This window comes from Pan paniscus, chromosome 2 (genome assembly GCF_029289425.2).
Source record: "Pan paniscus chromosome 2, NHGRI_mPanPan1-v2.0_pri, whole genome shotgun sequence".
NCBI lineage: Eukaryota > Metazoa > Chordata > Mammalia > Primates > Hominidae > Pan > Pan paniscus.
In genome coordinates, this window is record NC_085926.1 from 99558371 (window position 1) to 99660343 (window position 101973).

General features: G+C 42.6%; 3 protein-coding genes and 1 pseudogene across 4 annotated transcripts; 2 read left to right on the top strand and 2 right to left on the bottom strand.

Annotated features, from left to right (window-relative positions):
* Positions 1 to 27784: 27784 nt before the first annotated feature.
* On the bottom strand, positions 27785 to 59262 carry ZBTB11 (zinc finger and BTB domain containing 11). Its single transcript, XM_003821928.7, has 11 exons — positions 54927 to 59262; positions 50310 to 50545; positions 49459 to 49690; positions 43285 to 44129; positions 42859 to 43035; positions 38123 to 38368; positions 34442 to 34586; positions 33044 to 33161; positions 31122 to 31280; positions 30837 to 31012; positions 27785 to 30029 (listed from the first exon to the last, which is right to left on the bottom strand). Exons 1-11 carry the CDS (start codon positions 55234 to 55236, stop codon positions 29512 to 29514), a joined length of 3162 nt encoding a protein of 1053 aa, XP_003821976.1. The 5' UTR covers positions 55237 to 59262; the 3' UTR covers positions 27785 to 29511.
* A 149-nt stretch (positions 59263 to 59411) lies between these two features.
* RPL24 (ribosomal protein L24) lies at positions 59412 to 65106 on the bottom strand. The gene is made up of 6 exons (XM_003821929.5): positions 64969 to 65106; positions 64779 to 64854; positions 64115 to 64225; positions 61088 to 61224; positions 60746 to 60809; positions 59412 to 59536 (listed from the first exon to the last, which is right to left on the bottom strand). The coding sequence occupies exons 1-6, from the start codon at positions 64971 to 64973 to the stop codon at positions 59456 to 59458; spliced, it is 474 nt and encodes a 157-aa protein (XP_003821977.1). The 5' UTR covers positions 64974 to 65106; the 3' UTR covers positions 59412 to 59455.
* A 263-nt stretch (positions 65107 to 65369) lies between these two features.
* Positions 65370 to 79212, top strand: LOC129397420 (endogenous retrovirus group K member 7 Env polyprotein). Of its 2 annotated transcripts, none has more exons than XM_055110221.2 (3): positions 65370 to 65683; positions 71091 to 71257; positions 78240 to 79212. In XM_055110221.2, the coding sequence occupies exons 1-3, from the start codon at positions 65673 to 65675 to the stop codon at positions 78377 to 78379; spliced, it is 318 nt and encodes a 105-aa protein (XP_054966196.2). In that variant the 5' UTR covers positions 65370 to 65672; the 3' UTR covers positions 78380 to 79212. The 2 variants fall into 2 exon arrangements, with proteins under 2 accessions (XP_054966196.2, XP_063458563.1); XM_063602493.1 differs by having other exon boundaries at positions 71181 to 71257.
* A 3449-nt stretch (positions 79213 to 82661) lies between these two features.
* On the top strand, positions 82662 to 95033 carry LOC129397421 (phosducin-like protein 3; annotated as a pseudogene).
* Positions 95034 to 101973: the final 6940 nt, after the last annotated feature.

Sequence of the window (101973 nt, forward strand, 5' to 3'; positions counted from 1 at the left end):
TTTCTGTGAGTTTTTTGTTTGTTTGTTTTTGTTTTTTTTTGAGATGGAGTCGTTTTCTGTCACCCAGGCTGAAGTGCAATGGCACAATCTTGGCTCACTGCAACCACTCCCTCCCGAGTTCAAGCGATTCTCCTGCCTCAGTTTCCCAAGTAGCTGGGATTACAGGCACCCACTACCACGCCCTGCTAATTTTTGTATTTTTAGTAGAGGTGAAGTTTCACCATGTTGGCCAGGCTGGTCTCGAACTCCTGACCTCACGTGATCCACCCACCCCAGCCTCCCAAAGTGCTGGGATTATAGGCATGAGCCACTACGCCAGGCCTGATAGGTAGTTTTTTAATCCTCACCCTCTTACCAACCTCCACCCTCAAGTAGGCCTCGGTGTTACTGTCCCCTCCTTGGTGTCCATGTGTACTCAATATTTAGGTCCCACTTATAAGTGAGAACATGCGATATTTGGTTTTCTGTTCCTGTGTTAATTTGCTGGCGATAATGGCCTCCAGTTCCATCTGTATTGCTGCAAAGGCCATGATTTTGTTCTTTTTTACAGCTGCATAGTGTTCCATGGTGTATATGTATGACATTTTATTTTTACTCAGGGTCTCACTCTGTCACCCAGACTGGAGTGCATTGGTGAGATCACGGCTCACTGCAGCCTCAACCTCCCAGTTTCAAGTGATCCTCCCACCTCAGCCTCCCTAGTAACTAGGACCACAGGTGTGCACCATCATGCCTACTTAATTTTAATTTTTTTGTAAAGACAGGGTCCCACTATATTGCCCAGGCTGGTCTCAAACTCCTGGCCTCAAACGATCCTCCTGCTTTAGCCTCTCAAAGTGTTGGGATTATAGGCATAAGCCACCATGCCCAGATGACATTTTCTTTATCCAGTCCATCACTGATGGGCATCTAGGTTGATTTCACGTCTTTGCTATTGTGAATAGTGCTGCAATGAACATACATGTACATGCATCTCTATGGTGGAATGATTTATGTTTTTTGGGTGTATACTCAGTAATAGGATTGCTGAATCAAATGGTAGTTTTGATCCAGAACTGTTTTAAGTTCTTTGAGAAATCTCTAAACTGCTTTCCACAGTGGCTGAACTAATTTACATTTCCACCAGCATTGTATAAGCATTCCCTTTTCTCTGCAGCCTCTTGCCAGTGTGTCATTTTTTGACATTTTTTTTTTTACTTTTATTTTAGGTTCAGGGCTACATGTCATGTGCAGATTTGTCATCCTTTTTTTTTTTTTTGAGACAAGGTCTCATCACTCTGTCGCCCAGGCTGGAATGCAGTGGTGCAATCACAGCTCGCTTCCGCCTTGACTTCCTGGACTCAGGTGATCCTTCCACCTCAGCCTCCTGAGTTGCAGGGCCTACAGGTGCATGCCACCATGCTCAGCTAATTTTTGTATTTTTTGTAGGGACAAGGTTTCACCATGTTGCCCAGGCTGGTCTTGAAGTCCTAGGCTCAAGCAATTCACCTGCCTTGGCCTCCTAAAGTTCTGGGATTTCCTACCCGAAGGCAGGAAATTCCTTGTTTGGCTAGGTCTGGGCCTTTTATGGACTCAGAATGTGGAGTGCAAGCTGATTGGCATGAGCCACTGTGCCTGGCCTAGACTTTTTAATAATAGTCATTGTGATGGGTGTTGATGCAGTGCAGATGAGCCCCAAAATTGGGGCTTAGCCCAGGAGGGTGTGTGGCTTTGCCCAGGAAAGAATTCAAGGGTGAGCTGGTGGTGGTGGTAACTTTTATTGAAGTGGCAGTGGACAGCAGCAGCAGAGGTTCTGCTCCTTGTGGAGCAGGGCTACCCCACAGATGGTGTGCCCAGAGGAACAGCTCCGAGGCAGTTCTGCAGTCATATTTATAACCACATTTTAAATCTAATTTTATTTTATTTAATTTTTAATTTTTTAAATTTTATAAAATAGAGACAGGGTCTAGCTGTGTTGACCAGGCTGGTCTTGAATTCCTGGCCTCAAGTGATCCTCCTGCCTGGGCCTCCAGAAGTGCAGAGATTACAGGTGTAAGCCACCATGCCCAGCCTTTACCCACTTTTAATTATATGGAAATTAAGGGGCAGATTATGCAGACATTTTTAGAAAAGGGGTGGCAACTTCCAGGTCACAGGGTCATTGCCATGCAAATGAGTGGTAACTTCTGGGTGTTGCCATGGCAATGGTAAACTGACATGGCACACTTGTGGGCATGTCTTATGGAAAGCTGCTTCCTCCCAGCCCCTGTTTTAGTTAGTCCTCAATTTGTTCTGGTGTCTGAGCCTCACCTCTGGAGTCAAGTCCCGCCTCCTACCTCAGTGTGATATAGAATCTCATTGTGGTTTTCAGATATCCTTAATATGTTTATGTATTTTATCTTCTGTTTAGGCAGCCAATCCTTATTGCCTCCAATCCTTATACTTCCCACATGGATACCCCCAACTTGATCTCTGCCACTCCAATCCAGACCAGCCCTCTACATGAATGCTATGTTTTGACACCAATTGTCTGACACGAACTGGGTGTCCTATGATTTAGTTCTGCCACTACCTGGAGTTAATGCAGACTCCACAAATTGAGGGCTCTGTTCCACAAAACTGCTCCTGACTTCTGATGCCAGTGCAAGTCTTAGATATCCCAAAGCTACCTGTGCTTCTGACCACAGGTTTGGTAATTCACTAGCATGACTTACAGAATTCATTAAAAACACTACTTTTTTTTTTTTTAATTACGTGGGGTCATTATTTTGCCCAGTCTTCTCTCAAACTCTTGGGCTCAAACAATCCTCCCACCTCAGCCTAGTAGCTGGGATTACAGATGTGCACCACTGCACCAGGCTACAAAAGTATTGTACTGGCCAGGCGCAGTGGCTCATGTCTGTAATCCCAGCACTTTGGGAGGCCGTGGTGGGCGGATCACGAGGTCAGGAGATTGAAACCATCCTGCCTAACACGATGAAATTCCGTCTCTACTAAAAGTACAAAAAATGTGCCCGTAGTCCCAGCTGCTCAGGAGGGTGAGGCAGGAGAATCACTTGAATTCAGGAGGTGGAGGTTGCAGTGAGCTGAGATCAGGCCCCTGCACTCCAGCCTGGGTGACAGAGCGAGACTCCGTCTCAAAAAAAAAAAAAAAAGTATTGTACTTAAAGTTTTATTATAAAGGATTCAGCTGAAGAACAGCCAAGTGAAAGAGATGCAATAAGGCAAGGTGTGACAGGGAGGAGCACAGAAGCTTCTGTCCTTGTGGAGTCACAGTGTGTCAGTACTGGCATGGGATTGGGGACCTCCGGCCAGTGACACCCACTCAGGTCTCACTCGGCCACCCTACCTGCTGCAGGAGATGGCCCACCCACTCAGCCCACCCAGGCTGACTCTGACTTGCACTCCAGTTCCTGAGTTCTTGTCCTGTGCCCAAGAAGAATGAGGATGCTCTGACAATCAAAGAGTGAGCAAGGCAGGGAGTTTTACTGAGTGATGAAACAGGTTTCAGCAGAGAGGGAATGTGGGGGTGGTCCCCCTACCTGAAGGCAGGAAAGTCCCCCATGTGGCTGGGTCCAGGCCCTTTTATGGACTCAGAATGATGAGTGTGTGCTGATTAGTTTGTGAGTGTGCAAAAAAGTTTAAAGCAAAGACATTACTTAAAGGTGGCCATGACAGTGTAGAAAACCAATTAGGAAAAGGTAGGTATATGTAAAATAGGTGAAGGGTGGGGATCAATCAGAAGAAAGCATGCCAAATGGGAAGACAAGTTCTTAATCTGGTCCGAGGATTTAACTTGTAGCTTGGGGCTTTCAGGCTTTAAACTATCTTTGGCTTGGAGATGGAGTTTCACTGGGGACCCGCCCCTATCTGACTAGCCATTTGACTGCCTTTTGTCACTATCAGTACCTCATATGTTCACCAACCAGGAAGTTCTCCTCTGACCCTCTTTTTCCTTTTTTCTTTTTTTTTTTTGAGACAGAGTTTCACTCTTGTTGCCCAAGCTGGAGTGCAGTGGCATGATCTTGGCTCACCTCAACCTCTGCCTCCCAGGTTCAAGCAATTCTTCTGCCTCAGCCTCCCGAGTAGCTGGGATAACAGGTATGCACCACCATGCCTCGCTAATTTTGTATTTTTAGCAGAGACAGGGTTTCTCCATGTTGGTCAGGCTGGTCTCAAACTCCCAACCTCAGGTGATCCGCCCGCCTCAGCCTCCCAAAGTGCTGGGATTACAGGCATGAGCCACTGCACCCGGCCTTGATACTCTTTAAGAGTTTTTCTAGAGGTTTCCTTATGTGGCCACCTTTGATTTAATCTATGGTCATGATTGACCTCAATGTCCAGCCCCTACCTCCCCAGGAGGTCAGGGGGTGGGACTGAAATTTTCAATGTTTAGAAGGTTGGCTTTTCCTAAGATAAGCCCCCACTGTGAAACAATTAGGGGCCCTACCATGAGTCACCTGTTTGGTATAAACTCAGGTATGGCCAATGAGAGAAAGGGGCTCATTGTGAATAACAAAAGACAGTTGGATCACTCAGGAAATTCCAAGGCTTTTAAAGCAGGGACAAAGATCAGATTTTTTAAAAAATTATACTACAGATGTCCTCTTCTCCTGACTCAGGCTTTGATAACCCATGCTGTCCAGCCCTCCTACATAAGATAGACATCATCCTTACCTTACCTCAGTTTCAGAAACTCACTGTAGTCCACAGAATGCCTACTTCATTGTTTCATGCCTAATGGATTTAGGACTGTTCTGGAAAAGAAGATAACTTGTTTGACATTCAAAATATCTATTAAATTCATCACATTAATACAATGAGATGATAACATTTATTTTATTATTTAAATCTGGGAGCCACCATGCCCAGCTAGTTTTTTTGTATTTTTGTAGAGATGAGGTTCGGCCATGTTTGCCAGGCTGGTCTTGAACTCCTGAGCTCAAGCAATCTGCCCGCCTTGGCCTCCCAAATTGATGGGATTACAGGCATGAGCCACCATACCCGGCCTAATTTTTAAATTTTTTGTAGAGACAGGGTCTCACTATATTGGCCAAGCTGGTCTTGAACTCCTGGGCTGAAATAATCCTCCCATCTAGGCCTTCCAAATTGCTAGGATCGCAGGCATGAGCCACTGCACCCAGCCTTGATAAATTTTTGATAAACTTCAGCATGTACTTTTTTTTTAATTTTTTTTTTTTTTTTTTTTTTTGTAGAGACAGGGTCTTACTATGTTGCCCAGACTGGTCTTGAACTCCTGGGCTCAAGCAATCTGCCCACTTTGGCCTCCCAAACTGTTGGTATTATAGGCATGAGCCACTGCACCTGCCTACACTTATAATTTTAAAATATCCTCTCAGAAAGCTTAGAGACTTTTTTCATGTGACAAGAGATGTCTACAAAAACCTACAGCAAAACATTCTAAGTGGTAAAATGTTGAAAATTTTCACCCTGAAATTGGAAAAAAGACAAAATGACAATTATCACATCTATTTAATATTGTACTGGAAAATCCTATACAGAGAAAGATGGCAAGCTAGAACAGGAATAGGAAGGCGATATAAAATTTCATTATTTGCAGATGACACAATTGTATATGTAAAAAATTCAAGCAATTTGAATTAATAAGATAACTAAACAAGGTTGTTGTATAAAAGGTATTATTTCTCATCTCAGAGAAAACGTTAAACATTTCACCACTTAAAAAGGTTTACAGAAAAAAAAAAATCTTGGCAGCTTAGCTGACAATAAAAAAAAAAAAGAATGTTCTCAATCTGTTACCCAGGCTAGAGTGGAGTGGGCACAATCATGGCTCACTACAGCCTCAACCTCATGGCTTCAAGCAATTTTCCCATCTCAGCCTCCTAAGTAGCTGGAACTACAGCTGTGCCCCACAATGCCCGGCTATTTTTTTTTTTTTTAATATAGGGATGGGGTCTCCCTTTGCTGTCCAGGCTGGTCTTGAACTCCTGGGCTCAAGCAATCTTCTCGCCTCAGCCTCCCAAAGTGCCGAGAGTACAGGCATGAGCTACCACAGCCAGCCCAGACTTCTTTTAATAGATGAAGAAAGTTCTCTTCATATACTAAATTGTTTTGTCTAGATATATATGTGTGTGTATATATATATATATGATAATTGAAAAATAAAATTTAAAAGACAAACCTTAGGGAAGTTTTCAACCTTCCCTCTACTATAAAGTTTCAATAATTTAATATTTGTAAAGTTTTTGTAAAGTTTTAATACTGTAAAGTTTCAATACTGTAAAGTTTCAATAATTTGAGTCTGGCCAGGCGCAATGGCTCACACCTGTAATCCCAACACTGTGGGAGGCCTAGGTAGGCAGATTACCTGAGGTCAGGAGTTCGAGAACAGCCTGGCCAACATGCTGAAACCCCGTCTCTACTAAAAATACAAAAATTAGCTGGGTGTGGTGGCACACACCTGTAATTCCAGCTACTTGGGAGGCTGAGGCACAAGAATCGCTTGAATCTGGGAGATGAAGGTTGCAGTGAGCAAGATTGCTCCACTGCAATCCAGCCTGGGGGACAGAATGAGACTCTGTCTCAAAATAATAATAACAATAATAATAGTAATTTGAGTTTGTGAAATACACTGACAGTAGATAAATTAGCAGGAGAAAAGGTATACAAGTTTTTAAAAGCCAGTCAAATTTAACAGTGACAAGTTTGTATACCAGTTTTAGTGGCACTAATGTTAATAAGTTCTGATAATCCACTGCCATTGGACAAGTGGCATGCAAATGTATTTATTTATTTATTTATTTTATTGAGATGGAGTTTCGCTCTATCGCCCAGGCTGGAGTGGAGTGGCGCAATCTCAGCTCACTGCAAGCTCTGCCTCCTGGATTCAAGTGATTCTCCTGCCTCAGCCTCCCAAGTAGCTGGGACTGCAGGCCTGTGCCACCACGCCCACCTAATTTTTTGTACTTTTAGTAGAGACAGGGTTTCACCGTGTTAGCCAGGACGGTCTCGATCTCCTGACCTCGTGATCTTCCCACCTCAGCCTCCCAAAATGTTGGGATTACAGGCATGAGCTACCTTGCCAGGCCGTGGCATGCAAATTTATTACATGCATGTGTACAGGAGTCCCACAAATCATGAGACATAAAGAAGGACCAGATGACTTAAGTTGTTCTAGTGTCATAACCTACAGGAAGAAATAGGGGCTTGGGGGCCAGGCATGGTGGCTCATGCCTGTAATCCCAACACTTTGGAACGCCGAGGTAGGTGGATTACTTGAGGTCAGGAGTTCAAGACCAGCCTGGCCAACATGGTGAAACCCCGTCTCTACTAAAATACAAAAAAAATTAACTGGGCATGTTGGCAGGCACCTGTAATCCCAGCTACTAGGGAGGCTGAGGCAGGAGAATCGCTTGAACCCAGGAGGCGGAGGTTGCAGTGAGCTGAGATTGTGCCACTGCACTCCAGCCTGGACGACAGTGACACTCTGTCTCAAAAGAAAAAAAAAAAGAAAACAAAAAATAGAAATAGGGGCTTGGGATTTCTGGGGAGAAGTAATGACAGGTTATGGGATGTTGAGGGGAAGAAATGCACGGTGAACAAAGGCTGTTTTATTATACAGGTAATGTCTCTTAGGTAGCAGTCCTCAGAATAGGTGGTGTTGACCTTTAGTCTTGCCATGAGTTAATTTTCCCTATGCATGAGATTATTTGGGGATTGGGGGTGGTGCTCATGACAGTTGCATTTCTTCTGGAGGAACTTCCCTTAGTCAGATAAGGAAACTTCAGAGAAAGCCCCTTCCTGTGCTTAGGGAGGTAAAGAGGAGGAAGGACAGGGGAGCTGGAGAAGGTCAAAGAGACCTTGATTCTCCTTTAGTTCAAAGCACTCAGCATGCCCAAAGCACTGTATTTTGGGGCATATTATTATTTTTTGAGACAGAGTTTCACTTTGTCATCCAGGCTGGAGTGCAGTGGCATGATCTGGGCTCACTGCAACCTCTGCCTCCCAGGTTCAAACGATTATCCTGCCTCAGCCTCCTGAGTAGTTGGAACTACAAGTGCGTGCCACCACACCCAGCTAATTTTTTTTAATTTTTAGTAGAGACAGGGTTTCACCATGTTGGCCAGGCTGGTCTCAAACTCCTGACTTCAGGTGATCCATCTGCCTCAGCCTCCCAAAGTGCTGCGATTACAGGCGTGAGCCACCATGCCCAGCCTTGTTTTCTGAGCCACAACAAATACAACTCACAATTGTATAAAAATGTAACTAAAAATAAATCTACCAAAAAATGTACACATGCAGAGTATAAAACACTATAAGACAAATTAAAAATAACCTAAATAAGTGGAGAAATATGCAATATTCACATAAAACATTATACACAAAAATTCAGTATTATAAAGATATTGAGGACTAAACTCTAATTTTTTATATTGCCCAAGTTCCTGTCTAAGGGGTCTGGGGACTCATGCCCTACAAATCAAATTCTCATCAGATGGGTTTTATTTAACCCTATATATCATGATTTACTTTCCAACCTGACTCTGGCATAACATTACGAGACAAGGATGAAAATCAAAACATACTCCAAAACATATTTCTTTGCCATATTTTGAAATGGCCCTACAAAACTGTTCTTTGTGGGGGAACATTTGCATCTGTAAAGAATCTCTATTAATATAGCTAGATCTTTTTCTTCCAGACCCTCCCAATCCTAAAGAGATAACTAAGATCTGAATAGGAAACATTTGTCATCTATTGTCTCTAAGGGCAGCCACTATAAGACTTCAAAAGAACTTTGGTCTCCACAATTTTTATCTTAATTGAACATTCCCTTTCTATGAATCCCAGGTCTTTAGACAAATTCAACCAATTGTCAGCCAGAAAGCTTAAATTCATATATAGCCTGGAAGCCTCTGCTTTCAGTTGTCCTGTCTTTCTGGACCAAACCAATGTATTTCTTAAATGTATTTAATTGATGTCTCATGCCTCTCTAAAATGTAAAAAACCAAGCTGCACCCCGACCACCTTGGGCACATGTTCTCAGGACCTCCTGAGGGCTGTGTCATGGGCCGTGGTCATTCATATTTGGGTCAGAATAAATATTTTCAAATATTTTACAGAGTTCGACTCTTTTCATTGACAATATCAATTCTCCCCAAATTGATGTATAGTGTCAATGCGATTCCAGTCAAAACCAAGCAGGTTTTTGCTATGAAAATTGACAAAGTAGACCAGGTGTAGTGGCTCATGCCTGTAATCCCAGCACTTTGGAAGGCCGAGGTGAGCAGATCCCCTGAGGTCAGGAGTTTGAGACCAGACTAGACAATGTGTCGAAACCCCGTGGCTACTAAAAATACAAAAATTAGGTGGGTATGGTGGGTGGGTGCTTGTAAACTCAGCTACTCAGGAGGCTGAGGCAGGAGAATCGCTTGAACCCGGGAGGCAGAGATTGCAGTGAGCTGAGATCCCACCATTGCACTCCAGCCTGGGCGACAAGAGTGAAACTCTATATTAAAAAAAAAAAGAAAGAAAGAAAAATTGACAATGTGATTCTAAAATTCACATGGAAAGAATATCCAAGACAAACTGCAATAAGAACAATGTGGGAGGACTTACTCTACCAGATGTCAAAATTATCATAAACCTACATTAATTAAGACAATGTGTTACTGGTGCAAGGATACAAAAATAGAGCAAAGAAGCAGAATAAAGAGTCTGGAATGAAACCCACATGTGTATGTACCCTAGATTCATGACAAAGATGACATTGCTGAACAGTGGTGAAATGTCAGTACATTTAAAAAATTATGTATGCACAATTGGGAATCTATACTTAAAAAAAGAAGCTTGGCCTCTAGCTCTGTTCAAGATGGATTATAGATCTAAATATAAAAAGTAAGGCCAGGTGCAGTGGCTCACACCTGTAATACCAGGTAACACCTGTAATACCAAGTAATACCTGTAACACCTCAGGCAGCTGAGGTGGGAGGATAGCTTGAAATCAGGAGCTCAAGACCAGCCTAGACAACAAAAAGAGATTCCCATCTCTATGGAAAAAAGAAAAAAATAATAATAAGCCAGCATTGGTGGTGCCTGTAGTCCCCAGCTCCTCAGAAGGCTGAGGTGAGAGGACCCCTTGAGTCCAGAAGTTCAAGGCTGCAGTGAGCTATGACTGAGCCACTGCACTCCATCCGGGGTGACAGAGCAAGAGCCCGTCTCAAAAAAAAAGGTAAAATCTTAAAACGTATATTTATTTTTATTTTTAATTTTTTTGAGACAGTCTTGCTCTGTCACCCAGGCTGGAGTGCAGTGGTATGACTTCAGCTCACTGCAACCTCCATCACCCGGGTTCAAGCAATTCTCCTGCCTCAGCCTCCTGAGTAGCTGGGATTACAGGCATGCGCCACTGTGATACCGTACCTTGTTTTAACCTGAATTTACTCTCCGTTAGCTGAGAGAGCTGGACAGACTCCATCTTGGCTCCTTCACTTGCAGCCCCTTACCCACCCACTTCCTCAAGGACTTAACTTGTGCAAGCTGACTCCCAGCACATCCAAGAATGCAATGAACTGGTAAGATACTGTGGCGAGCTATATCCGCAGTTCCCAGGAATTCACCTGGTTAATAGCACCCAGAGCCCCCGCGTTTGTGTCCGGTTGATAACGCCCAAAGTCCCGTGTCTATCACCTTGTGATAGACTTAAAGCTCCTGTACCTGGAACTGTTTACTTTCCTGTAACCATTTATCCTTTTAACTTCTTGCCTACTTTACTTCTGTAAGATTGTTTTCACTAGACCCCCCCATCCCCTTTCTAAACCAAAGTATAAAACAAAATCTAGCCCCTTCTTCGGGACTGAGAGAATTTTGAGCACTAGCTGTCTCGGTCGCTGGCTAACAAAGGACTCCTGAATTCATCTCAGGGTGTGGCGTTTCTCTGTAACTCACTCAGTTACAACACTTGGAGGCCCCAGCGAGATTTATCCCCACCGGGTGAGTGCCGAACTCACTCCTGGCTCCCCTGGACAGATGGGAGGCTTATAGGGGAGGCGCCACCTGAGACGTTCCGGGGCCCCATAGGCCCCTGTCTTCCGGAAGGGAACGGATTGACTGCTAGTGTGTGCCCACCAAAATCAACTTCTGAGTCCTCCATTTCTGGTCCCGGGAAGGTAAGTCAGATCTGACTCTTTCTCTGGGAGAGAAGCGGCCCTGACGAGGGCATCCCTCCAACTCTGTCCATATTCCAGGATGCTGGAGGACAGAGTCCTGGTTTCTGGTTTCTGATTCTGTTTCTCTGGGAGGGGAGAGGCCCTGAACAAGGGTCTCCCTCTGACTCCTCCCATATTCCAGGACACTGAAGGACAGAGTTCTGGTTTCTGTCTGATTCTGTTTCTCTGAGAGGGAAGGGGCCCTGAACGAGGGCGTCCCTCTAATTCTGTTCATATTCCAGGATGCTGAAGGACAGAGTCCTGGTTTCTGTCAGGCTTCTCCGTAAGGCTAGTCACTGTCTCTCTCTCTTTCTTTCTTTCTCTCTCCCTCCCTGTCTTCTCCTTCTCTCGTTCAGGTCTCCAGGAGACCTCTGTTTTAGAACAGAAATAAGAATTGTAATAAACTCTGTGTGAGTGTGTTGTGAATGGGGAGTTCAAGGGCTTGTGCTTGAATTTCCAGTTTGTAGCCCTACGGCGAAAGCTACGGAGTTTGAGAGGGCCCTCACCTGTGGTTCCGTGGTGACCTCATAAGGCTTAAGGCAGCATCGGGCATAGTTCAATCCGAGCCGGGGGTTTATACTGGCCTGCCAATGCCAGCAGGAGCCTAAGTCCCCTCCGGGGGAGCGGCCAGGTGGGCATCTGACTGATCCCATCACAGGACCCCCTCCCCTTGTCTGTCTATAAAAATTGTCTTAATTGTTTATATACCCCAGTGTCTCTTGTCCTGTCTGGTGTCTATCTAAGTTTCGTATGTCAGGTCATCAATACTGCCCAAGATGACTGGGCAAGGACTTCTTCAAAGTCCTGAGTACAGGTTTTCTAACACAGGAGGTCAAATTTCTCATCAATCGTTTGGGCTGGCCTTCCCCGTCCTGCCTTTTCTGCCAGAAACAAATCAGGTGTTGTTACAGGGAGGGGTGTGGGAAACATTCGCCCGTGTGGGAAATATTCGCCCGTTTGGGATTTCTGGCACCATACAGATTGCTGGCATTTAGATTGCCATACCCCATGCCCCAATGACCGATCCATCTTCCTCTTAGACCTGTGGTGGATCCAAAATAGCCACCCTGCTGACATCCTGCTTACCTTTTCTGTCATCCCGTAACTTTTCCTGTGCCCTTAAATAAGGCTCTGTGCAGAGAAACCTACGCCCATACTGCTTTACTCCATCTGGACCCTTATTTTACCCCTTCATGACTACTCTCCAAACTTGGGAAGATCCGAGTGGCCCTTTTCCTCCTCATCCCCATCCTTTACCCCGCACATCTCGTTTTCCTGTGTCGCAGCAAGTCCAGCGTCTCGAAGACTTGGCCCTGTCCTCCCTCTTTAAACCCTTAAAAGAAAGGGCCAAGTTTGAACTTTTTGCCTTCGAGTCGTGGAGACACCAAAGATATTTAGGCTATAGGTCAAAGAGGAGAGGGGGGATCACATAGGTCCCACTGGCCTCGGACCCACCTCTTTTCCTCTCCCTAGATCTCGAAGTGTAAAAAACTGACCTTATGTGGCAAGAAGTGTTGGCTATAGTTGTTTTCCCACTTCTTCTGGTTATAATACTTCTGTTCTTCTGATACTACAGCCCTCCAGGTCGTGAATTTCTCTGTCCATGCTGGGTTTAATATTTCTGCCCAAACCTTGTTAAATTGCCTCCAGAATGGGAAACTCTTCTTCCCGACCTCGTAAAGATTGGAGCCCTCTCCAATGTATGTTACAAAATTTCTCTCTGGGCTTTTCAGATGATTACAGAGTCCGCCCTAAAAAAGGCAAACTCCAGACACTCTGTGAAGTAGAATGACCAAAGTTTGGATCCGGGTGGCCCCCAGAAGAGTCACTAAACCTCACAGCTGTTCAGGCTGTATGGAGGGTCATTGCTGGAACTCCTGGTCACCCCGATCAGTTTCCCTACATTGATCAATGGCTGAGTTTGGTCCAGAGCCCTCCCCCTTGGCTCTGCTCATGCGCCATTTGTAATCCAACCTCCAAGATCCTTTTAAGCCAGACCACACTTTTGTCCTGATCCTCAGCTCCCTCGGCTCCTCCTGTATTGCCTCCCTCTGAAGAAGAGGAGTTTTCCTCATACAGTTCCACCGCCCTATAATCCTCCTGCTCCCTCAGAATCTTCCCTAGTCTCCTCGACTACATCCCCTGTGGGTTCTCCGCCTATAGCCTCCCGAGACAGCCTTGGCAGGAGGAGGTAGCACCCCTCCTCCCACTGAAAGAGGCACAAATCCCTCTGGGTGATGAGCACTCAGCTCCATTCTTAGTTTATGTCCCTTTCTCTATTTCTGACCTGTACAACTGGAAGGCTCACAATCCCCCCTTCTCTGAAGAGCCCCACTGATGGGTTTTGACCTCACTGATAGAGTCCGTGCTCCAGACTCACCAGCCCACCTGGGATGATTGTCAGCAATTCCTTTTAATCCTTTTCACCTCTGAAGAGAGGGATCGTATCTGAAGAGAGGCCAGAAAGTATTTCCTTACATCAGCCGGTAGACCGGAGGGGGAAGCCCAAAACCTCCTTGAGCAGGTTTTTCCCTCTACCCGGCCTGATTGGGATCCAAACTCCTCAGGTGGGAGGAGAGCTTTGGATGATTTTTACCAGTATCTCCTTGCAGGCATCAAGGGAGCTGCTCGAAAACCCGTGAATCTGTCTAATAAAACTTAAGTTGTCCAGGGGCTTGATGAGTCACCTGGAGTCTTTTTAGAACTCCTCCAGGAGGCCTATCAAACTTACACCCCTTTTGACCCGGCGGCTCCTGAGAATAGCCGTGCTATTAATTTGGCATTTGTGGCTCAGGCAGCCCCTGATATTAAAAGAAAATTACAAAAACTGGAGGGATTTGCTGGAATGAACATTAGCCAGCTTTTAGAAGTAGCCCAGAAAGTTTGTGACAATCGAGAGTTTGAAAAACAAAAACAAGTAGCTCAGGCAGCTGAAAGGGCTCCCGGTAAAGCATCCAAAAGACAAGCGAAAATCTTAGTGGCAGCCATCCAGGAAGCCAGAAGGGAAGGGCCCCCATTACAAAGCACTAGCCAGGGGACCCCAGTCCATGCCAGAAAGGCCAGAAAAGTGAGCAGGTTTCCCTACAAAGAGACCAATGTGCTTATTGCAAGCAGGCTGGACACTGGAAGAAGGAATGCCCATTAAAGCCAGAGGAAAAACCAGAAAAAAAAAAGGTCCTCACCCTCCCCGCAGCGGAGGAGTCTGACGACTGACGGGACTGGGGCTCCCTCTCTCTTGGCCCCTGAGAGCCCATGGTGAGCGCTACAGTAGGGGGGACAGCCTGTATGCTTCCTAATGGATACCAGGGTGGAACACTTGGTACTGCAGACACCTTTAGGCAGTGTCTCTAATAAAAGAGTGGCTGTACAAGGGGCCACCAGAGCTATTCAGGAATATCCTGTCACCCACTCACGAGAAGTGAGTTTGGGACAGAAAAGAGTAACCCACTCATTTCTTGTAGTCCCAGAGTGCCCCTTTCCCCTTTGCAGACGAGACCTGCTCCATAAGTTATAGGCTTCTATCTCTTTCTCAGCCCAGCAGGCTCACCTCCCGTTAGGGGACACAACGCCCCCTACTGCCCAACTCCTGCTAACTACCCCTCTGTCAGAGGAATATCTTTTGGTTTCACCATCACAACCACTGGAGAATAAAACTAATTCTCTCCTATTGGATCTACAGACTCTCTTTCCTCGAGTCTGGGCCGAGTCAAACCCCCTGGGACTAGCAAAGCATCATCCGCCGGTAGTTGTAGAACTTCTGGCCACTGCCCTGCCAGTCCAGGTAAAACAGTATCCTATGAGTCAGCGGGCTACAGAGGGGATCAATCCCCATATTCAGTGACTGTTACAAGCTGGCATACTCACACCGTGTCAGTCCACCTGGAATACTCCATTTTTGCTGGTCCAGAAACCCGGAACAAATGAATACCGGCCGGTACAGGACTTGAGGGAAGTTAACAAGTGGACAGTTACTGTCCATCCAACTGTCCCTAACCCTTAAACTTTACTCAGCCTGCTCCCGCCAGAACATACAGTATACACTGTCCTTGACTTAAAGGATGCTTTCTTTGCTATTCCTCTGACCCCCAAAAGCCAACCTATCTTTGCTTTTGAATGGACAGATCCTGGCTCAGGAGACACCACCCAATTGACCTGGACCCAGTTACCTCAAGGTTTTAAAAATTCCGCCACCCTTTTTGGGGAAGCCCTCCAACAAGATCTTCTACCATTCTGAGCCAGTCCCCTTAACTGTACTCTTCTTCAGTATGTGGATGACCTTTTATTGGCTACTGAAACTACTGACAGCTGCCTGCAACATATTAAGGACCTACTTTACCTCCTTTAGGAGCTTGGGTATCGGGTCTCAGCCAAGAAGGCCCAGCTTTGTCTTCCCAGAGTGTCCTACCTGGGGTATGAGATAAAGGAAAAAGGGCACTCACCAGTGCTCGGAAGGAAGCCATCCTGCAAATCCCCACTCCCACCACCAAGAGACAGGTACATGAATTCCTGGGGGCTGTGGGATACTGTCACCTATGGATATCGGGGTTCGCGGAAATTGCCAAGCCCCTGTACACCGCTACCGGACAGAATGGCCCACTAGTTTGGACTAACACTGAAGAACAGTCTTTTCAAAACCTAAAGAAAGCATTAACTGAGGCCTCTGCCCTAGCCCTCCCAAATATCTCAAAACCATTCCACCTTTTTTTCATGAAAGCCAAGGAGTCGCTAAAGGGGTACTCACTCAAACTTTGCGGCCATGTCGACGCCCAGTGGCCTGTTTATCTAAAAGACTGGATCCTGTTGCCTCCGGGTGGCCAAGTTGTCTGGGAGCTGTAGCAGCCACAGCAAGCCTGGTTCAGGAGGCTGATAAACTGACTCTAGGTCAAAATTTAACCCTTATGGCGCCTCATGCCGTAGAGACTTTGCTGCGAAGTGCTTCTGGCAAATGGATGTCAAATGCTCACATTTTGCAGTATCAGAATTTACTGTTAGATCAGCCTCATTTAACTTTCTCTCCCACAATGTGTTTAAATCCAGTTACTTTGCTCCCAGATCCAGACTTCACCACACCTGTCCATGACTGCCAGGAACTGTTAGAGACTACAGAAACTGGCCGACCTGATCTCCAAGATGTGCCTTTAAAGGAGGTGGACACCACCATGTTTACAGACGGTGGCAGCTACCTTGAGCAGGGAGTTCGAAAGGCTGGTGTGGCCATCACTACGGAGACAGATATACTGTGGGCCCAGACACTACCAGCAGGTACCTTGGCACAGAGGGCTAAGTTGGTTGCCCTCACTCAGGCCCTCTGATGGGGTAAGGACAAACGTATTAACATTTACACTGACAGCAGGTATGTTTTTGCTACTGTGCATGTGGACGGAGCCATCTACCAAGAGCGTGGGCTACTCACCTCAGCAGGAAAGATTATCAAGAATAAAGAAGAAATTTTAGCCCTGCTTGAAGCCATTTGGCTCCCTCAGCAGGTGGCTGTAATTCACTGCAAAGGACATCAAAGAGAGGACACAGCCATAGCTCGTGGTAACCAAAGAGCAGACTCTGCAGCTCAGGAGGCAGCCCGGCTCCCAGTCGCACCTCTGACCCTACTGCCTGCAGTGTCCTTTCCGCAACCTGACTCACCAGCTCACCCAGAATACTCCACAGAGGAAGAAAGACAGGCTTTGGATTTTCAGGCCAGTAAAAATCAGGAAGGTTGGTGGATTATTCCTCATTCCAGAATTGTCATGCCCCAAGCCCTCGGGAAAACTTTAATCAGTCATCTGCATTCTACCATCCATTTGGGAGGAGTAAAATGGGCCCAGCTTCTGAGGAGCTGTTTCAAGATCCCCCACCTTCAGGACTTAGCTAACCAAGCAGCTCTTCGGTGTACAGCTTGTGCTCGGGTAAACGCCAAGCAGCGTCCTAAACCCAGACCAGGCCACTGCCTCTGGGGAGACTACCAGGAGAAAGGGGGAAATTGACTTTACAGAGATAAAACTGCACCAGGCAGGGTATAAATACCTCCTGATACTGGTAGACACCTTCTCCGGATGGACTGAGGCATTTGCCACCAGAAACGAGACTGCCACCACGGTAGTTAGGCTTTTACTCAATGAGATCATCTGTCGGCATGGGCTGCCTGCTGCCATAGGGTCTAATAACGGACTGGCCTTCACCTTGTCCATAGCTCGGTCAGTAAGGCACTAAACATTCAATGGAAGCTCCATTGTGCCTATCAACCCCAGAGCTCTGGGGAGGTAGAATGCATGAACCGCACCCTAAAAAGTACTCTTACAAAATTAATCCTAGAAACTGGTGAAAACTGGGTAAAGCTCCTTCCTCTAGCCCTTCTTAGAGTAAGATGCACTCCTTATGGGGCTGGGTTTTCACCTTTTGAAATCATGTATGGAAGGGCTCTGCCTATCTTGCCTAAGCTAAGGGATACCCATTTAGCAAAAATCTCACAAGCTAATTTATTACAGTACCTGCAGTCTCTCCAACAGGTACAAGACATCATCCAGCCGCTTGTCTGGGGAGCTCATCCCAATCCAGTTCCTGACCAGACGGGGCCCTGCCACTCTTTCCAGCCAGGTGACCTGGTGTATGTTAAAAAGTTCCAGAAAGAAGGACTCACTCTTGCCTGGAAAGGACCTCATACCATCATCCTCACCACGCCGACGGCTCTGAAAGTGGATGGCATTCCGGCTTGGATTCATCACTCTCGCATCAAAAAGTCTAACAGAGTCCAACAAGAAACATAGCTCCCCAAGCCTGGGCCAGGTCCCTTAAAACTGCGCCTAAGTCAAGTGAAGCCATCAGATTAATTCTTTTTATTTACCTCTATTGTTTGTTTCCGCCTATTATGTCCTCTGCTCCATCCTACTCTTTCCTCCTCACTTCTTTCACGACGGGACGTGTGTCTGCAAACACTACTTGGAAGGCAGGAACTTCCAAGGAAGTCTCTTTTGCAGTTGATTTATGTGCTTTGTTCCCAGAGCCTGCCCGTACCCATGAAGAACAACGCAATCTTGCCGGTCATGGGAGTGGGGAGCGTTGACCTTGCTGCAGGATTTGGAAACTCCGGAAGCCAGACTGGATGTGGAAGCTCCAAAGGTACAGAAAAAGGACTCCAGAATGTTGACTTTTACCTCTGTCCTGGAAATCACCCTGACTCTAGTTGTCAAGATTCTTACCAGTTTTTCTGCCCTGACTGGACATGTGTAACTTTGGCCACCTACTCTGGGGGATCAAGCCAATCTTCTACCCTTTCCATAGCTTGTGCTTCCTGAGCTAAACTGTGTACTAAGAGAAATTGTAATCCCCTTACTGTAACTGTCCATAACCCTAATTTAGCTCAATGGTATTACAGCATGTCATGGGGATTAAGGCTTTATATCCCAGGATTTGATGTCGGAACTATGTTCACCATCCAGAAGAAAATCCTGGTCTCATGGAGCCCTCCGAAGCCAATCGGGCCTGTAACTGATTTAGGTGACCCTATATTCCAAAAACATCCAGACAGGGTTGATTTAACTGTCCCGCCGCCATTCCTGGTTCCCAAACCTCAGCTGCAACGACAGTACCTCCAACCCAGCCTGATGTCCATTCTGGGCGGGTTATATCACCTTCTCAATCTCATCCAGCCTAGACTAGCCCAAGATTGTTGGTTGTGCCTAAAGGCCAAACCCCCATATTATGCTGGATTAGGAGTAGAAGCCGCACTTAAAATTGGCTCTCTTTCTTGTCGTACACGCCCCCTGCCCTCACATTAGGAGACATGTCCGGAAATGCTTCCTGTTTAATTAGCGCCGGATATAACTTGTCTCTTCTCCCTTTCAGGCTACCTGTAATCAGTCTCTACTTACTTCTTTAAGTGCCTCAGTCTCCTACTAGGCACCTAACAATACCTGGTTAGCCTGCACTTCAGGTCGCACACGCTGCATCAATGGGACTGAACCAGGACCTCTCCTGTGTGTTTTGGTTCATGTGCTCCCCCAGGTCTATGTGTATAGCGGGCCAGAAGCACAACTTCTCATTGCTCCCCCTGAATTACATTCCAGGTTTCGCCGAGCAGCGCCACTCCTCGTACCCCTTCTGGCCAGTCTTAGCATAGCCGGATCAGCAGCCATTGGCACGGCTGCCCTGGTTCAGGGAGAAACTGGGCTAATGTCCCTATCTCAACAAGTAGATGCTGATTTAAGCAATCTCCAATCAGTCATAAATATACTACATACCCAAGTAGAGTCTCTAGCTGAAGTAGCTCTTCAAAACCGCCGAGGCTTAGATCACTATTTCTCTCTCAAGGAGGGTTACGCACCACTCTGGGGGAGAGAGTTGTTGCTTCTGTGCCGATCAGTCTGGGGTCATAAAAGATACTCTCCAAAAAGTTTGAGAGAATCTAGATAGATGCCAACAGCAATCGGAAAATAACACCCCCGGTACCAAAGCATGTTTAACTGGAATCCATGGCTAACTACTCTAATCACTGGGTTAGCTGGACCCCTTCTCCTCCTATTGTTAGGCTTAGTCTTCGGGCCTTGTATATTAAATTGGTTTCTTAACTTTATAAAGCAACGCATAGCTTCTGTCAAGCTTATGTGTCTTAAAACCCAATATAACCCCCTTGTTATAACTGAGGAATCAATGATTTGATTCCCCAAAAACACAAGTGGGGAATATGACACCCTACTTTGTTTTAACCTGAATTGACTCTCCCTTAGCTGAGAGAGCCAGACAGACTCCATCTTGGCTCCTTCACTTGCAGCCCCTTACCCACCCACTTCCTCAAGGACTTAACTTGTGCAAGCGGATTCCCAGCACATCCAAGAATGCAATTAACTGATAAGATACTGTGGCGAGCTATATCCGCAGTTCCCAGGAATTTGCCTGGTTAACAGCACCCAGAGCCCCGGCATTTGTGTCCGGTTGATAACGCCCAAAGCCCCGCGTCTATCACCTTGTGATAGTCTAAAAGCCCCTGCACCTGGAACTGTTTACTTTCCTGTAACCATTTATCCTTTTAACTTCTTGCCTACTTTACTTCTGTAAGATTGTTCTCACTAGACCCCCCCTCCCCTTTCTAAACCAAAGTATAAAAGAAAATGTAGCCCCTTTGGGACTGAGAGAACTTTGAGCACTAGCCGTCTCTCAGTCGACGGCTAATAAAGGACTCCTGAATTCGTCTCAGAGTGTGGCATTTCTCTGTAACTCACTTGGTTACACCACCACCATGTATGGCTAATTTTTGTATTTTTGGTACAGATGGGATTTCACTATGTTGGCCAGGCTGGTCTCAAACTCCCAACCTTGTGATTCACCCACCTTGGCCTCCCAAAGTGCTGGGATTACAGGTGTGAGCCACTGCACCCGGCCCATAAAATTTTTTTAAAATGAGGAAATGTGATGATCTTCTGACAGGGAAAGTCTCTAAAAAGACAGATTTATAAATTGGGTGACATTAAAGTTAAGGACATTCACAAAAAGATACCATTAAGAGAATGAAAAGTCAAGCTCTGAAGTGGGAGGTGGAATTTGCAAAGCATAAATGACAAAGAGTTTGCATTCAGAAAGAGAAAAAGATACAAAATCCCATTGGAAATCGGATGTGATATTAAGAAATAATTACTACACAAAAAGGATATCTGAATGGCCGATATGGTTTGGGTCTGTGTCTCCACCCAAATCTCATGTCAAATTGTTTTCCCCAGTGTTGAAGGTGGGGCCTGGTGGGACTTGATTGGAGTATGGGGGTGGATTTCCTCCTTTGGTACTATTCTCCTGACAGAGTCTCACAAGATCCAGTTGTCTAAAAGTGTGTGGCACCTCCCCCCACTCTCTTCCTCCTGCTCCGGCCATGTAAGATGTGACTACTTCTTCTTTGACATCCACCATGATTGTAAGTTTGCTGAGGTCTCCCCAGCCATGCTTTCTGTACAGCCTTTGGAATTGTGAGCCAAATAAACCTCTTTTTACAATAAACTACCTAGTCTCAGATTTTTTTTTTTTTTGAGACAGGGTCTTGGTCTGTCACCCAGGCTGGAGTGCAGTGGCATGATCTCAGCTCATGGCAACCTCTGCCTTCCGGGTTCAAGCAATTCTCCCACCTCAGCCTCCCAAGTAGCTGAGATTACAGGCACGGCTAATTTTTGTATTTTTAGTAGAGACGAGGTTTCACTATGTTGGCCAGGCTAGTCTTGAACTCCTGACCTCCGGTGATCTGCCTGCCTCGGCCTCCCAAAGTACTGGGATAACAGGCGCCACCACACCCAGCCTGAACATATTATCTTACAAAAGTTGAACATTTGTAACCATCTGACTGGTTCTTTCTGTGCACTGCAAAAACAAAATAAATTCATTGCCTTGTAGTAAAGAGTTTAACTGATACAAGGCCAGTCATGCCACCACCTGGGAGACTGAGTTACTACTTCAATCAATCTCCTTGAAGTCTCATAGGTTAGAGATTTTTCAAAGGTAGTTCGGGGAAAGGGGTAGAGGTTTCTAAGCTATGGGTGCTTGCTACTGATTTGTTAGTTCAGAGATGAAATCACAGGGAGTTGAAGTTGTCCTCTTGCCCTGAGTCACTTCTGGCTGGGGCCACAGGATCGTTGGTGGGTCCAGGTGAAGCCACTTGGGTAAGACATGCAAAAGACCTGAAAAGATATCTCGAAAGGCCAATCTCAGGTTCTACGTAGTGATGTTATCTTCAGGAGTAACAGGAAGTCACGTATCTTGTGACCTCTGGAATAATGGCTGGCATTTGCTTTTGTCCACACCTTAGCAGAATTCAGGCTCATCCATCCTCCTAACCTGGTGGTCTCTCATTAGCCTTACAAAGGCAGTTGTTTAGGGAAAGGGTGATTATCATTTAAACTATCTTAAACCCAGGAATAATTAGGACAGCTTGAAGGCTAAAGACAAGAGGGAAGTTGGCTAAATCAGATCTCCCAGACTACCATAATTTTCTCACTGATATAATCTTTGCCAAAGCAATTTCACAGTCACAAATCCAAATGACTCAGAAATCCCACTCTTAGTTATGTACCCAATAGAAATGCATGCACATATATACCAAGAGACATGACAAGGGTAAAAATGTTGTTTGCAGCATTCTTCATGACAGCCCAAAGCTAGAAATAACCCAAATGCCCATCAATGATGTCAGAGCTGTTAGAACCAGAGTGACTCCATCTTGAATAGGGGCTGGGTAAAATAAGGCTGAGACCTACTGGGCTGCATGCCCAGGAGATTAAGCATTCTTAGTCACAGGATGAGATAGAAGGTTGGCACAAGATACAGGTCATAAAAACTTTGCTGATAAAACAGGATGTGGTGAAGAAGCCTGCTAAAACACACCAAAACCAAGATGGCGATGAAAGTGACCTCTGATCATCCTCACTGCTCATTATATGCTAATTATAATGTGTTATGCTAAAAGACACTCCCACTGGTGCCATGGCAATGTCAGGAAGTTACCCTATGTGGTCTAAAAAGTGGAGGAACTCTGTTCCAGGAATTGCCCACCTCTTTCCTGAAAAACCCATGAATAATCTACCCCTTGTTTAGCATATAATCAAAAAATAGCTAGAAGTATACTCAGTGGAGCAGCCCATACCACTGCTCTGCCTATGGCATAGCCATTCTTTTATTCCTTTTCTTGCTTCTTTTTTGAGACGGAGTCTTGCTCTGTTGCTCAGGCTGGAGTGCTGTGGCAAGGTCTCGACTCACTGCAACCTCCGCCTCCCAGGTTCAAGTGATTCTCCTGCCTCAGCCTCCCAAGTAGCTGGGATTACAGGCACGTGCCACCATGCCCAGCTAATTTTTGTATTTTTAGTAGAGATGGGGTTTCGCCATGTTGGCCAGGCTGGTCTGGAACCCCTGACCTCATGATTCGCCTGCCTCGGCCTCCCAAAGCACTGGGGGTTACAGGCATGAGCCACCGCGCCCAGCCTTATTCCTTTATTTTCTTAATAAACTTGCTTTCACTATACTCTATGGACTCACTCTGAATTCAAAATCTTGTGCGAGGTCAAAGGAACCTCTCTCTTGGGGTCTGGATTGGGACTACTTTCCAGTAAAATGCTAGTATAACTTGTGATATATTCAAAGTAATAATTTTATAGCACAGCACATAGAACAGACACAATTTTTTTTTTTTTTTGAAACGGACTCTCCCTCTGTTGCCCAGGCTACAGTGCAATGGCGTGATCTCGGCTCACTGCAACCTCCACCTCCCGGGTTCAAGTGATTCTCTTGCCTCAGCCGCCTGAGTAGCTGGGATTATAGGCACGTGCTACCATGCCCAGCCAATTTTTTTTTTTTTTTTTTTTTTTGACGCAGAGACTTGCTCTGTCGCCCAGCCTAGAGTGCAGTGGCACAATCTCAGCTCACTGCAACCTCTGCTTTCTAGGTTCAAGCAATTTTCCTGCCTCAGCCTCCCTAGTAGCTGGGATTATGGGCACCCACCACCACCCTTGGCTATTTTTTTGTATTTTTAGTAGAGACGGGGTTTTGCCATGTTGGCCAGACTGGTCTTGAACTCCTGACCTCAAGTGATCCGCCCATCTCAGGGTCCCAAAGTGCTGGGATTACGGGCATGAGCCACTGCACCCGGCTCAATAAGAATTTTAAATGAACATATGAATAAAATCAGCAAAGTAAGCTGAATGGAAATGGGAAGCAGAAATAAGCATCTATGAAGAAACGTGGAAATTCTAGCATAAAAATATAATTTTTGAAATAAAGAATTCAATAGATATTGAATAAAAACAGTTAAAAATCAGGTCAAGGGACTCTCATAGGTTATCAGGAAGGGAGAAGATGGAGAGAATTGACAGACAAAGGTACAGGGGGTAAAAAAAAAAAACTGCCAAAATATGTTCAATGCAAAGGAAGACTGCTAAAATATGACACACCAAGAAAAAAGAGAGTAACTAGACAGTAAAAATATTTTTAAAAACAACACGACATGGTTTTATTTGGCAGACTAAGACACCTGAAAATTTCTGCTTAATAACATCCTTTGAAAGTCAAAGTACTTACTTTGTAAGAAAGGGAATGTCCTAGGGCTCCAAATATGAAACTGAGTTGAAACTGCAGTAGCCTCTAGTAGATGAGATTGCCAGTCTCAAAGGGATTGGCTTTGGACAGCCAAACGGTGACAAGAGATCAGGATTTGGGTACACAAAAATAGAAACCGACAGCTCTACACAAAGCTGGGACCAATGAAGAGCTTTACTTTCAGCAAAAACACAAAACCAGAAAAAAAATCCATTCACCACCCCAGAGAGAAAAGGATATTGTCTCATGCCAAGATTCAGGTGGGCCAAAAGCGTCCCCTGAAGATTTTTTTTTTTTTTTTTTTTTTTTTTTTTTGAGATGGAGTTTCGCCCTTGTTGCCCAGGCTGGAGTGCAATGGCATAATCTTGTCTCACTGCAACCTCCGCCTCCCAAGTTCAAGCCATTTCCCTGCCTCAGCCTCCTGAGTAGCTGGGATTATAGGCATGCACCACCATGCCTGGCTAATTTTGTATTTTAGTAGAGACAGGGTTTCTTCATGTTGGTCAGGCTGGTCTCGAACTCCTGACTTCAGGTGATCCGGCCACCTCAGCCTCCCATCATGCCGGGATTACAGGCGTGAGCCATGGCACCCTGAAGATTTGCACAAAATAGGCTTGTTCTAATACTGGTTTAGAGTTCAAATTTACAATTATTCACCTGGGAAACAATAGGCTGAGAAGTTAATGGAAATATAGTACCTAGCCACTGATAACTCCTGCAGAAACCTAGCAGAAGAAAACAAATTGATCTGGAAGGAACTATCTTCAACCTAGATAGGTGGCATAAGATTCCCTAAAATAAGGTCAGTAGTCCATTTGGGCTGCTATAACAAAATACCATAACTGCATAATTTATAAATAACAAGTTTATTTTGTCACAGTTCTGGAGGCTGGGAAGTTCAAGATCAAGGCTCCGCTAGGCTCAGTGTTTGACAAGGGCTGCTCTCTGCTTCCAAAATGGAGCCTTGTTGCTGTGTTCTCACATGGCACAAGGCCATAAGGCAAAAGCTAGTAGCTTCCAGCCCTTTTACAAGGCACTAATATATTCATGAGGGCAAGGCCCTCATGACTCAATCACCTCCCAAAGCCACAGCTCAATACTGCTGCATTAGGGATTTAGTTTCAACATGAATTCTGTAAGATACAAACACTTCAAACATAGCAGGCCCTATAGGAGTTGAACTCATACTCTAAAATATAAAACTCCATGAAGGGCTGGGCAGAGCAGTTCACACCTGTAATCCCAACACTTTAGGAGGCTGAGGTGGGTGGATCACTTGAGCAAGGAGTTCCAGACCAGCCTCCGTAACATGGTGAAATCCCATCTCTACTAGAAATACAAAAAATTAGCTGGATGTGGTGGCATACACCTGTAGTCCCAGCTACTCTGGGGGCTGAGGTGGGAGGATCACCTGAGCCCAGGAAGTCAAGGCTGCAGTGAACAATGATAGTGCCACTGCACTCCAGCCTGGGCGACAGGAGAGCCTGTCCAACCCCCACCCACAAAAAATCTAATAACAGTAGTATTAAACTTCAAAACTTCAGATGGCTGGTAAGATTGCAGTGGTATTTATAACTCATTGGTCACAACTAGTTACAGATTTCTTTGTTCCTTCTCCATTCCCACTGCTTCACTTGACTAGCCAAAAAAAACCAAAACAAAATGAAATCTTCAAATAATAAACTACAAAATAAGTATGGTGTATTTTAAGTGATTAAAGAAATTATGTATCTTTGCTCCACACATTTCAACAACTAGTTCTGATAAATTTATAGGATTGGGGGAAGCAAAGGCTAACTTTTACTGCATATGTGCCAAGCATTGGATGTAAAACCCCTGTTAGGAACCTCCAAAAAGATTAGATTTGAAAGAATGAATCAGGAACAGAAAGCATCATCGGCCCAAAAAGCATCACTGGCCCAGTGCAGTGGCTCACACCTGTTAATCCCAGCACTCTGGAAGGCTTAGGTGGGAGGATCAGTTGAGCCTAGGAGTTTGAGACCAGCCTGGGCAACATGGCGAGACCCCATCTCTACAAAAAATAAAGAAATTATCTAGCTGGGCATGGTGGTGCACACCTGTGGTCCCCACTACCTGGGAGGCTGAGGCAGCACTGCTTGAGCCCAGGAGGTCAAGGCTGTAGAGAGCTGTGTTTGCACCACTGCACTCTGGCCTGGGCAACAGAGACCCTGTCTCAAACAACAAACAAAAAAAACATGCCCACACTAGTTTATACCAATGCTATAAAAACAACAACAGGGGGCAGAAAAAAAGCCTGAAGGTTTGGATTAGCTCTAAATCCAACAGTTTAAGTAACTTGGGCAATTATGCAAACCCCCATTGGCTTTTAGTAAAATGAACATATTAAAACCTGTTAGAGCATTACTTAATTCACTTCGATTGACAATACATGCATTTCAGGGAATAACAAGTGATTCAAATTGCTTAGTAGCCGCAGCAGTAACAAGTAGCCAAAAGTGCTTAAGGCGTCCATATTTGATCAGGAGACACCCATAGGTTTTGGAAGTCATCTCATGACAGCAATATGCTTTATGTTTCTAAAAAGGAATTGTTATAAATTAACAATGCCCTCTTGGTAACATTAAAACTGCACTGAATTTTTGGAACCTTCTTAACATTTGTTTCTACATGGAATTTATATAATTTACAAATTTACATTATTCAAAGCTGATGGTTGATGGCACAATATATAATCCTGTGACAAGATTATGAAAAGGAAGTTCCCAGATATCCTCACAGGACATGAGACAGGGGTGTGGCTCATCTGTTCACCCAAACCCCTTACAGGAGGGGAAGCATGCAGATGGGCAAGTGCAGGAGCTGGATTGAGTGCTTTTGGGCTCTGGCCCCACAGTAGCATCTGGTAGGGGGTGTCTGCAACTCCCAAAGCCCCAGTGGGCATGTTACAGTGCTCCTTTAGCTCTGCTGTCTACAGATAGCTTAAGTGTTAACTAGCTCAGTGCCCTCTTGGTACCTGCGTTCTTGTCCAGCGTCCAGGAAGAATCAGGTCACATGGACAAATTGAAGGATGGTAAATGCAGGGGATTTTATTGCTGGATAAAGGTGGCTCTCAGCAGGATGGATGGGGAGCTGGAAAGGGGATGGAGTGGGAAGATGATCTCCTCTCCAACCGTCCCCAGCTGAACTCCTCTGGACGTTTAGATGCTCCTCTCTTCTCTCCTCTGCCGCAACACTCTTCTGCTCATGGAGCCTGGGGTTTAGGGTTTATATGGATACAGGATAGGAGGGCATGGTGGGCCAAAAGGCAACATTTGGGCATGAAAACAGGAATGCCTGTTCCCATTTAGGGCCATGGGTTTCCAGGCTTTTGCTGGGGAACTGCCCTCTTCTACCCATTATTTCCTTGCCTCTTGTCCATATAAATTATATTTAAGAGTAAGAAGTTTTAATATTGTGTTCCTCCAATCGTTATTTTTTAGTGTTTTATTTCCTTTCCCTTTAAAAATAAATTAACTTAATAACACATCAAGTAACAACTGATTTATGAATTGAAAATAGTAACAAGCTCAACTCCAAAGTTCATGCTTTTCAACAAGATTCAACATCTTTTATTTACATGTTTATGACATACATTAATGGTCATACACAATTTTTAAACTAAATCTAGTAACAACAGAGGATGGAACATAAAAGACACAATTCCAAATTTTAGTCAGGTTGAAATGTTTTTCCACTAACTGAAAGATAAGATAAATGAGCAGCCATTATAAAGTTATGGGCTGTATGTCAATTCACGTCTTAAAATTGAAAGTCAGCCACACAGCTGTTAAAACAATGGGAAATTTGCAAATGCAAATATATAATGCATGCACAGCTATCACATTTATTCTTTATCCTTAAAGCCATTTTTAAAGTAAACTGGGAGAGGCAACTTAGTAATATATGTACATCAAGGCACATTCTTTTCTTGTGCTTTAGGAATGATTTACATGTGATCTGCTTATATCTTAATTTTATACTTTATAACAGCTTCTAATACCTAAAAGCTTAATTTTTAACAATTATACTTTGAGTGGTAGTTTCCCAGAGAGAAATGTGGCATCTCTCATGGTTATTTTCAAAGTCAGAAAATTGGATAGCTTGAGGAGGTGGGATTTAAAAATCAAACATATGAATTAATATAACTTAGTTTTCATAACCTTTAAAAATAATTTATCTTCAACAATTTGGTGGAACTGTAATCAATTTCTTCAAGTATGATACTATGAGGGCTGCACTGAATAATTTTCAACATTCTGAAATTACCTGACAATTACATGGTATCCACAGAGCTGCTGTGAATGTCTATATTGCTATCTGATTTCTCAACTGCAGTTTTTCAACCAAATTAAACAATTAAACATGATACAAAAGCTGAAAACATACCAAATCTAGTTTGTTTGTTCATTAACTTGTTCATTCTTTGCAAATAATGAGAATTTTTTTTCCCATTAATCGTCCTATGTTATCAAGGAGAATTTTCCCGTCAACAGTGTTTAATAACTGTGTTCTTTTCTCATGGTCAATTTACTTGCCTTGAAGAAATAGTATAGTAAGGTTTTAATAAGCATTTCATGCATTTTAATGGCATTTTTAAAATTAGCTATTCATTTATGGGTTCCTCATATAGATAAATATATTGTGCAAACTTGATTACAACATGTAACTCATAAGTGCTTTAAAATAGAATAAAGAATCCCTGACTTAAAAGGGGATAAAATAAATAGTAAGTCAAGAATCACAGATCTAAAGCATTTAAAAAACGTAATATACCTATGCATCCTATTGAAATGCTTTATATTAGAATTTTCTTTTTAAACCATAAACAGGGCAAATAAATCACAGAATCTCTATATTTTGAGAATGAAACAGAAGAAAAGCCAACTGGTGCAGCCTTTTAAATGCAAAATGTATAATAAAGTAATGTCAAAATGCAAATGAAACTGTACAGTTTTAAATTCAGTACAGTCATTTATAAACATTAATTCATAAAAGGTATATCATGATAAACCACTGCCATCAAATATTAGGTTGGTGCAAAAGCAATTGCACCAACCTAATAGATCTGTTTTCAATTTCTCTACACTAAACGGACTTTTCTATAGAACCCATTGGCCAGACAAAATGTTTGGAAACGTTACGTTACCAAACAGCCCAGAACTTTGATATGTAAACTCCAAGCAGACAGTCACACAGAATTGTAAACAAATGTTCTGTGAGTTCAGTGTACAAGAGATGTCACTTCTTTTTATCTTCATTAACATACTCATTCTCCTTCTGAAATATGTGCTACCTCTACTTTAACAGTTTGAATAGCTTCTGCAACTTCAGATAGCTTCTGTCCTTGCTGTTGTGCTAATACATAATTAACCACTTGCATAATACTTTGGTCAGAAAGTGTAGATACCGATGGATACTCTTCAGTAGCTGCAACAGCTTCCAGAGCTTCCATAGTTTCTCCTGTCACTACCACAGTCTCAAGTTCTTGAGGACCACTGCTTTCTTGTTCCTGCATGCCTGCTGTTAAGATGCTAACAGCATGTGCCACTTGAGTTCCTTGGTTATGAAACTGAAGGGTGTCTTTTTCCAGCATAATTTTGCAAGGCACATAGTCTCTGTGGAATTTAGTCATATGTTTACGGAGTGTTCGAGCATCTATGTAGGCTTCGCTACATACAGGACAGACATAGGGCCGTTCACCAGTATGTGTTCTGACATGGCGTTTTAGAGATCGGGCATCAGCCCAAGCTACTCCACATGTTAAGCACTCAAATGGCTTAACTCCTAAAAAAAAAAAAAAGCATGTGTAGTGAGGTGCAAGCACCAAAATATACTTAAACTGCCTACCAAACTTCCTTTTATTAAAAAGTACAGTAGCTCATAAGCCTTTCTATCTGGACTGTGGCAATCTTTTATTTAGGACTTTCCTTAGAATAAAGAAGATTCTTTGCCGGGCACGGTGGCTCACACCTGTAATCCCAGCACTTTGGGAGGCCAAGGCAGGTGGATCACCTGAGCAGTTTGAGACCAGCCTGACCAACATGGTGAAACCCCATCTCTACTAAAAATACAAAAATTAGCCCGGCGTGGTGGCGGGTGCCTGTAGTCCCAGCTACTTAGGAGGCTGAGGCATGACAATCACTTGAACCTGGGAGGCAGAGGTTGCAGTGAGCCAGGATCGCGTCACTGCACTCCAGCCTGGGTGACAGAGCAAGACTTTGTCTCAAAAAAAAAAAGAATAAACAAGATTCTGAACTATAAATCTCTCTAAAGATCTTCCTGCGGACAGATGTGATTGAGACAAATTTTAGTTTCTGTGCATAAACTCATTTATTCCTTCATTCCTTCAAAGCAGAGGCTTCAAAAGTTTAGTTCAGCATAACAATGTGGATACAGAATTAAGTTCACTAAAAAAGGAATCTATTTATATACACAATAATTAGGTACTCAGGTTCAGGATCACCTCTGTCATTTGAATAAAGATATGAAATTAACCTTTTACCAAGGAAGGTGAAAGAGCTGGTAAAGGGAGAATCACTACTGGACTGGCTTTTATTCTATAAGGATACATATAATATAAAGTATAGTTACCTTCATGGTTGTTCATGTGTCTCCTATACTCTCTTAGCTGAGTGAATTTTCTTCCACATTTTTCGCACACCCGTTCCAGGTTTTGCTTTGCTCTTCCTTTCTTCCCATGGGTAGCTTTCTTTACATGCCTTCTGAACAAAGCTTTTTCATAAAATTCTTTGCCACATATATTACACCTAAAATAGGGGAAAAGACCCAATTATTTTGTCCAAAGAAGTAGCAGCCATAACAATCAGAGTACACACATGTATCAATTAAGTTCAGCTCCTTCTCAAATTTACTCACCTATAAGGCTCAGTGACAGAATGAGACTTCACATGGGAATACCAATCTTTCTTCCAACTATAGCACTTATCACAAAATTGGCACTGGAATGGCTTCACACCAAGATGTTTGTTCATGTGCTGGCGAAGATCTCTAGCTTCAAAGAAACTTTTTTCACATCTGCAATAAAGTTCAGTTACCCAATTGGATAATCTTATTCCTTTAAAACAAGTTTCCAAGAACTCAGTAACTATTTTTAGTTTTTTAGAACTCCAAAAGATGATCTCAACTTAAAAGAATTCCCTAATTTTCTAATCTTGCATAAAGGCTACAGGGTTTTAGGTTCTTTTCATCTTAAGACTACTAGAAATGTTTTAGAAAGAATCGTGCATAGTTCCCAAAGGTTATTACAGAGGAAATTTACTATTCTCTCTCCTAAATTACCCCACTTTGAGATCCCTATTTCAACCCTCTCATTCTTAGTCCATGTGTTGAGGGTCGACTTTACCTTTGACCCTAGGGATAGAGCAAATGACTTGGGCCTAAATTAATCACAACAAAGCATTCCCTTGGCCATAGTGATTGACTCAGGGATGACTGACTTAACTTGATGTAAATGGAGTAACCCTCAGGGCTTTGATGGAACTACCAGAAAAGAAGTTTGACAATTTGGAATTTGAGAGGATGTGAGACTGAAACCACTGCCATTGTCTTGTCCATATGGTGCCTCAGAGAAAACAAGTGCTAATGAATTTGAATCCAGTTTACATTAAACCACCCAGACTCCTAGACTTTATATTTAATTCAAGCCTGTTTGGGTTGGGTGTACTTTCATTAATAACTAAAAATGTATTGATAACAAACTATCTTTGTTTCAAAATAAGACTAATTAGAGTAACATCAACAAATACGTCAATAGGAAGCTCCAAAAGCCCATCTCTCCACGAAAGCAGAGGACAAACTGGCAAACTGTTAGAATCAACCTTACCAGGAACTCTAAAAACTAATGAAAAGCTTATAGTGACTAGGCAAATGTTTAACAAAGAAAAAAAATTGTTGAATCCCTGTAAGAGAGCTTTCTGATGTACCCCTGAACCTAAAAGTTAAAAGAAAAGCAAAAGAGAGAGCTTCCTGGCTTTTTGTTTCCTAAGAGACAGGGTCTTGCTATGCTGCCTGCCCAGACTAGTTTTGAACTCCTGGCCTTAAGCGATCCTCCCACCTGTCTCCCAAAGTGCTGGAATTACAGGCATGAACCACTGCGCCCACCCTACCACCCTAAAATGACTTTTTTTTTTTTGAGGCGGAGACTCACTCTGTCACCCAGGATGGAGTGCAGTGGTGTGATCTTGGCTCACTGCAACCTCCCACCTCCAGGGTTCAAGTGATTCTCCTGCCTCAGCCTCCCAAGTAGCTGGGACTACAGGTGTGAACCACCACAACCGGCTGATTTTGGTATTCTTAGTAGAGATGGGGTTTTGCCACGTTGGCCAGGCTGGTCTCGAACTTCTGACTTCAGATGATCTGCCCGCCTTGGCCTCCCAAACTGCTGGGATTACAGGCTTGAGCTGTTGTGCCTGTCCCGATTAATTTTATGTTATATGAATTTTACCTCGATTGTAACCGAGATTTTATTTTAGGAGGATCTGGAAAATGAAGAAGAAGGGGGAAAAGAAACTGGCTGGCAGTGAGACTCTTCTTTCCCACAGTCCCCACTTCCAGGTAGTACATTTGAAAATCTTAAATCACTTTAAATGAGTGATTTGTACGGTAAATGATTTACATCTCGAAGATGTTAAAAATAGTAACCCTTAGGCAAGAAAAAAAGGACATTAAAATCAAGAGTAAACTGAAGTTACAGTTTAATATTATCTTCAAATATTTTTTTGAAAACTGAGTAAAAACATAATTAAATTAACTGAATGCCTCACATATTGAATACTTACTGAGTACAATGATAGCCTCGAACCTCAGGCTTTGGTTGGTGTTTCTTGAAGTGCTTGCTGAGTCCAGAGCCCCTATGAAAAGACTTTCCACAAACTGAGCAAAGGTACTTGGACTCTCCTATTAGAAAAAATTAAAACCCTGTCACATATCCAGCAATCAGTCCTCTTTTAACAGAATTTTTTTATTTTGAGTGGCATCTCACTCTGTTGCCCAGGTTGGATGGAGTGCAGTGGCGTGACCTCGGCTCATCGCAAACTCCACCTCCCAGGTTCAAGTGATTCTCCTGCCTCAGCTTCCCGAGTAGCTGGGACTATAGGCACGTGCCACCACACCCAGCTAATTTTTTGTATTTTTAGTAGAGACGGGTTTCACCATGTTAGCCAGGAGCGTCTCGATGTCATGACCTTGTGATCTGCCCGCCTTGGCCTCTCAAAGTGCTGGGATTACAGGCATGAGCCACCACGCCTGGCCTTTAATAAACAGAATTCTTCATGTCATATTTCAGAAGTTACTTTACCAAGGGGACATGGAAGCCATAACATTTGGCAGACATCTAAGATTAACAATAACCCATGTCAAAATCCCCATTTCCTGTCAACAACCATAGTACTATCAGAGGGTATGACCCTAGGAACGTGATACGGTTGTATGATCTATGGATTGTAATAGTACTAGAGTTGAATACAAGTTGCAGCAGGTATCTACCCTTCATTGGCTATTCCCACATTTTTGCTTTAAAACATCTAAAAATAAGTATGTATGGACAAAAAAATATAAGCCAACTACTATGTTGACATTATGTCTCCCTACCATTTAACTTTTTAAAAGCATGATCATTTCTTTATGCCTGGATTTAAATTATGCATGATTTTAACACTTAGTACACATTTTTCTACACTGAGGGAAACAATGAATATTCCATACACAAACATAGCTGTAAAACCAGATCTGAGAAAACGCTTTTTTTTTTTTGAGATGGATTCTTGCTCTGTCGCCCAGGCTGGAGTGCAGTGGCGCGATCTCGGCTCACAGCAACCTCCGCCTCCCGGGTTCACGCCATTCTCCTGCCTCAGCCTCCCGAGCAGCTAGGACTACAGGCGCCTGCCACCATGCCCGGCTAATGTTTTGTCTTTTTAGTAGAGAAAGGGTTTCACCGTGTTAGCCAGGATGGTCTCAATCTCCTGACCTCGTGATCTGCCTGCCTCGGCCTCCCAAAGTGCTGGGGATTACAGGCGTGAGCCACCGCGCCCAGCCTGCACTTTTAATTTAAAATACTGTCTCAATACAAAATTGAGCACACACGACTATCAGTTTATCAATATACTTTCTGGTATAATTAAAGCATAATCATTAATAGTTTATGAAATGTAACTATGTCAATATAAATTTCTCATTACCTGTGTGAATACTCATATGTTCTTGAAGACTCCGTTTGGTAACAAATGACTTAACACATAGTTCACACTGGAACTGCTTCTGTGATTGATGAAGACTCTGATGTAATTTTAGACCATGCTTATAGATAAAAGTCTTTCCACAGACCTAAGATAGAACAGGGGTGATTAAGTCAATAAAACAAAAAGGGAGATTGTTTCTGAACAATGAAGACAGAGAAAATGAATATATTATTTTAAATAAATATTTAAATTATTTAACTTACAATAAAACATAATGACAAAGTGAAAGTTGAAACCAACTTGAAAGTTGACCCCTCTTCTGATTCAGTATTCAACAAATATTGTTATCTTTCTTAAATCCATGTGATCACCAGAGATTCTCAAAATAGTAAAAATCAGACAAACCTCATGCTATCTTTGAGACTGGTAAATAGTATACCTTATATTAAGAGACATGGAAGCTTAATCAAGAACAATATACCATTTCCTGCTACACCAACTAGAACAGTGCTTTTCAAACTGTGATGAAGAACTAATTATTTTTTTTTCCTTTTCCACAATCCACTGGGAGAAATTTTTGTTAAACACAAAAATTTTTGTTAAAAATGACGTGACAATGCCAAATTGCTATGACAGTTTCTACATGCTTACTCTCTTATTTCTGTACTTATTGTCCACAGACCACACATACTGAGTAGTGCCACATGGGAAGACCAGAGGCCCAACTAATACTTGGTATTTAAATTTATGGCCGGGTGTGGTGGTTCATGCTGGTAATCCCAGCACTTTGGGAGGCTGAGACGGGCGGATCATTTGAGGTCAGGAGTTCGTGACGAGCCTGGTCAACATGGTGAAACCCTGTTTCTACTTAAAAAAAAAAAAATACAAAAATTAGCCAGGTGTGGTGACAGGCATCTGTAATCCCAACTACTCGGGAGGCTGAGGTAGGAGAATCACTTGAACCCAGGAGGCAGAGGTTGCAGTGAGCCAAGATCGTGCTACTGCACTCCAGCCTCAGTGACAGAGCAAGAATCAGTCTCAAAAAAAAAAAAACAAAACAAAAAACCATAAATTTACAAATAAAGTGATCCTTAGGACTTGGCTTCAAAATAACTGGCGGAGCTGGGCAAAGTGACTCATGCCTGTAACCCCAACACTTTGGGAGGCTGAGGGGGTTGGACTGTCTGAGCTCAGGAGTTCGAGACTAGCCTGGGCAACATGGTGAAACCCTGTCTCTACTAAAATACAAAAAATTAGCCAGGCGTGGTGGCGTGTGCCTGTAGTTCCAGCTACTCGGGAGGCTGAGGCAGGAGAATTGCTTGAACCTGGGAGGTGGAGGTTGCAGTGAACTGAGATGGCGCCACTGCACACCAGCCTGTGGCAACAGAGTGAGACCCTGCCTCCAAAAAACAAAAAACAAAAACCTGGCAGGGTGGGGGTGGAGGTGGGAGTAGGGTAGTGAATAACAGTATACATAAAACACATGTACCACGAGCTGGTAGCTACTGAAGTTGAGTGAAGGGTACATGAGAGTTCAACCCATTCTCTTCTAAAATAATAAAAAGGAACAAAAAAGAGAAATATAAAAAACCTCACTGGAGGCCAGGCACAGTGGCTTATGCCTATAATCCCAGCACTTTGGGAGGCCCAGGTGGGAGAACAGCTTGAGACCAGGAGTTCAAGACCAGCCTGGGCAATATAGCAAGATCTATAAAAAGGCAGGGTCTCTATAAAAACTTAAAAAAAAAAAAATTAGGTGGGTGTGGTGGCATACACCTGAAGTCCTAGCTACTCGGGTAGCTGATGCAGGAGGATTGCTTGAAACCAGGAGTTCGAGTTTACTGAGTTAAGATAATGCCACTGTACTCCGGCCTGGGTAATAAGAAAGACCCTGTCTTTAAAAAATCTGATATATGAAAAAGATACTTGCACATGCATGTTTACAACAGCACAATTCAGTTGCAAAAATATGAAACCAGCCCAAATGCCCATAAATCAATGAGCAGATAAAGAAAATGTGGTATAAATATACCATGGAATACCACTCAGTCATAAAAATGAACAAAATAATGGCATTTGCAGCAACCTGGATGGAACCGGAGACCACTACCTCTTTTAAAAATTAATTTTTTTTTTTTTTGAGACGGAGTCTCACTCTGTCGCCCAGGCTAGAGTGCAGTGGTGTGGTCTCGGCTCACTGCAACCTCTGCCTCCCGGGTTCAAGCAATTCTCCTGCCTCAGCCTCCCAAGTAGCTGGGATTACAGGTGTGTGCCACCATGACTGGCTAATTTTTTGTATTTTTAGTAGAGATGGCCAGGATTGTTAGCCAGGATGGTCTCGATCTCCTGACCTTGTGATCCGCCTGCCTCGGCCTCCCAAAGTGCTGGGATTACAGGCGTGAGCCACACTGTACCCGGCCAATTAATTAATTTTTTTGAGATGGAATTTTGCTCTTGTTGTCCAGGCTGGAATGCAGTGGTGCCACCTCGGCTCACGGCAACCACCACCTCCCAGGTTCAAATGACTGGAGAGCACTACTCTAAATGAAGTAACTTAGGAATGGAAAACCAAACATTGTATGTTCTCACTCATAATTGGGAGCTAAGCTATGAATGATACAACGGACTTTGGGGACTTGCGGGAAAGGGTGAGTTGGGGGTGAGGCATAAAAGACTACACCCTGGGTATAGTGTATACTGCTTAAGTAATGGGTACACCAAAATTTAGAAAACACTACTAAAAAACTTACCCATGTAAACAAACACCACCTGTTCCCCAAAAACTATTAAAATACAGAAAGAAAAAAAATCTCATTGGTTCCAAAACTGTTTTTTAATAAAAATACTAAGTCAGGCCTGGCATAGTGGCTCACGTCTATAATTCCAGTACTTTGGGAGCCTGACGTAGGAAGACTACTTGAGCCCAGGAGTTTGAGGCCAGCCTGGGCAACATAGTTAGGCTCCATCTCCACAAAATTTAAAAAAATTAGCCAGGCGTGGTGGTGCACATCTGTAGTCCCAGCTACTTGGGAGGCTAAGGTGGGAGGATGGTTTAATCCTCTGGGAGATGGAGGCTGCAGTGAGCCGTGATCATGCTACTACATTCCAGCCTGAGAGATAGAACAAGACCTCGTCTCAAAACAGACAAAAAAACCCAAACTGAGTCATACTCATATATAAGGCTACAGGTGCTACTAGAAATTTTTCACTGTTTCAAATAGGCCAAAGCTGGCTAATCACAGGATTCATTACCCTTGAGTCATATTTTGGCATTTAGGTACTCTCAATCCTTAGCTCTAGAGAAGAACACAGCTTAGGCAGGACTTTTACGGACCACAGAGATTTGTTTAAGCCATGGGTTCCTTTCTAGTCCTGGTTGGTCCAGTTGAAGGTTAAGGAATGACTGGGATGATAAACTGGTTATTTTTCACCCTATACATCCTCTGGACCCTAGTAAGTTTTCACAAACATCTTAAATAGATTCAAATTACAACTTCAGAGAGCAAATTAAAAAACACCATAGGGAATCACCTTTGATCTAGGCAATAAAGAAGTCATAAATTTACCTGACATTTTACAAATATGAGCGTGACTTGAGAATACATATCCCACCGGTCTCTTTGGCACACATAGTTAAGTTCTAATGTTCTTTAAATAGCAAAATAAACGTTATAGCTTTACCTGGCATGCATGTGGCTTTACACCTGTGTGCTTTAACATATGTATTCGGAGAGAATATAATTTAGGTAATGTTCTTCCACATATGGAACATATAAATTCCCGCTTGGTTCTGCCCTTCTCAGATGATGTTCCCGATGCTTCATTAGACGTGGAATTGGACGAGGATGAAGAGGGTGCATCTTTTCTGGTATGACGAATAAGATGTGCTCGCAAAGAGGCACTGTACTGAAACTGTTTTTTACACAACTAAAAGAAAAATAAAATTCTCTCTAAATGTATTTCCATTACAAAATGTTAACTGAAACTCAACTCATATTTGGACTTTGTTTTTGTTACAATTATATAAATCAATAAACACACTATGTAAAAAACAATAGGTACTAGATTGTAAAGATAAAAGGGATAAGACTCAATCCCTATTCTGCAGAGGCTAAAGTCTAACAACAGCACAAGATTTGTATCAACAAGGTTGGGCTTGAAATGGGTCTTTCAGGAATGGTAAAACAAAGACAGAATTCTATCATTAGTATGAGTACTAATAGTTATCAGGTGGAACAGGAGTAGGGGCTGGAAATAGAAAGGTAAGGCTGTGATTGATGGTCCTTGGATTTTCTCATAGTTGAAGATTCAAGAAATCTTCAATTTTTAAAAAATCTTTGATTTTTAAAATCAAAGTTATATATGCTTACCCTCTGCAAAACCTATTTTTTAAAACAATAAGTACAACTGGTCTCCTGGCCAACCATCTCCACCATATTTTGCTTCTAGAGTTATCTCTGACTTTGTTTTTAAGTGCAGCTGTGCTTGGATGACTCTCTCTTGATGCTTCCCTTTGTAACTCTATGTAACACACATAATGGAAGTTGATTTGCATTTTTACTCCTCTACTCCCTACTTAGATATGTAAATGATTTCCATTACCCCTCTTTATCAATATAGTTATATCATATTCTTGAGTAGACCAATTTCAAGGCTTCCATTTTTAGGATGTAAATATTATTACCACTGGGCCACATACAGTACACTGTAATTCTTTTTCCTTTCTTGCTTTTTGTTTTGTTTCTCTTTGCACTTACTAATTTGCAATACCCTGCCCCCAGCTGTACTGGGAGGAGATTTAAAACCCATCCCCTTTTTGGAAATCTCTGTCAAATCATTATGTCCTGGGCTGGGTGTGGTGGCTTACGTCTGGAACCCCAGCATTTGGGAGCCCGAAGAGGGTGGATCACTTGAGTCCAGGAGTTTGAGACCAGCCTGGGCAACATGGTAAAACCCTGTCTCTACAAAAAAAATAGAAAAATTAGCCGAGCATTATGGTGCATGCCTGTGGTCCCAGCTATTTGGGAGGCTAAGACAGGAGGATCGTTTGAGCCTGGGACGTGGAGGTTGCAGTGAGCTGTGATAGTGCCATTGCACTCCAGCATGGGATACAGAGCAAGACCATGTCTCAAAAAAAAAAAAAAAAAAAAAAATCATTATGTCCTGGGCTAACTGTTCCCTAACTGCCTGATACGTGGCTTCATCCTGGGATCCCCTTCACTATTGTCTTGATGAATCCCTTGGACTCTGTTGAACTGGATGCCATGTTTTCTATTTAACGTGTCTTGCTCATTTTAGTGAAACATGTCTGTCAACAGCTTCCTGAGAAAATTTGGGAAGTAATAATTTTGAGACCTAGCATGTCTGAAAATATTCTTATTCTACCATCATAAATAATTAAAAGTTTGACTGATTGGCTGTAAGAATTCAAGCCAGAAATCATTTCTCTTTAGATTTTAAACACATGGTGTGGCTTTGTCTTCTAGTTTCTGTTGCTGTTGTTGAAAAACCTAAAGCCATTCTGATCCTTATCCTTTTTATGAGACTGACAATGTTATTGTTTGTCCTCTGGCAACTTATTTTATTTTTGTCCACTGATTCTGAAATTTTATAATGTACTTTAATACAGTTTTATTTTCATCCACTGTTCTGGGCATTCAGCGTACTCCTTTAACACAGAAACTTCTATCCTTAAGTTCTGAAATTTTTCTTTGTATTGTTTTCCATGTTCTGTTTGAAAATAATATTTGTATACTGAGTATCTCAGACTAATTCTATTATTTTCTTTCACTCCCATTTCTAACTTGTCTTTTTGCTCTATTTTCTGGGAGATTTCATTAGTTATATTTTCCAACTTTTCTGAGATTTTTTATATGGTATTATATATTTTATTCCTAAAATACTCTAGTTATTTTAATGTGCCCTTTATATTAATAAAATTTTTTTAGACTTTCTTTTTTTTACACTAGTCAAGTGCAGTAGTGAGAAGGGGGTAAAGAGTAGAACAAGGAGTTCGATCTGTAACTGTGAACAGTCAATTGAGATAACTAACTTCGGGCCAGCCAATATGACATTAAAAAATTTTTTTTTTTGTAGAGACAGGGTCTCGCTATATTGCCTGGTCTTGAACTCCTGGGCTCAAGTGATCCTCCCATCTCTGCCTCTCAAAGTGTTGGAGTGTTGGGATTACAGGTATAGGCCACCACGCTCAGCCTCAGTGTGCCCTTTTAAAAACATAGTACCGCTGGGAGCAGTGGCTCATGCCTATAATCCCAGCTCTCTGGGAGGCTGAGGCAGGCAGATCACCTGAGGTCAGGAGTTCGAGACCAGCCTGACCAACATGGAGAAACCCCATCTCTACTAAGAATACAAAATTAGCCGGGTATGGTGGCACATGCCTGTAATCCCAGTTACTTGGGAGGCTGAGGCAGAACTGCTTCAACCCGGGAAGCAGAGATCATGCCACTGCACTCCAGCCTGCGCAACAAGAACAAAACTCCGTCTCCAGAAAAACAAAAACAAACAAACAAACAAAAAAACCCCACAGTACCTGGTTGTTTTGTAAACGTAATTTTTTCATTTATCTCTTATATAAATCGTAAGTTCTTAAGTTTTTTTCTTTTTAGTAGTTTTATTTTCTCGCTAGTCTTGGATTCCTCAAAATTGTCTTTTTTTTTTGGAGACAGGGTCTCACTTTGACATGCAGGCTGGGGTGCAGTAGGGCAATCTTGGCTCCCTGTAGCCTTGACCTCCTGGGTTCAAGCCATCCTTCTGCCTTAGCCCCCAACAAATAGCTGGGACTACAGGTGTGTGCCACCATGCCCAGATAATTTTTGTATTTCTTTCTTTTTTTTTTTTTTTGAGACGGAGTCTCGCTCTGTTGCCCAGGCTGGAGTGCAGTGGCACAATCTCGGCTCACTGCAAGCTCCGCCTCCCGGGTTCAAGCCATTGTCCTGCCTCAACCTCCCGAGTAGCTGGAACTACAGGTGCTCGCCACCATGCCTGGCTAATTTTTTGTACTTTTAGTAGAGGCGGGTTTCACCATGTTAGTCAGGATAGTCTCGATCTCCTGACCTCGTGATCTGCCCGCCTCAGCCTCCCAAAGTGCTGGGATTACAGGTGTGAGCCACCGCACCCAGGCAATTTTTGTATTTTTGTAGAGACAGGGTTTCACCACGTTGCCCAGGCTGGTCTTGAAATCTTGAGCTCAAGCAATCTGCCTGCCTTGGCCTCCCAAAATGTTATGATTATAGGTGTGAGCCACTGCGCCCAGCCAAAGTTGTTTTTCTTGAAATCTTTTGTCATGAGTCAATAATCCCTAATATCTGTTCATATTTCAGAATAAGACATTAAAAAATTCACTGGAATTTCCACGTAAATGGGGAGGGGATTGTTGTCAACCATGAGCTTTTGTCAGTAGCTGTCTTTTGTTATTGGGCTTCGGATTTTTCATCTCTGAGATGGTGGGGTCTAGATGGCTATATCCTGGGACTTGAGTAAAGAAAGACCTTGGGCCAGGTGTGGTAGCTCACGCCTGGTATCCCATACCTTGGGGAGGCAGAGACAGGTGGATCATTTGAGCTCAGGAGTTTGAGACCAGCCTGGCCAACATGGTGAAACCCTGCATATAAAAATACAAAAAAATTTGCCAGGCATGGTGGCTCGTGCCTGTAGTCCCAGCTACTCAGGAGGCTGAGGCAGGAGAATCACCTGAACCTGGGAGATGGAGGATGCAGTGAGCCAAGATTGCACCACTGCACTCTAGCCTGGGTGACAGAACAAGACTTCATCTCAAAAAAAACAAAAAACAAAAAACAAAAACTTAATATTCAGTAAGCTTTTACTCTTCCCTGTTTTGAGTACAGTACATTTAGCTTCACTGTACACAGTACTCCCCAGTGGAGTTATGGTTTTATCCTTTCCAGAGAGTAGAAGATGGATCTTTGGCTAAAGGGACAGGGGTAGTGATTTAATTGCTTCTGCTTTCAAGGTAGCTAGCACTACTAATTCCTGAGACATTTTGGTGGTTCTACAATTCAATTTGGGTTGATTCTTAGCTTTCCCCACTGAAAACCTGGAAGTGAACCCTTTCAACTCTGCTGAATAAGTTACTCCATCTATTTATTTGTATCCAGAATTTAGTTGTTTCAAGATTTCCTGTTCTGCCTTTTCATGAGTTACATTTTTAAAATGATCTTTTTACTATTGTCTTACTACGGCATCAAGAGGAAGCAGAGTTAAGGCTAAGTCACTGAATATTTTTGGGAGGCAAGTAAATGACATGCACATTTAAATAAGAAGATGACTCTTATAGCCATATAAGACATAGAATACAAGCGAAAAGATAACCAAGCAGTAAGTTGGATTCTATATATTATGAATTAGAGTTACCTTCAATTAGCTTTCCAAATACTTACTGGACATTTGTAATCTCTAGCTCTTTCATGTTTCAGTTTGTGCATTATAAGGGCGTATCGTCTCTGAAAAACCATTCCACATTCCCCACATTTATGAGATGCTTCTTCTGTGTTCTCTTTAGCATCTCTTTTTGGCTGTTTCATCTTTTTTCCTCTTTGAACTAACTTCTGAGCCACCTAATAAGGGATAGAAATCACAATCTAAGTAAATCTACTCAATTTTAATTTTTAAAGTCATGTTGTAAATTTCTAACAAAAAGATTTCAAATTCACATTATCTTATTAATACTGGCATTTAAAACATTAAGTTGCTACCTTGTACCCATCTCACCTCCCAAATAATTTTCACTATAGCCATAAGTTCATCAATACAATGCTTTCAACCTAAAGCTAAAACTACAAAGGTCAACCCTTCTTACATCATACCTGTTGAACTGCTGACTTGGGAACGGCTTTCCGTTTCTGCAGCTTTTTCTCCATTCCCTTGTGTAGTCGAATATATGCCCCTTCATTAACAGAACGTTGTCGAAGCCTGCTTCTATAAGTATCATCATCAGGGCCAAAGTCTGTCTTTGCTGTTGATGCAACTAGATTTTCCTGATCTTTTAAAGGTTGGTCAACTTTCTGCCTATGTTTTGGAATGTCTTCAGCACAAATATCCTCAGCTGATATATCATTTCCCATACCACTATCCTCTGGCGAGCTACTAATTACATTCTCTTTTGAAAGTTTAGGGTGTATATTAGAAACTGTGTTATTTTCTCTGTTGTTTGAAGTTTCTAGTTCTGTCTGGTTGTTTTTTGTTATTAAATCAACAGACTCCATTTCAGGATGGGAATCAGCTATACATCCTACTGATGACAGGGCAGATTCAGCCTCTGAAGAAACCTGGGGCTCAGGCTGTCGTCCTACCTCTCCATTCTGCTCAGCTTCTGGCAATTCTCCATTTACCAGTAGTACAATTTCACAATCCCCAAGTTCAGTAGATAAACTTGTTGTGGTTCCCTCACTGCTAGCAACAGGAGGTGCTGTACCTCCATTCTGTACTCGTAAGTCCTGGGTAGATGCAACTGTTTGTACTTCGCCCTTCTTATATACTGTTAGCTGCTTCTCTTCCATTAGCTTATGTACACTTTCACAAATCTCTAAGACTTCTGACATGAAAAGATGACGAGCTAAGATGGCTACATCAGCCATGCTACAGAAATCAAAACTTAGTACAGAAGTATAGGCAAATTCCAGTAAAGGAAGGAAGCTGGCCTTACAAAAACCTGTATGAATACAAAGAAGGTAAAGACAAAAAAGTCAATTATCAATGAAACAATACAGAATTATGACAATATAAAATATAATTCAAAGGCAAATATGACCATTTGTTCTGCAACTAATCATCCCTGGATTTGCATTTTGTTCTGGTTTCTTATTAAACCTTGACTAACTCATTTGTATGAGCTAAGTCTCAGTACCTAATATAGAAAATAGTATCAGACTTACTACCTCAAGAGTTGCTGTAAGGCAGTCATTTTCAAACTGTACTCCTTAGAACCCTGGGGATTCCTCAAATTCCCCTCAAGAAACAGCTGCTGGAGGATGGAGGGTTAAAAAAAAAGAGGAAGACAGGTGAGTGGCAGGGTTCAACCAACCTGTCCCCTAATCTCACTTCAGTAAATATAGCTGTACTTCCAAGTAATAGTGGTACATATAAAAATGTGATTGAACAAAGTATTCTATGACTAAAAGTAAAGTAAAAAAACAATACCTAAGGGAGAGGTTAGCAACATTTTTCTGTTAAGAGTAAGATAATAAACATTGCAGGCCATGAGATGTCTGCTAAAACTGCTCAGCTTTGCCACTGTAGCTGGAAAGCAGGTATACACCAATGGACGCAGCTGTGTTCCAATACAACCTTCTTTACAAAAGCGGAAGGAGGGGAAGAGTGGTCCTTGGGCTGTAGTTTGCCTATACCAGGTCTAAGGAATGAAATAATTACTATACACATGAGGTATTACATTCTTCTGCGGGAAAACAAGGTCAGTTTCTTTTCTAAAATTCTCAGTGATTCACTTTCAAAAGCCATTGTTAATTCTTAATATTCACATGAATCAAAAATCAGAAAAAAGATTACACAGTGATAATTCCATAACCAGAATGATTAAGAATTTGTATAGCTCTCCAGAATTTCATTATACAGCCAAGCCAATATTTTTATTTATTTATTTTTGTTTATTTTTTGAGATGGAGTCTTGCTCTGTGGCCAGGCTAGAGTGCAGTGGCGAAATCTTGGCTCACTGCAACCTCCCAACTCCCAGGTTCAAGCAATTCTCCTGTCTCAGCCTCCGGAGTAGGTGCGACTACAGGCACACGCCACCATGCCCAGCTAATTTTTGTATTTTTAGTAGAGACGGGGTTTCACCATATTGGCCAGGACGGTCTCTATCTCTTGACCTTGTGATAAGCCTGCCTCGGCCTCCCAAAAGTGCGGGGATTACAGGCGTGAGCCACCGCACTCGGCTTTCTTTTTTTATTTAGGTACTTTGAGACAGGCCCTTGCTCTGTCATCCAGGCTGAAGCGCAGTGGATTGACCACAGCTCACTGTAACCTTGACCTCCCAGGCTCAAGCAGTCCTTCTGCTTCAGCCACCTAAGTAGCAGGGCAGGCATGCACCTGGTTATTTTTATATTTTGAAGAGATGGAGGTCTCCCCATGTTGTCTCAGCTGATCTTGACCTCCTGGCCTGAAGGGATACTCCTGCCTTGGCATCTCAAAGTCCTTGGATTACAGGTGTGAGCCACTACACCTAGACGGAGGCAAATATTCTAATTCCGCCTTCTCACACTAGGTGTCATATTACACATACTTTTCTGCACTTTGCTTTTCTCATACAATAATTTATCTTAGAGATTTTTAAATATACAATTGAGAGCCATATTTGCTGTAATTTTCAGTTCTGACTCAAGGTATGTAAAGTGTGGTATTTTATGCAAAAGAACCCACGAAGGATGAACAAACATACAGAGAAGCCTTAAACTGTGAGATGTTAGGACTCAGGCTGAAAAAAACTGAGGGGACTCCCCACCAACATTATCATTATGGTGAATTCAGCCATTCCTAGGAAAGCTAATTCTTTTGTTTGTTTGTTTGTTTGAGACGGAGTTTCGCTCTTGTTGTCCAGGCTGGAGTGCAATGGCGTGATCTTGGCTCACCGCAACCTCTGCCTCCCATTTGTTGGTAGAAATGTAAATTAGTACACCAGGATGAAAAACACTATAGAAGTGCCTCAAAAAACTAAAAATATAACTACTATATGATCCAGCAATCCCACTACTGGGTATCTACCCAAAGAAAAGAAATTGTATCAAAGAGATACCTGCACCCCACGTTTACTGCAGCACTACTCACAATAGCCAAGAAATGAAATCAACCTACATGTTCATCAACAGATGAATGGAAAAAATGTGGTAAATATGCACAGTGGAATACTATTCAGCCATAAAAAAGAATGAAATCCTGTCATTTGCAGCAACATGATAAACCTGGAGGACATCATGCTAAGTCAGTCAAGGACAGAAAGATAAATACCAAATGTCCTCACTCATATGGGGGAGCTAAAAAAAAACTTAGATCATACAAGTAGAGAGAAGAGCTATGGTTATTAGAAGATGGGCAGGGTGACAGGAGGGGAGTATAGGAGGAGGTTGATTAATAGATACAAAATTACAGCTAGATAGATAGAAGGAACAACTTCTAGTGTTCTATAGCACCGCAGGGTATAGAGTTAACAACAGTTTATGGTATATGTTAAAAAAGCTACAAGAAGCCTGGCACAGTGGCTCACCCCCTGTAATATCAGTGCTTTGAGAGGGTGAGGCAGGAGGACTCCAGGAGTTCAAGGCCAGCCTGGGCAACAAAGTGAGACTCCATCTCTATAAACAAATGAAAAAATTAGTTGGACAAGGTGGTGTGCACCTGTGGTCCCACCTACACGGGAGGCCAAAGCAGGAAAATTGCTTGAGCCCAAAAGTTGCTTGAGCCCATGACTGCACCACTGCACTCTAGCCTAGGGTGACAGAATAAGATTCTGTCAAAAAAAAAAAAAAAAAAAAAAGGGCTGAAAGAATTTTGAATGTTTTCAACACAAAGAAAGGTAAATGTCTGAGGTGATAGGTATATCCTAATTACCCTCATTTGATCATTACTAATTGTATACATGTACCAAAATATCATTTTGTACACCATAAATATGTACAACTATTACATGTCAACTAAAAATAAAAGGAGCGAGCCTCTCTGAGCCTATTCTGTTTCAGGGACTATCTGAAAATAAATAAAAGGGAAAAATCATTAAGAGGGCAAATTTTGTTTTTTTTTTACAATTTGAAAATTTTATAAAAATATCCTCTCAAATGAAATGGACAATTATAACAGAAGGAAAAATTATGGTGAGGACTTCAAAATCCAGGGGTACGGCAGACTAAGATACCGTAAATGACACACTTATGATAAAATTTTTTTTTGTGGCTAAGACAGGGTCTTGCTCTGTTGCCCAGGCTGGAGTGCAGTGGTGTGGTCTCAGCTCACTGCAACCTCCGCCTCCTGGGATCAAGTGATCCTCCTACCTCAGCCTCCAAAGTAGCTGGGACTACAGGCATGTGACACCATGCCTGGCTAATTTTTGTAAATTTTGGTAGCCACAGGGTTTCACCATGTTGTCCGGGATGGTCTTGAACTTCTGAGCTCAAGCAATCCACCTGCCTCAAAGCTTTGGGATTACTGGCGTGAGCCACTGTGCCCAGCCTTATCTACTTAATATTTAAATCAAACATATTTTTAAAATAATGCCTATTTCACCTATGATTGGCTTACATAATACTTGCTGAACAATATACAAAAATATGCATATGGAATGAAGACTAAATGATGTATTATGTTGGAATATTAGGATGCTGTGCCATAGTTTTTTCAGGCAGACATTTCATTTGCTATAAACTGCTGAGAAACCAGAAAAGAGCAACACTCATGCTTTCAGATGCATGAAATATAGGGAAAAAATTCCAAAGCAAACATATCAAAAGAATAACCTGTGATGGGTTTTTATATTCAGATGGCTCAGTGTAAGACGTATTTTCTCCTTTGAGTCACCAAACCCAGAAAAAAAAAAAATACCACTAATCTAGAATGTAATGCCAACTCTAAGCTCCAAAAAGTTTTTGCTCATATGTACACCCCCTGAGCCTAGGCTAGTTCTTTGTATGCAGTGGATGCTTAATAAATATTTATTTATATAGAGAAAGCTATTAGTGCTTTTTTTTTTTTTTGAGACGGAGTTTTGCTCTTGTCGCCCAGGCTAGAGTGCAATGGTGTGATCTCAGCTCACCGCAACATCCACCTCCCAGGTTCAAGCGATTCTCCTGCCTCAGCCTCCCGAGTAGCTGGGATTACAGGCATGCGCCACCGTGCCCAACTAATTTTGCATTTTTAGTAGAGACAGGGTTTCTCCATGTTGATCAGGCTGGTCTCAAACCCATGACCTCAGGTGATCCGCCTGCCTCAGCCTCCCAAAGTGCTGGGATTACAGGCAGGAGCCACTGCGCCTGGCCGTTATTATTGCTTTCTATAAATATAAAGCCACTGCTAAGGAAAAATGTATCTTCCCAGAAGAGGTAGGACTAAAAACAATAAAGCATAAAAGGATAAGTGGTTAAATAATTAAGAATTTACATACCTGGAAAAAGTCACTTTTTTGTTTCAAAAAGGAAAAAATATTTCAAAGTGATTTAAGTAATTCAAAAGTTACAGCAAGTTTTATATGATGAGAAAATGTATAAATAATGCTACCTATAATTCTTCCTAAATTTTCATTTGATGACTCATAAGCCAATATATAAATTCTAGTGAAGCCAAAAGAAAGTTGAACTATTTATTTACAATAATGATACAAACAAAAAACAAACCTGGAATTTTGACTTTTCTATATTGATAATTTGATTATTGAACTTAATAAACTCTAAGGATTAATCTTTAAAAACCAAAAGACTTATAAAATACTCTATAATTACATGTCCCACAAAATAAGACATAAACAGTCAATTTTTATTTGCTTTTTATTTTTAGAGGCAGGGTCTTGTTATATTGCCCAGTCTGGAGAGCAGTGGGTATTCACAGGTACAATGACACACCACAGCCTGGAACTCCTGACCTTAAGCGATCCTCACATCCCAGCCTCCCAAGTAGGTGGGACTACAGGCGTGCACCACCACACCTAGCTTAAACAATCAATTTTTAAATAACATATTCATTTAATGTAATAATTTTGTTGCACTTATGGATTTCACTCAAACTGTTTTTAACAGTTTAAATCCTAGAAATTCTTTTTCTGCTATAATTGTCTCACTTAAGACGTAGTGAAAGGAAATGACACCCTTTTCCATAACTCTACCACAGAAATCTTGCTAAAAAGAACCTTTTCAGTACAGCTTAGTCTACTGTTGTCAGTGGGCTTCTCTTACTTTGGCATAAAGTCCGTGTGTGGAAGACATACATATCCCCCTCTTCTAGAATGTCATTACAAACAAAAAGCAAGAGTAATACAAAACCCTTACCAGAAAGATCCACCACAGCCTCATGACTGGAAACAGCTCCTTTCTCGATAAAAAGATCTCGAAAATACTCGCTATTTGCTGACAAAACAGATTTATGAGCTTTGTACTCTTCTCCTTCAATTAACAAAGTAACATCACAGAACTGGTTGGAAAGTCTCTGTTCGTTCAGCTGTTTTAAGACAGCCTGACAATGTTTTGGAGAAGAACGTTTTACCACTCCTTTGGTGTCAACCTGTCAAAATAAGTTTGAGAGCAGAAGTAATATATTACCTGTATTTTTTACCCTTAACAAGCTTTAAAACAAGACACATTACATATTACCTTTTACCAGGTATGAATAATTTGATATTTTCTTTGTTACCTATGTATTTAAATAAAAAGATATGTTGTCCTATCCTATTTTCTGCCATGTTCATTCTACCTCACCTAATGAAAATCTGTATCTCACTTCTGGCTGCCTCTTCTTACTAATCAGAAATATGATGATGTATGAAACTGATGCAGGTGAAAAACAAAGACCTGGCCAGATTAATTTTACCTTGGGGCATAAACTCAGAGACTGCTTCCAGAAATGTAAATCTGTCTACTTGTACCAATATATCATCACAAAAGAAGGGAGGGAGGATAATTAACAACAAACCAACAGGTAATTATTAAGTTCATTCTGAAAAAATAACAGGAACATTTATGATAAATGAAGAGGCAGTTCAGCTTATATAACAACACAGTACACTGCCATTTTGTCTTATTCAATAAGCAGTCTTAGTGGTTTGAGAAAAATAAGTCACCAAGGCTGCAAATACTAGTACACTAGTTACAAATCTTAAAGCTGACTGGAAAGTACCACTTACAAACACAAGTTCATGTTTGGATACTGGCTTCTTTTTTGCAGGCTTGGATGCTGTAGTTGGAGATGAAGTAAAGTTGCTCAGGTCATCTTCCGACTCATTACTTTCTTCTCCAGATTCAAGGTCTAGTCCCAATTCTTCCAACATTTCTGAAACATCTGATATTGGACGGGATCGATCTAGTTTCTCCTGGCATTTGCTACACTGTTTAATGTAATCTTTGACTTGCTTCAATATGCCTACAATGAAAATATTAACAAGTCAAATTTAATACTGTTAACTGAAAACAGAATATATTATTTAGTCTGTGCACATTAACACATTTCAGTACATATGTGCAGACATTCATGTCCCATAAAATATGTAGAGTTTATTAGAATGTAAAATATACTTTTTTCCCAAAAAATATAAAGTTATAAATGATGTTCTCCTGCTGAGGTAATTTTTTTTATTTATTCCCAGTTATTTGTTTCTCTAATCATAAGATGACTATATAGCTCCACCCATTTTCATGTGAGTTGCAATGTTTTCATGCAAGAGGAACTATATGAAACTGCCAATATTCACCTGTTTTTGACCTACACAAATTAACAATTTAGGGCATGATGGCGCACGCCTGTAATCCCAGCTACTCTGGAGGCTGAGGCAGGAGACTCACTTATAACCCGGGAGGCGGAGGTTGCAGTGAGCTGAGATTGTGCCACTGCACTCCAGCCTGGGCAACAGACCAAGACTCTGTCTCAAAACAAAACCAAACAAATTAACAATTTAATATGGCTCAAGCTAATACTTCTCCACCCCAGTGACATTAGGCTTGACCGTGTGATTTGATTTGCACACATGTGATGTGTACCATATCTGAACAGAACCTTAAGAGGTACTGAGTATTTTGCACCAGTTCTCTGATCTTTGTACCCTCTCACAAAGAACAGCAATGTCCCAGAGGGATGTTGTTCTTAAACCTGAGTTTCAGATGAAAAAAGCTGAAACCAATCTGTAGCCTGGAACAGGACTACTACAAAACTTGTAACGAAAGTTTAAAATAAATCTTTTGTTTTTGAAAGTTATGAGATTTTAGGGTTGTGTGAAATAATAGCATACACAATCTAACAAAAGTTGATTATACACAAGCCACTCACAAAAGATTTTGAATTTCAACTTCCAGCTCCCAGCATGCTAGGGTAGGGGTGAGGAGGCAGGGACAAGGCTTTATGTATATGTACACACATCCCACTATCATCCTTGTAAGAGAACAATTAATTCCCATTCTATACAAGAGGAAAATAAAGCCCTAAGAGGTATGTAGCTTGTCCAAAGTCACATCTAGTAAAATGGCAGAGCTAGGCCTCCAGAAGTCATGGGATTTTCGGTATATTATTCTACTTACACAAGAGCACGCTTGTCCATTCCTAGGGCAGAAAGTTACCCCCAAATCTTCAAATAAGTACAAATGAAAAGGTTATGAGGTAAAATGATAGAGGTATAGAGAATATTCCTGAAAAGTGTTTTAAAATGTCGAATTATACAAAGCTCCTTACACTTTTTTTTTTTTTGAAAGGGAGTCTCTCTCTGTTGCCCAGGCTGGAGTGCAGTGGTGGGATCCCAGATCACTGCAACCTCCGCCTCCTGGGTTCAAGTGATACTCCCACCTCAGCCTCCCGAGTAGCTGGGATTACAGGCGCCCGCCACCACACCTGGCTAATTTTTTGTATTTTTAGTAGGGATGGGGTTTCACTATTTTTGCCAGGCTGGTCTCAAACTCCTGACCTCAAGTGATCTGCCCGCCTTGGCCTCCCAAAGTGCTGGGATGACGGGCATGAGCCACCTTGCCTGGCCACCAAGTTCCTTATACTTTCAATCTTCAAATAGTATTCAAGCAATATTTTCCAAATTGTATTATGTCCCACACTGATTATAAAAGTATACACTGAAGTCATAAATTCAGAAAAACTTTAGCTATATGCAATTGACATGTATTATTAGAACCTCTGACTTCTACGGTGAAGAAACCTGTTTAACCTAGGAATTTGTCAAATTTATGGATTCACAGAGACTTTTTTTTTTTTGCAGAACATAAACAATGGGGCTTGGGGCGTGGCTCACACACTTTGGGAGGCTGAGGTGGGCGGATCATTTGAGGTAAGAAGTTCGAGACAAGCCTGGCCAACAGAGCAAAACACAAAAATTAGCTAGGTGTGGAGGCACGCGCCTGTAGTCCCAGCTACTCCGGAGGCTGAGGCACCAGAATCACGTGAGCCTGGGAGGCGAAGGCTGCAGTGAGCCGAGATCGCGCCACTGTGCTCCGGCCTGGGTGACAGAACAAGACTCTGTCTCAAAGAAAAAAAGAGAAGAAAAGAAAGAAAGGAACAATGGGTTCGAGTTAAATATAATTTTATCAAAAAAGCATTTATATGAGTGTAGATTTAGAGACCAAAAGAGGTTGTATTGGCCGGGCGCTGTGGCTTACACCTGTAATCCCAGCACTTTGGGAGGTCGAGGTGAGCAGATCACCTGAGCTCAGGAGTTCGAGCCCAGCCTGGCCAACATGGTGAAACCCCGTCGCTACTAAAAATAGAAAAATTAGCTGGGCGTGGTGTAATCCCAGCTACTCTGGAGACTGAGGCACCAGAATCGCTTGAACCCGGGAGGTGGAGTTGCAGCGAGCCGATATCGCGCCACTGCACTCCAGCCTGGGCAACAGAGTGACTCTGTCTCAATAAATAAATAAATAAAATAAATAAATAAATAAACATCGTCTCAGGTTTTTGCCTTTTAAGACACTGCACACTAAAAATTAAAAAAAAAAACAACTGGATTAGAATCACTCACAGATAATGAACTTAGAAAAAGAAAAATTCTGAACACAAAATACCACATAACACTGGGTTAAGAAAAGTGTGAGATCACAAAGGTCAGCTGTGTGACTTTTGTTGTGTTATTTAACATCCTAGTGCTTTTAGTTTTTTCATCTGTAAAACAGATAGAGGCTGAAAAGGGAGGATCATCTGAGCCTAGGAGGTCGAGGCTACAGTGAGCTGTGATCGTTGTCACTGCACCAAGCAAGACCCCCTACACTCTGTCTCCAAAAAAGGGAGATAAGTATTAAGGTTTTATGAAGGTTAAATAAATGTCAAGGGCTAACGACTACATCCTGCATATACAAGCTTGATCAATGTTACCTATAGTTACAATTATCATCTTTAACAAATCCTGAAGTATTAAATCTGAGACATTTGTTCAACAAACTAATGTCTACCCAAACCCATCCAAACAAAATGCACTGATTACTTCATTACCTCATAATCTTCGCATTTGTCTGTCCTTACAGGAATTTAATTCAGATATTGGTTTAAAGTGGAAAATAAATGGAAAAATTTGATTATCCAATAGTTCGTAAACGAATAAACTTGACGATGTTTATAAACCGAAAAGAACTTTAGAAACTATTCAGTAATTTCGTTGTTCACAGACGAAGTAACCAAGATTTGAATGAAATAACTTTTCTGTAGCCATATTGGAGAGTGACAGCACTGTTCCTAACAAAATTTCTTAAATGGGACTATAAACTATTAACTAATTCTGACAGTTTGAATATTCATTAACTGTGGAGAGTGAAGATGGTTAAGAAGCCAAGGACACTTGCTCTCCTCCCCTACAACTGGTTCCCAAGGAGTCAAGTAACTTCAGAGCTGTATTTTTTGACAATCAAAGTCACAGTAATCGTACCTTTTCTGTGTATATACAATGCTACACAGTTCCCAAACGCGTTTTTCACATAATTAGGGGAAAGATTATTAAAACATTCAGAGTTACGAATATCAAGCTGGGCGCCGTGGCTCATGCCTGAAATCCCAACACTTTGGGAGGCCGAGGCGGGAGGATGGCTTGAGGCCAGATGGAGTCCAGCTTGGGGAACGAGGCGAGACCCGTGTCTACTCAAACACCCCGCCCCCGCAAAACCAAACAACAAAAGCAGTAACTGATATCTTTTACATTTACTTCTTGTTCTTAAAAAAAAAAAAAAACGCTCAAGGCGATTTCTCAATCACTCCTTATCACTTCTGCAAATAATTGTATTATTCCTTATTTACGCAGCAGCGGCAGAATTTGAGGAACACTAGCGAATGTGTCCAGAGCAGCTCATACTCGCTCGCCAAAACCCAAGCGCAGCACTAAAGAAACGGGAGACCCGGCTTCGGGTGACTCATCCCTCCCTCCAAACGTCAGCACAGTCGAAAACGTGCACCCCGCAGCCTCCACTGCCGCGAGCCACACGCCACCTCCAGAGGGCCGGGGCCTCAGCCTCAAGGGGCCGCCCAAGGAGGCGGACCTGGCGCAGCCCAGGCGTCCGGCCCCTCCCCGCGGCTGGCCCGGCCTCCGGGGAAGCCCCCTTGGTCCCACCCAGGGCCAGGGCCCGCCCCTAGCTTCGCCGGCCTCCTTCCTGTGGGAAGTGCGGCTCCTTTCGCGTCCCCCACCCTCTCGGCTCCGCCTGGCAGCAGCTCCGCCGCCCAGAGGCGTCCGAGACCCTCCGACTCGTGGGTACGCAAATAGGCCTCGCCAGCGAGCCTTGCCCAGGCAACGAGTCGCCAGCCCGCCCCCTCGCCGCGGGCTAGGTCTCACCTCGCCACCAGTACGTCTTGGACAGGTAGTGCCAGGTCTGATGCCGGGTGTGGTGAGTGCCGCCGGGACCCAGGTGCGCCGCCTCGATGAGGTCCCGGCGTCGCTCCGGCTGCAGCACCACCTCCAGCTCCGCGAAGGTCTTGCGGTGCCGCTGCCGCCGCTGGTAATACAGAGTCCCGCCGCGCACCACGTAGCAGGCGGCAGCTTTTCGGATTTTACGCTTGACATTGCCCTCGGTGCCCGGCGCGTACGGCTCGCGCTCGTTCGTCAGGTAACGCAGGATGGCCCGGTAGCTTTCCTCGCTTGACATCGCGGACCGCGGCTCCCTGAGGGCGCCTGTCAGGGACAGGTGAGGAAAACGGCCCACTACCTACGGGCGGCTGCAGGAGGAGCGGCGGCACCGTAGGGAGAAACGGCTGCGCCTTTGGCGAGCGCTCTTCGACGGTTCCCTTAGTCCGAAGGAAAAGCGGGCGAGTTGGTAACCAGGGGGAACTGCACTTCTCCAGCGCGCGGGATCCGCTGGCGACTGACAAAATGGCTGCTGCACCACCGGAAGTGACGCAAGGCAAGGGCGGGGACTGAGCCCTGATTGGAGCGCACTCTCGTTTTCTGGCTTGATGGAGCCGATCCAGTGACGTCAGGACTGCGGGTGGACATTTTGGAAGCGGGTAGACCCTTCACTGCAGTTCGAGGGGGTCTTTAAGCAGACATCTTAAGTCCTGGCAGTTTCTCTTTTCATTTTTCCCTTTTCCACGCTTTCTAAGGAGCCACGTGTAGGGGGAGCTGGTGGACAGTTGAGAGTTCATCCGAAACATCCAGAGGGTTAGGAGTCCGTTTTTACGTTTGAGACTCCCGACATCATAAAAGCATATTTTCAGGCTTCTGGAAAAATATTAGTCTCTTGACACGGGACCAGAGACAGCCCATTCACATGGAAATTTAGAGTCCAGTTAACAGTTATAAAATTTTCAGTGCCTCCCTCAGTGATGAGTTATTGTTTCTAAACTTGCACCTGCTAGCTCCAGACTACTCAAGGAAGAGTCGAGATTTTTCTGGAATTATCAGCATTTATAGTCAATCTTATTGCGAGTGGAAAAGGGGGTCGGTAACACTATTTTAAAGCTTTATTTACATATGTTTTTACACAAACGTAGGGGAAAAGGTTCTCCATTTTGCACCAAATATATATGAGGGTGCAAGAAGGGGAGCGGACTTGAGCTGCGTCTCCCAGTGCGTGCTGAGGATGCTAATACAGGTATTTAGCTGGTAATCCCGGAGCAGCGACCCCGGTCACCCTTTCCTGGGACGAATCTGCAGCGCTCACAGGAGCCCAGGGCTGACATCCCTCCTCGGGGACTGGGGTTGGACACTGTCGCCGCTTTGCTAAAGCCAGAAACATTTCAGGCCGAGGGCTCCAGCTGCAGACACGGCCTAGTACACTTCTCCACCGGGGGTGTCTGTAGTCTCTGGGTGAGGCCCTTTTGACGCTCCTAGAAGTAGCTGACGGGCAGACAGGTGAATACAGTAGGCTCGAAAACAGAATCATACAGCCAGCCTCTGGTGTTAGGGGCGTGTTTTTGTGTGTGTGCACACGCAGTAATTCCCGGATGGCCCGGACATCCTTGAAAGATTCCAGGTGCGGGGACATGAGCTCTCAAGGCCCAGAAGAAAAAAGAAACTACAGGCTTGGGATCTACTTAGTTGCTGAGTTTGCCACTATAGCTCAAAGGAGGAATTTAAAAATGGAGATGCACCTCTTTCCCCCATGGGGTGGGGCAGTGAGAGCAGAAGACCAAATGCACCCTCTGCGAACCCAGGAGGCTGGTCTACGTGTCAGGCCAACCCCTCTCTCCTGTCATACTGTTTAAATATTTTGGCCGGGCGCGGTGACTCACGCCTGTAATCCCAGCACTTTGGGAGGCCGAGGCGGGCAAATCACGAGGTCAGGAGATGGAGACCATCCTGGCTAACATGGTGAAACCCTGTCTCTACTGGGCCTGAAGTCCCAGCTACTCGGGAGGCTGAGGCAGGAGAATCGCTTGAACCCGGGAAGCAGAGGTTGTAGCGAGCCGAGATTGTGCCACTGCATTCCAGCCTGGGTGACAGAGGGAGACTCCGTCTCAAAACAATAAAAAAACTAAACATTTTAAGTTAATTGATATTTAATATTAAACATTTAATATATTAAGTGAATACATTCAAATCTGCAAACAATACAGCTAGGTTGTAGAAGAGTTAAAAAAATCCCTCCACTCAGTTTTTGCCAAAACACCATCTGTAAGCACTGAGAAGCCTACTGATGCACGCATTATCCTTTGGGCCAATAGAAACAAACGTTTTAATAAAATGCTTTCCCAGTGGTCAAATTGTCTTCCTGAGTAAAGCTAAACTTGCTGTAGTGAGAACAGGTAGTGTTTATTTCTAGCTTCTTCTGGGTCCCAGGTTACCTAAGACCCAAGGGTAATGACAATGGGCAGCTCCACTTTATTAAAAGCCAACATTTAGCCCAGACATTTTATTCTCCAAAAATTAGCAAGCATAGCTTTACATTCAAGTTGGGTATAATGACTTTATTTTCCCAGTAATTCCCTAAATAAAACATTATTACAAAAAATGACTCTTCCCAGTGCAAAATCTTAACATTTTGCTTTTATGAGCAAAAGCTTGTGTTTTACATTTTTTTTTGAGACAGAGAGTCTCGCTGTCGCCCAGTTGGAGTGCAGCGGCGCGATCTCGGCTCACTGCAGGCTCCGTCTCCCGGGGTTCACACCATTCTCCTGCCTCAGCCTCCCAAATAGCTGGGACTACAGGCGCCCGCCACCACGTCCGGCTAATTTTTTGTATTTTTAGTAGAGATGGGGTTTCACCGTGTTAGCCAGGATGGTCTCGATCTCCTGACCTCGTGATCCGCCCACCTCGGCCTCCCAAAGTGCTGGGATTACAGGCGTGAGCCCCCACGCCCGGCCTACACATTTCTTATATTGATTTTAGTTTACATTTTCAGGTTCTCAAAAGGACTTACTCATTTTACCTGTTAACACTTGGACGTCTGAATGTAACATGCACTAGAAAAAAAAAATTCATCACCTTGGATAGGATAGTGATGGAGGAAAATGTTGACATTGACTATATACCCTCACCTAGTATTCTGTGTAAAATCATGTTTCCCTAAAGAAGACTCTGATTTGTCCAGTTGCATCCTTGCAACTTGGCACAGGTTGGCAGGTAAAAATGACCTTTCTGTAGAAGTAGAAGCCTTATTCTTCACATGTAAGTTTTGATTACTACTATTTTATCACATCTTAAATATATAAATCTCAGGCTGGGCGTGGTGGTGCACGCCTGTAATCCCAGCACTTTGGGAGGCTAAGGCAGGCAGATCACCTGAGGTCGGGAGTTCGAGACCAGCCTGCCCATGAAGAAACCATGCCTCTACTAAAAATACAAAATTAGCCAGGCATGGTGGCACATGCCTGTAATCCCAGCTACTTGGGAGGCTGAGGCAGGATATCGCTTGAACCCAGGAGGCAGAGGTTGCGGTGAGCCGAGATTGTGCCATTGCACTCCAGCCTGGGCAACAAGAGAGACTCTATCTCAAAATCTCTTGAGTATCAGTTTATTCAGACATTTTTGTAATTTAACACAGCTCTGGCATGCCCCCAGCTCAACAAACTACTCTGGGAATTTAGCTAAGGATACTCTTTATTCAAGCAGTAGTGCTTTTCATTTAGACATTACTTTCTGAAAGCAAGAGTAGATTAATACAGCTGAGAGTTTTTAGCACCTTCAACTCAGCTATTAGCAAATGGTAGGCGAGATACCAATGACTACAAGCAAACCAATATAAACTACATTTGCCTATCATGGGAAAAGTTAATTTAACAAGAAAATAATTTTAAAAGTACTTTTGTTTTTTGATACAGGGTCTTGCTGTCACCCAGGCTAGAGTGCAGTGGCACGATTTCAGCTCACTGCAGCCTTGACCTCCCTGGCTCAAGCGATCCTTCCACCTTCCACACTCCCAGCTTCCCAGCTGGGACTATATACACTCTCCACCATGCCTGGCTCACTTTTGAATGTTTTTGTAGAGATGGGGTTTCGCCATGTCACTCAGGCTGGTCTTGAACTCCTGAGCTCAAGTGATCACCTGGCTTTGGTCTTACAAATGCTGGGATTACAGGCGTGAGCCACTGCACCAGCAACATCCTAATACTTACAGCAATGTAACCAAAAAGTTAAGGCAATTAAGTTTTTGTAATGTGCCCTATACACCCCAGCCAAGCCAAGATAGCATCTGACCTTACCCATCTTACATTATTTTGCTTAACCTCTCTCCAACAAAGAAGTTCACTTTATAGGATGCATTATTCCTGAGCAATAGACTTTTTAATAAAATACCTATGTCTTACATTCTTTATTAGGTCACCTATGACCGTGTAAAGTCCAACATGCCTGTTACAAGAAAAAAAAAAATCCAGCACAACCTGGAGTTATAATCCAATCTTTATTTAAAAATCTAATCTGCCAGTTTAGCGTTTTCCACCAACTCGGGGAGCTGAAACTTTCACAGGCTTCACAATCTTTTGCTTAGGTGCTGCCTTTGTAGGTGCCTGTAAAAAGATAACGTGATATTACTCCACAAAACTTTTGTTACCCTATTATTACCCATCTCTCACATCCAGATTGTTTATGTAGCTTAGATCACTTTCTTAGTAATTTAACTGCATTCCTAATGCCAATCTTTTAATGTGACTACCCTTAAATATTTAAAGCCCATCTTTACAATGAAAGACAAAGACTAAGATACCGTCACAGACTGGAGGAAATGAGACACAACCAAGTGCAGTGTAGGATCCTGAAATGCATCCTGACAGAAACTCACAGAAAAGATCTCAGTAACAGTACAGTGTTTACTCAGCTTTTCTCAATGTTATCAATGTAGATAACCATAATAACTTTCAAAACCAGGCATGGTGCAGGGGCTCATCCCAACACTTCGGGGCGCTAAAGCAGGTGGATCGCTTGAGCTCAGGAGTTTGAGGCCAGCCTGGGCAACATGGCGAAACCATCTCAACTAAAATACCTATTAGCTGGGTGTGGTAGTGCTTGCCTGTAGTGCCAGCTACTTAGGGGCCTGAGTCAGGAGGATCACTTGAGCCCAGGAGGTTGAGGCTGCAGCAAGCCGTGATTGTGCCACTGCACTCCAGCTGGGCTACAGAGTGAGGCCCTGTGTTGAAGGGGGAAAAAACAAAAAACAAAAAAAAAAAGCCAACCTTTATTTTTCCCAGTTCCTAACAGTAACACATGCTTTGGCTTATGGAGAGGACCACCTCTCTGGAGACCTGAACCATTGGCCAAGTAATTGGCTACAAACATCATTTCCAATTGAGCCTTGCATTCAATACCTTAAAACTGTGAAACTTTCATTTATCACAATTTAGACTGAAAATTAATTTTCCAGCCGGGCTCAGTGGCTCACACTTGTAATCCCAGCACTTTGGGAGGCTGAGGTGGGCAGATCACCTGAGGTCAAGAGTTCAAGACCAGCCTGTCCGACATGGTGAAACCCTGTCTCTACTTAAGAAAAAAAAAAAAAAAATACAAAAATTAGCCGGGCGTGATGGCGCGCACCTGTACTCCCAGCTACTCGGGAGGCTGAGGCAGGAGTATCACTTGAACCCGGGAGGCAGAGGTTGCAGTGAGCCGAGATCAGATCACGCCACTGCACCCCATCCTGGGCAACAGAGCAAAACTCCGTCTCAAAAAAAGAAAATTTTCCTGTTGTATTGTTCAAGAAAGTAAAGAAACCCCATAATTACCTTAGCAGCAGCCATTGCAGTCTTTTTAGATGCTTGCTTAGCCTTTTTTGCTTCCTTAGCAGCCCTGTGGGGTAAAAGTAACTTAAGGCAAAAGCACTTTACTCTTTAGTGGTACAACTTATTATTAGAGTTAGACTGTACTGGACAAGTACAATGACCATATTCCTTCCTTCCCCACCTCCATTTATTTGTAGGCTAAATCCAAAGAATTTGTCAATAATTTTCATTAGCCACCAACTCAGCTTAACATATATTAGACTATATGGTAACTTTAATTACTGAAGACCCAAACCTAAAATCCATCCGAATAGGTAAAATGCTCATAATGAAAGCATTCCTCACCTGATAGCTTGTTCTCGTTGAGCCTTTCTAACTTCAGGTTTCTGATTCCTCTTGGCCATTATATCAGCAAGAGATGCACCAGTAATGGCCCTCTGGAATTTGACTGCTCGGCGGGTTCTTTTCTTTTGAATTTCTTCCTGCAAAACAAAGATGAGGGGCACACTTAGGAACCTTCCTTCAAGAATTTAGAGGGAGGAAAAATTAAGTCTTTTAAGACAGGGCAAATGAAGTATTTTAAGATTCATATTCAACAAAAAATAATTCATATATTTGAAATAAAACATGTTTTCCACTTATGGATTAAGCCCTCTATTACAAATCCTAGCCATTTTTTTACTACCTTAAAAAGACACACAAAAAATTGAACTCTAAGGAAAATGGTTATTCCATGAACTGCATAGTAGTATAAATGAGGACTGTTTATACTTTTAATAATTTACTTATTGAAAAAAATTATCATATTCCGCTTTTTTAACTCAAAGGACTGTCACTAGGAGAAATAAATTAAGACAATGATTTGACAGGAGAGCCACCAAATGTTAGGTAGGATTTGTCTGAGAAGGTATTGTGGAATCTAACACTTTCTGTAGATTACTGGAAATCTATACTACAGTGTTTATGAGAAAAAGATCTTGCAGTGCACCTTTAAGTCAAGAACAAAGTATATTCAAAAAGTTGTTTAAGGCACTGACATGCAAAATTACCTTAAAAACTTTTAACAAAAATAAGGCACATTGGTGGTTTACAGACATCCTAATTTTAAACTTTTTAGAAAGATGAAATCTTATTGTTTCTACAGTAAAATGGCAGTTTTTCTACAGTAAATGGCAGTATTTACCTTGTCTCAAACGAACACTATATTCTTGTCTCAAACAAACACTTACACTTTTACTGTGGTAAAAATGTAAAGTTGACAATTTTAACCTTTTGGTTTTTCTTTTTTCTTTTTTTTTTTTTTTTAAGACTCAGCCTTGCTCTGTTGCCCAGGCTGGAGTGCAGTGGCATGATCTTGGCTCACTGCAACCTCCGCCTCCACCTCCGGGGTTCAAGCAATTCTGCCTCAGCCTCCTGAGTAGCTGGGATCACAGGTAACCGCCACCACGCCCGGCTAATTTTTGTATTTTTAGTAGAAACCGGGTTCCACCATGTTGCCCAGGCTGGTCTCTAACTCCTGAGCTCAGGCAATCTGTCCGCCTTGGCCTCCCCAAGTGGTAGAATTACAGGCGTGAGCCACCATCCCCAGCCTGTTTTCTATTTTTTTAAGTAGAAACTGGGGTCTTCACTACTATGTTGCCAGGTTGGTTTCAAACTCCTGGGCTCAAGCTCAAGGGATCCTCTTGCCTGGGCCTCCCAAAGTGCTGGAATTACAGGCGTGAGGCACTGCACTAGGCCCATTTTAACTTTTTCTTTTTTTTTTTAAATGGAGCCTCACCCTGTCACCCAGGGTGGAGTGCAGTGGCACAATCCCAGCTCACTGCAACCCCCACTTCCTGGGTTCAAGCTATTCTCCTGCCTCAGCCTCCCAAGTAGCTGGGACTACAGGCACCTGCCACCATGTCCGGCTAATTTTTTTTTGTATTTTTAGTAGAGACGGGGTTTCACTCTGTGGGCCAGGCTGTTCTTGAACTCCTGACCTGGTGATCCACTCGTCTCGGCCTCCCAAAGTGCTGGGATTACAGGCATGTGAGCCACCATGCCCAGCCTCATTTTAACTTTTTAAATTATAATTTAGCTGTGCAGGATGGCTTGTGCCTGTAATGCCAGTACTTTGGGTGGCCAAGGCAGGAGGATTACTTGAGCCCAAGAATCTGAGATGAAATTGGGCAACATCGCAAAGATTTCTGTCTCCTCAAAATATATTTAAAAAATAGCTGGGCCATGGTGGCATGTGCCTGTGGACCACGGGGTAGGCGGAGGTGGGAGGATCACTTGAGCCCATAAGGTTGAGGTGGAGTGAGCTGTGATCCTGCCACTGCTCTCCAGCCTGAGCAACAGAGAACCTGTCTCAAAAAAAAAAAAAAAAAAAAGTATAGTGGCCTTATGTACATTCATAGCGCTGTGTAGCTATCACCATTATCCATCTAAATAACTTTTTTTTTTTTAAAGGTCTCCTATGTTGCCTCAAACAATCCTCCCACCTTGGCCTCCGGAGGAGCTAGAGTACAGCCGCTGCCACCAAGCCCGGATTTGCTATGACACTGATGTACAAGTTATAGAGTCCCTACTTTCAACTGTTTTAGGGTATAACTTAGAAGTGGAACTGCTGGGATAATTTTTATGTTTACCCTTTTGAGAAAACACCAAATGGTTTTTCACAGCTGTTGCATATTTAGCAATGCACAAAGGTTCCAATTTCTCCCCATCCTCACCAACACCTGTAATTCCTGTTTTTTTTTTCTGAATAGTCACCCTAATAGGTGTGTCATATCCATTTTTAAGTTTCTCCTTCCTCTGAACTTTCAACATATTTTATGTCTGATGGCATTTATTTCTCACAATACCTAGAAAAGTCCTTCATCCAGAAGGTGTTCAGTAAGTATTCCCAAGCCTCCTGAACACTAGTCCTAACATGGCACTCAAACTTTTTCTCATGTATAACCCAGCTAAAAGGACACTTAACAAGGACCAGAAAAACCACTGTTTTTCTAGTGAATGAACTAGTGTATGGTGGACTGGTTCATGGTCCACTGGCTATGTTAGGACTAATCCTGTAAATATTGCAATCAAAACCAAATTATGGTAACTTCTCAATTTCCTCCCACTGGAAAACTAAGCCCTTCCACCCTGCCCTATAACGCAAAGGTGCTTAACGTAATTTATCTGACTTTAAAATTTCAACTCGGTATTGCTGCTAGCCTAAAATATATAGAGACAGTTTATAATATCTTTTTCATTTCGCTGACGCTTTACAGTTTAAGAGCTCTTTCGCATACAGTCTGATTTAATTTTACAGAGCAGAAAACCAACGTTCAGAGAGCTTAGACAACTTAAGAGATAGCCCCCAACATCAAGGCGTATTCCACTTACCGACTGTCCCTTTTTGTGCTTCCTTCTGTAGAGGACAGTCCAGTTTATCTGCCGAGGATTCCTCTTGGAAAGGAAAGCCGACTCGCATTTCGCATTAAGAAACTGGAAAACCTAGAGTGACAAATGCAAAGGAATTACTATTTAACTATACAAAGTACAAGAGGCTGAGTAAGCTTGGAATCCTTAGAAGATCAATATGCTAGTTCTGGCTTATCATTTTACAAAACTGAGGCCCACAAGGACCAAAAGGCTGTCACATAACTGGCAGGTAACTGTGTCACACTGTGAAGGTCCTTGCGTTTAGTCTTTTCTCGAGAGCAGGAAATCTAAGCTCATAGCAAAGGACAGGGTGGTACGTCCTTCTGGGAAGCATTCTGCTCTTGTCCTTCCCAGGATTCCAAGGGGTACCTCCGTACCTCAGTTATTTCCCTTACACCGGGACATCAGTTACATAAACCCCTCCTGATGTCCGACCTGGCTCACAAGAAATAATCAACACTGGTTCACTTAGAGGTTTCTGGTCCTAACGACCAGTCCACAGAGCGTCCACGAAGACTTCCAGAGGCCAGTGGTGAGGTGGGGAATAAACCCGCCTAAACCGAATTAAACCAGCCTTTCCTCCTCGGAGTACAAGAAGGTAGGTGAAGCCGACGCGGCTTTTTACCTTCCCGTCGGTCCTGGCGTAGCGCCTCCCGTGTCCGGGGTAGATCTTGTACCCGCTAAAACTGCACAGCTCGACCCTGCAACAAAAAGTGAAAGTCCATCAGGGAGGGTGTCTACAGCCATGCCAGGGACGACAGAGAGGCGTTCTGCCCGAGGATGCAAGCGGATTGGGAACCACTGGTCATGCTTACTTCATGGCGACAGCTCCACGGAAAGACAAAAGATGGCGAAAAGAAAGAGAGAATCATGGGAAGAGACCTTATAAGGTCGCTGCGGGGATGGGGACCGGAAATCTCCTCCCCAATATCCTTCGATGTTCCTGGCCCTCCTTGATGACGTAATCATCGCGAGGCGAAAGATCTCGTTTTCCCTGACAGCTGACTTCCTCTGGCGCAATTCATCCAGAGGCTGCTGGAGGGTTCTCGGGCCCAGAGGGCCTGCCAAAAAGGCAGTCAGACAGTTGGTTTATGAGTCATTCTGTCTCTGTCTCTCCTTTTTTTTTTTTGAGACGGAGTTTCGCTCTTGTTGCCCAGGCTGGAGTGCAGTGGCGCAATGTCGGCTCACCGTAACCTCCGCCTCCCAGGTTCAAGCGATTCTCCTGCCTCAGCCTCCCTAGTAGCTGGGATTACAGGCATGTGCCACCACGTCCGGCTAATTTTGTATTTTTCGTAGAGACGGGGTTTCTCCATGTTGGTCAGGCTGGTCTCGAACTCCTGACCTCAGGTGATCCGCCCTCCTCGGCCTCCCAAAGTGTTGGGATTACAGGCGTGAGCCACTGCGCCCGGCCCATTCTGCCTCTCTTACTGCCAAGTATTCTAGAGCCATCTTCCGGCTGCAGGGAATGTGAACTGAAGAGAAAGGTGTCCTCTCTTCTCATAAAGAGACCCAAAGACGAATGCCCCGCAGGTAAAACAAGTCACATTTTGCCTTCCCTGTTGGCCCATTTCCTCAACCAAACAAATTAATAGTTTCACCATTTATAAGAAAGTAATGACAACCGAACCGTTTCTCAGGCTGTGCGAATCGAACAGTGCGCGTTGGCGCTTTGCATTAATTATAATTAACATTCTTTGAGCGCTTTCTCTGTGCCGGGAATTATGCCAAAGGCTTTTTAAACATGAGCTCATTCAGTTTCCAAAATTCCTATTAAGTACCCGCCTAAGAACTACAATTCGGAGTTGCTGCCTAGTGAAGTTGAGGGGATCGGTGGAGCCCCGCTGGGAGGCCAAGGGCTCAATCTGTTGAGCCCTTCTATGATGCTACATATTTCATCGTATGACAAGGAGTGGCCAGAGGCAATTCTTGAATTCTGTGGGAGGCTGCAGTATGACTAGGAAACAAATGTAACGACTGAGTTCTGCTTTCTATGTATGCAACTCACCCTAAAAAGGTTTTGTAAGGTAGCTGGTTGAAGATATTTGGAATGTCTAACAAGTTGGCTGACTAATGTCATGAAAACTGTACAATTGTGTTGGAGCCAGTCTTTTTTTTTTTTTTTTCTTGAGACGGAGTTTCGCTCTTTCACTCAGGCTGGAGTGAAGTGGCGCGGTCTCGGCTCACTGCAACCTCCGCCCTCTGGGTTCAAACGATTGATTCTCCTGCCTCAGCCTCCCGAGTAGCTGGGATTACAGGCGCCTGCCACCACGCTCGGCTAATTTTTGTATTTTTAGTAGAGATGGGGTTTCACCATGTTGTCCAGGCTGGTCCCAAACTCTTGACCTCAGGTGATCCACTCGGTCTCCCAAAGTGCTAGGATTACAGGCGTGAGCCACCGCGCCCGGCCTGGAACCAGTCTTAAGAATGATGTTAGGTGGCCAGTCATGGCGGCTCATGCCTGTCATCACGGCACTTTGGGAGGCCGAGGTGGGCGGATCACCTGAGGTTAGGAGTTCCAGCCCAGCCTGGTCAAAATGGTGAAACCCCTTCTCTACTAAAAATACAAAAATTAGCTGGGCGTGGTGGCGCACGCCTGTAATCCCAGCTCCTCGGGAGGCTGAGGGAGGAGAATCGCTTGAACCCGGGAGGCAGAGGTTGCATTTAGCCAAGATCGCGCCACTGCACTCTAGCCTGGGCAAGAAGAGCAAAACTCCATATCAAAAAAAAAAAGAAAAAAAAAAGGAGGCCGGGTGCAGCGGCTCACGTCTGTAATCCCGGCACTGTGGAATGCCGAGGCGGGCGGATCACGAGGTCAGGAGTTTGAGACCAGCCTGGGTAACACGATGAAACCCCGCCTCTACAAAAAAAAAAAAAAAAAATTAGCCGGGTGTGGTGGTGCGCGCCTGTAGTCCCACCTACTCGAGAGGCTGAGGCAGGAAAATCGCTTGAACCCGGGAAGCGGAGGTTGCAGTGAGCCAAGATCGCACCACTGCACTCCAGCCTGGGCGACAGAGCGAGACTCCGTGTGAAAACAAACAAACAACAACAACAAAAAACCAAAACAAAACATCTTTCAGAAATAGTCCTGGCTTCTACAAGATCCAAGGCACAGCTGAGTTTAGGTAGCCGGTGGAACCAAGATCCACCTGAAGGAATGGAGTCTTTTTTGTTCCACAGAACCTCAGAATTTATAGTCCCTTCCCAATATTTTAGAAAGATTTTGTTTTATTGTTCTTTAAAATTACGTTTGGCCTGACTGGTTCTGTGGAAGAAATGCAGGAAACTGGACCTTAGGGATTTTGGCTGTATTTCACTCTTTACTGGAGGGCCTTCTTGTCAGGGTTCCTTGTAACACACTCCCATAACAAACAAATTGTGCTCAAAATGCTCTTAGAATAGGGAGAAATTTTGCAGACAGAGACCTCTAAATGAATTTATATTATACAGTGTCATAAAGTAGAACTTCTGACACCATCCATAAATTATTGCTGACTTTATCCATGCTTTTGCTTTTGCTTTTATCATAGGCAAAAGGTTCAGGTACACTCTATTCTCTTTTTATTCATTTATGGAGCAGTACTGAACCAAACTTGGTGCCCTTTTCAGCCTCTGTCCCTCTGAGAACAGTGTGTTGCTTCCCTTCACAGTTTCGTCACCCATTTGTACATATTTCCCTGCTATATTAGTTTCCTGTAGTTGCTGTAACAAATTACTATGGACTTGGTAACAACACAGATACATATTTTCTCACAGTTCTGGAGGCAGTAAGTTCAAAATCAGTATCACTAGGCTGAAATCAAGGTATCTTTGTGCTCTCTGGATCAAGGATCTAAGGCAGAACGTGTTCCTTGCTCTTCCAATTTCCACTCATCTAAACCACTCTTGAATTCCTAACCCATAGAAACTGTTAGATCATAAATGTGTGTTGTTTTAAACTGTTTTGGGGAGTAATTTGTTAATATAGAAATAGGTAATATAGGAGGTAAGGAAAAATTGACAATGAGGACTTGGTGAATGGTGGTATCATTTGTCAAGAGTTGACAGAAAAGAGGAAGGGAGTAGGTTTGTCAGGGAAAGGGTTAATTTTTTTTTTTTTTTTTTTTTGGAGACTTGTTGCCCAGGCTGGAGTACAATGGCATGATCTTGGCTCACCACAACTTCCGCCTCCTGGGTTCAAGTGATTCTGCTGCCTCAGCCTCCCGAGTAGCTGGGATTACAGGCATATGCCACCACACCCAGCTAATTTTGTATTTTTAGTAGAGATGGGATTTCTCCATATTGGTCAGGCTGGTCTCGAACTCCTGACCTCAGGTGATCCAGCCGCCTCGGCCTCCCAAAGTGCTGGGATTATAGGCATGAACCGCTGCGCTCAGCCCGAAAGGGTTAATTTTGAAAAGGCTGGGTTCAAGACGCTGATAGGGATATTAAGGTACAACTGTGTAGTGGGAAGTTAAACATGTTCAGAAGAGTGTTTGTAATATGATTTATTTTATGTTTTAATTTTTTTTTGAGATAGGGCCTCACCTTGTCTCCCAGGCTGAAGTGCAGTGGATGATCAGGGTTCACTGCAGTCTCTACCTCCTGGGCTCAAGTGATCATCCCACCTCAGCCCCATGAATAGCTGGAACTATAGGTGTTTACCACCATGGCCAGCTAACTTTTTGTATTTTTAGTGGAGATGGGGTTTCACCATGTTGCCTCGGCAGGTCTTGAACTGGACTCAAGCGAGCAGCCCACCTCAGCCTTCCAAAGTGCTGGGATCACAAGCGTGAGCCACCATGCCCAGCCAAGGATATATTTTAGTAGTAATGAACTTATGGTGACAGAATATGTGGGATAACGTCACCTACTGTCACAAGCTGGCTTCTCTGGAAACAGTTACTGAGACTGACTTTGGGGTTCAAGATATTTGTTACAGATCAAGTCTTGTGAAGGGAAGGGGGAGAAAGCAGTGTTAGGCAGAGGAAGAAGTTGCATCGTTATAGGCCCAACTAAACCTCAGTCAGGCCGTGTGTGGTGGCTTATGCCTGTAATGCCAGCACTTTGGGAGGCCGAGGTGGGAGGATTGCTTGAGCACAGGAGTTTGAGGCTGAAGTGAGCTATTATCGCACCACTGCAATCAATCAATAAACTTCAGTCAACCCTGCCAGGAGCTATGGAACAATTATTGTTTGTTGGAGTGTTCTGTGTTGGGCTAAATGTGAAGCCTCTTTATACTTCTACCTTACTCAGTCACCACATGGGGGCTGCCCCAGAGAGGTCATGACCTCAAGTGAGGAGGTACTCAGCAGCTGAGCCAGGCCCTACTGATAGCTGGAGGATGCTGCTGCCCATGCTGCCCACTGTGAGGCAGCAAGCCCTTGCTTGAACGGGGATCTGGATAGTATGTTTCTGTGTCTACCACCCCTAGAAATGGTGCCTAGAGTGAGTCATCACAAAAAGAATCAGGATAGCTGGGTGTAGTGGCAGGTGCCTATAATCCCAGCTACTCAGGAGACTGTGGCAGGAGAATGACTTAAACCAGGGAGTTGGAGGTTGCAGTGAGGTGAGGTCACACAACTGCACTCCAGACTGGGTGACAGAGTGAGACTCCATCTCAAAAGAAAAAAAAAAGAAAAAAAGAATCAGGAAATACTAATATTTAAAGGATAGGTGAATGGAGGAAAATAATCAATTGAAGGAGGCTGAGCAGATGAGGTCAAAGAAGATAGAGATCTGTAACAGTAACCTCATAGAAGTTTATGGAAGCACTTTGACAGTGCTAAAAGCCACATAAAGTTCAAGTAAGACAGTTTCAGAAATGTATAAACATGAATGCCTTTGCAGTGACTTAAGTGTGATTCTGGTGTTTCCTTCTAAAAATACGGCCTTCTCAGGTGTGGGAAGGATTCTCTTTTTAGGCTTTACCACCATAGTTCTCTGCAGGCTTGCAATCCTGAATCAGGCTTGACTTCAGAAAGTGCTTTAAAAGGGAGGCTGGGCACGGTGGCTCATGCCTGTAATCCCAGCACTCTGAGAGGCCGAGGTTGTGGGGAAAAGCAAGAGAGATCAGATTGTTACTGTGTCTGTGTAGAAAGAAGTAGACATAGGAGACTCCATTTTGTTCTGTACTAAGAAAAATTCTTCTGCCTTGAGATTCTGTTAATCTATGACCTTACCCCCAACCCCGTGCTTTCTGAAACATGTGCTGTGTCAAACTCAGGGTTAAATGGATTAAGGGTTGTGCAAGATGTGCTTTGTTAAACAAATGCTTGAAGGCAGCATGCTCCTTAAGAGTCATCACCACTCCCTAATCTCAAGTACCCAGGGACACAAACACTGCGGAAGGCCGCAGGGACCTCTGCCTAGGAAAGTAAGGTATTGTCCAAGGTTTCTCCCCATGTGATAGTCTGAAATATGGCCTCGTGGGAAGGGAAAGACCTGACCATCCCCCAGCCTGACACCCGTAAAGGGTCTGTGCTGAGGAGGATTAGTATAAGAGGAAGGCATGCCTCTTGCAGTTGAGACAAGAGGAAGGCATCTGTCTCCTGCCCATCCCTGGGCAATGGAATGTCTCGGTATAAAACCCGATTGTACGTTCCATCTACTGAGATAGGGAAAAACCGCCTTAGGGCTGGAGGTGGGACATGCAGGCAGCAATACTGCTTTGTAAGGCATTGAGATGTTTATGTGTATGCATATCTAAAAGCACAGCACTTGATTCTTTACCTTGTCTATGATGCAAAGACCTTTGTTCACGTGTTGGTCTGCTGACCCTCTCCCCACTATTGTCTTGTGACCCTGACACATCCCCCTCTCAGAGAAACACCCACGAATGATCAATAAATACTAAGGGAACTCAGAGGCGGCGCGGATCCTCCATATGCTGAACGCTGGTTCCCCGGGTCCCCTTATTTCTTTCTCTATACTTTGTCTCTGTGTCTTTTTCTTTTCCAAGTCTCTTGTTCCACCTTACGAGAAACACCCACAGGTGTGGAGGGGCAACCCACCCCTTCATCTGGTGCCCAACGTGGAGGCTCTTCTCTAGGGTGAAGGTACGCTCGAGCGTGGTCATTGAGGACAAGTTGACAAGAGATCCCGAGTACGTCTACAGTCAGCCTTACGGTAAGCTTGTGCGCTCGGAAGAAGCTAGGGTGATAATGGGGCAAACTAAAAGTAAATATGCCTCTTATCTCAGCTTTATTAAAATTCTTTTAAAAAGAGGGGGAGTTAGAGTATCTACAAAAAATCTAATCAAGCTATTTCAAATAATAGAACAATTTTGCCCATGGTTTCCAGAACAAGGAACTTTAGATCTAAAAGATTGGAAAAGAATTGGCAAGGAACTAAAACAAGCAGGTAGAAAGGGTAATATCATTCCACTTACAGTATGGAATGATTGGGCCATTATTAAAGCAGCTTTAGAACCATTTCAAACAGAAGAAGATAGCGTTTCAGTTTCTGATGCCCCTGGAAGCTGTGTAATAGATTGTAATGAAAAGACAGGGAGAAAATCCCAGAAAGAAACAGAAAGTTTACATTGCAAATATGTAGCAGAGCCGGTAATGGCTCAGTCAACGCAAAATGTTGACTATAATCAATTACAGGAGGTGATATATCCTGAAACGTTAAAATTAGAAGGAAAAGGTCCAGAATTAGTGGGGCCATCAGAGTCTAAACCACGAGGGCCAAGTCCTCTTCCAGCAGGTCAGGTGCCCGTAACATTACAACCTCAAACGCAGGTTAAAGAAAATAAGACCCAACCGCCAGTAGCTTATCAATACTGGCCGCCGGCTGAACTTCAGTATCGGCCACCCCCAGAAAGTCAGTATGGATATCCAGGAATGCCCCCAGCACTACAGGGCAGGGCGCCATATCCTCAGCTGCCCACTGTGAGACTTAATCCTACAGCATCACGTAGTGGACAAGGTGGTACACTGCATGCAGTCATTGATGAAGCCAGAAAACAGGGAGATCTTGAGGCATGGCGGTTCCTGGTAATTTTACAACCGGTACAGGCTGGGGAAGAGACTCAAGTAGGAGCGCCTGCCCGAGCTGAGACTAGATGTGAACCTTTCACCATGAAAATGTTAAAAGATATAAAGGAAGGAGTTAAACAATATGGATCCAACTCCCCTTATATAAGAACATTATTAGATTCCATTGCTCATGGAAATAGACTTACTCCTTATGACTGGGAAATTTTGGCCAAATCTTCCCTTTCATCCTCTCAGTATCTACAGTTTAAAACCTGGTGGATTGATGGAGTACAAGAACAGGTACGAAAAAATCAGGCTACTAAGCCCACTGTTAATATAGACGCAGACCAATTGTTAGGAACAGGTCCAAATTGGAGCACCATTAACCAACAATCAGTGATGCAGAATGAGGCTATTGAACAAGTAAGGGCTATTTGCTTCAGGGCCTGGGGAAAAATTCAGGACCCAGGAACAGCTTTCCCTATTAATTCAATTAGACAAGGCTCTAAAGAGCCATATCCTGACTTTGTGGCAAGATTACAAGATGCTGCTCAAAAGTCTATTACAGATGACAATGCCCGAAAAGTTATTGTAGAATTAATGGCCTATGAAAATGCAAATCCAGAATGTCAGTCGGCCATAAAGCCATTAAAAGGAAAAGTTCCAGCAGGAGTTGATGTAATTACAGAATATGTGAAGGCTTGTGATGGGATTGGAGGAGCTATGCATAAGGCAATGCTAATGGCTCAAGCAATGAGGGGGCTCACTCTAGGAGGACAAGTTAGAACATTTGGGAAAAAATGTTATAATTGTGGTCAAATCGGTCATCTGAAAAGGAGTTGCCCAGTCTTAAATAAACAGAATATAATAAATCAAGCTATTACAGCAAAAAATAAAAAGCCACCTGGCCTGTGTCCAAAATGTGGAAAAGGAAAACATTGGGCCAATCAATGTCATTCTAAATTTGATAAAGATGGGCAACCATTGTCAGGAAACAGGAAGAGGGGCCAGCCTCAGGCCCCCCAACAAACTGGGGCATTCCCAGTTCAACTGTTTGTTCCTCAGGGTTTTCAAGGACAACAACCCCTACAGAAAATACCACCACTTCAGGGAGTCAGCCAATTACAACAATCCAACAGCTGTCCCACGCCACAGCAGGCAGCGCCGCAGTAGATTTATGTTCCACCCAAATGGTCTCTTTACTCCCTGGAGAGCCCCCACAAAAGATTCCTAGAGGGGTATATGGCCCGCTGCCAGAAGGGAGGATAGGCCTTATTTTAGGGAGATCAAGTCTAAATTTGAAGGGAGTCCAAATTCATACTGGGGTAATTTATTCAGATTATAAAGGGGGAATTCAGTTAGTGATCAGCTCCACTGTTCCCCGGAGTGCCAATCCAGGTGATAGAATTGCTCAATTACTGCTTTTGCCTTATGTTAAAATTGGGGAAAACAAAACGGAAAGAACAGGAGGGTTTGGAAGTACCAACACTGCAGGAAAAGCCACTTATTGGGCTAATCAGGTCTCAGAGGATAGACCCGTGTGTACAGTCACTATTCAGGGAAAGAGTTTGAAGGATTAGTGGATACCCAGGCTGATGTTTCTATCATCGGCATAGGCACCGCCTCAGAAGTGTATCAAAGTGCCATGATTTTACATTGTCTAGGATCTGATAATCAAGAAAGTACGGTTCAGCCTATGATCACTTCTATTCCAATCAATTTATGGGGCCGAGACTTGTTACAACAATGTCATGCAGAGATTACTATCCCAGCCTCCCTCTACAGCCCCAGGAATCAAAAAATCATGACTAAAATGGGATAGCTCCCTAAAAAGGGACTAGGAAAGAATGAAGATGGCATTAAAGTCCCAATTGAGGCTGAAAAAAATCAAAAAAGAAAAGGAATAGGGCATCCTTTTTAGAAGCGGTCACTGTAGAGCCTCCAAAACCCATTCCATTAACTTGAGGAAAAAAAAAAACTGTATGGTAAATCAGTAGCCGCTTCCAAAACAAAAACTGGAGGCTTTACACTTATTAGCAAAGAAACAATTAGAAAAAGGACATATTGAGCCTTCATTTTCGCCTTGGAATTCTCCTGTTTGTAATTCAGAAAAAATCCGGCAGATGGCGTATGCTGACTTAAGAGCCATTAATGCCATAATTCAACCCATGGGGGCTCTCCCACCCCGGTTGCCCTCTCCAGCCATGGTCCCCTTTAATTATAATTGATCTGAAGGATTGCTTTTTTACCATTCCTCTGGCAAAATAGGATTTTGAAAAATTTGCTTTTACTATACCAGCCTAAATAATAAAGAACCAGCCACCAGGTTTCAGTGGAAAGTATTGCCTCAGGGAATGCTTAATAATTCAACTATTTGTCAGACTTTCATAGCTCAAGCTCTGCAACCAGTTAGAGACAAGTTTTCAGACTGTTATGTCATTCATTATGTTGATTTTTTGTGTGCTGCAGAAACGAGAGACAAATTAATTGACCGTTACACATTTCTGCAGACAGAGGTTGCCAACGCGGGACTGACAATAGCATCTGATAAGATTCAAATCTCTCCTCCTTTCCATTACTTGGGAATGCAGGTAGAGGAAAGGAAAATTAAACCACAAAAAATAGAAATAAGAAAAGACACATTAAAAACATAAAATGGGTTTCAAAAGTTGCTAGGAGATACTAATTGGATTCAGAGATATTAATTGGATTTGGCCAACTCTAGGCATTCCTACTTATGCCATGTCAATTTTGTTCTCTTTCTTAAGAGGGGACTCGGAATTAAATAGTGAAAGAACGTTACCTCCAGAGGCAACTAAAGAAATTAAATTAATTGAAGAAAAAAATTCGGTCAGCACAAGTAAATAGGATCACTTGGCCCCACTCCAAATTTTGATTTTTGCTACTGCACATTATTCAAAACAGGCATCTAACAGGCATCATTGTTCAAAACACAGATCTTGTGGAGTGGTCCTTCCTTCCTCACAGTACAATTAAGACTTTTACATTGTACTTGGATCAAATGGCTACATTAATTGGTCAGGGAAGATTACGAATAATAACATTGTGTGGAAATGACCCAGATAAAATCACTGTTCCTTTCAACAAGCAACAAGTTAGACAAGCCTTTATCAATTCTGGTGCATGCCAGATTGGTCTTGCTAATTTTGTGGGAATTATTGATAATCATTACCCAAAAACAAAAATCTTCCAGTTCTTAAAATTGACTACTTGGATTCTACCTAAAATTACCAGATGTGAACTTTTAGAAAATGCTCTAACAGTATTTACTGATGGTTCCAGCAATGGAAAAGCAGCTTACACAGGGCCGAAAGAACGAGTAATCAAAACTCCGTATCAATCAGCTCAACGAGCAGAGTTGGTTGCAGTCATTACAGTGTTACAAGATTTTGACCAACCTATCAATATTATATCAGATTCTGCATATGTAGTACAGGCTACAAGGGATGTCGAGACAGCTCTAATTAAATATAGCATGGACGATCAGTTAAACCAGCTATTCAATTTATTACAACAAACTGTAAGAAAAAGAAATTTCCCATTTTATATTACTCATATTCGAGCACACACTAATTTACCAGGGCCTTTGACTAAAGCAAATGAACAAGCTGACTTACTGGTATCATCTGCATTCATAAAAGCACAAGAACTTCTTGCTTTGACTCATGTAAATGCAGCAGGATTAAAAAACAAATTTGATGTCACATGGAAACAGGCAAAAGATATTGTACAACATTGCACCCAGTGTCAAGTCTTACACCTGCCCACTCAAGAGGCAGGAGTTAATCCCAGAGGTCTGTGTCCTAATGCATTATGGCAAATGGATGTCACGCATGTACCTTCATTTGGAAGATTATCATATGTTCATGTAACAGTTGATACTTATTCACATTTCATATGGGCAACTTGCCAAACAGGAGAAAGTACTTCCCATGTTAAAAAACATTTATTATCTTGTTTTGCTGTAATGGGAGTTCCAGAAAAAATCAAAACTGACAATGGACCAGGATATTGTAGTAAAGCTTTCCAAAAATTCTTAAGTCAGTGGAAAATTTCACATACAACAGGAATTCCTTATAATTCCCAAGGACAGGCCATAGTTGAAAGAACTAATAGAACACTCAAAACTCAATTAGTTAAACAAAAAGAAGGGGGAGACAGTAAGGAGTGTACCACTCCTCAGATGCAACTTAATCTAGCACTCTATACTGTAAATTTTTTAAACATTTATAGAAATCAGACTACTACTTCTGCAGAACAACATCTTACTGGTAAAAAGAACAGCCCACATGAAGGAAAACTAATTTGGTGAAAAGATAATAAAAATAAGACATGGGAAATAGGGAAGGTGATAACGTGGGGGAGAGGTTTTGCTTGTGTTTCACCAGGAGAAAATCAGCTTCCTGTTTGGATACCCACTAGACATTTGAAGTTCTACAATGAACCAATCGGAGATGCAAAGAAAAGGGCTGCCACAGAGATGGTAACACCAGTCACATGGATGGATAATCCTATAGAAGTATATGTTAATGATAGTGTATGGGTACCTGGCCCAACAGATGATCGCTGCCCTGCCAAACCTGAGGAAGAAGGGATGATGACAAATATTTCCATTGGGTATCGTTATCCTCCTATTTGCCTAGGGAGAGCATCAGGATGTTTAATGCCTGCAGTCCAAAATTGGTTGGTAGAAGTACCTACTGTCAGTCCTAACAGTAGATTCACTTATCACATGGTAAGCGGGATGTCACTCAGGCCACGGCTAAATTATTTACAAGACTTTTCTTATCAAAGATCATTAAAATTTAGACCTAAAGGGAAACCTTGCCCCAAGGAAATTCCCAAAGAATCAAAAAATACAGAAGTTTTAGTTTGGGAAGAATGTGTGGCCAATAGTGCGGTGATATTACAAAACAATGAATTCGGAACTATTATAGATTGGGCACCTCGAGGTCAATTCTACCACAATTGCTCAGGACAAACTCAGTCATGTCCAAGTGCACAAGTGAGTCCAGCTGTTGATAGCGACTTAACAGAAAGTCTAGACAAACATAAGCATAAAAAATTACAGTCTTTCTACCCTTGGGAATGGGGAGAAAAAGGAATCTCTACCCCAAGACCAGAAATAATAAATCCTGTTTCTGGTCCTGAACATCCAGAATTATGGAGGCTTACTGTGGCCTCACACCACATTAGAATTTGGTCTGGAAATCAAACTTTAGAAACAAGAGATCGTAAGCCATTTTATACTATCGACCTAAATTCCAGTCTAACGGTTCCTTTACAAAGTTGCGTAAAGCCCCCTTATATGCTAGTTGTAGGAAATATAGTTATTAAACCAGACTCCCAAACTATAACCTGTGAAAATTGTAGATTGTTTACTTGCATTGATTCAACTTTTAATTGGCAGCACCATATTCTGCTGGTGAGAGCAAGAGAGGGCGTGTGGATCCCTGTGTCCATGGACCGACCGTGGGAGGCCTCGCCATCCATCCATATTTTGACTGAAGTATTAAAAGGCATTTTAAATAGATCCAAAAGATTCATTTTTACTTTAATTGCAGTGATTATGGGATTAATTGCAGTCACAGCTACGGCTGCTGTGGCAGGAGTTGCACTGCACTCTTCTGTTCAGTCGGTAAACTTTGTTAATGATTGGCAAAAGAATTCTACAAGATTGTAGAATTCACAATCTAGTATTGATCAAAAATTGGCAAATCAAATTAATGATCTTAGACAAACTGTCATTTGGATGGGAGACAGACTCATGAGCTTAGAACATCGTTTCCAGTTACAGTGTGACTGGAATACGTCAGATTTTTGTATTACACCCCAAATTTATAATGAGTCTGAGCATCACTGGGACATGGTTAGACGCCATCTACAGGGAAGAGAAGATAATCTCACTTTAGACATTTCCAAATTAAAAGAACAAATTTTCGAAGCATCAAAAGCCCATTTAAATTTGGTGCCAGGAACTGAGGCAATTGCAGGAGTTGCTGATGGCCTCACAAATCTTAACCTTGTCACTTGGGTTAAGACCATCGGAAGTACTACGATTATAAATCTCATATTAATCCTTGTGTGCCTGTTTTGTCTGTTGTTAGTCTGCAGGTGTACCCAACAGCTCCGAAGAGACAGCGACCATCGAGAACGGGCCATGATGACGATGGCGGTTTTGTCGAAAAGAAAAGGGGGAAATGTGGGGAAAAGCAAGAGAGATCAGATTGTTACTGTGTCTGTGTAGAAAGAAGTAGACATAGGAGACTCCATTTTGTTCTGTACTAAGAAAAATTCTTCTGCCTTGAGATTCTGTTAATCTATGACCTTACCCCCAACCCCGTGCTTTCTGAAACATGTGCTGTGTCAACTCAGGGTTAAATGGATTAAGGGTTGTGCAAGATGTGCTTTGTTAAACAAATGCTTGAAGGCAGCATGCTCCTTAAGAGTCATCACCACTCCCTAATCTCAAGTACCCAGGGACACAAACACTGCGGAAGGCTGCAGGGACCTCTGCCTAGGAAAGCCAGGTATTGTCCAAGGTTTCTCCCCATGTGATAGTCTGAAATACGGCCTCGTGGGAAGGGAAAGACCTGACTGTCCCCCAGCCCGACACCCGTAAAGGGTCTGTGCTGAGGAGGATTAGTGTAAGAGGAAGGCATGCCTCTTGCAGTTGAGACAAGAGGAAGGCATCTGTCTCCTGCCCGTCCCTGGGCAATGGAATGTCTCGGTATAAAACCCGATTGTACGTTCCATCTACTGAGATAGGAAGAAAACGCCTTAGGGCTGGAGGTGGAACATGCAGGCAGCAATACTGCTTTGTAAAGCATTGAGATGTTTATGTGTATGCATATCTAAAAGCACAGCACTTGATTCTTTACCTTGTCTATGATGCAAAGACCTTTGTTCACGTGTTTGTCTGCTGACCCTCTCCCCACTATTGTCTTGTGACCATGACACATCCCCCTCTCAGAGAAACACCCACGAATGATCAATAAATACTAAGGGAACTCAGAGGCGGCACAGATCCTCCATATGCTGAACGCTGGTTCCCCGGGTCCCCTTATTTCTTTCTCTATACTTTGTCTCTGTGTCTTTTTCTTTTCCAAGTCTCTCATTCCACCTTACGAGAAACACCCACAGGTGTGGAGGGGCAACCCACCCCTTCAGAGGTGGGTGGATCACCTGAGGTCAGGAGTTCAAGACAAGTCTGGCCAACATGGTGAAACCCCATCTCTACTAAAAATACAAAATTAGCCAGGTGTGGTGGCAGGTGCCTGTAGTCCCAGCTACTTGGGAGGCTGAGGAGAATCGCTTGAACCTGGGAGGGGGAGGTTTCAGTGAGCCGAGATTGCACCACTGCACTCCAGCCTGGGGGACAGAGTGAAACTCTGTCTCAAAAAAACAACAAAAAACCCCACCTATAGACAGGACTAGCTACATAAATAATTTGCAGGGCTCAGTGTAAAATGAAAGTGTGAGGTCCCTTTTTCAAAGACGTAGAAGGCCGGGCGCGGTGGCTCATGCCTGTAATCCCAGCACTTTGGGAGGCTGAGGCAAGCAGGTTATGAGGTCAGGAGTTCGAGACAGCCTGACCAATGTGGTGAAACCCCATCTCTACTAAAAATACAAAAATTAGCTGGGTGTGGTAGCGGGCGCCTGTACTCAGGTTGCTTGAACCCAGGAGACGGAGGTTGCAGTGAGCTGAGATTGTGCCACTGCACTCTCCAGCCTCCTCGGTGACAGAGCGAGACTCTGTCTCAAAAGAAAAAAAAAAAAACAAAAAACATAGAAAAAGGTGCTATTAAAGATACCAAAATATAAGGCACTTTCCTTTATTCTGCAATCTGTCTCTCCACTTTTCATAGTATTTTTTCATTTGTTATTTAACATCATGTTTTGTCAGGTGAGGACATTTACTCAGCCAGTGCAGCACTCACTGGTATCCAGGGGCCATAGGTGATTTGACACACCCACATGGCCCACCAGCTGTTGAGTTCCACCTTCAGCCAGCCACTGAACCAATATGCAGTGCCCTGGCTGGGGGCAGGAAAGTCTAACAAACCATTTCATTCCACTGTCCTCCTGGCCAAACCCACAGAGGACAGGTAACCCCCCTTGGATGTGTTTTGTACTTGGATCGGGGGTGGGCATCAAGTCACTTGCAGAATGTATGATGGTGCTGCCAGCTTGGGGGAAGGAGGAGGGCAGCAGTAGTATTGGAGGGGAGGGGAAAGATAGGCCATTGTCAGGGAACTGCAGACTCAGCCTGTGGAGGCAGCTGGGGAAGCAGCAGAAAGCAGGACTGCACGTTAGCTGAGACACCAAGCCCTAGGCACATGCTCTATTATTCTCTTGTACTACTTCACTGATAAAACACAAAATTAAAGATAGAATTAGACTTTCAAGACAGCAACAGCGGAAAATTAAACCCCAAGTATGGGACCCTCCTTAGCACAGTGCCGTATGCAACTGCGCTGGACACACAACTTGAAGCTGGCTCTGCCTTTAGATTATAAGAAATTTGGGCAGGGTGTGGCAGTTCATGCCTGTAATCCCAGCACTTTGGGAGGACAAAGCCAGAGGATAGCTTGAGGCCAGGAATTTGAGACCAGACTGGTCAACCTAGAGAGACTCTGTTTCTACAAAATCTAAAAAAAAAATTAGCTGGGCATGGTGGTGCATGCCTGTAGTCTCAGCTACTTGGGAGGCTGAGTGGGAGGATCGCTTGATCTCAGGAGTTTGAGGCTGCAGTGAGACGTGATTGTACCACTGCACTCCAGCCTGGGTGACAGAGCAAGATCCTGTCTCAGAAAAAAAAAAATTTTTTTTTAGTGACTTTGTTAACCAGTTACAATGTATGGATTTCATTTAAGCCCTGCTTAAATAAGCTGGACCTAGGGTAATTAGAGTACTTATTGGATTTTTGTTATTAAGATTTACTGTTAATTTTTTAGGTTTTATGATTGTACTGTGGTTATTTTTTAGTTATTTTTTCAAAGTACATACTAAATATATTTACAGATGAAAGAACATGTCTGAGTCAGGCATGATGGCTCACGCTTGTAATGTCAGCACTTTGGGAGGCTGAGGTGGCTGGATCACTTCAGGTCAGGAGTTTGAGACCAGCCTAACCAACATGGTGAATCCCCGTCTCTACTAAAAAAATACAAAATCAGCCAGGTGTGATGGTGCATATCTGTAATCCCAGCTACTTGGGAGGCTGGGGCAGGAGAATTGCTTGAACCCAGGAGGTGGAAGTTGCAGTGAGTCGTGATCACGCCATTGTACTCCAGCCTGGGCAACAAGAGAAATTCTGTCTCAAAAAAAAAAAAGAAATAACATATTTGAGATTTGCTTTAAAATAATCTGAAGGCAGAGTTAGTGGGTGTGATAATTAATATTATATATCAAATTGATTGGATTGACAGATACCTGGATGCTGAATCATTGTTTCTAGGTGTGTCTGTGAGGGTGTTTCCAGAGGAGATTGACTTGTGAGTCAGTGGACTGAGAGGGAAGGACTCACCCTGAAGGTGGGCAGGCACCATCCAATCAGCTGGCCCAACTAGGACAAAGCAGGCAGAAGAAGGGGGATACTCAGCTCATACTGCTTTATTTCTCTTGCTCCCTTCTCGAGTGGGATGCCATCTTTCTTCTGCCCTTGCACATCATACTCCAGGTTCTTTGGGTTTTGGACTCTGGAACTTGCACCAGCAGCCTCTCAGGGATTCTCAGGCCTTCAGCCACAGATTGGGGACTACACTTTTGTCTTTCCTAGTTCTAAGGCTTTTGGACTGGAATGAAGCCACCAGCTTTTCTGGTTCTCCAGTTTGTGGACACCCTGTTAGTGAGACTTCTTCACCTTTGTGATTGTGTAAGCCAATTCCCCCTAATAAAATCTCTCTCTCTCTCTCTCTCTCTCTATCTATCTATATATCTCCTATTGGTTCTGTCCTGAAGGGGTGGGTTGCCCCTCCACACCTGTGGGTGTTTCTCGTTAGGTGGAACGAGAGACTTGGAAAAGAAAAAGACACAGAGACAAAGTATAGAGAAAGAAATAAGGGGACCCGGGGAACCAGCATTCAGCATATGGAGGATCCTGCCAGCTTCTGGGTTCCCTTAGTATTTATTGATCATTCGTGGTTGTTTCTCCGAGAGGGGGATGTGTCAGGGTCACAAGACAATAGTGGGGAGAGGGTCAGCAGACAAACACGTGAACAAAGGTCTTTGCATCATAGACAAGGTAAAGAATCAAGTGCTGTGCTTTTTGATAGGCATACACATAAACATCTCAATGCTTTACAAAGCAGTATTGCTGCCTGCATGTCCCACCTCCAGCCCTAAGGCGGTTTTTCCCTATCTCAGTAGATGGAACGTACAATCGGGTTTTATACCGAGACATTCCATTGCCCAGGGACGGGCAGGAGACAGATGCCTTCCTCTTGTCTCAACTGCAAGAGGCATGCCTTCCTCTTACACTAATCCTCCTCAGCACAGACCCTTTACGGGTGTCGGGCTGGGGGACAGTCAGGTCTTTCCCTTCCCACGAGGCCGTATTTCAGACTATCACATGGGGAGAAACCTTGGACAATACCTGGCTTTCCTAGGCAGAGGTCCCTGCGGCCTTCCGCAGTGTTTGTGTCCCTGGGTACTTGAGATTAGGGAGTGGTGATGACTCTTAAGGAGCATGCTGCCTTCAAGCATTTGTTTAACAAAGCACATCTTGCACAACCCTTAATCCATTTAACCCTGAGTTGACACAGCACATGTTTCAGAAAGCACGGGGTTGGGGGTAAGGTCATAGATTAACAGAATCTCAAGGCAGAAGAATTTTTCTTAGTACAGAACAAAATGGAGTCTCCTATGTCTACTTCTTTCTACACAGACACAGTAACAATCTGATCTCTCTTGCTTTTCCCCACACTGTCCCTCTGGAGAACCCTGACTAATACTGTGTGTAAGTCATTTATGAAAAATGATTCATGGGTAGGGTAGCTCATTCCTGTAATCCCAGTGCTTTGGGAGGCTGAGGTGGGAGAACTGCTTGAAGCCAGGAGTTCAAGACCAGCCTGGGCAACATGGTGAGACCCATCTCTACAAAAAATTTTAAAAATTCGTTAGGCATGGTGGTGCACTCATGTAGTCCTAGGCATTTGGGAGGCTGAGGTGGGAGGATTGCTTGAGCCCAAGAATTGCAGGCTGCACTGGAGCTATGATCATACACTCTAGCCTAGACAACAGAATGAGACCTTGTCTCTAAAAATAAATAAATAAAGGGCTAGGCATGGTGGCTCACGCCTGTAATCCTAGCACTTTGGGAGGCCAAGGCGGGCGGATCACTTGAGGTCAGGAGTTTGAGACCAGCCTGGCCAACAGGGTGAAACCTCGTCTCTACTAAAAATACAAAAATTAGCTGGGCATGGTGGCACACGCCTGTAATCCCAGCTACTTGGGAGGCTAAGGCAGGAGAATTGCTTGAACCAGTGGGCAGAGGTTGCAGTGAGCCGAGATTGCACCATTGCACTCCAGTCTGGGCAACAAGAGTGAAACTCTGTCTCAAAAAAAAAAAAAAAAAAAAGAAAAGAAAAGAAAGATGGTGGCCAGAAGTGGGTAATGGTTGAAGCTGGATATTAGGTACCAGGGTTCATCAAAATAGTCTCTATATTATTATATACTTTTAAATTACTTTTCCATGATGAAAAGTTTCAAACAATTATTATGTATCTTGGGATTAATTTACGTCCCACTATTCAGTCCTGAAAAATAAAGTAAGCACCAATTGTATTACTTTGTAATTAAAAAAATACTTTGTGGGAAAAAAATCCCCATACTTTATACAGGAATGCTTATAGCAGCTGTATTCATAATAGACAAATACAGGGAACACCTTAGGTGCCCATCAATAGGTGAATATTTAGGCAAACTATAATACATATCAATGTACTACTACTTAACAATAAAGTAGAATGAACTGTTGATTTACACAACATGGATGAGTCTCAGACATTATATTAATTGAAAGACTTACATTGAAAGTACATACCATATGATTCCATTATATCAAGTTCTACATCATGCAAAATAACCTATGGTGGGGGGAAAAAATCAGAACACTGGTTGCCTCTATATGGGAGGGGAAGGACTAACCGGAAAGGGGTAGGAGGGAACTTTCCATGTGAATAATAATTTTTTTTTTGAGAAGGAGTTTCGCTCTTGTTGCCCAAGCTGGAGTGCAATGGCGCAGTCTTAACCCACTGCAAACTCTGCCTCCCAGTTTCAAGCGATTCTCCCGCCTCAGCCTCCCAAGTTGCTGGGATAACAGGCACCCGCCACCATGCCCAGTTAATTTTTGTATTTTTAGTAGAGATTGAGTTTCACCATGTTGGCCAGGCTGGTCTCAAACTCCTAGCCTCACGTGATCCAACAGCCTTGGCCTCTTGAAGTGCTGGGATTACAGGTGTGAGCCACTGGGCCCAGCCAGTTTTCTATATCTTGATGAGTTTTGGTTTAATAATACAGTTTGTCAAACTCAGGGGATGCTAATTTAAGATTTGAAAATTTCAGTGTATATAAATTTTACTTCAGCAGAAAGGAAACTAAATAAATATTGAACACTAGTTAATGAAATACATGCTGAAGTATTTAGGGAGAGATGTACTTGTCCACTAAAAAACATCGTGGGCCCAGTGCGGTGCCTCACACTTCTAATCCCAGCAGTTTGGGAGGCTGAGGTGGGCGGATGGCTTGAGTCCAGGAGCTGGAGACCAGCCTGAGGAACATGATGAAACCTTATGTCTACAAAAAATACAAAAATTAGCCAGGTGTGGTAGTGCATACTTATAGTCCCAGCTACTTGGGAGGCTGAGGTGGGAGGATGGCTTGAGCCCAGAAGAGGAGGTTGCAGTGAGCCAAGATTGCAAGATCGTGCCACTGCACTCCAGCCTGGGTGACAGAGCCAGACCCTGTGTCAAAAAAAAAGCAAACAAACAAACAAAAAACCCATAATAGACTGATGGATGGATAGAGGGATACAAAAATTAGCTGAGTGTGGGCCGGGCGCGGTGGCTCATGCCTGTAATCCCAGCACTTTGGGAGGCCGAGGCAGGCGGATCACGAGGTCAGGAGATCGAGACCATCCTGGCTAACACAGTGACACCCCCATCTCTACTAAAAATATAAAAAATTAGCCAGGCGTGGTGGCGGGTGCCTATAGTCCCGGCTACTCTGGAGGCTGAGGCAGGAGAATGGCGTGAACCCGGGAGACGGAGCTTGCGGAGCCGAGATTGCGCCACTGCACTCCAGCCTGGGCAACAGAGCGAGACTCCGTCTCAAAAAAAAAAAAAAAAAAAAAAAAAAATTAGCTGGGTGTGATGGTGTGCTCCCTGTAGTCCTAGCTACTTAGGAGCCTGATTTGGGAGGATCACTTGAGCCCAGGAGGCAGAAGTTGCAGTGAGCCTTAATCACGCCACTGCACTCCAGCCTAGGTGATAGAGCCAGACCCTGTCTCCCCGCTCGCCCCAAAAAATAGAATCAAAGTGTAGGTAAATGAATGTTCATTGCACAATTATTTGAATTTTTATGTACGTTTGAAATTTTTCCTATTATTTAGGGAAAATAAAGGGAGACATCTTCTGGAAGAAATTGGTATTACTGATTGGCTCAGAAAGGCAAGCGCAAGAAAACTTTTTTTTTTTTTTTTTTTTTTTTTTGGTTTTTGTTGTTGTTTTGAGACAGCGTCTCCCTCTGTTGCCCAGGCTGGAGTGCGGTGGAGAGATCACAGGTCACTGCAGCCTCAAATTCTTGGGCTCAAGTGATCCTCCCACCTCAGCCTGTCAAGTAGCTGGGACTACAGGCATGTGCCTGGCTAATTATTTTTATTTTTTGTAGAGGTGAGGGTTTAGCTTTGTTGCTCAGGCTGGTTTCGAACTCCTGGCTTCAAGCGATCCTTCCACCTCAGCCTCCCAGTGTTGGGATTACAGATGTGAGCTACTGTGCCTGGCCAAAATATGGTTTAAAAATATGATTTGGTATGGAATGATTGCTTATTTTTTACATACCCCATTGGTTCTTTCTCCTGTGCCCAAGCTGAAAATCTTCCTTCTCTTCCACTAACTTCTTACTTAGATTTTACTTTCTGAAGAATAAGAATCAGTAAACTTTTTCTGTAAATGGCCAGAGGGTAAATATTTTAGGCTCTATGGGCTAAGGGGCAAAATTGAAGATTTTATGTAGATACTCCTACATAAAATTTTATGTAGATTTTATGTAGATACTCCTACCCCTGTAGAAAAACAGGGAAAACTAATTTCCACAACATTTTCACTGATGAAATTCAAAATATAATAATATCGAGTACAAATTTTTGTAAATCAGGTATGCTAATCAGAAGAATGAAATTCTTTTTGTGGGGAGATGGAGAATAACATTTTTCTTAATTAGGTTTCAAGGTTCTTATTCCCGATCAAAATCTACTGCAAATGTTCATCTGTCAATCATGATCTGTAATGAAATTTTACAGATTTTATCTTTGAAAAATATATTTTCATACATATAGGCACTGCCCAATATGATGTCAATCCAAGGGCATATGATTTAAATTAAGTGTATTATGCTCTTGGAAAACAATTACAGAAACACATTATTTTCTTCATATCTGCCTTTTAGCATGTCAGATGAATCATTTCTAACTGATGGTTAGGTGGAAGCTCTTCAGTTGCCCAGTTAAATGGATTTTGAAATATGGAAACTTCCTTTGTGTTTGCAGAGATCCGTAAAACACCACTAAAACTGTCGTTTGAGCTTGAAAAATATAACCACTGCAAACTTGTGTGAGGATAGAGAGCTTGCTTTTTGTTTTAACTTGTGACTCAAATAATGTTAGTTGTCAAAATGACTTCATCACAATAAGTTTTGCATGTCAGTACTGTTTTGCTTTGTAATTTATGTTGACTTTATTAGGATGCATCATCAAATGATCAAAATTAGCAAACTAGCAAAAATGAATTTCAAAGTCATTCAGTCAGTGATGTAAAATAAACAAAATCCTGAGCCCTCTGCCAACTGCATGAACGTACCCTCATGGCCAAGGTGACCCCAGAAAAACCTTTAAAATGGAGTTCCTGATCATAACAGGACAGGAGGGCAGACATGCCTCATTAAACTCCCTCCCTTTTGAAGTTTAGACACAACAACCGACCAGCATTGATGTTAAAGAAGAGATATCAAGACTGACAGAATGGACTTTTTGTGGCAAAAAGGTATCAAATGATAAACAAGACCCAAGGCCATGCCAGGTAAGGGTTAAGTCATATACCCCTACACTTAAAGAATAAACTGTGTTCTAACTGCCCCAGGGTTTTTCTTTTTCTCTAACAGCTAAACCGTCACTGGCCTAGAGATAAGCAATATTAAAACAACTGTAGCTCACCATCAGACACTGAATAACTGATCCCCGTTCCACCAGCTTTGATTGGATAAGAGACTGATTTCAGTAACTTTCTCCTGATAAGAAGACCGCCAACCATGGACTGATTCTGGCAGGCTTTCAGAGGCTGCACACTTGCATGACTTCGTGTCTTGAAAAGAGCTTTTGACATATAGGACCTAATTATAATACATTTAAGTATTAAATATCCACTCCAAAGTGAACATCGGTAATATGTTACATGCATGTTTGTTCAATACCTATGTGTCAGGATCACCTTTATGAATATTCAGAGTTTCTCCAGTAACCTGTTGAATGTGTATGTTTAACCAAACTGTTCAGCATAAAGCTCCTACCCCAACCACTCCTCCTTTGAAGTGCCCGTCTCTAGTCTTTCTGGAGGCTATCCTTCTCAGCCTATGGGATGGATAACTTGCAGGCTGTAAACGTTTTTTTTTTTTTTTTTTTGAGATGGAGTTTCGTTCTTGTCGCCCGGGCTGCAGTGCAATGGCACAATCTCAGCTCACTGCAACCTCCTCTTCCCAGTTTCAAGCGATTCTCCTGCCTCAGCCTCCTGAGTAGCTGGGATTACAGGCGCCCGCCACCATGCCTGGCTAATTTTTTTTTTTTTTTTTTTTTTTTTTTTTTTTTTTAGTAGAGAAGGGATTTCACCATGTTGGCCAGGCTGGTCTCGAGCTCCTGACCTCAGGTGATCCGCCCGCTTTGGCCTCCCAAAGTGCTGCGATTACAGGCATAAGCCATCACACCTGGCTGGCTGTAAGCCTTTATAAAACATAAAATCTTCTTTCTAAATTTATAGGTCTCATGATTTGTAAAGGTAACAGTGGTTAAGAGAAATTCTTTTCATTTAGAAAAATTTCAATCTTGGCTCTCAAAAAACATCACAATAAAATGTTATCACTGCTAAGTCATCAAATGCTATGTGGCAGGGCAAGGTAGGATATTCTGCCATTTTGAACAAAAATTCATGGACTAACAACAGTTAAGTCCATGAGGATGAATGAATTTTATCATTGATACTGCAGATTCAATAATACCTGTACATGGTAAGTTCAAATGTTTTCCACAAACGATCTGTTTTTTAATAATCAAATGATGTCATAACCATAGGATTTAAACACCTTATATTTTCATAAGCATTGTAAATCTGTCAAACTAAGCCTTTCTCTTTTTATATCATCAGTTGCAATATAGCAAAGAGATTCTACTTCAGGTGTACTTAATTAGTGTTTTTTCACCTTCTTTAAAAATATTCTCAGCTGTTTTGGAGCTAATTCTTCAGTCCATTCAATCATTGACTCCTTGAATATATAGGAACAAATGAGCAACATCAATAACACCTGTCAATTCAGTACAAGCTAAGGAAAACCATTCAAAATCACTTGCCTTGCTTTTTTTTTTCTAATCAAAAAAAAATTTTTTTTTTAGAGATGGGATCTCCTGTGTTGCCTAGGCTGGATTTGAACTCCTGGGCTGACTCAGTTCCCTGAGTAGCTAGGACTACAGGCATAGGCCACCTCATGTGGCTAACTTGCCTTGTTTTACTATCGATGTTGTTTCCTGTGTCCTTAACACTTTAAGCAGCTGTTCTCACCTAGAGGCTAATGGTTTTAAGTAAGTTTCTTTTTCTTTTTTTAATTTAAAAATTAAAAAATTTTTAATTAACTTTTTTTTAATTAAAAAAAATTATTAATTATTTTTAATAGACAGGATCTTGCTATGCTGTCCAGGCTGGTCTTGAACTCCTGGTCTCAAGTGATCCTCCTGCCTTGGCCTCCCAAAGTGCTGGTATTACAGGTGTGAGTCACTGCACCTGGCCAAGTTTATTTTTTCTGTATACATTTCTTCAGCCACTTCAATCAAACATTTAATTAACATGCTATAATGAATGACTTTTCTTACTAGGCTAACAAATGAGGCACTTGGAAACTTACTTTAGTTACAGCCTCACTTTCTTTTTTTGTGAGGAAATTCTGTGTTGACATACTCTTTAATTTCTTTTTACCTTTTCTGACTGATTTTCTGTAATTTGGGAATATTGTGATGACTGCTTATTCTAATAATATTAACATATAGCATTCTTTTAGCACATAAATAGTTTCATTTGCATAGTAAGCGCCAGGCTTTGCCATCGAATTTGATAAAATAATCCATGCTTCGTGGTACCTTAGAGATGGGATATTTTAAGTCCAATTCTCTCTCTCTCTCTCTCATTTTTTTCTTTTTAGAGACAAGGCCTGGAGTTACCCATGCTGGAGTGCAGTTGTGTGACTGTAGCTCCCTGCAGCCTCGAACTCCTTGGCCTCAATTGATCCTGCCACCTTACCTTCTGAGTAACTGGGACTACAGTGTGTGTCACCACACCTTTTTTTTTTTTTTTTTTGACATGAGGGGTATATGCTGATAATAAAAATAAAATTTTGGGGTATGGCAATAGGCATGCTACTCAAAATGCTGCCAAGTTACAAAGTGTAACTATGATTTGTAATGGATAGCAGCAGTGACAAGTGATGAGAATGGTCTCTTGTCATGACTACTCTGTTATAGTGTAAAAGCAGCCATAGACAGTAGATAAATGAATAAGTATGGCTGTATTCCAATAAAGTTTTACTCATGGACACTGAAATATGAATTTCATATAATTTTGTGTGTCACAAAATATTAAATTTTTTTTCTAGCCATTAAAAATGTACAAAGCATAATTAGCTGTGGACTGTACAAAAGCAGGAAGCAGGTTGGACATGGCTTTTGGGCCATAGTTGGCCAACCCCTGCTAGAGAACATCTATACATAGCAGCCTTTTGAGTAGTTTTGTTCATCTGAGGTCATGAAAAGGAATTAGTATTGGCAGGGTACGGTGGCTAACGCCTGTAATCCCAGCACTTTGGGAGGCAAAGGCGGGCAGATCACCTGAGGTCAGGAGTTTGAGACCAGCCTGACCAACATGGTGAAACCCCGTCTCTACAAAAAATTAGCCGGGTGTGGTGGCGCATGTCTGTAATCCCAGCTACTGGGGAGGCTGAGGCAGGAGAATAGCTTGAACCCAGGAGGTGGAGGTTGCAGTGAGCCGAGATTGTGCCACTGCACTCCAGCCTGAGCAACAGGAGCAAAACTCTGTCTCAAAAAAACAAAAAACAAAAAAACAAAAAAACAAGGCGGCACAGCTGGCTTGAGCAACTGAACTGGAAACAAGATGCAGGACCCCAATGCAGACACTGAGTGGAATGACATCTTAACGCAAAAAGGGTATCTTACCCCCCAAGGAAAGTCTGAAAGAATTGGAAGAGGAGGCAGAAGAGGAGCAGCGCATCCTCCAGCAGTCAGTGGTGAAAACATATGAAGATATGACTTTGGAAGAGCTGGAGGATCATGAAGACAAGTTTAATGAGGAGGATGAATGTGCTATTGAAATGTGCAGACGGCAGAGACTGGCTGAGTGGAAAGCAACTAAATTGAAGAATAAATTTTGAGAAGTTTTGGAGATCTCAGGGAAGGATTATGTTCAAGAAGTTACCAAAGCTGGTGAGGGCTTGTGGGTCATCTTGCACCTTTACAAACAAGGAATTCCCCTCTGTGCCCTGATAAATCAGAACCTCAGTGGACTTGCCAGGAAGTTTCCTGATGTCAAATTTATCAAAGCCATTTCAACAACCTGCATACCCAATTATCCTGATAGGAATCTGCCCACGATATTTGTTTACCTGGAAGGAGATATCAAGGCTCAGTTTATTGGTCCTCTGGTGTTTGGTGGCATGAACCTGACAAGAGATGAGTTGGAATGGAAACTGTCTGAATCTGGAGCAATTATGATGGACCTGGAGGAAAACCCTAAGAAGCCGATTGAAGATGTATTGCTGTCCTCAGTGCGGCACTCTGTCCTCATGAGGAGGGACAGCGATTCTGAGGGTGACTGAGGCTACAGCTGCTATCACATGCCGAACTTTCTTGTGACAAATGTCTGGATTTTTTAAAAAAGGAAAAAGCAAGAATGAATCCTTCTGGTTTTTAGTTTTGTATAAATTATGTTTCAAATCTTTACGTTTTGGAAATAATCATTGCTGGAAATTCTGTTAAATATTTTGGAACTCTTTTTTTTAAATTATAGTATTTCCTCTAAAAAAATTAAAACCAGCCATTAGTAAAAAAAAAAAGAAGAAAAGGAATTAGTATTTTAAAAGAGATTATTCATATCCCTTCTGTGCTGTAGGTTTTGTATTGTAGTTAAATACAAAACTCAGTGATTTCAAAGTTTTAAAAGTCCAGTTTCTACAGATAAAAACACATTTGCATTTCTCAGCATACTCAGCATATCAATATACATTACATATTTCTGTGTTTGATATTATCTTCTCTTCACTGGAAAGGTAAAATTTTTTTTGTTTTGTTTTGATATGGAGTCTTGCTCTGTTGCCCAGGCTAGAGTGCAGTTGCGCGATCTCGACTCACTGCAACCTCCGCCTCCCAGGTTCAAGTGATTCTCCTGCCTCAGCCTCCTGAGTAGGTGGGATTACAGGCATGTGCCACCACATCCGGCTGATTTTTATATTTTTTAGTAGAGACAGGGTTTCAGCACGTTGGCCAGGCTTGTCTTGAACTCCTGACCTCAGGTGATCCACCCACCTTGGCCTCCCAAAGTGCCGGGATTACAGGCATGAGCCACTGTGCCCAGCCAGAATTGGCTAACATTATTATTGAGGTTGGCAAATTCAAAAACTTCAGGGTGGACCAGCAGGCTAGATAGAGACCCAGACAAGAGCCAATGCTGTGATTCAAATCTGAAAGGCTGTCTTTTGCAGAATTCCTTTTGGCTCAGGAGAGGTCAGTCTTCTACTCAGTTCAACTGATTGGTTGAGGCACACCCACATTATCGCAAGACCACCTTCACAGAGACATTCAGAATAACATTTGACCTCATATATGGGCACCGTGGCCCTGCCACGTTCACCCATAAATTTACAATCATACCTCCTCATTAAAAAAACAAAGGGCTGGGCTAGTGGTGGCTCACGCCTGTAATCCCAGTACTTTGGGAGGCCAAGGTGGGTGGATCACCTAAGATTGGGAGCTCGAAACCAGCCTGACCAACATGGAGAAACCACATCTCTACTAAAAGTACAAAATTAGCCAGGCGTGGTGGTGCATGCCTGTAATCCCAGCTACTCGGGAGGCTGGGGCAGGATAATCGCTTGAACCCAGGAGGCAGAGGTTGTGGTGAGCGAGATCACACCGTTACACTCCAGCCTGGCAACAGGGCAACAAGAGCAAAACTCCGTCTCAAAAAAAAAAAAAAAAAGAAAAAGAAAAAAAATCGCCCAAGTGTGATAGCTCACACCTATAATCCCAGCACTTTAGGAAACTGAGGCAGGAGGATTGCTTGAGGCCAGGAGTTCAAGACCAGCCTGGGCAACATAGTGAGACCCTGTTTCTATAAAAATAATAAAAAATGAAAACAATTTTAATTAAAAAAAGGAGTCAAGTCAAAGGTGGGAGGAAAGAGCAAAACTACCACTCTTAAAATGTTCCGAAGCTTCTAAGCACTAGAAATCTTCCAGGTAGAAATTAAAGTTAGAATTTAAAAAATATATTGTTCTGTAAAAAATAAAGAACTTATTCACTTAATTTTCTTTTTTGTTTTTCTTTTCTGTTTTTTTGAGACGGAGATTCATTCTGTCGCCCAGGCTGGAGTGCAATGGCGAAATCTCGGCTCACTCCCCTCCCACACCCTGCGCCGGGTTCAAGCGATTCTCCTGTCTCAGCCTCCCAAATAGCTGTGATTTTATTTTATTTTATTGAGGGAGGGTCTTGCTCTGTTGCCCAGGCTGGAGTGCAGTGGCCCGATCTCAGCTCACTGCAGCCTCAACTTCTGGGCTCAAGCAATCCTCCCACCTGCCTCATGAGTGGCTGGGGCTACAGGCACACACCACCATGCCCAGATAGTTTTTGTATTTTTACTACAGATGGAGTTTTGCCATGTTGCCCGGGCTTGCATTCTTATTTTTAAGTAAGTCTTTGAAATCCAGTGTGTATTTTACACTTATAGCACATCTCATTTAGGACTAGCCACATTTCCAATGCTCAGTAGCCAAATGTGGATATTAGCTACCATATTAGACAATGCATCTCTAAGGGGTGAGATTATCGAAACTTTCACTTTGTATTTTACATATTATTTTGTTTTCCTGAATGTTAAAAAAACCATATATTGCTCATACAATCAGAAACCATAATAAAATAAAAAGTCAATTGCTCTAAAGTCAGAAAGAATTATGCTTTTGAGTAGGTGTTATACAATAGTAAAAACCAAACAGTAGAAAAGGTTATATACTGACAGTTTTATGTGTGTTCTCTGTGCACTTGTCTAGAAGATGGGCCACAATTTTTGTAGATTATGGTCTTTCAGAAGTGGTCAGTAAACCAAAAAGAAATTTAAAACCAAAGTCAAAGAATTTCAACAACAAAATTCCACAGAATTTAGACAGAGGGTTAATTACTTTGCCATGTTATAATGAGGTTCTATCCAGGCTTCTTGTCAGGAATTAGTGCTAGACAAATAGGAAGCTCTTTGAGGGAGAGAAAAACAACACAGGTTGGGGGACCAGTGAATAATTGCTTCTACTACCCCTCTAGAGGTAAACTACCAACCTATCATCCCTGAAACCAATGAGATTTCAGGAGGATGGACAACATTTTTTAAATTTTGAGACAGGATTTCACTCCGTCACCAAGGCTGAACTGCAATGGCATGATCACAGCTCATTGCAGCCTCAGACTCTGGCCTGAGCAATCCTCCCACCACAGCCTCCCCGGTAGCTGGGCCCACAGGCTCGTGCCACCATACTCGGCTAATTCATTTTAATTTTTGCAGAGACAGGATCTCTCTATATTGCCCAGGCTGGTCTTGAATTCCTGGGCTTAAGCGATCCCCTGCCCCGGCCTCCCAAAGTGCTGGAATTATAGGCATGGGCCACCGCATCCTGCCTAGTCAGAACATGCTTAAAGCAGGAATCTTAAATAGAATGCAATGTCAGCTGGGCACGGTGGCTCACGCCTGTAATGCTAGCACCTTGGGAGGCCGAGGTGGGCAGATCACTTGAGGCTAGGAATTGGAGACCAGCCTGGCCAACATGGTGAAGCCCCATTTCTACTGAAAATACAAAAAAAAAAAAAAAAAATAGCTGGGAGTGGTGGCTCACACCTGTAGTCCCAGCTACTTTGGAGGCTGAAAGGAGGATCGCTTGAGCCTGGGAAGCGGAGGTTGCAGTGAGCCGAGATCGCGCCACTGCACTCCAGCCTGGGTGACAGAGGGAGACTGTCTCAAAAAAAAAGAAAAAAAGAAAAAAGAATGCAATGTCAGGGCCAGAAAAAATGAAGAATTAACCAACTCAAGATGAGATTCTAAAATATTCATTTTATTCTCCCCCCTGTGTACAGCTAAATATGAGGAAAAAAAGAGGTGGAAGTATAAATTGATTACAAGAATATTTTTCAGGTTATTTAGGTAAACTAAATAAATAATAAAGTAAATAAACCAGAAGAAGTTGTGTTTTGTTTAAAAGAGTAGTAAAGAAATCCTTGACGTTTCTATTTCATCTCTTTTGAAGTTTTTCTGAAAGGCAGTAGAACTTTTATAAAAATGATTCATTATATTCTCAATTGAAAATTTAGGGGCTGGGCACAGTGACTCATGCCTGTAATCCCAGCACTTTGGGAGGCAGAGGCGGGCGGATAACTTGAGGTCAGGAGTTAGAGACCAGCCTGGCCAACATGTTGAAACCTCATCTCTACTAAAAATACAAAAATTAGCTGGGTGTGGTGGCGCACAGCCTGTAATCCCAGCTACTCGGGAGGCTGAGGCAAGAGAATGGCTTGAACCTGGGGGGTGGGGAGAGAGGCTGCAGTGAGCCAAGATTGCGCCATTGTACTCTAGCCTGGACAACAAGAGTGGAACTCCATCACAAAAAAAAAAAAAGAAAGAAAGAAAAAAATTAAAAGAATGCAAAATATCTCATTATTTTTTATGTTGTTTATATGTTGAAATGCTAATATGAATAAATAAAATATATTTTGTCTTTTTAAAATATGGCTATTAGCTAACTTAAAATTTCATATGAGGTACACCTATTTCTCCTGGACAGTGCCACCTTAGCAACAATTTGAAAATCACTAAGTACCTTTTGCCGGGCGCGGTGGCTCATGCCTGTAATCCCAGCACTTTGGGAGGCCGAGGAGTTCAAGACCAGCCTGACCAACGTGGTGAAACCCCATCTCTACTGAAAATACAAAATTAGTCGGGCGTATTGTCGTATGCCTGTAATCCCAGCTACTCGCAAGGCGGAGGCAGGAGAATCGTTTGAACCTGGGAGGCAGAGGTTGTGGTGAGCCGAGATCACGCCATTGCACCCCAGCCTGGGCAACAAGACCAAAACTCTGTCTCAACGACAACAACAAAAAATCAGTACCTTTTATTGAGTATTTACCACATGTTAGGCACTATTTGGATTTCTAACATGATTTAATTGATTAGATTATCACAATAGTGATATGGATTGGGAATTATTAATATTACCATTTTTCACAGGGCAGACCACAGAGTTTAAATTACAAGTCAAGATTATGCTGCTGGCAAATAACAATAATGGGATTCTTCCATGGTCTAGCTTTGGAGCCTGGTGCTCCTTCGGTATGCTAAACAGGCTCTGTGTCTGGGGTCTCCATGGTTCAGACTTTGTTAAATTTTTTCACACTTTACTGATATATAATTTTTTTAAAAAACTGGAATCATAGTATACTTATGTATTGCAATTTGCTGGAAAATTTAAAAAGACAAAAAACCTTACACCTTGGTTATCTTCCCATTAACCAGGTGTGCTAGTTGGTACCCAGCAAAACAACATCACCATTCCCATTCTGACTCAAACATAACTGTTCACAAGCATTTCTTATATTGTGGTTTCTTTCCATTGTCATGGATTTTGGGCTCTAGTTTCTCTGGGGCCTTTTGTTAGCCATAGACACTGCAGTGATAATTTTTTGTCTGCTGCCATTATGAAAAACTGATTTTAAAAAATTATTATTTTTAGAGATAAAAATAATAATACCTCTACTTCTAGTACCATCCAGTTTTTCCTAATCATTTGCAGGACAAGAATGAAGATGAGATTTAATCTATAATCGGAGAAGCAGAAGTTGTATGTAGCTTCATGCTATGTGATTCAGGCCACATAGCCATATTCCTCTCAAGGCTGAAAATATTTTAAATTTCCAACAGCTTTAAGTTTAAATTATTTAATTTCACACTATGTTGCGCAGGTCATAGTGCAAGGGCTATTCACAGGCATCATCATAGGGCTCTACAGCCTAAAACTCCTGGGCTCAGGTGTTCTTCTTGCTTCAGCCTCCAAAGGAGCTGGGACTATGGTTGCATGCCACTGCACCCGGCTTGCAAAACTGATTTTTATTTTATTTTCTTTTAAAATGTAGTATTTTGAGTAGGCAAAACATTCATATGATTTAAAAATATCTAAATATATTCAGTGAAAAATTTCTCCCCAGCTCTGTTCCTCAGTCCCTCTGTCCTGTTTCCATTTCACCCTTCCCTTAGGCAACTACAGTTAATAGTTTCTTGTGGCTCCTTCCAGAATTCTTTCTAAACACAAATATGAATATATACATGTCTATGAACATATTCATTAAGGCTGTAATTACGAAAATACAATGTGCATTTGGCCAGGTGTGGTGGCTCACACCTGTAATCCTAGCACTTTGAGAGGCTGAGGCAGGAGGATTGCTTGAGCCCAGGAGTTTGAGACCGGCCTGGGCAACATAGTGAGACCCCATGTCTATTAAAAAGTTAAGAAATTTAAAAAAATGCAGCTAATAATATTTTTAAATCAGTCACTTGGAAAGTTTATTTCTTTTGTTTTTTGTTTGTTTTTGAGACAGAGTCTCGCTCTGTTACCCGGGCTGGAGTGCAGTGACAGGATCTCAGCTCACTGCAACCTGACTCTCGGGTTCAAGTGATTCTCCTGCTTCAGCCTCCCGAGTAGCTGGGATTACAGGCGCCTACCACCATGCCCAGCTGATTTTTGTATTTTTCGTAGAGACAGGATTTCACCATGTTGGACAGGCTAGTCTCAAACTTCTGACCTCAGGTGATCCATCCACCTCGGCCTTCCAAAGTGTTGGGATTACAGGCATGAGCCACTGCGCCTCGCCGAAAAGTTTAATATGTAGTTGAACATGGATTCAAAATTATGGCTGGGCGTGGGGTGGCTCATGCCTGTAATCCCAGCTACTCAAGAGGCTGAGGCTGGAGAATTGCTTGAACCCAGGAGCCAGAGGTTGCGGTGAGCTGAGATCACGCCACTGCACTGCAGTCTGGGTGACAGGGTGAGACCCTGTCTCAACAAAACAAAACAAAACAAAACAGAAACAAATGTTACCCAGGCATGGTGGTGGGCACCTGTAGGCAGAGGTTGCAGTAAGCTGAGATTGCGCCACTGCACTCCAGCCTGGGCTATGGAGCAAGACTCCATCTCAAAAAAGCAAACAAACAAAACCAAAATTCTGTCTGTCCTTCTTTTTAGGTTGCTGGAAATTAACAAGATAAATATAAATGCAAATGAAAATATGAGACACCAGTTGAATTTGAATTTTGGATAAACAACACTTTTTTATATATAGCTATGTCCTAAATATTGCATGTAAGTATTGCATAAGATGTATATTGCAACATGAATACTTGGGACATACTTATACTAAAACATTATTCATTGTTATCTGAAATTCAAGTTTAACTGGGTGTCCTATATTGTTTCCAACAACTGTAACATAACCTCTTGGCATCTACTTGTAGGGATTTTGTGAAATTTAGAACCAATATATGTAAACTAGTTATCACAAAGCCTACCACATAGCAGGAGATAAATAATAATAATAATAACTGAGGAAAGTTAATCTCATTTGGGGCATCTGGATAACCTGTGAATATTGGCAATCTCTCTTTCCATGCCATAGGTTATAGATAAGGAAGCAGGACCGGAAGAGTCTACACATGAATATTAATCAAGAAAGGAGATATTTATAATTTTATGCACCTAAACCTTTGCGTGAAGATTTTTTATTGTTAAACCAGGCATGGTGGCCGTCTATAATCCCAGCACTTTGGGAGGCCAAGGCAGGAGGATTGCGACATGGTGAGACCTCTGTCTACAAAAAAAACCAAAATTAGCCAGGTGTGGTGGTGTGCACCTATAGTCTCAGCTACTCAGAAGGCTGAAGTGGGAGGATTGTTTAAGCCCAGGAGGTCGAGGCTGCAGTGAGCCAGGACTGTACCACTGCACTCGAGTCTGGGCAACAAACCAAGACCTTGTGTCAAAAAAAAAAAAAGAGATTTTTTTATTGTTAAAATATTCGCATATTTTCCAAATCTTTACAGTGTCAAAATTCTTTACATTAGTAACTTCATTTTAAAACTTGAATGAAAACTTCAAAGTTACATTTACTTCTTTCAAATAGGATTTCAATCCTAATTAGAAAACCACCTTCATTTTCTCAAGGTAAATTGCACCATCCACAAATGTTCCAGTTTCTTCTCTACCTAGTCTCTTAACTTCATGTTATCTAAACTTGTTTATAATACTCTCCTGAAACCGCTGTTGAAGGTTACCAGGCTCTATTACCATAATCTCCTTCCTGCCTTCTTCCTTTCAATTCTATTATTCCTTTCAATTCATCCTTGTTATATGAGTTTAACCTGTCTACAACACAAGTATCATTATATCAATCCCTCACTCAAAAACACCAAATGAAAACGAGTAGGATGAACGGTGGGAGGTAGGGTGAAGCCAGATTATGGTGGCCCTTGCAAGTTGAACTTAAAGTGAGAAGTTTTTGAGAGGGGAATAACATGCTAAAAGGCATTGTTTTACTTAGATCATGCCAGTAACTGTGGGCAGATGAATTAGAGATGGCAAAGATCGGGGTAATCAGCTGTCGTAGGGATTAAGTATACTGTGCTGATAGGAAAGTCTTTCTCATAGGGCCTGGGCCTGCCAGAGAAACATTACCTTACTGAGAGGTTCATAGTTTTAAGTAGTAGAATCCTAATTTGGTTTGAGCTTATAGGGTTTAACATATATACAAAATGAGGCAGTTTAAAGTGTAGCAATTTGATTTTAGGCGTAAAAGCTATTATTTGAAGCACAAAAGAGTTTCTGTGCAGTAATTTTAAAGGGTTGCTGAGTCACTTGGGCATGTGAGACCTTGCCCAGGAACATCTGGCTACTTACTTTAAAAGCCGTGACTATACTTAGCTGCATAAAAAAAGTCCTTTGGTCCTTTCCTCTGGATTCCGGGGCAGATGAACCAGGCAATGTTTCAGCTATTGCTGTAAACTTGCAGGAACCTCTGCTTCTTAAGTACCTTTTAAGCTTCCAGGACCTCCCTATCAAGTAATTACCTTGCTAAATTGTAAAGAACCGTAAACCCTTTCTCCCAGATCCCTATGGCCTATTCCAGGGAATAAGGGTTAGCAGAGGCAGTATTCAGGCTTACTTTGTTCTTTTTCTTTTGTTTTCTTTTCTCTTTCTTTCTTTTCTTTCTTTCCTTCCTTTTTTTTTTTTTTTTGACAGAGTTCTGCTCTTGTTGCCCAGGCTGGAGTGCAGTGGCACGATCTTGGCTCACTGCAACCTCTGCCTCCTAGATTCAAGCGATTCTCCTGCCTCAGCCTCCCAAGTAGCTGGGATTACAGGCATGTGCAACTATGCCCGGCTAATTTTGCATTTTTAGTAGAGATGGGGTTTCGCCATGTTGGCCAGGCTGGTTTCGAACCCCTGACCGCAGGTGATCCTCCCGCCTCGGCCTCCCAAAGTGCTGGGATTACAGGCGTGAGCCACCGCGCCCGGCCTTACTTTGTTCTTACACATATAGTAAGATTGTGTTCTCTAGGTAAGGAGTTTCTTGGTTAAAAGGAAAAAAATCCTAGTCTTAATTGCCCCTTCAGAACTAGGAAATTTGTCTTTAGACCAAAGCAGCAGGAAACAAGAATCGAAAGGAGTTAAAACAAGTGTAGAGAGATAGGAGAACCCAGGAAAGGGGGAATGCTCAGAGAATCCAGTGCCTGGAAATCTAGAAGCATGAATTACTAGATTTTCCCAAGCAAAAATGATCAGACTTTGCAGATTGCTGTTTCAGAAAGAGGGGAGTTCAGAATAAAGGTTGCAAGAGGAAATGGGAGAGCTGGTAGTAGAAAGCAGAAGTTTTTTGTATACTCTGTTTAGTTTCTCACTTCCTGTGAGCACAACTTCGTTACCACCTGCAGCCTGTGCTGTCTTTTCACCTTTTACTTTAGAACTAACTGTTCAGTCTACCCATCAAAAGATGGGTACATTTACTTCCTCCATCAAGTCTTCACTGAAGATTTCAGATTCTATTTCTTTCTCAATTCCCTGAAATATTAGTGAGTTCAGTCACAATCACATCGTTTATCATATAATAGTTGCATCAAAAGAAGGCTCGGCGCCGTTGCTCACGCCTGTAATCCCAGCACTTTGCCGGGCTGAGGCAGAAGGATCACTTGAGCTCAGGAGCTCAAGGCCAGCCTGGGCAAAAAAAATTGTCTCAAAAAAAAAAAAAGAAAAAAGTGTGAGCCTGCTTTCTTCCAACTAGGCAATGTATTTCTTGAATTTGGAGACTATATAAAAATATATTTATATACATAATCTATATTTATATATAAATATATAACATATAATATATAATATATAAATATATAACATATAATATATAATATATAAATATATAACATATAACATATATAAATATATAACATATATAATATATAATATATAAATATATAACATATATAATATATAATATATAAATATATAACATATATAATATATAATATATAAATATATAACATATATAATATATAATATATAAATATATAACATATATAATATATAATATATAAATATATAACATATAATATATAATATATAAATATATAACATATATAATATATAATATATAAATATATAACATATAATATATAAATATATAACATATATAATATATAATATATAAATATATAACATATATAATATACAATATATAAATATATAACATATATAATATACAATATATAAATATATATAATATATAATATACAATATATAAATATATAATATATAATATATAATTTATATATAATTATAATATATGCAATATCTATATAAAATATATATATTTTTGAACATAGTTTCGCTCTTGTTGCCCAGGCTGGAGTGCAGTGGCATGATATCGGCTCACTGCAACCTCTGCCTCCCGGGTTCAAGCGATTCTCCTGCCTCAGCCTCCCGAGTACCTGGGATTACAGGCATGCGCCGCCA

Coding starts and splice junctions, on each gene's coding strand:
- LOC129397420 (XM_055110221.2), top strand. Junction 71,258..78,239: donor CGTCTACAGTCAGCCTTACG/GTAAGCTTGTGC, acceptor GTCTGTTGTTAG/TCTGCAGGTGTACCCAACAG.
- ZBTB11 (XM_003821928.7), bottom strand. CDS start 55,236: ATGTCAAGCGAGGAAAGCTACCGGGCCATCCTGCGTTACCTGACGAAC. Junction 49,691..50,309: donor CCAAACATGAACTTGTGTTT/GTAAGTGGTACT, acceptor TTATTTTGACAG/GTTGACACCAAAGGAGTGGT. Junction 33,162..34,441: donor ACATATGAGTATTCACACAG/GTAATGAGAAAT, acceptor TTTTTCTAATAG/GAGAGTCCAAGTACCTTTGC.
- RPL24 (XM_003821929.5), bottom strand. Junction 64,226..64,778: donor ACGCCAGGACCGACGGGAAG/GTAAAAAGCCGC, acceptor TTGTCACTCTAG/GTTTTCCAGTTTCTTAATGC. Junction 59,537..60,745: donor CTGCAATGGCTGCTGCTAAG/GTAATTATGGGG, acceptor ATCTTTTTACAG/GCACCTACAAAGGCAGCACC.